General features: G+C 45.4%; 7 protein-coding genes across 9 annotated transcripts in view; all 7 read left to right on the top strand.

Moving 5' to 3' along the window:
* btbd11b (BTB (POZ) domain containing 11b) overlaps positions 1-33873 on the top strand; it is a 72098-nt gene extending 38225 nt beyond the window's left edge. The window contains exons 2-17 of one of the 2 annotated variants that reach the window (XM_084364726.1): positions 8467-8640; positions 15835-16039; positions 21053-21205; positions 21500-21665; positions 23076-23165; positions 25518-25619; positions 26857-26950; positions 27101-27236; positions 28449-28669; positions 28770-28948; positions 30967-31072; positions 31383-31485; positions 31859-31940; positions 32017-32085; positions 32279-32392; positions 32522-33873. In XM_084364726.1, the coding sequence (XP_084220852.1) occupies positions 8467-8640; positions 15835-16039; positions 21053-21205; positions 21500-21665; positions 23076-23165; positions 25518-25619; positions 26857-26950; positions 27101-27236; positions 28449-28669; positions 28770-28948; positions 30967-31072; positions 31383-31485; positions 31859-31940; positions 32017-32085; positions 32279-32392; positions 32522-32731 (2204 nt within the window). In that variant the 3' untranslated portion in view covers positions 32732-33873. The remainder of the gene's footprint in view (positions 1-8466; positions 8641-15834; positions 16040-21052; positions 21206-21499; positions 21666-23075; positions 23166-25517; positions 25620-26856; positions 26951-27100; positions 27237-28448; positions 28670-28769; positions 28949-30966; positions 31073-31382; positions 31486-31858; positions 31941-32016; positions 32086-32278; positions 32393-32521) is intronic. The other variant, XM_084364727.1, reaches the window with a different exon arrangement.
* A 3454-nt stretch (positions 33874-37327) lies between these two features.
* On the top strand, positions 37328-43356 carry mlc1 (modulator of VRAC current 1). The gene is made up of 12 exons (XM_084364186.1): positions 37328-37518; positions 37971-38361; positions 39548-39637; positions 39783-39836; positions 39971-40072; positions 40176-40277; positions 40364-40429; positions 40510-40626; positions 40726-40782; positions 41961-42083; positions 42258-42419; positions 42720-43356. The coding sequence occupies exons 2-12, from the start codon at positions 38041-38043 to the stop codon at positions 42795-42797; spliced, it is 1272 nt and encodes a 423-aa protein (XP_084220312.1). The 5' UTR covers positions 37328-37518; positions 37971-38040; the 3' UTR covers positions 42798-43356.
* A 2029-nt stretch (positions 43357-45385) lies between these two features.
* Positions 45386-54493, top strand: panx2 (pannexin 2). Its single transcript, XM_084364761.1, has 6 exons — positions 45386-45476; positions 47714-48243; positions 49753-50858; positions 51210-51345; positions 51758-51943; positions 52246-54493. The coding sequence occupies exons 2-6, from the start codon at positions 48015-48017 to the stop codon at positions 52563-52565; spliced, it is 1977 nt and encodes a 658-aa protein (XP_084220887.1). The 5' UTR covers positions 45386-45476; positions 47714-48014; the 3' UTR covers positions 52566-54493.
* A 151-nt stretch (positions 54494-54644) lies between these two features.
* On the top strand, positions 54645-61187 carry trabd (TraB domain containing). Its single transcript, XM_084364498.1, has 10 exons — positions 54645-54719; positions 55223-55263; positions 55542-55608; positions 56769-56935; positions 57280-57420; positions 58011-58121; positions 58211-58350; positions 58859-59031; positions 59848-59944; positions 60042-61187. Exons 2-10 carry the CDS (start codon positions 55240-55242, stop codon positions 60211-60213), a joined length of 1092 nt encoding a protein of 363 aa, XP_084220624.1. The 5' UTR covers positions 54645-54719; positions 55223-55239; the 3' UTR covers positions 60214-61187.
* A 1789-nt stretch (positions 61188-62976) lies between these two features.
* Positions 62977-70515, top strand: selenoo1 (selenoprotein O1). The gene is made up of 9 exons (XM_084363433.1): positions 62977-63645; positions 64857-65060; positions 65150-65327; positions 65652-65782; positions 65897-66174; positions 66819-66987; positions 67942-68127; positions 68333-68489; positions 69099-70515. Exons 1-9 carry the CDS (start codon positions 63092-63094, stop codon positions 69321-69323), a joined length of 2082 nt encoding a protein of 693 aa, XP_084219559.1. The 5' UTR covers positions 62977-63091; the 3' UTR covers positions 69324-70515.
* A 97-nt stretch (positions 70516-70612) lies between these two features.
* mapk12a (mitogen-activated protein kinase 12a) lies at positions 70613-76848 on the top strand. Its single transcript, XM_084363434.1, has 12 exons — positions 70613-71268; positions 72817-72946; positions 73033-73091; positions 73197-73308; positions 73406-73435; positions 73618-73665; positions 73779-73893; positions 74756-74827; positions 75091-75170; positions 75324-75402; positions 75495-75668; positions 75814-76848. The coding sequence occupies exons 1-12, from the start codon at positions 71150-71152 to the stop codon at positions 75879-75881; spliced, it is 1086 nt and encodes a 361-aa protein (XP_084219560.1). The 5' UTR covers positions 70613-71149; the 3' UTR covers positions 75882-76848.
* Positions 76849-86579: 9731 nt separating this feature from the next.
* On the top strand, positions 86580-114614 carry mtss1la (MTSS I-BAR domain containing 2a). 2 transcript variants are annotated; one of them, XM_084364560.1, is made up of 15 exons: positions 86580-87219; positions 89896-89957; positions 90077-90150; positions 103998-104082; positions 104270-104361; positions 104454-104528; positions 106927-107084; positions 107200-107307; positions 108300-108397; positions 110940-111072; positions 111654-111728; positions 111931-112086; positions 112401-112577; positions 112762-112927; positions 113138-114614. In XM_084364560.1, exons 1-15 carry the CDS (start codon positions 87151-87153, stop codon positions 113950-113952), a joined length of 2343 nt encoding a protein of 780 aa, XP_084220686.1. In that variant the 5' UTR covers positions 86580-87150; the 3' UTR covers positions 113953-114614. The 2 variants fall into 2 exon arrangements, with proteins under 2 accessions (XP_084220686.1, XP_084220687.1); XM_084364561.1 differs by lacking the exon at positions 111931-112086.
* Positions 114615-115555: the final 941 nt, after the last annotated feature.

Here is a 115555-nt window from a genome sequence, read left to right as displayed (position 1 = left end):
TATAATCGTAGTGAATAGATTTGACACCCTGGAGGGCACTTAATCATGTTTATCTACCATGCGGGCGTCCAAAAGGCACTTCTGCTGCGTTTTTTTGAACATGGGGGCACCAGTGGACATGACTCTTAAAAAATGGGTCCCAAATAAAAAGTTGTGACGTGTTGTCTGACATCTAGAGAACAAGGTTTGGAGGTCAGGACGTCTCGACATCGCTACAGTGCATCATTATAATGGAGTCGTGTCACACATTTAACCTTTTATAAAACAACTGCAGCTTCTCCAGTTTGGATTTTGCCCTTGGTGCAGCCCCAACACACACCTGATCACTGTAAAGAAGGAACGTGTCGCTCGGTGCAACGATAGGATCAATTCGTGGTTGGTTCTGGTATTTCTCATTATCCTTCAGCCGTGTCAGTATGAAAACATGATACACATCCCTCACCCTATACATCCTCCACTAAACCGGATCCACTGTGGATTACAAGCCCCGGTGTCATCATTCATCATCGCCGCTCACATCCAGTCAGTCGCGTTGTTCTTCCCAGAATACTTTGAATCATCGTCTCTTCCCCCTCTTGTTCCAGATGCTTTGCTCACTACACATTTCCTCTTTTACCGCTTTTAAACGTGACATTTACTGCTACATCTGCTGCAGAGTCTATACGTGGTTATAGAGATGTGCAGTGCAGGAATGTTCATTAAGCTACTGTAAAAACATTGGTAAACAGCATTAATAGTGGATGAGAGACGGGGTTTGTTTTGTGTTTTGACCAGAAATCTTGATGCACGGCACACACACATCCTGGGAATACCTCATTCCCTCTCACACACACACACACACACACACACACACACACTTCACACGCAGCAGTGACTGTACCTCTCCTACCTGAAGGATTTACTGTCTTATCTGCTTCGCTTCATATTTATGGCGCTGAGGGTTTTTTCATGTCTGAGAGCGCCTTCGCTTAAAAAGCTCGCACTGTTTACAAGCAATGCATCTCGGCATGATGTCACCCCCTTTAAAATGGCCCAGAGGGAAAATATCCCCTCGTAGCAAATCTCATTTTATGACATTAGTCATATCCCTTAATTACTTTAGTGCCCTCGGTGCTAAACGAGCAATTACTTCAGAATATTGTTGCATTTAGCAGGACTGCTGCGTCTGTTTGTCAGAAAGTTCAGCGGCTTTTCATATTTCTCAGTCACAAGAGCAACTCCGTCCTTGATTTTTTACTCTAATGCGACAGACCGACCACACACACACACACATACAAACACATGCACACACTTTTTCTTTCCCCCCTGCCCATATCAGATTATATGAGATAATTGTAAGGAAGAAAAATACCGTAGCGCTGCTTTTTAAGACTCACAGAGAGGTAGTGCAGGGTGAGCGGGGAGAGAGATTACGGCTCAGTGACTTCAGATTTTTCCCTGCTGCTGCTGATTGCCAGTATTGTCTGGACAGCATCCTGCGGGAAGCGTTCGACTGGATATTACACGCAGATTTATTACCCTTGACAGAAGAAATGAGATGAAAAGAGAGAAATAATAGTGAAAGAGCTGCTACCTCAGGATGGAATAACACAGAGCCTGCAGGAAGGCTGGTTTCCCTCTGATTGGAGCACATTGCGTAATTCTAGTTGTGTCCTTGTTGTGCGTCGGTCACCCGTCACAAGTCCTCCCCCTGTGTGTGTGTGTGTGTGTGTGTGTGTGTGTGTGTGTGAGTGCATGGCCTATTGTGTGTGGAGGACTTATAGTATGAACTTGCATGTGGTTCATTTTTTTTTTGCTTGACTTATTCTCGTCTGTCTCCTTTTTTAAGCCGCCTGTTACTATTTCCAAGCTGCCTGCAGTGATTCAGTGGCCACAGTCTGCTCACCTGACCTCTCAGCTCTCTACAGTATTATCTTTACTTTATTTTAGCACTAGCTCGTTGATGCTACGTAACATTTTGTGCATTAGATTTTATTACTTCTTAGGTCGAACAATCAGAAGAATTAAAGGGCCAACCTGTGATTAAAATGTGCAAAAATCTAGTAGAGTCCACAAGCTAGTCGCTAACTGTGTCTGTTTGATGGGCAGGTAGCATCTACAGGGTTTATCGGAGCTTTATTCATGACCTGACTGCTGCTGGAAACATAGTTGATGAGTGCAGAAACCAGAAGATTGAAGATTCGAGGTGTAAATAAAACATAATGAGCTGAAAAGCAGTAACACCAAGTGTAGAGTGATCGTTTTCTGTGGCTTCGTCGCCACAAGAGACTCCTTTCACGCAACACTTTGTCCATCGTGTGTACACAAATATTGACTCACGCAGCTTAAATCAATTTTACAAATGAAATAAATACTCCTTTACAAAATTATACTTACACCTCTCCAATTAAAGTGCAGCCAGCAGATGCAGGGGCTCCGTATTAAAGTCTACATCAGACTGTGAGCACACTGCCTTCTTGATTTTCTTGCTGTCTAATGAACACCTGCTTCAAAGAAGGTCAATGATGAGGCGTGACTTCAATCAAGGAAATCTAATCCAACACAAGATTACCATTCGCACAAACACGAGTGGTAAAGCAGCACGGCGGAGGACAGCAGGGTGACGAAATGATTAATTGGATTGATTAAACCTCCTGCGAGCAAGAATCTCAGCGAGGCGTCCTTGAACAAGAAGTGAGACGGTGACTCCCCGTCGGCTCCACGAGGCGCTGTGATGCACCTGAGCCCGACCTCTGACCCGCTGCTCAGGTGTCAACAAGGGATCAATGAAGGGTCGCGTTTAATTTGACATTAAAACAAGAGAAGAAGAGGTCTGATGTGCTTACAGTCGGCTCTCCTCACTGATGATCCCGACACAAAAATAAACCTGAACCTACAGTCAGGATGTTTCCCGTTGGCGGTTTACTCATACTTGTGTAAGAACACATCAGGAGGCTTGTGTGTTTCTTTCAGAGCGACGGAAAAGCATTTTTCAGTCCGCTGCATTAAAGGGGATCCTCAGCAGACTGTATCCTGGATGCGGTTGCCCAGCAAAAAAAAAAAGGAAGTGTTCAGTTTGGATTTAGCCGAACACATTGTTCTCTCTGCGGCGCACACTTCAGCCCGACGCAGAGTTCCTGGGATTAAGACTTTTTAATTACTAATAATTATCAGTGTGTGTCTGCGTTGTTGTATGCAACATGGCTTGTTAATAATTTGTTTGCAGCTACTGACTGCGAAATGGCATTTGTGTGTTTGTGTGTGTGTGTTTGTGGTTCATGCAGCGTTCACATGCCTTCTCCTTTTTCCACCGGTCTCCTAATTTAAACAGACATTTGCATGTGTACGTGTATTTTTCTCCGTCCTCCCTTCATACCCCTTGTGGCTGACGCAGGACTGAACCCATTAAAGACTACAGGCCACCTCAAACCAGAGTGTGGTCGCCTGAGAGCCCCGAACCGAGACCGTACCTCTGGAAGGTTTACAATCTACACACTTACATTTTCATATTCACACCTCTACTTCTACTCCGAATGAATAAAGCAGCCATTTAGAAACAGGAAAGGCGTTCTAACACATCTGAACACACGTCACCGCTCTGTTTCCCGTTTTTCCATCCAGCTATGTCTCCCTCTATGATCGCTCGCTCGGCGTACATATGGTAGCCATCTGGCCTGGCAGAGCAGAGCAGGAGCCTAGAGAGGGGCAGCACTACTGTGATCCATGTACAGTAACAACATGATTAACCCTTTAGAGCCACAACGGTGCACTAACAGTCTTTCTCTTCTGCTCTCTGGTATCTCTGAACCTTTTCTGCGTGACCGTCACATCCTGCAGTCGACTCAGATAATTTATCAGAGTGACTCCTTCAGTGTACCTGTTCGAGCAGCACCTTCATAATTTGCTAGATCAAAGCAGGACTCTCTCCGTCTTATCTGAAGCCGGCGCTCCTGCAGAGCTGCAGAGTTGTTTAGGGAAGTGCACTCCTCTGCTGTGTGTCCCCTCCGAAATAGATTTAAATGCAGGGTAGGAGCCACATCGAGGTCAGCATTCCTGCCCCACTGCTCTAGTCAACCCTGAGACGAGTCAGAGTGGATCCGAAACCTCTGACAGACAGAACCAGAGTAAAAAAAAAAGAGATTCTGCACAGCTCGTAATGTGATTTCAATGATAAATGCATGAAACAATCTTCAGATAAATCAAAAACAAACAAACAAACATGTGACCCAGTGCCAGGAGTTGGATTAAAGCAAGAGATCGCAGATTAACTGAAGTTAGATGAAAAGTTTGTTTCCTCTCTCATGTTCGTACTTTCAAGTGTGAAATGTTCAGCAAGACATAGTGGGGGGTCGACTGTGTGCAGGGGCTTACAAACTAAAATAAAATAAATCACTATGTCTGCACACACGCTGAATTTGAGCATGTTTGGTAAAAATGATTAAACAGTTTTCTCTGTGGTGCCATCTCTAACGACTCTTTAACAGGACGCTACATCGTTGGATGTTCAGTGTAACGAGCACAGGTGGCGTTGAGCCACCTGCAAGCGTGTTCGCTTTGACCCGCGACGCAGCTACACGGTTCAGCGATACGTCAACTACAGACCCGGCTAATTAAAGTGACAGAGTGACAAACACCTGAGCAGATGTGTTAATGAACAGGAGCAGGAACACACAGGTGTGTGTGTTTAAAGTGCGTCTCCGTGAAGCTGTGGTTTAACAGACTGTGTTTTACCTGGCGTGAGGAGGATCCGGAACGGTTGAAGAACTTGGCACCGGCCCTGAACTGAGTGTTGGCACGTACACCAACATGAAGCCGGAGCTCAGTGAACATCCAGAGTGCTTCAGAGTCAGTTTCACACTGAATATCAAGGAGAGAAAATTAGCTTTACTGGTCACTACAGATATTAAGGAGGACACGTGAGCCCCTTCCATCCCCCCAACCTTAAATGTGAAGCTACTGCTAGCTCCTCCTCAGCTTAGCATAGCACAAAGATTTGACACGGGAAATAGTTTCCAAAAACCAAGAATGATCTTACGACAGCAGTTCTGTGCCAACTACCGACCAAGAAATAGTTTTGCACACTGTAATCCTGATAAAAACCTGAACTTGTCGCTGTTATTTGCGTCCAAACAGAATTTTAGACATGGCACGACTGCAAACAGAGTCACCTGACACAATGACGTGTCCGACTGAGCTGAAACCATTTTTAATTTAAGTGAAAATGGTGGGAAATAACAGAACTCAAGCTCCTGGTGCGTGCTGAGCTCAGTCAGAACACAACAATTAAGTTGTTAACTAATGAGCTTTAAGGGGCTAGCAGACATATTATGTGACAGAGCCAGGCTCGCTGTTTCCTTGTTTCCAGTCTTTATACGAACCCAAACTAACTTGCTGCTTGCTGAAGCTTAATATTTTACTGAACAGACATGAAAGTGGTTCAAGCACATTTCCTCTAACTATTCCTTTGAATAGTTCAGGCGCATCAGCAAGAAAACACCGATGAAAGACTCAGGAGAAAGTTGCATTTGTGGTTGTATTTTGTCTGTTTTTTTGAGTGTCTGTTTATCTGGCAGTGAGTGTGTGTTTGCCGTCCACTGAACCTCCTCTGTGCTGCTGCCTATCACAGAGTATGACTAAGGTGCACCGAGTGACATCTTAATGGGAACTCTTCTCCTCATTACTTCTCCTCCAGTGGCAGGGTCGTGCCTGGAGCATCATTCAGCCCCCTTTTTCTTCCTCTGCTCTCCTCAGCGACACTGACTAGCTGCCACAGGGCGAAACACAGGACCGGTCCACTTAAAGAGCGGCAGGTGACCGATATGATCTCCCACCGCTGCACATCGTAAACTGCAGCCGGCGCTTGTATCGTTACGATTACGGCCAGTAAACGACTTAAAACATCTTGTCTAGCTGTAACGACGTTTAAGACCCGGGAAGGTTTCTGGTGTCGTAACAATCAGGAGGACAGTGACGAGAGTTATCTCACAGAGAGAGAGCAGCTACAGTCGGTGGCATGCAAGAGCTCCATCAGTTCCTCCCTGAGGGAAGACAGTGCCTTGCATTAGGACACAGAGAGCCAGTGAGTCACCTTGCCTCAGTCCATCCCGAGAGCATTCAGCACTTCACTGTCAGCTTGCCCTGTTATTTCCCCGAGCCAAGGTTAAGGAGCTGGACAGTCAAAGCTCAAGTGTAACAGTAAGGTATTTTTATTCATGTTTTTCAGAGAAGACTTCAGATCTCCCCGACAACAGAAAACGTAATCACACCGACACATCTTTCAGGGCGAGGGTTAAAGTGAGAGAGGCTTCTTTCATCATTTAGCCGCCGGTTATGAAAATGATGCCGCCTGCAGTGCGATATTCAGCCGACTCTCACCTGGGGGGCCTTTTATTCTGTGTGCTTCAGAAGAGGTGGGTCATGCACCCCGTGGTCACGCTCGAGGGGGCTATTTACTTTAGGTTTGTAATTGTTTGAGAAGGAAGTTGGCAGAGAAAGGTGCCCGGGTGGAGCCCCTGCCGCTTTAAATGCTTTAAGATGAATTTCCTGGAGTTTGCACAACTACCCGCCAAAGAGGGCACATTGTGAGCAATAAAAGCAATAAATGAGGTGTTTCAGAGTCCCAGCAGCAACAGAAAGAAAACTCTCCTTACCTCATATATGATCCTGTTGGCTGGTCTGGAGCCTTGGCTGAAAGACTGCAGCTGTTTAGGACACCTGACACGGGCGCAGCAGATGGTGATGTCTCCTGGTCTTTGTTCCAGAGTCGTGCAGGTTGTCAGTAGCTGTCTGGCCTGACCCGAACAAAGATGTAGACGAGGTGGTGCCCACGGCTGCTCCGAGAGCAGCTGCTCTGGAGGTTTAGACGCTCGATTACTCAGTTTTTATGACTGGGATTGTGCACGGTGAATAGCAAACACAAAAGTAGAGTTTAATCAGAAGCATTCCTTTTAAAATCAGCACATTTTAAAGAGCCTGTCGTTAGGGACTGTATGAAAATGATTAGACTAAGGAGGAGGAGAAACACCCTACAAAGTAATGCAGCATGAGGCCTTTTCACTTTTAACTTTTCACCCTGAAGGAAAGTCAGGTGAAGTTTCGTAGTCCACAAAACATTTCTGGAGTAGATGGGGAGAAATAAAAACATAAACTTGGCCCCACACGACTTGTCCAACATAATTCAAGTCTCCAGAAGCTTCAAGATCCCAATTTTATTTAAAAATACTTTATTTACACCTTTTAAGATGAAACCGTCACTGCAGCCGCTAAGCTAAAAGTGTTAGCACACACCCTGTCTGAAGTGAGCGCACTAGCTCGACGTCAAGGGTGAATTGAATTTTCCACTTTGGGGTGAACTTTTCCTTTAAGACAGCACGTTTTGATATGAGACAGGGATCTGTGGGTGTGGGGTTAAAAAGTCCTCTGCAGGCTACATTAGCCACTACTAGCATATAACACCTGAATATCCTGCAGAGCTGTCGATGGTCGAGTTGTATTGTGGGTAATGTAGGCGGCTGGTGTCGACTAGGAAGAAGAATGCAGTGAATTTAAAAGATATTCCTCGGTCTACTTTACTTAGCTGCTGGATCACAGGCCATAAGCTGAATTAAAATTAATTAAACATCACAAAAGACTGCAGCAAACACAAGCCTTCACCTTCCCTCACCCCCCTCCACCAGTAGTTTTGGTTCAGTCCGTTTCTATCTACTGTCTCAAAGGCTAAAAGTTAAATGAATCGCCCTGAGAGCGACTCTCTGCTCTCACAAGATGAATGAAGAATGTCTCCTTCGCCACAGGCAGCATGTGCATTAAATTAGCAGCATATTATGAGAAAGGAGCCATTAAAGCCAGAGCTTCCACAGTGATTAAAGGGCTAAGTCGAGACTCACTGCTCTCAGCCATTTCATAAGTTGACACCCTGCAAACAGCAAAAAAAAAAGGGTGCAGCACGAAGCTGCAGACGAAGAAGAAACGAAACGGAGAGAGAGCGGTCTGCCTCGTCACCCTCAGAGCGCGAGGAAGACAAACTAACACACGGAGGTGTGAATAATGAAAACGCATCCGAAATATTACACATTGTTTCCTCTGGGAGAAGCTCTGACAGGTGCTACTAGGAGGCATAATTACTTCCTTGTATGGTCTCCATTATATTCTCATTCAGCGACTCACTCTTCAAATAATTACACATTAATATGACAAATGTATAAAAGGGAAATAATGAGATATTACTGGCATGTAAGAGGTGATACTACAGTGGGGTTTTTTGGGCCTTTATTGACAAAACAGCTCAGAGAGGTGGGACGACATGCAGCAAAGGGCCTCAGGTCGGACTCGAACCCTGGACCGCTGCAGGACCGCCTGCTCTACCAGCTGTGGACCTGTAGAGAGAAATCACAGGTGTATTTGCGTACACTGGCTGAATCAGACTAGTCTTGTGCTCTCCCATGACGTTAATGTAACACCCCTCTCTCTCCTCTCTTTCTCTCTCAGGTGTGCTCAGTCTACCTGAGGGGTTGATTCTTCACAGGGACCAGCAGCAGCAGCAGCAGCAGCAGCAGCAGCGAGCGGGAAAGAGCGGAGACGGAAACGCCTACAGCCAGACTGAGCTGCGCTCCATTGAACAGTGTTTACTGGCCACAAGAGTGGGCAGCATCCCAGAGCTCAGTGAGTCCTGTGTGTGTGTGTGTGTGTGTGTGTGTGTGCGTGTTTGGGCGTGACGGGAAAAGTGTGGGTGGAGAAGTGAAGGACTGTCGTTGACGCCTCCCTCAGTAGTCAGTTCGCCCTTGAGCAAGCCAATAAACCGCCCAACCACTGGAGTGGAGCTGCTCACGAGTCACCTGGTCACGATAAGTTAGACAATGTTGTGACGTTCGGTCGTTCACTGAATCTATCCTTGATAAATACACTGAATGTCTGTGTGAGTATTTGAGGTTTGTTCGATACGTCTGACAGCTCCTAGCCGCTTTCAGCTGAATTTGCTGAGACCCGTTATTTGTGGCTGATATTCAACAGTTTCAGATTGGACCATTTTCATGCATGAATGAATGAATACACCACGTTCAATACTTGTTGGTGTTTCCCCCAGAATTGTGTTCTTGGACTGAAAATCCTTCAACAGTATTTAAACCATCTGATACATCTGATTTTATTCTGGGTGTGTTAGCAGCTCGTCTCAGGCAGATTGAGCGAACACTAATATACAGATTGTGTTTTTTTAGCCATGTTAGCGACGTGACTCTAAGGATTGGTTTTGTCTTTAGTTGGAGACTTTGGCCCGGACTTAAAAAATGTCCCAACAACTATCGGATTGATGCCATGAAGTATATTTGACATTCATTGTTCCGCTAATTTGACTTCTGGCACCAACAGCAAGTTAAAATTGTCACTTATTCCGTCAAATTCTCAACTTGTTGCATTGGCACAGGTTTTTGGACGGATATTTGGAGTTCCCGTTTTGCTTTTCATGATTCAGGCAACTAGTTGGATTTCTTTCCAAGTACAGAACGTAAAACTGTTTGTTTTTCCAAACATCCTGTCAACATGACGTCGCTTACCACGGTGTCTCCGCCGGTCAGGGCTGTCCTTACGTGTTAGGTCTGCAAAATAATGCTCCCCTTCTTACGTCCAGTTTCTTTTTTACGTTTTTATACATGCGCAGATGTAAAAGAACGAAAGAAACAGGATTAACGGTACACATGCTCTGAATCAAACAGGAAATTGGGCAAAAAACTATGTGTGTTCAAGCGTATCGTTATCAACATGCTGTTTACATGACCGCTTGAATAATCTCCATAAATCAGATAACGATGGGTTTATTAGCGTGCATGTTAACGTGCTCACTGAAGGTGTTCAGCTCCGGTCAACCAGAGGTCTCCTTCACATTCGTGACAGAGCGACATTATTGGCTGATATGATGATGTGATGTTTTTAATAAGGCACAAACATTGTTCGGCACTATCAGTAAATCACTGTATCATAATCCTGCTGCGTGCCTGTTGAAATGACTGTGAGCCAGTGGGAGTTGCACTGTCAAAGAGAGCATTTCTAATGAATTACAGCCATTTAGTGAAGCTTATAAGTTTGACAAGCCCTCCAAAAGTTAATTGAATGTCTTTCCGGTCCCAATGTACTCATTATTCAAACAATAATAGGCCTCAGAATGCTTATACAGTATGAAGTCATTTACATCGGCTTATGGAGTCGGTTTTATGTCATAATCATAGATTTTCTGCATCGTTTGAGAGATTACAACATGATTACGTTCTGCTCATTCACAAGAAAAAAGTTATAATACGCAACAAAAGTCGGACGAAGCCTTTCTGACAAACTTTCACAGAGCTGAAACAAATCTGCAGTGGCAGGAACACAACTTCATGTTCTCCCGTTTGATGTTATCAGATATAATCACAGAAATCGAGACGCTCATCGGAGGTGATGAACAGTTTGGGTGCGTGCAACTCTGCAGCTGAGTGCTGCGACGTCCTCTGACAGAAGAAGAACAAATTCAGTCGCAGAAGCGCAGATTGTTTCCTAATGTGCACGAGGAAAAAAAAACCCTTGAGCCAATAATGGGGAAGGGGATCTGTTTCTGTTTACATGGCATCGGTGCGTCAAGCCGGCGAGGCTGGAGAAGTATTTTCTGTACATCCTGTGTAAACACTTATCATCTGAGCAAACAGCGAGCCAATCGTCCTCACCGCATGTTATCGTGGGAGGGTGGGAGGTAAATCTCCAGTCCTCTGTCCCCATGTTGTATTGATGAGGTCAAGCAAGGACTCATTCTGTTGTGTTGACAATGCAAACACGCTCTGAGACGAGAGAGCGGCCGATTGGATGATCGCTGAGCTCAGTCCGGTGGCAATGCTATCGGCTCTGGAGAGGAGTTTCTGTAAATAACTATAGGATTTGCAAACAGACACACCAAAAACAGAAAAAGAGTGATTGAGAAAAGCGGAATAGCCGGCAATGATTGCACTATCAGGCCGTGACACTGTGCATCTGTAAGAGAGCAGGATGTGGAAACAGCAGAAGAAGAAAAAGATGAGGGTTTGATTTATTTAAAAAATCGATGCCACAGAGTAAAACGCCATTTGCTGCTCTGGCGTAGGAACATTTGCATCCGATGCAGGGACGGTTTTCTGCAACTGGCATTTAGACTAAATTTTAGAGGTTGTCCGCTGATTCGCCTCTTTGTATTCTCTCATTTTCTCTTCCGCCAAAATGCCAAATTAGCATATTTGAAATGACAGTCCAACAAATGCTCCGATTATTGGGAGCTCAGTCATGTCGGCCCAGATCCTGCCTCGCATACGTTCTGATAGCGTCGCCAACAGAATACATTTAGGCTGTACTCTGTATATACATGTATATATAAACAGGTGGGATGTGTAATAAAACCACAAGGTGAATCAAGGTCAAATGGCAGCGACCTGTTTTTGCATGTTGCTACGTCTGTTAGCTCAAAACACACGACCACCACCAGCAGCAGCAACACGTACTGAAGCTTGATTAGACCGTTTAATTGGACTTCTGCCATCGTCCCAGTTTACAGGCACCAGGGGAGAATCCATTCATTGACTGAAGTGTGTCTGACTCCACCACAGTAGGTGGTGATATGCACAGTTTCAGCTAGTTGCTACTGGACCTTCATCCGGTTGACCTGTTACATCACATACCAAACAAGCTAGGAAGCGGCTGCACAGTGAACGGTGAACACATGCTCCATGTCGACACCTTCATCGTCTTCTTCTTTTCTTTTTCCCGGCTTCCTGCTATGGATTTATGCCATGGACGACCTCTGGGTCAATGCCCGGCGCAGGGACTGTGGTGCATGAGCAGATCCTTTCACTTTGCCTCCGTGAAAGTCGACTCACCTGACATACACAGCTGCCTTATTGAACGTTATGTCATCTATCACTTTTTCTGTCATACAGGCGTGTTATTTTACTGTGTTATGGTCCGTCCAGTGCGACGTTGCTGTAAACTAACTGCACTCAAAGCAGACCACTGTCCCTACTTTAATATCTGTTTGCAGTTGTTACCCGACCATTTACTCCAGTTACTCCATCACAAAGAGTCTTTTTTTAATCACTTCAATCTGCAGTTACATCATTAACTAACCTGTGATGAAGTGTTTGCCACTGACACCTGCGCTGGCGACGGCTGCTCTCATCCATATTTCCCGTACAGACATCAGAGTGGTCTCAGCTTTCCTTTAGCTGTGTGCTACATAAGTCGACTTCTTGTGGGACTCTTTCTGTTCTTTAAGAATAATATTTGAGTTTTAACATATCAAAGATGACTCTTCTTTTTCATCCATCAAACAGTTTGGAGGCTTGAACTTCACGTCACGTCCTCGACACATGCAGCTGGATCTTAGTCTCCGCTTATTATTTGTCACGTTCATCATGATCCTTTTTCTTGTTTGCTAAATTTTATTACCTGCAACTTCATTTGGTACTTAAAGTAATCATGTCAGTATTAACAATTCATGTTCTCTTACATTCTCCGGTGGATACTTTTTGTCATGCAGTATTAATGCTGATTAAAAACTTCTCTTGAACATCGTTATTCATCATCGCTGGACATGGAGCTCAAAGCGCATTCTGTCAGAGCGAGCAAAAGACTTCGGGAGCTCCAGAAATCCATTTTTTCGAGTCATCTGCTGCTTTTCATGTTTTGCTTTTGCATGTTTTTCTCTGGTGGGATCGGGGCTGTTATCCTGTAAATCGACTAATGGCTGTCGGTGCTCTCAGAAACACCGTTCACAGATCATTTTGTTGTTTTATTTTATGTGTTTTGAAGATTTGTGTGATCAAAGAAGCAGAAACTTAATAAGAGTGGAATTTTGTGATTTTCGGTGCTTTGTGCTTGGTGTTTTGATTGATAGGCTCAAAGCTGGGATAATGTCATGAAACACTGAAGTTAAATTGAATCATCATCATCATCGTCGTCGCAATTTCACTCCAAGACCAAGCACAGGGCATCAATTTTAGGCCATTTTCTCTGGTTTCTTCAGTGTCTGTGTGATATATTTGCTTTGATTTAACAATAGTGGCCTTTAATTCATGCCCGTGTGGAATTAATGTTATAATAACGTACATCACGACTCCTGCGAGCACACTTTCTTCACTAATGGAGCCCCACGAGGCCTCTGACAGCCAGAGAGTCATCACGTGATGCTACTTTGTGCGGCCATCCTGTGAAAAAATACCATGTTCTGATCAAACCGGACTCCCAGACAGATTACTGCAGGGACGCTGTGTGCTCGGTCCTATCACAGATCGTAATGTACGACTCCCCGGTGTTTCATAACGTGAAGTCAGTCTGGAAGTTGAAGTAGAGATGGGTAATGATGAAGAAAGACCTTCTTTGGTGGAGTTCCACTACATTAAAAAGAATATTTATATTCATGTTCAGTCGCTTTTTGTCAAGCTGTTGCTTTTCTTCATCTCACTGAGTCTTCTCACATTATCCCCACTAGATTTTAGATGGAACGGCGCCGTACAGACACTGTTTGTTCCCTCCGTTGTAATCTGATATGCATTGGCTGTTTTCAAACGGAACAAAAGTAATAGCAGGAGGAATAGCTTAGCATCTCGTTTGAGTCGGGATGGCCACGGGCGACCAATAAATGTAATCACAGCCGCATAGCAGCAAATAATTGAAACACAGAAACTGTGATGGTGGCGGCAGCTGCGCGGTGCAGCGAGGATGCATCGGTCAGGAGGGGAAAGAGAAAAGCTGGTTACCGCCTGAGCTCACTTACCTACAAAAGGCTCGACTATAATCGTCTCTCATCACAAATGAGAGTCAATTTCTACATTTTCCAGAGAGTATACTCTCTCCCTCACTATCAGACATTAAACAGCCTTCACACTCTCTGAAGTAATGAGCAGTTTTGGTTGTTATGTGGGAGCCGCGTTGACCTCAGAGGTGCCAACGCTCATAAAATCCCTCATGAATCAAAGCAGTGCCATTGTGCTCTGGAAACTGTCATATACGTGTGATTTTTAATTCTTCTTCTGAGATTTTAAAGCTGTGAAAACAAAGCCAGCGTGTTTAGCACTGCCAGAGGTAATCGCCAAGTATACCCGAGGAGCTGTGCGAGTCCTCCAGCGCTCCTCCTCTTGTTAGCATAAAGAATTAATTACCCGGGATGAGGTATTGATTAAAGGCTTGAATCTTATAATGAAAAGGCTATTGACGTTTTAGCTTATTAACCTGCTGTACTTCCATCCATCCTCCCTCTTTATGTTTTCCAAAACAAAGAGTCCTGACTGCACGGCCGAAATCAGCGAGTTAAGCCTTTTTTCCAGCCGTTGTTCCTGCGTACACCTGCCGGAGGAGCGGCGGCGAGCTCATTTTAAGCTGCTTCTACTTCACTACTGTTGCACTCTCCTGGCGTTAGACATAATCTTCCTCCTCAGCCCTGCCAGCCTCCTCTGCTAGAATAGGAAATGTCACAGGCCGGCATAAATAAGACATGAGAACCGGCTGTCGCTGACCACCTCAGCTCCCCTTACCGGGCTTAGGAGGAGGCACCGTTACAAGCTTATCTGTATCCCCGCTGGTACAATTAAGAGAGAGGACGCGGGAGGAGGTAACGGATAGGAAGACGGAGAGAAACTGCAGCTCCGGTTTGTACAAGACGTGGTCACAATGTTTCCTGCACATTGCATCAGTAGATGCTGTCCAGCCACACTTCTCCATCAGTGTTCCCAGAGGACAGTCGAGAGATTGACTGTTTTATTGCATGAATGCCTTCCCCTCATTCATTCGCCTCTCGCATTGTCCGAGCTAAATGGAATGTTGGCAAGCGCCAAATAGCCCAATTTTGATGCTAAACAAACCCTTTTGTCGAAGGGAAATGACTGTTTGTACCCACTCTTGTATTGTATAGGCACTCACACGGTACCGTATAGCTCATTTAGACCAGGGAACCAAGTGCCATTGTGCTCTATTACTTTTTTTTTTTTTTTTTTCAGCCTTGAATGGTATCAAATTGACCAGAACACTATGACACAGAGTGTGTTTTCTCAGATCGACCCGGCTTCAGAATTTCATTACTCTCTCTCATAGCGCAGTGGGTCTAGACAGGAAGGAGAAGCGACAGAAATCTGACAGCATTCAGTGAAATGGGATTTGAGGCCGCTGTAATAATACAGGGATGGTTTTTTTGTTGGTTTTTTTCGAGCGGGCACACTCTGCCGCTCAATAACGAAGGTGCCACAAGTCACAATGATTTCTTGAACTGGATGGTCGTCTGTCTGTGGAAGACATTTTTTCAATTCATCGCTAGGTTTTTTGGTTGGACTGAGTTTCCTGCACTTAAAGGCTATCAGTCCTGCCCCTGAAGAATTAAAGAAAAGGGGCTGAACATGCTTTTTTCCAAGAACTGTTTACTTTCTTTTAAACCCGCCTAGAGAATATTCAAATTTTTATTAGCAGAGTTCCTCCCCAGCTTTGATTTTTTCAAGCCCAACTGGATGACCTTAAAGTACTGACAAATTATGCAGGGGAAATAGCTCGGAGTAGCTAATGTTTATCCATAAATATTCATTCTTCACACAGTGCAGGCCTGAGCATCTCCAGCTCTCCCTCTGTGAGCCGTACAGAAAGGACCGGGATGAACTCTGTCTCTTTCCAGACTGCGGCGCGTTGTGGAAACTCTCGATTCCCCCTGACAGAGCGAGCTCTAAGGGAGCTGGAAGGAATGAGGATGATTCCCCGGCGTCTTATTAAAAGGCCATGTGCTCAAAATATTCCTGTCTTTTCACCCTTGTGCCTGCACACGAGTTCCTCTTCTCACTGCTCATGACCCTTTTGTGTTTCCCCCCGTATGATACATGTGTGTAGGTGACCTGGTGTCCCGGGCCATGCACCACCTACAGCCGCTGTATATGAAGAACCACAACAACGGGACGCCGGTCCACCAGAAGGCCAGCGTCATCCACTGGCAACCCGAGGCGATCTACACGCTGTGTTACTTCATGCACTGCCATCAGATGGAGTGGGAGAACCCCAACGTCGAGCCCTCCAAGGTCACCTTACAAACAGAGAGGTGAGACGCAAACATGGCGATTAAAATATAAAAGAGGAGCTCCGGATTCCTCAACGCTGAGCAACACAGAGGGAAAAAGGCAGACTAGAGATTAACAGGAGTCCTAGGCTCGAGATATTCGATTTGTTTATTATTTATATCCCATAAAAAAGACCAAAGGCAGCAACGATTTGGTTTAACTCAGAAATATTAGCTTCATTATCGTCCATAAACACATGAATGAGCCGCACTGCTGCGCCGGCTGACAGCAGGTTCCTTCATCACAACAAACCTGGGCTACAGGGGTGAACCGACGGGGCGATCGCACCCCTGGTGCCCACATGTTCGAAGAAACGCTGCGAAAGTGCCCTCTGTGATGCCCCTATGGTAGATAAAACATGATAAAAAGCCCTTCCCGTGGACAACATGTGGTGAAGTGCCCCTCAGTTGCTGCTCCTTGGGTAAAGTTTTTCTTAAATCACCAGCACTCAGATGTTTTTTTAAATTAAACTGGAAATTTGTTGCCCTTTATAAAATATTTACTATTTGCTACAGCTCGGAGATGAGAGCTTTAGACGGGTTAATTAAGGAAGTGGAAATGTGTCCAGCCATTGTTGAGTTTGTCTTGTTAAAGAAAAGAAGAAAACAGAGTAACTTCACATATTTGGGTTTGACCCTTCAGACGTTGAGGATAACTTGCTGAAGACGATTAATAGTCGGCACAAGTTTTCTTATTTTCACGAGCAGGATTCAGCGCCACCACAACACGTGGAAAAATGTTGTAATCACATGCAACTTCTAAACAAAGTTGCTGTATTGCAGTTATACTTGTTTTTAATGACGAACCCACAGTTTATCACCAGGATCTGCAGTTCTCCTCCGCTCTACAGAGCGTTTTAGCATCTTTCAGCTGTTTGTTTTGGTTTTCCAGCCTGAAACTTTCGTTCTTCACTCTCATCAGCATTGATTTCAGATAAAGTCGGTGACTGTTTTCACAAAAAAAAAGCTCTAAACAATCTAGACTAAACAGACTGACAAAGTTAGCAACTAGCTAGTGAACATAATGGAGCACGTAGCAGCTAATGAGCCAGATATTTGTGTTCAAGAGTTGGTGGCGACCAAAACAGAAGTAAAAGGAGAGCGAGTATGTCAGAATACCATCTCAAATGGTGATGAATATGTCAATGTTGTGTTAAAAAGAAAACCTGTTATCAAAATCTTTATTAAAAGCTGGCGCCATTATGTAACGACGAGCACTAATTTATCTATAATTACGGCTTTAATCAGCCTCCATCAGGAGCTGAGAGGGCGGACATCTGCAGGTTTGTGACACAGTTTACAGCCTGAAACTGGAATGTAAAAACGAGAGGAGCTGTAACAGGAAAAAAAAAAATCTCATGAGGAGGTAATACAGCACAATATCAACACAATAATAGAAACCATTCTTTATGTTTCCTATCTGGGAGAAACAACGTTGTCAGCTGCAGTGTCTAGATGCTTACTTACAACCCCCCATCCTGTTTAAGCCGTGAGATTTGTTTTGGTGTTTATGCAGCGAGGCGCAGAACAAGGCGAGTAATAGAAATGTTCGGCATTGATTAATCTATCGGACCTCTTCACCTCATTTTCTGGGAGAGAAACATCGCACAATAATAAAATAACACCGAGAGACCGCAGAGAGAAAGAGTGCAATCTTCCTTTAGTCGTCCACTATTCACATTCATGCGTCTGCCCTCCTCCTCGCCTCGGTGTGTAACTTTACAGACACTATCCAGTGCTGATTTCTCCTCAGCTGCAGAGATCATTGTGCTGTAACTGTACACCTCAGCAGTGCTTTCTATTATATTTCCTTGGCTCTCTGTGCTCGACCCTGAATGAAGTGGCACACCAGATGTTTTCCTCTGGAAGGAAAGTACAGTTTTTATGTAAGTGAATTGTCAACTTATTGGCTACTTGAGTGAGCCCTCTGGGTGACCTGAGCGGCGAGCAGGAAGCGGGGCGTGCACGGACATGTGCTCAGTCAGTATTTATAATTGCCTTCGCTGACACAGTGGGACATTATCAGCCGGCAGCTGTAGGACTTGTGTTGGTGACTTATGCGTGAATGACATAAGGATTAGGCAATGTTTCCATGGTGTTTAATTCCCCTGATCCTTCGTCCTGTAGTTTTTTTTGGGGGGCACTTCATAATTTTCCCACAAGTCAGAACAGTCAACATAATCTTCACAATTTCTACTCATGAGACGCTTTTTTTCTGCAACGTTTATGAGCTATTTTCTTTTTACTCTTTCACTCACAATATTCCACTGTAGCATTTAAACCTCGACCTGGTTTTCGGTATTTCCCGACAGTTTGGAGGAAATCCCAGCGAGCTTAGCGGTCGAGGTGGGAAACAATGCTGACAGTTGAGCCTGAGCAGTCCTCCTCTGGGGGCTCCACACTTTATCTCCTGTAGCGGAGCAACTTATCAGCTCATTGTGTGTCCCAGGCGTCCAGTTCACCATTTGTAATAAAAACCACGTTTGTATTTGTTTGTTTTATTCAAGCAAACTGCAGGATCCCAAATAATTGAAGCGTTTTTGCATTATAAACAGCGAGACCTTGAACTTCTTGTGAACTACAGTCTCCATTGGGTTTCTGCTGCCATTGTGCGCTGCCTGCCTTTTAAATAGGTGTTGTGTGCCGCTTTTAATGAAGCCTGCAGAACCAATAACGTCACGTGACTGGAGGTCAGGCTCCTTTTGAAGTGAGTAAAACAAAAGGGTTAGCGTTTCTTAAAAGCTTAAACTGTTAACTGCTCAGAGAAGCACTGATGAGCGACTGATTAACAATGAGTGGCAGATGTGGGCCGAGCATGTGTCAAGGACGGTACAGGCACGAAGACACCCCTTTGTAAAGTGATGTATTGAGCAGTGAATCCCGGAGGACTCGGCCAAGTTTCATCAAGTACACACAGCATAGATACGTGACAGCTCAGACAAAACACACGGCCGGCTTATGTCTTCAGCAGCATTCAAACGAGCTGAATCAAAGGAGATTGTTAATGATATGAGCTGAATATTGTTTTATATGATTAAAAAGATACATAGTGGAAAAAAATAATGAAATTGTCACATTTGACACTTTCTGTTCAGACCGATGAGTTTACAAATTGATAACGAAGCCATAAAACTTTCTTTAAAGCCCGTATCTTAAAGGTTCGGGAAGATTTCACTAAAAAATAATCGACTCTGTCTGTTTGACTGAGGGCGGGGTGAGCTACACACACACAGGCAGAGCAGAGAGGCAAACAGAGAGGAGGAGGAGTTAACTCACTGTTAACAAGCAATGAAATGCTTTATAAATTATTTATTAGCAATTGTTTTTGCAATTGATGTTCATAATACTTTGTACTTTGTATTTTTTAATAAATACTGTGTAGTTAAACATTATTTGGAGGTTTTTAATATTTACAATTGCTTAATTAATGGTTTAGGAACCATTTCATTGTTTCTTACTTAAATAAATCTAATAAACTATAAATTTACTATTTATTAATGATGATTATTATAAAATGTTACCCAAGTTCTTTTTAGCAAAGGAAAAAGTTAATGAATTTAAGTCAAACTGGCCATATTTGTTACTTATCTTCTTCTTCTTCTGTCGGACTTTGAGTCCAATTTTCATCTATTTGCTGGAGCTGATATTATTTATTTATTTATACTATAGTATTCAAAATGTTCTCGATGGGTGGGTGGGGGTGGGGGGCATGACCTCAATATTTTTTAAAAACTACCTATGTCCTACTTACGACACAACAATATCCAAAATCTAAGACAACATATAGTCTCAGGTCATGATGACTGCATCATACGCATCATGATAGTCAATAACAGCCTTATATACAATGTGTTAGACCAGCATTCATACCCACAAAGTCCTTTGAATGACGCACTGCTCTCTGTAGCGATTAAGTGTAAGAGTGTGGTTATGTTTAGCATAATGTATATATGACAGCATTGTGTGTATTTATATCCATAACATGCCGCCAGTACAGTAACGAAGGTTAAAAGGTGACATCATGCATATGTATATCCGTGCATATGGAGTCCATGTGGCTGCAGTAAACACTGACGCAGGATGAGTGGAGGGGGGAGGTGGACAGGAAGAGAGGCTCTTTTTGTTCATCGTCAGAGCTGCGAGTTCTGCAGAACCAAGTTCTCACTCTACAGTTTTTTTATCTCAGTGAGACTGTGGTTCTGTTTCTTCTGTGTTTCTCTCTCAGCTCTGTTCGGTGTCAGGATCAACTACGATGTCCTGCCTCTTACTAAGCTCTGTTGTACAGTAGGTCTGAGAAAAAATACCAATAAACCCCCTTTGTTTACTTTAACCACATGGTGAGCTCTCATAAATACTGTATGCTGGCATGCAATAACCCGCACTCTCACTATCCATTCTGTTTACAGAGACCACCGTTATGTTCGTACGACCTTAATAACGTCTTGCAAAATAGATTAGAAGCGAAGCAATTGCGGTGCGCTTCCTGTAAAGTGTTATGATGATGCACTATGACTGTTTTAGCTCCATGATTGCATTTTGAGGCAAACCCACACCATTATTGTGCATCAGCCATATATGGTGTGTGGGGTTATAGCACACTGTAGATAAGAGCTTCTTCAGTTTAACCAGCTGAGCATCATCAGACTCAACACAGACAGCTGATCAGCTGATCAGACGCTTCAGACTTCACTCAGACAGTAGCTTTCTATATGTGTTGTACATTCTCTGATCTTGCTCCGTTTGGCTCTTCTCACATCAAAGTGTCTGTGACATTCTCAGTTTGGGCCTTTGAGTTTCATCTTTCTAGACGGAGTTCATCCTGTTCTCAAACATCCGCTACACCGGGCAAGATCTCCAAAATAACTTATGCAAATTCTGCATAAGGTGGATTTTCTGTTGCAAGTGTGCCTGGGCACACTAAGTACTGAGGATGACTGAAGTTCAAAATGTGATGTCTCTGGTGGCCTGAACATGTGCTTCTATCTCCCCCTACAGGCCGTTCATGGTGCTGCCGCCTCTGATGGAGTGGGTGCGTGTGGCTGTGGTCCACAGCGAGCACAGACGCAGCTTCTCTGTGGACAGCGATGACGTCCGGCAGGCTGCCAGGCTGCTGCTGCCCGGGGTGGACTGCGAGCCCCGTCAGCTTCGGTACGGCTGTGAGCAGCGTGCGCTCGCCCCTCAGGCTGTGCACGCAAAACCTCCTCATATGCACATAAATAAAACACCAGCAGGCGCACACGTGTGAACAGCCACACACACATGCACGTCAGTGATAAGAGATAAGAGCAAGAAGTGATACTCACATTTCCTGCGCGCTCATCTCCCTGTAGTGTTGAAAAAATAAAGCTCGTCAGGTGTTCAGGGAAAACATGGCGCATTGCAAACAGTCTGAAACGGTCTTGCTTGCTCTGTGAATCACTTTTGTGTGCTTTCGCCCTTCAGAACGGATGACTGCTTCTGCGCCTCGAGGAAACTGGATGCTGCCTCCACTGAAGCAAAGTTCCTGCAGGACCTGGGCTTCCGTATGCTCAGCTGTGGACGCACGGACCTGGTGAAGCAGGCTGTCAACCTGCTGGGGCCCGATGGCATCAACAGCACGAGTGAGCAGGTTAGAGAGACAGTCAACACATTAAATAATGCATATGCAGGCACATTTACACTCATACACACACACAGCCTGTGAAACAGAAAATCTGGTTTGCTTGGTAAACTGTGGCTCCTTCACCTTTGAGCGAGTTGTGAGCAGAGAGGCGCTCATGAATATTAACGCTTCATTCTGACATATATTTTTCCTGCAGCCTTCCTGCCAAGATGCTCCGTATTATATCAACGACCACCACCTCCAGTACAGTAAATCATCGGGGGATTACTGCATGTGTAACTCCTGTTTTTCTGTGTGGGAAAATCAGCACTTACTGTAGTTGGAGGCTGATAAGCAGAAACTTTTCAGAAACTAGAGTCTGGTACTGTATGTTTCTGTCAGACAAGGTGTGCTGACGTCCCCGGTGGCCCAGAGGAGATCCTCATTCATAAGGTGTCCTTTCAAACGATCAATAGCACAATATTACTCTCATCAGACTCAAGGTACCAGGAGAGGAGCTGTCAAGGATAAGTTAAGAGCAGGCCAGAAGTCAAGCTTTGCTTTATACTGATTCATTGTTAAAGTTGCCGTGAGCGTTATTTTCTTGTTAAAGGTGTTAAATAGATCTATATCCCAACAGTAATCACTGTTATAGAGCGACCGCTGGCTCTCCTACACACTCATTTTCTGGTATTCCTGTCCACTTTAACCAATCAGGACAGAGAAGTCCATAAAGAGAACGGGCAGAGAGCAGGATCCTCCTGTTCTGGTACCAACACCGGCAACAGGGAAAGCTACCAAGTACCAGTACTCCTGGTGACGGCTTAAATTACCGAACCAAGAGAACAGAGAATCTTCCAACATCCACTAACATTGCCAAGAGTTACTGTATTAATGTTGGCGCCGCCGTCACACAGACAAACAAACTGCTAACGCTGGCAGAAACTTTCTTGCTGCTAACGTTAGCAACATGGCCACTCGTAGCAGTCTGGATATCTGAAACAACTGTAAATATTCCAGTTTGACCTACAGACCCCAAGGTAGAGTAAAATATCCAGTGGTAAGAGAGACACACGTCAGTTGGGGAACAGATTTCGACAAAACATTGAAGTGACTGCTCCGTATGTGCACTGTCTTTGCCTCTTTTACCTCCTCCATCAAAGGGTTTTTTTTACTTTTGCAGGTTTAAAGTCTCCACCGATGCTCCTGTTGTTCCACAGAGACACCGATAGCTACCAGGGAAAACAAATCCCCTTTGCTGTTTCAGCTGCGCGTTGGGCTTTAAATCAGCGGCAGCCCGAATAGCACAGTGAAAGCGAGTCTTACAGGGAATCGATTTAATCCTGGATGTAAAGGTTTGATAAAAATGTGGGAGTGTGTCTTTAACTTGTGAAATGTTTCTGTTTGCTCTTGTTGTGTGCGCCTGTGCTCTCGTAGGGGATGACCCCATTGATGTACGCTTGTGTCCGTGGAGACGAGGCCATGGTACAGATGCTGCTGGACGCCGGAGCCGATATTAACAGCGAGGTCAGTGCTTATAGACTGCTGCTATTTTGGTTTGGACACTGGGTAGATCAAAGTCAAATGAAGGAAGGATTATAAAATCGCACAGAGAAGAACAGAGTACACACGACCCTCATCTTTAACTTTCTATAGAAGGTGTTTATAAAGTTACATTTTAGTTAGAGACATCTGCATTTCCTTAATATGTCACTATTTGTAAGCACTGAAAACTCTGTGTTTAGCTTTAGATTGGGGAGAACCGATCATGTTGTCTCTCATCTCCCTCCCATGTGTCTGAATGTATAAGAGCTGGAGATCATGAGGCCCTGACCGCCCTTCCACAGTAAAGGATTTGTAGATTGACATTGTACAAGCAGCGAAACTCACTTGAGTATTTGGAGCGTAAAAACGTGACGCAAAAGGTTTGTTGCTGAGTCATTTTTTTTCTCCGTCGGGGGGCGAAAAAAGCGATAAAGACCGCCTGACTTAAAGCAAACTGAATTCCTCACAGAGTCCTTCGACTCTGCGGCTGACTTCAGAGTGGTGGTTCAGTTAAGGCCTCATGATCTCACGGTCCTCACGGTCTTTGTTAGTCACCTCGGCATCAGCATGTACCATCAGCCATTGTGTGTCAGAGTTGATTTGCAGTCCGCTGCGATTCATGACCCCTGGCCAGAGCACAAAGCGCTGTCGACTGAAATATAAAGACCACGCTATCAAATTCAGTCCGTGCATCTGGTTTTAAACCCCAGACCGTTTTTATGCTGTTTGCCTCTGATGTGTGCAAACATGTTTGTTTCAGCCGCTGGGCAGCGTCAGGCACCATTAAAACACTCACTGCTGGAATTTAAGTGTTGATACAGTGGAAGAAAACAACACTGTGGGGAACAAGGAGGGAGGAAAATGGTGTTAATGACACTGATACTCTGCAGAAACGTATAAAGTAATCACAATATATTGGATTTTACATTAACCTATGCTACCATGTGCAGCAACTGAGTTTTAGGGCAATAAGGTTTGAAGCAAAGGGGCACAAATCCAGCAGTAATGAGGAACTTGTCAACCATTAAAGGTACAGTTCACCCTAACCTCCCTTGCAGTGCTTTTTATCAAGCTAGATTGTTTAGGTGTGAGTTTCTGACTTTTAAAGATGCCGTCCCCCTAATCTTTTAAAACTAGATAGCGCTTTGTTTGTGTTGCTCGACGCGAAACTCTTCATTTTGAGCATTCAAACGTAGGAACTATTTCTTTCTCCTAAACAACACCCGCCCACAGTATCACTGCGCAATGGACGAAAGGCTAACTGAGCTAATCTTGAACGTTAAAGCTCAGCTGAGGAGAAATCCATTAATGTCTCCATCAAGCCTTTCGTCCGTGAGTAGACGCCACTTTATGTTGGTACACCAAAATAATCTAGATGAATAAAATGCACTGCAGGGAAAAAGAGAAAATATGTTAACTGTTACTGTTAACAAACAATGAAACGCTTTATAAACCATTTATTTAGCAACTGCTTATTGTCAAGTTGCAACTAATGTTTGTAATACTTTATAAATGGTTAATTAACACAGTGCAGTTCATCTATAAACATTATTTGGATGCTATTATAGCTGAAAATGATGTTTATTAACCTTTACAACTGCTTAACACATGGTTTATAAAGTGGAATAACTATTATCTAAAGTTTAACTAACAGTAGATGTGCCACTTATTAAAGATTAATTGAATGTTAGCCCACTACAGAGGCGTTAGCAGCAGTGTACTGTAGGTGCTGTTTCTTGTAGTAATGGATAAAGTTGCTTTATCTTAAAAAATCTGCAGTCAGTCTGACTAAAAGTGCTGAAGAGTTGCAGTTATAGAGGAAAACTAAGACCAATAAACACCAATAAACCTTGAGAAAGAAGAAATATTTTGTGGTTTCACTCGTCGACTGTGCCTTTGTGCTTTGTTCCCGTGCCTGAGTCTCATGTCTGTCCTGCTTTTCATGTGGCCCATAGTTTTTCCACGGCAGCCTGACCAGAGAGAGACGAGTCTTAGAGGGGTCAGGGTCACGGCCCTGTCGCAGAAAAACCCACAGCAGAGGATGGAAAGATCAGAGTGAAACCATTAGGACTAACTAGACAGATCAATCCATCGTGTTCATTAGGAGGCGAGCACAGTGACAGGATGTCCTCTGCAGCCCCGGGGTTCCTAGTTAATTACTCCAGTTTCTCCTGTAGAGCTTCCTGTCCTCCCCCCCTTCTCTCTCCTCCCCGCAGCTTCTTGTCTTGCTCTCCGTCAGACCGTGTCGTAGTTTTAATGGCTTCGTATCTCTCTCCCTCCACCTTTCTCCCTCCTACCTACCCAACCCACCCTACCTTGTGTCCCCCTCCCCAGGTGCCAAACTCAGTGCACAAGCACCCCTCAGTCTTTCCCGAAACGCGGCAGGCGACGCCCCTCACTTTCGCTGTGTTACACGGACATGTGCCTGTGGTGCAGGTAGTGACTCACCTGTGATTCTCTCATCTCGACCTGTCGTTGTGCTTCAGCTCATGGTTGGTCATCGTTGTCATTTTTTTGTCATCGAAGCTTTCCTGGTGGTGATGATGATAATGGTTCTCCACTATGAGTTCTCTCCTGTCTCTCTTTTGTTATTTTTCATTTTTCTAACTAATTGAGATGCTAATAATGTGATGTGCAACGTGATGCTTTTTAAGAGGCCATTTAATCAGTCAATCTCCGGGTCGGAAACAACACGGCCCTCCTGTCAATTTGCATTTTAGAGCAAATGGATCAGACTGTTTAGCTTTGAGCGAGTGGAGAGTGGAAACACAGCAGGATAATTGTTATCGAACTCATTTAACTGATTCAGTTTGTCCTCTAAATGATTCGTCCAGTGGATTTTGAATCGTTAATTTCTAATGGAAAAGATGTTTATCATCAAACTGTCAGAATTAAGAAAAAAAGCAGTTAAAAAGATTCAATTCAGAGTCAAAGTGTTCACTCATATCTTTAATGTCACTCTCACTTTACCAAGATATTAATTTTTAAATGCCAAGTCATTAGATGACACGACGTTATGAGATCATTCTCTCACTTACAAGAAGGAGGATCACAGCCTCGTTTATGAATGATAAATGTCAGCCGATGTATGAGCCGTGTTATATATAATTAAAAGACTTTAAATGTTAAAATATGCAACAAATTACAGTTAAAATGATAATAACAAGTTCATAAGACAGTAAAATACATGTGAGAGACGTGGCCTTTATTCTTGTAGATCTTATCGCTGCATTTACTTCACAGACATTAAACAAATAGTTTAACATTTTTGGAAATAGGCTTATTAACTTCAGTTATACTGAAACCGCTCTCATGAACTGTTAGCTTAGCTTGCACGTAGCATAAAGACAGCTAGCCTGGCTCTGTCGAAACTAACAAAATCAGCCTACCAGCCCCTCTAAAGCTCACTAATTAACATAATATATTATAAAATAAATCAATCTTCTCATCTGACTCTCAGCAAGGAAGCACAAAGGTGTATGACACAAAACCTTGAACTATTCCTTTAAATTTGTCATAAGCTACTAGTGTAAAAGTTAAATATTCACTCTTCCTGATGACATATTTTTTAAACATGCCATCAGATGAGAGAAACTGACTCTTCCTCCTCTCCTCACCCTCCTCACCCTCCTCTCTCTCCCCTCTGTGCCACCACCCCCGACCACCTCTGCAGCTGCTGCTGGATGCCAAAGCCAACGTGGAGGGGTCCCTGCAGGACGGGATGGAGAACTACACGGAGACCCCGCTGCAGCTGGCTGCTGCTGCAGGTACAGAGACGCAGCGTGACTCCCGTCCGTCTGTACTGTAGCACGCCGACACCTTCTGTAACCAGCTGACAGCAACACCTGACTGTCAGCGGGAGGCGACATGCAGAATAATGATCAGATGTCTTATTCCACCGTCTCCGTCTCACGCAGGAAACTTTGAGCTGGTGAGTTTGCTGCTGGAGCGGGGTGCCGACCCCATGGTGGGAACTATGTACCGCAACGGCATCTCTACCGCGGCGCAGGGAGACATGAACTCCTACAGCCTGGCAGCAGCTCACGGGCACAGGTAGGTAACACACACACACACAGACTCACACACACACACATTCATGTTGAATCATTGGCACACACTCCCGAGAGGATGAACAGAAGATACACAAGCACAGTCGGCTCACACTGTGTATTCAGCATATTATCTTGTTTGTGCACAAACAGACTCACAAACAGAGCATGTCCATGAATTTGACTCCTCATCTGTTGAATTGGTTTTGACTGAACTCCTGTCGTCTCCTTCCGGCTGGTGCACACTTTTGTTTTTCACGATCCAGCGTCAAAAATACAAAACCGCACAGCCATCTTAAAAATATGAAAATAAAGAGAATTTAATTTAGACTGAAGACTTCTGAAAATTCATGAAGTTCACATTAAATTCATCGCAAGTATCGTGTGAATCTTTGCCAATGTGTGCCGAGACAATACACGTTTTTAACTTTTCTTTTCCATGTTGATAATACAGACATATGCGTGTATGCAGGATAGTGTTTGGCAAGGCTTTATGTTACAGGGCCTTTATTTCCACTTGCCTTTATATAAATATGACACGTGCAAACTTCATTTCATTACTGTTTCCCCTACAAGCTTACAGAGTGCAGCTTTTGCACGCCTTTGCAATGTTTCGGTACTTAGACCTTCATCAGGTTGCAGATCCCTGACAAGTTTTAAACTTCTTAAAAAATTATAAAGAATTTAACCTGAAATGCTGCTGAAGTCTAGCTATATTTTATGAGATGTAAGCTAATAAATAAAAGAATGGGCATCACTCACTGACTTTTTATCCATTTTTCACAAAATGACCCAGATTAAAAACATTTAGCACATGATTGACGCCCTTTTCTGGTTGTCTAGTTGGATATAAAGAAATGAGTTTAGCTTATTATCTCGAGTCACTTACATAAATTTCACACTAAATGTAGAAGTCCAGTTTAAAAATCTATAATGTGACCATATTTGTCAATCAGATTGAACTGTATGATACAATAACAATCAAAGCTTTGAGACTTTCAGATCGCTCTCAGTAATGACGTCTGTAAGACTCGATATTTTTAAAAAACACAGACGCATGTATTATAAAATGGATGCACGTTTGTCACTTGTGGTGACGTTGGACAGGAGAAAAACTCTTGCAATAAAAAAAGCAATTAAGTGGTACTGTCTACAATCTGTACAGTCCAATCAAATTGAATGTCTTTCTTGTGTGTTTTTGTTTTTGTTCGTCCAGAAATGTTTTCCGTAAGCTGCTGTCCCACACAGAGAAAGGGAAAGGAGACATCGTATCCCTGGAGGAGATTCTGGCCGAGGGTTCGGAGCTGGAAGGCAGAACTCCGTCTCAGATCGACATGATCAGAACCGGGAAGGCCAAACTCAAAGCCCTGAAAGAAGCCATGTACCACAGCTCAGAGCACGGGCACGTCGACATCACCATCGACATCCGGAGCCTCGGTTAGTTTCCATAAACAACATTATGTATGCAACATTCATGTCTCCTGTGTGCATGTTTGATGTGTTTTCATGTGTGTTTACATCCGTCTCCATTTCTCAGGGATCCCGTGGACTTTGCACACTTGGCTGGAGTCCCTGCGCACATGTTTCCATCAGCACCGCCGGCCGCTGATCCAGGGTCTGCTCAAAGAGTTCAGCTGCATCGAGGAGGAGGAGTACACCGAGGAGCTCATCACGCACGGCCTGCCGCTCATGTTCCAGATCCTCAGAGCCAGCAAGGTAGAGACAACACGCGTGCCACGTCACGATACATCCAAAGATCATAAACCTCAGCGACGTTAAAATCTCTTCTGTGATGTCAGATCGAGCTGCTGTTTGCTCAGCTCGTCTCTTTTTGTGATGGTTGTCAATAGGTAGTCAGGTCATCAGCTTCACAGAGACTGACACAGCCCCAGAGGCCCACTCAATATCAATTACCTAAAATGAAAATGATGTATGACATCCTCCCCCTCCTGCTCCTCTCCGCTGCTGCTCATTAGATCAGGGCCCTGTCTCATTACTTAAGCTCACGATCCCCTTGGTAGGCCATATTAGATTTGAAAGAGCACATCACCATCCCGTCTGGCACCTCTGTTTGTTTTGTCTGCTTTGTCTTGGCTTTGCGCTGCCCTGCCGGCGAGATGAGCTCTGCTGTCAGTGCTGATATGAGAAGAAACACTGCAGTGCACACACACACAAACACACACACAAACATAAATAACACACAAGCAGACTTGCAGAGACTTGTATGCATGTGCAGTCTCATACCCGCAGTATTTCTTCTCTCACACACACACTCGCCGTCTTAGCCTTCAGTGGAGCGTTGCATTGTCAGTCCTTGTCTCTGTCTCGGCTAAAATATGATGGCAGCCTGTGACCCTCGTCTCTACGAGGGCGTCACAGGGGCCCACTGACGCTGTTTACTCCCCCGTGAGGACCGGAGACATCAAGGTAGGGGTCGTTCATCTTCCCTCTGCCAGAGAGTCTGCTGCCTCGGCTCCACCGAAACCTTAACAGGATTTCATTTAGTGAAATACAGTTCACATTAACTCAGCCTGGGAACCAGCAGTTCAAAGAAAACTGCTACAAGCTGAGCATTATTTATTTACATTTATTAATCAGAGCGTTCACAATAATCACTCAAAATCAGCAGGGAGAGGTCTGCAACATCTGCAGAAAGCAGCTGGCTAAGAAACCAAACTGACACGTTCTGTCTGTCTGTCTGTCTGATGGACAGACTCGCTTCTTTAATTAACCATCACTCCATCATTTCGCAGCACAAATGCCCACTTACCAAAATATTTGGAAATTAAAAAGCATCACACCGCCACATGTCAGCTCAGCTCGCATCGAGTGCACAAAACTCAGAGCTTTAATTACACTTCAGGTGTCACTGTGAGACATAACTGTCTCTCTCTTTTCAGAATCAGATTTAAAGCGTCTGCAAACGAGGGATAGGACAGGATGGATGGCGTTAGATATCACACAACATGTATGTGATTGTGACTACAGGAGGTGCAGGAGCCTATCAAATATGTATCAGTTCAAATCATCTTGTTTCACTTCACTTTCAGTTCATCTCAGGTCAATCTACCTACATGCCTACCTACCTGTTTCACACTGTCACACGTTGGTGAATGTGGGGGAAGGTTGCAGAGAAATGTACCTTCAGCTCCAGGTGGAATAGGTGGCTGTTAATGGCTGTTTGTCGGCGTCATGCCTCAGTAAGAGTTTGCAGTCCGACTGCACACGTGGGGCTTGTAGCGTTGCGCACCGGTGCTGCAGCTGAATGCCACTGCCCCTCCTCCTCCTCCTCCCTGGGTTTTTGCACCACACACAGAGACACGCGGGAAGTTAAATGTAAGGAGAACAGAGATCTCACACTGCTGTCTGTCTCTTTCTCACACTCCTACGGTAGCTCGGCTTGTCACCGCGTTCCCCCCCGTTATAGTAATCTCCGAGGGAACAGTGGGTGTAAGAGATGAGCCTGATATTCATCTGATCTCCTGTCAAAAGGTGTGAGATAACCATAAATATCTGGCTTACTGGAGCTTGAATAAAGTGGAGTGCGATGCAGAAGTTAAACCCTCTCACTGTGCTGATAATTGTGTTGTGGGGATGTTTGTGTAGGAGAGGATCATTACAGTGAGTGCTCCCATCTTCTTGCGTAACATGAACTCCTGGATGTTGGCTGAGCACTTCCCGCCCAGGCAACTTTCCCTCTCTGATGTTTTGTTACTCCGTCTGTGTTTTGTCAGAATGAGGTGATCAGCCAGCAGCTGTCTGCGATCTTCACCCAGTGTTACGGGCCGTACCCCATCCCCAAACTGGCAGAGATCAAGAGGAAGCAGTCGTCACGCCTGGGTGAGCGCCTGTCTTTATGATTTCTTTCTTTTTACCTGTAAAATACTGATTAACAATGTGAAAACGCAGCATTAAGCAGGACAGAAGCACTACTTGGATGTAGGGTCTCAATTTATTATGCGGGAATATGGGAAGTGCACATACCGCCATCTAGTGTCCAGAGATAGGAACAGAAAGCAGGAAAGAAAGCAAACATGCAGCAGAAGTGAGCCTAGACTGGCTAGTAAGGCTAAGTGTGGACACCCTGTATATTTTTGTTCTTTATGATAATCAGAAAAACATCAAGTTTTTCTGGCCATGTGTCTTCCAGATCCTCACTTCCTGAACAATAAGGAGATGTCAGATGTGACCTTCCTGGTGGAGGGGAAGCCTTTTTATGCCCACAAAGTGCTGCTCTTCACTGCTTCCAACAGGTACGCTCACTAAAAACATCAGTTAATATCAGTTAATTCACACAGCCACGACCAAGCGGCCTCACACACTGTGTTTCTCTTCCTGCTGATCCATAAACCCCTTTAACGTCCTGCCGCCTGGGATCCTCACAGGACGTCCACTTCACTCCCGAGTCATGTTGCATTGATGATGACCGATCAGTCCCGTCATGAAGTGACTGAAGAGACGTGACACATCACTGAGATGTGCTGTTGACACGATGCCAATAACTCTTTTTAAAACTCGGCCATTAATGTATAGTGGTTGTATCAAGGCTCGTGCTTTACCTCCACGCTATTCACAGTGATTTCTGTGATTTCTCTCTCTTTATGTCTCCCTTTTTTCTCTCTCAAGGTTTAAAACTCTTCTAGCAAACAGACCTTGTGGTGAAAACACGTGCATTGAAATCAGCAATGTCAAATATCATATTTTTCAGGTGAGTCATACTCATAAATTCATACTGTATTCGTCCTTGTACGGCAGCCGTGCAATATGTGTTTCTTTCCTTTCAGCTGGTGATGCAGTATCTGTACTGTGGAGGGACGGATGCCCTGCACATCAGGAACACAGATGTTATGGAGGTTAGATCATCATTATAGTTTTACTGCCATCAACTATAAAGCTTAACAAACCTTTAAACTATGAGCCAGTTTACAGTCTCAAGGTCATCTATGCATATTACACTGTTTTGGATATTACAGTTATGTCTGTGATCAAATATAAAACAGACACTAAATTTTAATTTGAGTTGTTGTTTTATTTATTTTTATTCAGCTTCTGTCTGCAGCCAAGTTTTTCCAGCTGGAGGCTCTGCAGAGGCACTGTGAGATTATCTGCTCCAAGAACATAAACACTGAGACGTGTGTGGAGATCTACAACCACACCAAGGTGCAAAGAAATGAAAACACCCACACGAATATGACCGGACAGTACAAACTGAAACTATGCATGACACTACTGTTGCACTTTATTTCACATTTCAGCGAGAAACATGTTTCCCCCTCTTTTTTTTCATAGTTCCTCGATGCTCCAGACTTGGCGTCCTACATCGAGGGCTACTTCCTGAAGAACATGGTCATGCTGATCGAGCTGGAGCCGTTCAAGCTGCTGCTGTACGACGCGCCTCCCGACAGCCCCGGCTGCGAAATCCTGCGGGACCTGGAGAAAACCCTGGCCGTCCGCATCCAGTCCATCCACCTGTCCTCCTCCAAGGGATCCATCGTCTGATCTCCTGACCTTTTTATGAACACAGTGACGCTCACAGACTTTTCATCAGAGACACGTCAGAGACATCACACTGTACTGAGATGTATCTTAAAAAGATGGATCATCGCAAATGAAAGAGAAAAATAAGACGCGTAGGACTGTCCGGTTCGGATCTTTGTCTCTGTGAGAGTTGCTAACATGCTTCTTGTTATCATAGCGCAGATGGTTACGAGTCTGTCTGTCTGCCTTGTTGATATCTGTCAACTATGAATCACAGTAACATACAATGACTGTCATAAGATAGCTGTGTAATGCCACAACTTGCCACTAACATACATTACTGTAACTAATGTCCCTCATTCAGCAAAGGATTTCTCTGCTACGTAGTTACATGTCGCACTGAACGGGTCGGGCGGGGGAGCACGGAGGACGAGTTTGCAACCGGCGTCTGAACGCATGTCTCCATGTGCTGGGACGGTAGACCAACCTCAGCGTAATGTGATAAGCCATCAGTGTACGAGGAAGAACTGCTGCCTCATGTTGTGATTATTTGCTTTAACACGTGGACCTGTACAGAGTTACTAATTTGTATATTTGTCAGTCACTTAGCATTAAAATGTGCTGATTACTCTTTAAAAGCCAAACAAGACGAAGAACTGAGACGTACCTGTAATGTGACTGACGCAAACGAGGGACTGTGACCATGTGACTTTGGGTACCGGGGTGGGAGAGAAGACTTTTTTCCTTCCTGTGTAAATATTGTTGATAAAAAAAACAGAGCTATTGATAATGTAAGTTAATGTATATATATCCACAGATGTTTTTCTCATGTGTCTTACTGTTGGATATCGCTGTACAAAACAAGAAGCTCATCTTTTAAATATCTGTGTTTAAATGTTGCATGTCGGAGGGATGACTGTGTTTTGTTTTGTTTCTGTTTGAGCCGATGACATCGAGGAACTGCTTCCACGCTCGTACGACTGGACGGTGGACGAGGACATTTTTTCATCACGAGCATGAGTCACTAAATGTGTAACGGTCAGATCGGTGTGGTCATTTCACGTGTGAGAGACTTTATGACTTTATGCTGTCAGCTGACACCACATGACTTGTGTACGTGTGACTTGTTTTATCTTTCCTCTATAAAGATTAATATAAAGAACGCTGTGAATCCGCTCTCAGGTTTCTTCTGGTGCAGTCTCGAGTTGGGCTGCGAGGGGGACATCCATTATTCTGTTTGATCTAAACTTTTTAAAGGCCGTCCCGTCGTTATTTTGTTCTCCACAGTCGAAAGGTTAGATCTCAGCTGGGAGGTGGTTTAATTTGGCACCCAGCTGCACACGAGCCGATGCAGTCCTGGATAAACAGCCCGAAATCAATGACAAAAAAAACTCTTTAATTAGTCCAGTGGTGCCCCAAAACTGATGAAATGTTCTAATATAACTACACCAGCCAGTGGTTGTAATGTTATTCATCCATATAATATACTAATTTGCTGTAACATGCCTGTATAAACACTTCTAGCATAGCTGAAGCATTTAAGCGAGCTAACAGCAGCAAAGTTAGCTTCTCATGCTAATAGGAAGTCCCCAGATGGCACGTTTCTATTTTCAGTTGTCGCGTTCAGGACAAGTTTCATTTAAAATGCTGATAAATGCATCATTTCATGTCTCTTTTCTCGTAACGTCAAACAAACTTAAAACCTTGCAAGTAGCCTTCGCTGGCTAACGTTGATTTTGTTCAAAATGTAGGAAGTAATCTGAGATTTGGGACATTTACTAATCACCGTAAATCTAATGCAGAGCTTCAGCATGCTAGCTTGAGGTTACAGCAGTTAAGATTATGTTTCCTGTCTGACCAGTTTGATGCAGAAAGTTAGCTTAGCTGAAAAGGCCTGTGCACATTGTGTTTAACTAGGTATAGCCTACCAGTGTTTCAGGGTAAGCTAGCTAGAAATTAGTTATTTTTTTAGCTGTCGAGTTTAATTTATTACGTTTTAATTTATGTTTTCAGCTGATTCGTGGGAAAGGAGAAGTTTAATGCTTTATATATAGTCCCAAGTCATTTCTGGGACGCAGCGTTATACCTGTCATCTTGTTCTCCAGGAGAGCTGATATGTATCTGAACCAGTTTGCAGATGTGCACTGAGAGTTCAAAGAGATGGAGGTGCAGAGGAGGTGTCGCAGTCAGAGAGGAGAGACAGGTGTGAAGCAAATCAGAGGGGAAAAGCACCTACTGCATAATAAGAAGCAGAAAGAGGGAATCAAAGCTGTGCACGGAGAACAGACCTGGCCTTGTTCTTCACTCTCTCTGCAAGAGAGGCTAAAAGCAAAGGAGCAGCGAAAACCTTGTGTGTGGTCACTTTGTGCTGTGTCGTCAGTAAGATGCCACTTCTCATGCAGACGTGCGTTGTGTCGCATTTTAAGATAATAGATATTCATGGTGCAGTGTTAAAGTTAATCTCACATCCAAAATGCACCAATAAAAACAAAAGTTCAGCATCTCAGGATCGACACTGACAATCAAAGAGTAGCACTCATTACTCAGTGATCACTAACAACTGGTAGAAGACTACGCGGAGCACTGTTTGTGTATTTTTTAAAATTCATTAAGCATAAACCAGACTCCATTCTTTACTGCATGGATCGTGTGACCTCACAGTTCATGCCGAACAGCTCAAACAGAAATGCTGCAATAAGTTTAAAACGGCCTTATTTTAGCATTAAAAGACCCGAACGCAAGACACAGGTCGATATCGAAATGCAGGCGACAAAACCAGTGCAAGGAAAATCCAAGAAAAACAAAGAACAAACCAGAAACCCACTGGGAACCAAAGTAGGAAGATGGGGACACATACAGGGACTAAACTAACCAAGGTGAGCAGGAAAAAGACAAAGACAGGAAGTGGGAAGTAAACCATGTCACATGAGGACATAATCGACAAAATAAAACAGGAAACTAAACTAAATTTAAAAAAAAACATGACATAATTCAAGTGATGCAATACAAAATTATACACATCACTATACATAATGTTCTCATCCACACCTGGACAAGAATCTTTTTTTGCATTCCTGATCATATTGACCTGTTTGAAGCTGAGGAATGGCGAGTGACATCACTCTGGGACGGGCTGTGATCCACTCTGTGATGGGAAGAGACGCTGAAATGCCACATCACCTGTTGCAATTACATAATAATCTGGATTCTGCTTCCCGTGCTCCGTCCATGCTGAAAGGCTCCTGGTGTTAAATGTCCCAATTAGGACAATTAATTGTGCGTCATTGTGGCAGATTTTTAACAAACGTTTAACATTTTTACAATGTTAATTCTGTGTCAAAGTGATCCACAGTTGACTTTTGTTGTGCAGACTGAAGTAAAAAGGAAACTCTGTGTGGGGGAAAGTGTGTCACCAGCTGTTTAAAAAACACAGCCCTGGGGCCTGTTACAGCTTCAAACATGATAATAATATTCATTTTTCTTCATTTGACATAAATGTCAGGAGCAGCAGCAGCAGCAGCAGCAGCAGCAGCTCTGTCTGGCTCCATGATATTTAAAGATGTTTGTTTGAAATGGTAAAATCAAATTACTGAGAGTAAACAGCCAAACTGTCCAAACAGGCTTGTTTTTGTTATTTCTTTGCATTTCCAGATATTGAAGTGTGTCTCATCTTATCAGCGATCCCCTTTAAATGTCTCCACAGAGCTGCAGCAAAATACTTCTCTCTCTCTCTCTTTGAGTATGTGTGGCATTTGCAGTGTTTGTGTGTGTGTGTGTGTGTGTGTGTGTGTGTGTGTTGTTAAGGAGTCGCCATGGTTACCGCCGCCCAGGGAACAATGTTGAGTGCTAAAGACTGAATGGATTCCCGAGGAGCACATACATGTACATGCTTTTACACACACACACACACACACGGCAACAATGGACGCACACACACACACACTTCACTTCACTAGAAGTCGTCGTCCAATCGGATCGACTCACGATTCATAAGGGAATCTTGTATTTGGGAGCAGCGAGGATCCATCATTGGATTAGCTGTGTCAGACAAGAGGCCGTGTGATTAAGCCGTGGAAATGTCTCTGTTGCCTCTTTTCTAAAGCACCGCTGGGCATCTTAATTTACTGGGCTGTGAACTTGCGAGTGGAGGGAAGTCATGAGGGGGAGCTCCACATGGGGGACGCGCTCAATTATTTAGGGCAAAAACCAAACTGTTTGACACTGTACATGACTGGGTTTGTGTCAATAGCTTCATTTTTTCCTTGTCACGATCAGGAATTCCTGAACACATGACTTCGTGCGCTGCCATGCGCACATTTCTGAGCGCCTCTTGTTCTGCGAGTGGGTCTAATGCGTGCATGTGTGTGCATGAGCAAATGGGAGTGTAAAAAAAAATAAAAAGGGGGTGTTTGCCCTACTAACTCTGCCCCCAGCGCGAGCCCCTTCATCCTCCCCTTGTTGTCATGCACAGGCGCTCTCCCTTTGGCACAAAGTAGGCTGGCAGCACAACAGCCATGTGTTTAAGCTCCACGCTTTGAAGGGCTTCGAAAAAACTTTTTTCAGAACAGTTTCTGAGAAACATTGTGTACAGGGAGAGACAGAGAGAGGAGGAGGAGGAGGAGGAGGAGGAGGAGAGAGGGTGAAAGAGAGTGTAAGTGTGAGGGAGAGAGGGAGAGATGGGGAGCAGACGGAGCTGCAGACAAAAACAAGCTGTCTTCAATGTGCTGATTTGATCTCAGTTGTTGGAGGAAGACTTTTCTTTTTTTTGGACGATATTCGGGGAGATTCTGCAGGAGACTCAGCAACAGGTGAGTGTGCAAAATATGTGTAGTCCTGTTGGCTCCGGCAGACAAACCAGAGGGAGCTGTTTTGGGGATTCTGTATGATTAGTAGAGTCTTTTCTTTTGGTTTAAAGGTGCACTACGTAGATGTGGGGAAGACATTTGAATCAGAAGATAAAGATCTTCATCGACTGATTATTTGTGCCTAAACAAACTCAGTAAACACACTCAAACTGACCTTAAAGGACAACACAGTTTCATGCTGTTTTACTTTATTTGTATGTGGCGGACCCTGCCACCTTTCTAGCTTCATACAGTGTTCTGAGAACAGCTTTAATGCAACTTTTCACTGATGTTTCCTCTGATTTGATTGGAGCTTCTCTGGTTCCCATCTTCACACCATCATGTTTCCTGTTAACAGAGAAACATGTTGATCTTGTTCAGCTTTCACAACTGAATTTCCCCCCTTTTCTCCCCAGAGGTGGCTGTAATCCTCACTCTGTGCTTCCCCATCCCTGCGTTGGATTTAGCCACCAGCTGTTTTCAGCGATGCAGTGCGACGAGCTCTCAGCCCGAGACGAGTTCACCTACAGCCACATGCCCACCCTGGAGAGGGGCGGCGGGACTCTGGAGAGGGGCTGCGGGACTCTGGAGAGGGGCGGTGGGACTCTGGAGAGGGCCGGAGGGTCGCTGGGACGACGGGGCGACAGGGGAGCCGAGAGAAGGCCGGACAGGCTGGAGCGGTATAGGCCCGAGCGGGACAGCTACACAGTGGACGTGAGGGCCAGTGACCTGCAGCTGGCCCAGCCGGAGCCTCTAAAGCACCCCTGCTTCAGCTACAGGGCCTGGCTCTACAGCGTCCTCATAGGGGTGAGAGGAAGTGGAACACATCACAGGGTGTATCTGTTCAGTCCGTAACACACAGATTTCACAGGTTGGGCTGATCTTTTCGCTGATTAAAGAGCATCCCAATCTAGAAGTTTTGAGTGAGATGGCTGCAAGAAATCTTGTTTTGTGCTTCCACATTTAGAGGCTGTTCACATTTGGTATCAACGTGCGTCCAGCGTGATCCGATCACAGGTGGACAGCTTGAGGACCGGAAGTTCACAACTGACATCAAATGCGTCTCGAGTGATCAGATCTCACTTCCCGCTCTCCATCACTGAAACAAACCAACAAATATCTTCATGTATAACATTTGTCAAATTAACAAGAAGCCCCAAATAGTTAAGAATATGTCGTGGACAGCGTTGACCAACGTTTGTAAAGTTTCTCCTAAAGCAACAAATCTGAAAAGGGCAGACTTTCTCCTCGGGCGTCAGAGAAGTAGTATTAGTGACTGTTAACTGAATTTGTAAAAGTTGCCATGCTACAGCTGTTGGGAGGTACAAAGCACTTCAGACACGAAAGAAACAACTGAATTTATTATGTTTAACGCCGAATTTACAAGACGTCACCAATGATTTAAAATGTATCGTAGCTGTTTCACAAGATATGTTAAGTTTCTCCTCCTGCAACAACTCTTACAATCACAGGATTTGTAAAGGGAGTCTGGGGATATTGTGGGTTACTAGTTTAATAGTTAGTTGAAACAGACTTATGCTGTTATTGTGGAGGAGATCAGTAGAGTAGGCGGCCTTTCAGTGTGGCCGTGGACACAGATCCGTACGTACTGCTAAAAAAAGTGGTCATGTGCATCTCCACCTCCGAACGTGAGAAAGCGATCAGATCTCAGACTCTCAGATCTTAAATGTGTCCTCACTGCGTCTCAGGTGTGTTCGCACCTGTACTTATTGCTGTCCACTCGAGATCGGATCACTCAGGACGGATGGTAATGCCACATGTGAACAGGGCCTTAGACGAGGAGAAACGTGGCAATATGTGTCAAGACTGTAATAGATCTGATTGATTTCATGGCTCTACATGATGCATCTGCGTGTGTCTGTGAGAGACAGTCAGGACTCTCAGACAGTCTCACCTGTTGATCACATTTATGAGTGTCTGTGTTTGTATTTGTATATGCATGCATGTGTGTGCTGTGTGTCTGTGTGCTCAGGGCAGTCTGCTCATCACGTCGGGTTTCTCTCTGTACCTGGGAAATGTGTTTCCTGTTGCCATGGACTACCTACGCTGTGCCGCAGGCTCTGTAAGTGACCATCATAATCACGGTCACATTCGACGAGTTTACACAAATTTGTTTAGATTAGACCGTCGTGTCTAAATGCCAGGAATTTTTCAGACGGCATCTCTGCGAAACAGATCAGCAGCTCATTTGTCGCTGTTGTTCTCAGGGCCTCCCTGCAGCGATAGCCAGCTTTGCCATTGCCAAGAACAGACATGTTGCAGTGAGTAAACACTAAACACACCGACGGCAAGAAAGAGATAATTATGTTTTAATGGATTTTTAATTGAATTTCCTCGAGGCACTTGAGGCTCGATGCTAATGAAGGTCTGATAATGTTTTCTCGTTTGTGACAAGGTGTCAGATTTCCAGGTGGTCTACGTGTCGACATTTGCTGTGACCACCACCTGCCTGGTTTGGTTCGGGTGTAAACTGGTCCTGAACCCCTCTGCTGTCAATGTAAATCCACTTTGGTGACATAACGAGAACTACCGGCACCTTCATCGTGTTTTTCTTTCAGGATAAGGCATTTCTCTCTGTTTCCCTTCTTCGATGTTCTCAGATCAACTTTAACCTCATCCTGATGATTGTGCTCGAAGTGTTGATGGCCAGTACTGTCATCATGTCAGCCCGCTCTGCAGAAGACTGCTGCTGCCACAGGAAGGTGTGTGTGAGTGTGTTTATATGTGTGTGTGAGCGATTTATTGCCTCTATTTCATTCTCCTCTCGCTCTTTCCATCCATCTTACAGACGTATGAAAGGCCTGTGGTTATAAAGCCTGCGGTGTTCCCCACCCGACTCCTCAAAGCATATTCTGTGAGTCTTTTTCAGCTTTTATTCCCATTAAATTTGTGTCCGGTCGATGCATCGCAATCACTGAAGAACATCTCCAACAGGTGATCGAAGTAATCGTGGGGATCTCCGCTGTGTTTGGAGGGATTATTGCACTCAACATGGACGCTTTGCTGCCTGGCCCCTACTTGTCCGTCACATTTTTCTGGATTCTTGTGGCTGTAAGTCTTCAAACTTCTTTGACTGCAGCTGAGAATGAGAACTAAGATGCCGTCCATCACTGGCATTGTTACATCACTCTGATCTTTGATCCTTTGCAGTGTTTCCCCAGCGCTATCGCCAGTCATGTTGTGTCAGAATACCCCAACAAATGTCTGGTGAGTACAAGAAACTCTCCACGGTGTTCCCCAAGGTTCTGTTCTGGGTCCAATGTTGTTTGCCTTGCTTGTTTTTCCCTTTCCTGTAAAGTAACATCCTATCACAGCCATGTAGATGATACTCTATTATTTAATTTAAGCCTCAAAATGCCAACAAAACTAATTGTCTTATATTGGGAAATTTATATTATTGGCCATTTATCAGTATCTGTAACATGGTAAATAGGTAAATAGAGCAGATAATGTTTAGTCAAATTTCTCTCATTAACTTAACAAGTGTAGCATCTACACACGCCGATGCAGCAGGTGGCAGTATGCAACAGTAAAGCTGATTTGTGGCCCGCCAATAAACACAGAGGAGAAGAAGAAGAAGAAGAAGAAGAAGAAGAGCAGCAGAAGCTATGGAATATTAAATCAGCTTTGACATCGACGTTACATCTTAGCTTTTTTTACCCTCAGGTGTGCATAAAGTACAGATTATTTTTTAAAACATGAAAATATTAAATTATCGGTTATCTTTTCGGTGTCTGCCATGAGATGCAGGTAATTATTGGTTAGTGGTATTGGTAAATCAATATTGTGCATCTTCACTTATTTGTGCTCCAGTCTTGTCCAAACATAGTCTAAGTTCTCGTCCCTCTTATGTTAAATTGTCCTCACAAAATGTAAGCATCACCAAGAGCCAGGCTTTGACTCTTGCCCAGCATATTAAGTGTTTCCTGTTATTTCATTTCCTTTTATTCAATTTTTACTAGCCACCCATGATCACATACAGAGACGTGCATGTGCCTACATTAAAGATCTCCTGTAGGTCACCTGAGGTCCTCTGAGGTCCTCTGATCGGGGGTTTGTTGGTTGTTCCTCGCCCCAGATCCTGAACTTCAGAACCTTCTCTCTTTTGACTTATGATCTGAGGACCCGGCTGACAAAAGGCAGCTCAAGACTTTCCTTTGTGTCATTTTTTTAAAAGAACTTATATTCGACAGTATGTTTTTACGTCTATATTTATCTGCTTCTTTTATCCCTCTGCCGCTGAAAGATGCCATAGAGATAAAGTTTACTACTCTTGTGTAACTTCTCAGTTATACAAACTGGGTCTGTTTCCTTTTTATTCCTTTCTCTGCAAACTTTTTCCCTCTGCTCCTCTTTTGTCTCTCTCTCTTCCTGGTGTCTCTCAGGTGGAGGTGCTGATTGCCATCAGCAGCGTGACATCTCCCCTGCTCTTCTCAGCCTCCGGCTTCCTCTCTTGCAGCGTGATCAGCTTCATTGAAATGTTCCTGCATGATGTGCCTACAGCCAAGGTGAGCTCAGTGGAGTGAAAAGTCCCCCTCGTGGCACGCAATGTGCAGGTTTTTATAAAGTATTACCTATCCGGCCTTGAGCTCCTTTTACATGAGAAATACAGGAACAGACTTTAGAGAAACTGTGAAATTGACTCGTTTAGAAAATCTTTGTGTGTGTGTGTGTGTGTGCAGCAATCCTACGACATCCTACTGCTGATCCTGATGGTGCTGCTGCTGGTGCAGGCTATTCTAACTTCGGCCACTGTGGTGCACTGTGCCTCCTACAAGAGTCAGCTCCGCATGGGGGCTGTGGAGTGCGATGACAGCATGCGCACCTCGAGTCATTACTGTGAGGTGAGGCGGGTGAAAAAGCAGGAGCCGTGGACACAACTGGACACATCTGTCCGTCTTTATCTTTCCTTGACATGTGAAAAGGTGCAAGATAAGAAATGTAGCTCTGTTCCAGCTGTAGCTCATGTAGACGGCGTTTAAATGTGCGTACATAAAAGCCAATGAGCTAACGACACGTGCAATAATGACATTATGTCGCTCATCCTTCATGCATCATTTATCTCAATGTTTCTGTCACCCTTCTCCTTCCTTATCTAATCTCTCTCTCCACCCTCCCTCTCCCCTGTTGTGTTCCCTCGGCAGCAAGCATCCAACGGAACGCTGCAGGATTTCGACAAAGACAGAGCCTGGAAGGCGGTCGTGGTCCAAATGGCCCAATGAGCGGGTTCCTACGGTGCGGAGAGAAGTTGATGATGAGAAAGAAGGAATACAACAAACTCTGTAAGCTGTAAGCGCAAGAGTAGAATCCTGAGACAGAAAAAGAGACGGAGAGAGAGTCACAGAGGAAAAGAAATCTGAGGGAGGAAAGTTTGAAAAATGCAACGCAGAGAAAATGATTTTTTAATTTGTTTCTGTTGACGATGTTTGCATAGATAATGCTCGGGGCACCGTGCTTTGATGTCTGCTCTCTGTTTTTTGTTTTATAATTGTTGCCGGCATACTGAGGTGGAGGAGAGGCTTCATCTGACCTGGGAATGAAACCACGCTCTGTAGTTTAATAAGCAGAAGTATATTTACATTGACACCACGTAGGTGCGATGAACAATCATGTGAGTCAGTGTTCAGTAGCATAAACATGATGTTCAGTAGCGCAGTAGTGCTTGTTTACTACAGATTATCACCAGAGGATTGATCCTCCTGGATTATTACCTGATGTAAAGTGTTTTTAACAGAGATTATGTTTTATTTAGAGAAATAAAATGTTCGTCATCAACTGGAAGTAAACGTGTGTGATGATTTATGGTTGCTCCTCCTGTTGCCTCCTATAATCTCCTCACCCCCCAATGCTGATAGAAAGTCAGGTGATGTGTAGTCCACAGAACATTTCTGGCCAGCTGAACAGTGCTGCAGCAGTTTGTGGATGGACGAGGTTTGTTTCGTGCAGACTGACTCTTGTGATTCATGCTCGGGGGTCACAGCTTCTACCTTGCATGAAGCAAAGTCGGATAATAAGGTGGAATGTGCTGCTGTGGCTCTGATGCAGGATTCACTGCCTGAAGTCACCACCCTGCTGTCTCAGTCGATGTCCCGCCTGCAGCCGGTCAACGATGAATAATGTGAACGTGCAAAGTAACTGTAACTAAAGTTACCAAATAAATGTGAGAGTGAAAGTATAGAAAGTGGCAGAAAATGGTAAAGTGCCTCAAAATTGTACTTTTGTTGGTTGTTCAAAATGTTGCAGGTGTATGTTTGTTCTGACTGTCTGTGATCACTCTCCCTGAGGGGGAGAGAGAGACAGAGACAGTGAGGGAGAGAGGGAGAGAGAGGCTGAGATAGAGATGAAGAGTGAGGGAGAGAGAGTGAGGAAGAGAGAGGAACTGAGGGAGGGAGAGAGAGAGAGTGAGAGAGAGGGAAGAGAGAGAAGGAAGGAGAAAGAGGAAGAGAGTGGAGAGAGAGGGTGAGGGAGAGAGAGTGAGGGAGACAGTGAGGGAGAGAGAGAGGACGAGATGGGGAGAGAGAGAGTGAGGGAGAGCGAGCGGAAATGAGGGGAGAGAGAGAGTGAGATAGAGATGAAGAGTGAGGGAGACAGTGAGGGAGAGAGAGAGGAAGAGAGGGGAGAGAGAGGGTGAGGGAGAGAGAGTGAGGGAGACAGTGAGGGAGAGAGAGGAAGAGAGGGAGGGAGAGAGAGTGAGGAAGAGAGAGGGGAGAGAGAGAAGGAAGGAGAAAGAGGAAGAGAGGTGAGAGAGAGAGGGGGGAGGAAAAAGAAAGGGAAAGAGAGAGAGAGGGAGATAGGGGGAGAGGGGGAGAGAGAGAGGCCGAGATAGAGATGAAGAGTGAGGGAGAGGGAAACAGTGAGAGAGAGAGAGAGAGAGAGAGAGGGAGAGAGAGAGTATTTGGAGGCGGACTCGGGAGGTGCGGCTCCTCTAACCGGTGGAAACCGGCTGGATGAGGAGCAGAACACGGCGCTGACTTGTGGCTCCGTCCAGCTGACGAACATCGGGAGCGCGCCCGCACACATCACCGCAAACAATCCCAGCAGAGCCGAGAGGCTGCTGGAGGCCGCAGACTAACTGTCCCCGCACCGCGGTGATGTGGTGGAGTAATGAAAAGGCGATCAGTGTGTGTGTGTGTGTGTGTGTGTGTGAGCTCCTCCATCATCAGCTGCAGGAGGCTCGGCTCTAAACACTTCGGGTCGGGTCGGGTCGGGTCGGGTTTTATCCTCCACTGTGCGCTCCCCCTGACTGTGGCCGTCTCGCATGTAGCTCGTCGCCACACCCCGGTCCATTTGAATGACAGAGATGTTTACCATTCGTTGTTTATGCACGTGTCTCAGGCCAGTCCCACAATCACAGATGATGGACGGGCCGGACGAACCTATGAACAGAACAGTAGAGCCCATCGGAACCTCGTGTTAGGTTGTGGATTTAAAACAGTGGCTGCCGGTTTGTAGTCATTCAACTGAACTGATGAGCCGAGCCACTCTTAACACCACTGTGACATCCACACAGGGATCCTGCTCTGTAATACCTTAATGATGATATAACAATCAGGATGTGAGTTGAGTTCATTCTCCAGCATCTCTGCTTACACAACACCTGTCCTCGTGCACCACGGGCGCGTTTCTGCGCTCCGCCGCTGGGACGCGAGCTGAGCCGAGCCGAGCTGAGCTGAGCTGATGTGATGAACTGGAGAATCTTAATGCGTTATCTCATCGTCCCTTGTTTCTGAGGAAGAGGCAGGGCAGGGAGGGGAGAGGAGAGAGGAGAGAGGGCTTGGATGGGAGGGGAGCCGGGGAGGGGGGAAAAGGCGGAACAAACCGGTGTGCTCGGATACATGCTGTAGCTGCTCGCCCGCACTGCAGATTAACTCTTCCCGCGCCGGGAGAAGCAGCGAGACACGGTGAGTGAGATGTTTTGTTTGTTTGTTACCACCTATGCTGCATGCACATGGCTCGGGAGTGTGGCAGGTCTTTTCCAGTGCGGACAGGTAGACAGCTGATGCAGGTAACGGGGTCTGTCCTCACACACACACACACTCAGACACGGAGCTGCACACACACACTCACACACTCACACACACACACACACACACACTCTTTAAGATGTGAAGCAGCTCGTCTCCGGCTCGCTTTTCCGGAGCTATCCGCTCCTCAGGTGCTGAAACTGGCTCGTCATCTGCAGGCAGCTGCAATGCAAAATGTCTCTCTGATGGGAAGTGTGGTCCTCCCGGGCTGCCATTCACCAGCAGTCCTGTAGCTCCACACCAGCTAACTAGAACATGATGATCTCCTCAACCTGATAAAAAAATGTCCCTGCATTGTTCCCATAGGCACTCACTCAAAAAGTGAGCAAACAGTGAGGAGACTTTGCAGCGTTTTTCTGTCACTGTCTGCCGTCAGCTGTGTTTTTCTGAATCTCCGCTGAACAAGTGTCACATCTTGAAACTTCTCCCCTCTAATTGACAGTGAATGACAGGCAGGGACTCCTCTCCCTCAGCTCCTGGAGCTCAGCTCTGCCCTCTTTTGTGCTGCCCGCAGCCAAGCGGGATGCTGTAGTAGCCAAAGAATGTGGGATTTCCCTCTCTAAACACTGGTAGCATCGCCCAACTGAAGGGCATTATCTGTTAAACTGGAGCGGTGCCAGTGGCTCGCAGACAGCAGTGCAGCCCCTCTCTCTCTCTGGGCATCCTGAAATGTGATGCTGCCCCTTTAAGTTTAAATTATGCAAAGTTTTATTTCCCCTCTTTTTACTTGAGACAGTGTTTGAGGATAATATAGAGAAAGTTGGCTTGATTGTGTCGAGAAAGCAGCGCTGTATGCTGCGTTTACCCCATAAGGGACATCTTGTTCTCCTCCATTAACATATGCAGCCTTGAATAATCTTCTCTGATAACATTTCAAAAAGAAAACCCTCCTCTTGTGATCTTTTCTCAGCATGCGGGTGAGACAGAAAGCTGACCGCGGTGCACTAATTGTCCCCTCCGCTCATGAAACCGCAGTCTTGAGGTTCCCCTCTCCGAGACGTTAAGTATACTTTGGTGGAGTTGGCTTTTAACGATTTCGTAGACGAGCTGTGTGTTTGCATAATGAGAGGAAAGTGAGAGGAGGAGGAGAGGAGGAGGACGAGTAACGGAGAGAGGAAGAAGAAGAAGAAGAAGAAAGTAAAGAGGGGGGGAGAGCGAGAGGGTGAGGGTTGTTGATGGGAAAGCGGGTGATGCGTTCACGCTCCTCTCGAAGGACGTTCAAGTAACCTTCAAGTCAAATGAGCATGCACCAAACCCTGCACAGTTACACATGCATGCACACACACACACACACACACACACACTCAAGACGTCCCGCTGACAAGTGTCTGGGTTTCACCTGACATCCCAGCGTGAACGTGCTGCTCCATGGAGATAATGACCACCAGGAGTCCAGAGAGGGGAGCTACAGTCAGTGTCCAGGAAAGATAAGGTTGTTCTTCTCACAGGAGAAATAGAACATTTGTCAAAATCACTCAATATATTCTGCTTTTAATCAATTTTCCTTTAAGCAGACTCCCCGGAGACTAAATGTGCCCTTTTAGTGTCCTTGCTCGATCAAAGCCAAACGTCCCCTCAGAGGTTACCACAGTCGCACACTCCACTGGTCACAGAGTGGAGGATTAGTCGTCCTCAGCTACACGACTGCATTATAGAGGACAACGGACGGGAACAGAGACTTTTCCTGGGGAAGGTGTGAGAGACGATAGAAAAAATTCATGCAATGCCGCGTTTGACAGATTGCTAAGGTCGGGGTTAGGGTTAATTATCTATCGTACGACAGTGGTGTTTCTAATAAATGGCATCTTGGACCTCGCTGTACTTTTATTAAAGGTGCGCTATGAAATCAGAAGAGAGCCTCAACAAACTGACTGAATAAACTGAAACAAACTGATCTTAAAGGACAAAACAGTTTCATACTGTTTTACTTTGTTTACATGTGGCGGACCCTGCCACCTTTCTAGCTTCAAACAGTGTTCTGGGGACCTTATTGTCCTCTGAGAGCAGCTTGTTTATTCAAAGTTAAGAGTTTGAGTTTATTCCTCCCAAAAACGACATAGTGCCCCTTTAAAATGCAAACGCTGTGCCGCTCTAACTGGTCATCTGTCTTTCAGGAAATGGTCGGTCAGAGCTTCTCCTTCCTGCAGCTCACGTAACAGCTCTTCAGCCAGCAGTCCCCAGGGATCTCAAAGGGCGCCTCCTAAACTCAGCTCATTCCTCAACCTGCCACGCTGAGTGTTTGGACCGAGGCCAGGCAGCGTCGAGATGGGCCAGAACACGGGGATGCACTCAGAGGAGGCAGAGCGACGGGTGTGCTTCTGAATGTTATGTCTGTGCTTCTAAAAGAGACTAGCTGTGGAAGGGAGCAGGGAGCCTCTGGTCTCCTCTTCAGCACACAGTGAAGTTGTAGCGCCGATGCAGAACATCCTCGATCAGAACTTAGACATGGCCACAGCTCTACTCGCCGGCGAGAAGCTGAAGGAGCTGATCATGCCCGGCTCGTCTCAGGACGAGAGGGGCGGGGCGCTGGCCAGCCTCATGGTGCAGCTCAAACTGGAGCTGCCCTTTGATCGTGTAGTTACTATAGGGACGGTCATCATCCCCATCCTGCTGGTCACCCTCGTCTTCACAAGGAACTTTGCAGGTGAGACTTTTCTGCCACTAGATGGGGTTCATTGGCACAGTGAGCCGCCTCTCAGGGCCGTAACCCAAAGTCTGACCACAAGAATGAAATGAAGGTTTTCCACATGAATCACACCCACACCGTGCTGTGCTTTTTGTGTCTTCTGTGAGATTATCGGGCCAGGCAGGAAGAGATTCACATTCACAAGTGCATTGGAGAAGCAGACAGGGAGAGAGAGCTAAAGAAAAAAAGGGCAAGAGAGATTCTGGAGACATGAGGGGATGGATTACAGCGAGGGGGAGCGGATGGTGTTTGGTTAGAGGGAGGATGGGAGAGATGTTAGTTCATTGCTGAGTCAGACGCTCTGCATAGCAGCATTAACCATCTGGGACTGAGCGTTTAACTTTAGCAGCAGAAAGATGTGGGTGTTTGGACCGGTTCTTCAGTATTCCCTCACTGACATTTGGGGCATTGCCAAAGATTTTTTTTTCGCATGAGGACAGCACCTTCTGTGACGTTGACAAAGTAATGTAATTGCACATAGGAACCGTTTGCAATATCAAATATCACTGCACTTAGTTCCAGAGATAAAAGTATTACCTCATCAATGCTGAGTTTGAATTCCTTCTCCAAAAGTACGTAGTGCCCCTTTAAAAAGTGGACTGGCTGCAGCACTCAAACCACTTACATTCGTACCTAATGGACGCAGAAGTGATACAGCACAACTTTGACAGGAAGGAGTGTTCTCACTTCCTCTATCTGAGCTTCTGTCTTTTTCAAAAAGCAGCACGACTTTTATCAGAGACTCGCAGCGCGGTGAGCTGAACGGATGAATGATGCGAAAAGATTCCCCCGAGATAACGGACCGACACAGAAGTCACATAGCTTTAAGATAATTCATAAAGTTGCATCTACTGCTGTTTTGAAACATCTGTTGCAATATTCCCCACCCATCTCTCAGAGCTACTGAATGGTTACTACGTGTGTGCACAGGCAGTTTCAGAGTACAGTGCATGATTACAACAGATATTTCAGGTGTGTTTACCTGTTTCCAACCAAGAGCCAAAATGTCACACCTGATAGGAGTGACGAATGAAATTATGGATCTAAGACCCAGGATTTACCTGCTGTAGGATCCATCTTCTGTCAGCGAAAATAGTTTCATATTATGAGATTTAACTTGTTTAATGTGCAATATGTAAGAGTTGTAGTTTAAAACATTGAAAAAAATTAATTAAAATTATCAACAGAGTGTGAAGAAACAACAGTTGATAGAAGATAGCATGCTAATCAGCTAACGCCTGAACAACACAGACTCTCCCCCGTTCTCCTAATCCGAGCAGAGTGAGCTAATGCGTTAGCTGCACAGTTAAATGAGTTTACTAGCTAATAGCAGCTACAGTTAGCAGCAGTTAGCTGTTACTCTGGTGATATGCTGCACGCTATTTGTTTCAACCGGTGTCCAATTCTCACATATTGCACCTTTAAAGTGATGTTTGGGCTGATCCTTTCTCTCTCTACTTCCTCCAGAGGAGTCCATATACTGTTACACACCACACAACTTCACCAGAGACCAGGCACTGTATGCAAGAGGCTACTGCTGGACAGATCTGCGGGATGCTCTGCCCGGGGTGGAGTCTCACCTTTGGCCTTCACTATTTGAACACAAGTTCCTGCCCTACGCCCTGCTCGCCTTCGCTGGCATCATGTACATTCCTGCGCTGGGCTGGGAGTTCCTCGCCTCCACGCGGCTCACTTCAGAGCTCAATTTCCTGCTTCAAGAGATTGATAACTGCTATCATCGAGCTGCCGAGGGCCGAGCCCCGAAGATCGAGAAGCAGATCCAATCCAAAGGGCCTGGCATAACTGAGCGGGAGAGGAGGGAGATCATAGAGAACGCGGAGAAGGAGAAAAGCCCCGAGCAGAACCTGTTTGAGAAGTATTTAGAGAGGCGAGGCCAAAGTAACTTTCTGGCTAAGCTCTACCTGGCACGCCACCTGGCTATTATCTGCCTCAGCTCCATCCCCATTTCCTACCTGAGCGCCTACTATGCTCGCCAAAGGCAGAACGAGTTCACCTGTGCGCTGGGTGAGCCCCCGGACATTAGCAGCTATGCAGAGCTCAAGATCAGAGTCAACTGTAAGCTGCCTGCTGTGCAGCTGCAGCGCATCATGGCAGCTGTAGATATCGCTCTGCTCTGCACTATGAACCTCATCATCCTGGTTAATTTGCTGCACTTGTTTGTCGTGCGCAAGTCCAACTTTGTATTCGACAAACTGCACAAAGTTGGCATTAAAACACGGCGGCGCTGGCAGAAGTCTCAGTTCTGTGACATCAACATCCTGGCAATGTTCTGCAACGAGAACAGGGACCACATCAAGTCGCTCAACCGGCTGGACTTCATCACCAATGAGAGTGACCTCATGTACGACAATGTGGTCCGGCAGCTGTTGGCTGCACTTGCACAGTCCAACCATGACGCTACACCCACTGTGAGGGACTCTGGGATTCAAACCCTCGATCCCAATATGGAAATCGGAGTGGGAGAGATGGGTGGGGAGCCGCTGGTCATCAAACGACCCCGCAAGAAGATTAAGTGGATCCCAAGTTCGAATCCTCTTCCTCAGCCTTTCAAGGTAAGACCACGTCTCTACTTGCAATTCATCATCATTCACTCGGCATCACCGGCAGCAGAAGAAACCTGCTGTCCTGTTGAAGCAGAATACTTACTACAAGAACTTGTTCACTGGAGCACAGCAGCTCATTTCAACATGGACTGAATGTCTGTTCGAGGTGCTTCCAGCTGAGTCATAGCAGCTCCTGATAAGAGCCTCTTTCTGTGAAGAGGCACAGGAAGTGGTCCTCATTTAGGACTCCGAAATATGAAACACTTTAATGCCGCTTTATTCACTGCCTGTGGCTACCTTACCTGTAGTTTAAGTCAGGATTTAATGACCTGCTTTTATGTTTTCTGTCCTCTTATAAAGGAACCCCTTACCCTGACACGGCTGGAAAATAACACCAAGCCTGAAAAACCCAAACCAGTCAGACGAAAGACGGTGGCAGACAACTTCATTGCACCACTTCTGGACAGCAAAAGCACACAATATCCTGCAACGAAAGGTATGCAGTGCTAAGAAAACAGTAAGTTTGTGAAATATACTTTATGGCATCTTTCAGCTTAATGTTTAGTTCATGCTCAAAATATAATTTCCAGCTGTTTAAAGAAAAATACTCTGTTAAACCCACTAAACTCTCCCTGACCACAACAAAACAACAAACTGGCAAAGATAGCAACTAGCTAATGAACGTAGTGGATGTTTGAAAGATAAAAAATTGGTGGTGGAGACCAAAATAGAGCTCAAAGTAGAGTGATAATCTGACTCAGATTTGCCAGGTGGTTAGAAAAACACCTCTATATGAATGTTGTGTTTCTGCTTGATGTTTAAATAAGCAACTGCTTGGACGGATGACCTGTCACTTTGCAGTGATGTTTTGCCTCCCTGTAAGTCAGACTTTTCATTTCCGATCACAGATCTAACTGGGATGGAGAAAAAGCACGCACGCAACTTCTCTCTGGACGTCCACCCATACTTGCTGACCATTCGTAAGCCCAAGGTGGAGGCCACAACCGTAGAACCTCTACCCTCAGAGCACAACATGGACACAGTGTACCTCGAAGGCACGCACACTATTGTTCATGTGTCCGGGGCAATTACAGGTGAGACTGATGCGTCCCTCGCTCTTTCTCTTTCTTGGGTCAAATAAAACTACAAAAAGTTACTCGACCAGACGTTAGATAACTTTACCCGTAGCTGCCAAGTAACGGAGCAGCATTAAACAGCCTTAGCTTTCACTTGTTGCTGAGTGTCGGCTCCAGCTTGCTAGACCACACCACGGCATCCTCAGAGTCTCCCTGAGCAATTATTGCTGACCTGTTTCTTCAAAAGGTGACACACTGTCTATACTGACTTCCTCCTCTCCTCCCCTGCCCCGTCCTGTATTTCTTTCTTGTCTCCACAGAAACTAAGGTATGCTCTCCAGAGTCGACCAACACTGCCTTTTCTACAGTGACCCTGCCCACCACTTCTTACGTCAACGGCGTGAGCCCGAACCCTCCCTCCAGCGAGGACCCCCTCAGTCCCAAGTCCTCTCCTCCTCAGAGGGAGCCTCTCGCCCCGACGGAGAACCCCGAGTGTCAGCCGCCGCCTCTGACCAGAGCCCCTACGCACCAGCTGCTGAGCATACATCACACTCTCTTTGAGGAGGACGAGGATGAACAGAACCGCAGGGACAGACTGGCAGAGAGACCCGGGGAGCTCATCGCCGCCGGGGAATGTTGAAGAAGGGGAAGAAGAGGAAATACCGACACTCGACAACTACACTCTGCACACATGAACCTCCATGTCATCACCTCCTATCAACAGCCACCTCTTTAAATTAGCTCACACAGTCATGTGATGGGTGGATTGGACAGATATTGGACAGAAATGGGACTTTTAGACTTTTAGACGTGAAAATGATTCAGAGAGGGTTAGACAAGAGTTTGTGTATTTGTTAATGTTGAGTGTTACTGTAGGAAATGATGTCACATTCATGTCTCAGGATGACTGTGTACGGCTAAACACCCTCCAATGAAACCAGCAGTGATATAATTCAACAGGGTGCTACAGTGCAGGGTTTAAACAGCTACATCGAACGAGGTCTGATGAAAGGACGAGCGGCGACGAGAGATGAGTGAGCTCTCTATATGAAAGAAAAAAAAACGACACACACCTTTGAGACGCATATCTGCAAAGAGGACTGTTTTATGGCTTCAAACAAAAACGTATTTTAAACACACATATGATAACGCTTAGTCCCTTTATCCCAATAGCCAAGTAGAGAGGTAGCTCACGCAATACAGTTGTTGAGATCTGCACAATTAATATGCAAAAGATCACAATATATTTGTGGCAATAATGTATGCGCTTGCGGCACCATATTTCACAGAACGCTATACATGTATAGACACTGTATATGACTCACAGTGTTCGTGGGGTAGTTAGAATATGAGACACGTCTCATGGCTTTATCATTGCCATCTCACCATTGATTAGGAATGTGTATCAGATCTTGACTATACTTGCACGTCATAATTAACAGGTAAAATTGGCATCTTATATATAAAAAGAACAGCACAAGAACAGGCGTGGAGATGTGAGGTGACGTGCGACCACAGTACTGCTCCAATATCTATGAGATCTCGTCAAATAAGGCGGTGACGTGGGTGTTTTTTTCTCCTTGAAGACTTTATTAGCTGCTCCGATATGATGAATGGAGCCGGACTCGCCCCGGTAAAAAATGATGTGACTTTCGTGTTCTGCTGGCTTCTTGTGGGAGTGCTGTGATGTGAAGCGAGAGCAGTGATGAGTAGATGTTGGAAGGTTTATTACATGATGACTAAGCTTTCCGATTGTCATCTTGCTGCAATCTAAAATGTTCTTTTTCGGTAGTTCTGCCCTGTCTCACATTGTGCTCACATCCACCGTGAAGGAATGAATAGTTAGAATTAGTTGGTTATTTGTAGTAAAAAACCAAACGTATAAGGTGTGTTTGCACTTTTCACAGGGGGACGAGTGAGAGGACAGGGGGAAACGGGTGCCTGCCACAACCTCTTCATACACATTTCTTACAGCTGCATACATGATAACAGGAACTTCAATAAAGGAACTGTCTGCACTGAGTTACACACCAATATGACATCTACTGTAGAAGACATTAGTGCTGTTGCCAGGGGGTCTACTCGCAGTATAGGTAGACCCATCAATATGCATACTCATCCTTTTCTTCTGGGGCATTCAGTAAACTCACACTTCAGCTTCCAATTATCTTTCAGTGGACATAATAAATGCTCCATCTCATCATCAGAAATCAGCTTTTTAATGGCAAAGTATGTGCACACATAGTTTGTCATTGAACCAGGTTGGCTCAAGGTTGTTAGAGTACTCAAGCACACTAAATGCATCCAAAAGCACTTTAAAGACTCGTAGCACGAGTGCGTGTGAGAGAGCATGTTAATATGTTGTGACACAGCTCCGCAGGTTCTCCTGTGTTAGATTTTCACATTGAGACGGTCGCGGCGGTAAATTTCTCACAATTTAATGCAGTTTAAAAAAAAAAATTAAAAAAAAAGATGGACTTTGGTTGTACTGTGTGAAATGTTATAATGAATTCAAAACATTTTCATTATAATAAATTTAAAAATTAAAATAATAAATAAAAAAAATTTAAAAAGATGGACTTTGGTTGTAGAGTGTGAAATGTTATAATGAATTAAAAACATTTTCATTATAATAAATAAAATAAAAAATTGAAAAAAAAAAGAAGTGTGCGCGTCCCAACTGCCAAATGACTACATGTACCAGAATGCACCGCGGCTGTCAGTTTCAGCCGAGCAGCGCTGCACTGCTGCACTACCGAGGAGCACACCGACACACGGGGCTGGCTTTTGCTCGGTAAGTTGCTCACATTTGTTTTTGGACAACTAGCGTGTAAATTTCCACATATGTTGAACTTGAATTAGCGGCGTTTGTTTTGGAGTTACTCTGTTTTTAACGTGTGTAGTTGGACGATATTCTTACCGGGACCTGCTAGCCTACATTAGCTCGAGTTAGCTGGTCTCATCATCCGGTCGCTAGCCGGAGCGATGAGCCCCTCAGTCACCGCCGACTGTTCGGCAGTCCCGCACCTGGAAGTAACGACAGCTAGCTAGAAGTTACTACTTCTTTAGCCGCGCAGGCTACCTTGTGTAGCTAACGTAATGACAGCCTTTACCCGAGACGACGTTAACTCAGCGATTTGTACCCGTAAATCGATGACAGCCGCCACTTTTCTCAGCATTGTTTACAGCGTGTTGATTGTTAGCTGCGTTGAGTCTGCAGCGCTACGTCAGCAGTCAGTGAACTGTCGCTAGCTGTCCGTGAACGTCTCACAGCTCACTCTGCTCTCTGTCACTCAGCTCTCAGTGCTTCAGACATGGATCAAGACAACAGCTCGGAGGTTTGTCACAGTTTTAACGACACTCTTGTGTTTTTTGGGGGAGATGTTTGTGAGCGATGTCCTCCTGCTCACACTGGGTAAAGTGGGTAGTTTGAGTGTTCACTGGAGTCTGTGTAAAAAAAACAAAACTTGTGTTTCTCAACCGTTGCAGAGCAGTTGCCTAATAATCAGCCAGTCTGTCTCAATCTGGCTTGAGTTGAACAGGATTAATCTCTTAATCTTGAGGTGATGTAAACACACCTTCTGTCTAACATATTTGCTAATTTGATGTCTAACAGGATGAGTCCGTTGGCCCGTCAGAAGATCCTTCAGAAGAGGAACTCCCTTGTCTACCTCCAGGCCTCTGTGAGAAACTTTTTTCTTTTCTTTTTCTTTTTTTTAACTTGTGTTTGCACAGTATTTCATCAGCAAGACCGTAAGTTGCAATACCTCTCTCTACATGTGACCGTATGCCGTGTCAGTGCCTTTTGTTAAACTACATTTTATCTGGATAAAAAATGTGTAAAATTGTCAGGGACTTGATAAGTTTATCATTGTCGTCATGGTATATCTGCATGGCACAATAATAACAAAGTCTTACAAATTCTTTGCTCTGTAGAAGAAAGGGATTTGCCCCATATGTTACACTGCTACTTCCTGGAGCAACGGCAGGTTATCTCCATAAAATTACGCATCGTACCTTAAAGATGAAGTTTTACCTGGTGCATCATGACCTAAAGGTTTCTGTAAACGTTTTTGCAATTAATCCACATCCACAGATTTTTCTCTTGCACACTTTATATTGTGCTGCCAACCCAAAGCCCACCCCTCAAAGCTCCACCACACATTTTAAGGCGTCATAAGTGATGATTGATAGGGGTTTATTTTTGTACGAGTGCCTATATTGTTTTTTAAGGAAAATCCTGTTTACCTTTAACTCTTCTCCATTATTAGCAAACGTTGCTTTTGCGAAAAGCTGTAAGTGGAAGTGAAATACAGAACTTTTTCATGGACTCAATTCAGCACTTAATGATGAAAAATCAGCACTTTATCATGTGCTCTGTTGAGTCGGGACTGCTGCGAAGAAAGTTTTCTTTTTTTTCCCTTTCTGCGGGTGTTTTAGCTTGTTTTTTAACTTTTCACTTAAATATTTATTCAGTTGAAAGCACTGACACATATCGGAGCTGGGGGAAGCGGGATTTCATTTCACTTTGTGTATGTCAATGCTCAGGAAAACGACAAGGAAGTGAATCTGAATAAGTAAAGCTAATGTGTTGATGGTTGAAATTAACAGCTGAGTACAAACACCGCTCCCTTCAGAGCTCCTTCAGATGCTCGGCGCTCCCAATTCATGGATGCCTTTTGCCAACAACATTAACAACTTGGTTAGCAGACCAAAAGAGAGAAATACTCACAACTCTCCTGCTACCATACTATAGCTCGCATCACAACAAATACACAAAAGGTCCATTGGATTGAAATTGCTGACTCCACTGTTGATAACTGTGTCTGTTGTTCCTGTCTAGCGGATGGTGAAGCAGTGGAACTGCTTTGGCAGTTGCGATCCCAACGCCGCCAGTCGTCCCCTGAGCTCCCCGAGACAGTGACCTGTCTCACTGCCCCTGATGGCAGCGTCCTGTACCTGGTGGGCACTGCCCACTTCAGTGACAGCAGCAAAAAGGATGTGGCCACGGTGAGCCAATGAGAACTTACAACTGGATCTGTACAGTGCACTAAGCCACTAACACCACTTAAAGATGTGTTATGCTGTGAATTGTCAGCAAAATAATGGAGTGAGTCAGTGAATGTGGAGAAGTGCTGTGGAGTAGCACCTTGAAGTGATGATTAGCTGCACTGTAATTATGTTGGCATTCCTCTTTTGCCAAAGCTTAACCTTCTTTTTTCCACATTGATTTGTTTTCGTCTTAATCTCCTCTTCACTGTCATTCGCCTTTTGTCCCTCTCTCATGCTCTTTTATTCTCCCTCTGTCTCTTATCTTACTTACCCACTGCTCCGTCTCTCTCTGCCTCACACAGACGATCCGTGCTGTGCAGCCAGACGTGGTAGTGGTGGAGCTGTGCCAGTACAGGGTGTCTATGTTGAATATGGATGAGAGTACACTGCTGAGGGAAGCCAAAGACGTCAACCTGGATAAGGTTCAGCAGGCCATCAAACAGGTCAGGCTTTCAGAATGATGGGAACTAGCAATGGTTGTGAAATGTATACAGATGCTGTGGATTTGTAGAAATGCTGATGCACGCAAGTTCAGCCTGAGTCTGCAGAAATCAACGACCTCCACAAACAATCTTTCTTTAATTATGTCCCACAGGAATAAATGCACATCAGCACATTGTCTTTACATTGATTGCGGTTATCTGAAGGAAGCAAAACAAGCAGTACTCCCAATGTCCTCCAGAGGTCTCTCTCGAACAACAATGATTGACAGTATATGGTCGCTGATAGCAGCATGAAGCACGGAGAGTATACAGGAAGTGCTGCTGTGCTATAGAAGTCAAGCTTAAAACAGAAAACTAGAACAACTGAAAGCAGTCTATTAATGATCTGAACATATTTGTTGCCTATTTTTTAACCAGCATGAAATTTACATAATTTTAAACAACCTTTAGTGAAGAAGAAGGGGGGTTGTTTTCCAAAGCTATGTTTATTTCAGTGCAAACAACTACAAGTAATGTAAAGAAAAAACTCTGAAGGCGTGCTGGTGGTTGTGTGGTTTTGCGAGTGCTTATTTCTCCCCTCTGTTTGTCAGAACGGGCTGATGTCCGGCCTGATGCAGATTCTCCTGCTCAAAGTGTCAGCCCACATCACGGAGCAGCTGGGCATGGCTCCTGGAGGAGAGTTTAGGGAGGCCTTTAAAGAGGTAACACACACACAGGAAGTAAAGTCTGTTTGTTTTTATTTTATTCTCTTGTTGTTTTAATTCTTGATGGTGTTTTTTCCACCACACAGGCTGGACGCGTACCATTCTGTAAATTTCACCTTGGGGACAGGCCGATCCCCGTGACGTTTAAAAGGGCCATCGCTGCTCTCAGTCTGTGGCAGAAGGCCCGGCTAGCATGGGGCCTTTGCTTTCTGTCAGACCCAATCAGGTACAAGCTCACTGTAGTCACTTTTTGTCATATCACACAGTGTTGTGAGACTGTCTTTCTCAACATCTATCATTAGACAGCTTCTCGCATGAAGTTATTGTGTGTTCGTCTTCCCACATCTCTTAGATTGAGCCCTAAAATTGCTATCAGAGGTTGAAAGTTTTCAGAGGCTGGATCCTCAGAGAGTTGTGTTTGTAGACTGAAAGCAAAACAAGTTGATAATGATATCAATTTCTTCATATTGCACAAAAATGCAATAAAAATGACTTATTTCTTCTTAGAAAACTACAAGTATTGAAGGATAAGTCTAGTGTACATCCTCTATAAAGTATTGTAGCAGAGGATACCCAGAAACACAAGTACAAACTGTAACATGAATTTTAAAAAAAGAAATAGTTTAGTTTAGACAGGATACGGCTGTCATAACCTTAATCCTGTGTGAACAGAAACATGTCTTCTCCTTCCTACCTGACCACCGCTGACTGTTGGACTGCGTGTCATGTTTCAGTAAAGAGGATGTGGAGAAGTGCAAACAGAAGGACCTGCTGGAGCAGACCATGTCAGAGATGATCGGAGAGTTTCCTGCCCTGCACCAGACTATCGTGGCTGAAAGAGACATCTACCTCACACACACGCTCCGCCAGGCTACACGCTGTGTGGAGGCGCCCCCTAACGCCCAGAGTAAGTATTACACTTTGAGTCATCACACTTTGCTTGTCGGTACATTTTTTCATCGAGCAGCTGAAATTTTACAGTACTTTTTAAATGTATCGTCAGAAATACACATCGTGCTTGATATTTTTAAGACATGTGTATGTCTATCATGAAACTTGTTACTGAATTGTTGCATAATAAATTAACCAGTACTGATAATGGGTTGAATGATACAGAGACCATTCATTTGAACAGTGTTTGTCATACTGTATATTAACAGTGGTGACATTTTAAACTATATTTCAGGGACATAGTGGGACGTTTCACTGTTTTAATTTGCATTAAAAGCAAATTTTGCACCCATGGTGACACCACAGGGATTCATGCTCTGTGAATTATATTTGTTATGGGTGGTTTACATATTGTCACAAAGGGAGTAATTCAGACAGTAATCTGAGAGTCAGTATTTCCCACAATCCTCTGAGTAGTATGAGAGAGCCTCTTACCAGACCACCCTCCTTGGTCGTTCGTAGCGAGGAAGAGCTGATTGTTTTTGAACATCTGGCAGCGCAGTGTCACGTCCTTTTAATAGAAGGAGGATCTCCAGCCTTCCTTGACTTTGACACGCTTGGTTGCAGCCAGTCCTGATAGCCGAATGCAATAGGAGCTTCTGATGAGGTCGGGTCGTTAGCAGTCCTAATGTGAGACACTCTCTCATGCAGCTCAGAGAGAAACGGGGTTACGCAAGTAGCCGTGTTATACATAGTGATAGAAATAAAATGAGTCTGTGCTTGTGGAAGTGTAGATTGTTTATGTAACAGAACATTTTCTGCTCTTGTGTAGAAGTGCCTGCTGTGGTGGTGGGAGTTGTAGGGATGGGTCACGTCCCTGGCATAGAAAGAAACTGGGAGAAGCAACTCAACATTAATGAAATCATGAGGTATGTTTCGTTTTAACACAACACATTACAGATGGTAGTAAAAAATGTTTTGTTACTGCGTCTTTACAGCTTCTCAATGTGTCTGTCTCTTCCTCAGTGTTGCCCCTCCCTCACGGTTTGGCTGGGTGTTGCGCACCGTCATTAAGGGTGTCATGATGGGAATGCTGGGATACGCCTGCTACCGTGCTGGAGGGAGTATAGGCCGAGCCCTGCTGTCTATACCTACGGTCCAATCTTTACTGGAGACTCTGAAGCCACCCAGTGCTTGACCCCAGTGGTTTTCTCTAAGCCATCAGTGACACAACTGTTCATCTAATAAAACAATGCATCTATCACCATTGGCCTTAAAAAAACCGGAGCTGAGGCTGGAGGAGCCCACACTATGAACTAACATGGACTTCGAGGGGTGAAGAGCCTCCGCCTCGTATCGATGTCCCTGTAGACGCAGCAGGGCCGTACTGCCAAAGAAACCATGACAGTACTTTCATATTTTGTGTGCGAATCCTGCTTTTTGTAAGGTTTACAAATGCCAATAATTCCTTTTGAATAGATTTACATCTCCCCCCCACCATTCCTGTAAGTTATTACAGTTTTTATTTGACAAGTATCATCAGAAACATCTTCAGTCATCTGCCCTGATATGATGTGACTGAGCCATTTTCTGAGAGGCACACTTTTATAACGCTGTCTCCTTATTCCTTCCTCCTTTCTGGTGCCAACCAGCATTTTTTTGGTAAATGGCCCATTTTAAGTCCAGCACTTTATAAGAGACTGGTTGTCTTGTTCTGTACATGCAGCCTGTGGAAATCGCTATGACAGTAAAACACCAGGTCAGTCATAACTGTAATCAACCAATGACAGAAATACTGTATGAACTCCAGTTCTAGTCGACCCCTCGGTGTGAGTTAAATGTCATTAAGTGTCTGAATTGGATCGTTGACCATCATTTTTCTCTGTTCTTGAAAAATTTATTTGAAATGCATCTTCTGCAAAACTCACAGAAAAGATTAGTATAAGACAATATTGACTTAATTCCCATGTGCACGGCCCGGCCCACATCAACAGACAAGTGCCTCGTACTGCAGCAGTAAGGGCTATACTAAGTAAATGGAATGGCAAAAATGTGTGTTATATGCATCTTACAGATACGACAACCAAACGGTCAATGCAAGTTTCTATTATTCTGTCTTTATATAACTATATGATAGTGTTATTTTATAAATACTGTTGCCCGTGATGGAAACATGTAGTTTGTCTTGTCTTGTCTTCGGCTGCCCTCGTCATGTTACGGCCACTCAGACGTTCAGCTGTGACCCGACCTGCAGGACAGGCTTCAGTGTGCCTCGGGATGAGCGATGCATTGATCTTGTAATTTGTATATTTTTGATTATACCTCCACTATGAGGAACCCAAACACATTAGCTTATACTGGCTCCATCTCACACACAGAAATATGCATCTAAGCAGCTCAGAGAACATCTGTCATTCAGCTCCAGCTGTTTGTACTTTTATGAGATATGCATTTTTTCATTCGTCAGCCTGGTTGTTAAAACATTGTTTGAGATGACGGCGATGAAATTGGTTTGTTTTCCCTCAAATTACGGTTTGAACTTGACTGTAATGATTTTGGAGTTTGGAGGTGAAGCCTTACTTCTGCTTTCACTGCTGCCTTTGACCTTCAGATCGCCTCGTCTGCTGAGGCGCTGACCTGGATCCTCGGTTACAGAGCTTCTTATTGCACACGTTAAAATTGGCTGCATGACGTCCCTGGAACTGTGTTATGTGGGACACGTCCCAATAAAACATTATTGGTATCGAACCAACATCAATTTACAGATTTTACTAGTTTTTATGTTAAATGATTTTATGTAGAGTGCTCAAATAATTGGATGTATTTATAAAAGGACTTCGCTTGCTGTTTTTGATTTGTGAGCTGGTCCAATGGGAAGCAGTGTCGCTCCGTCTCACAATCATAAGTTAAACCACTTGCAAGTTATCCAAACGTTAAACTAGCTCAGATGTTGTGTCTTCCAGTTGATCAAATACGTCTTTGCTTATGTAAAAGATGACAAACACAAGAATGTGGAGGAAAGACGTAGTCATGCCTCTCAGTCCCTCAGCAGTAAAATATCCTCAAGCGTTATGTGTCTGTTTCCCTCCCACATCATTTCCAAAGGTTTCATCTGCTGTGTGTTTGAGAGCTGCCAAGAGAAATCTGTATGAACGCCTGTATCTGTTGTAGGTTTGTTTCCCCCACAGCCTTGTGTGGTGTTGTCATTGTCACCGAAACCAAACATTAAATCCTAACTTCTATAATAAATTAATGAATTATTAAATCATTTTAAGTAAAAAAAATAAATTATTATTGCCTCAAAAAGTTTCTTTTTTTAACCCTCTTGCATTACACCACGCTGCACTACACCACTCAGTAAATATGACGTCTTCTTCGACATTATGAAAACATTACTTTGCTTTTTGGAAAAGTGATGTAACTTTTCTCTACTGGTGTCATTTCTCTGTTTGCTGTGACTATTACATCATTTTTTCTAAAAATGCTCAGAAAGCACTCAGAAATGACACTAACTGATTTTAAAATTAAAAGTAGAGGTTGTTAAAGATTGACAACACTAACAACTGAAATTCTGATGATTATTTACAAAATAAACCCTTTAAAAAAGCTTCTAAAAGAGGTGGATCTTCCCTTGAAAGTCCTCTCATGTCTTCAGTATTAAATACTTATACACTAATACCACTGAAACTGAAGGTTGAATGGATTCATGTCTGAAATATGAGATACCTCTCTAACAAAAGGCTGCTTTGCTTTGAGGCACACAAATAATTAGACTTTATTTCTTTACAAGACTTCAGACTTTATAATCGAGTTGTCTATGTCATTGTTATTGTATTATAATTATTTATACAGTCGCATGTTTGGAATAATTTAATCAGATAATGAGAGCAACGTTGTACCTTAGTTTGACATTTAGTCGATTTAATTCCGCTTACTCTTTGTTTCCGGTCGGACCGATAATAACGTAACACAGTCTGGCAGACAAACATCCGGCGTGTCCCGCAGGATTATGAAAGCATGACCAGCGGACACATTATAACTGCGCCAGCGGATGTAAACCAGATGGCCCCGGTTGGATGGCTTATCTAGGACCTCGGCTGGGACCGTCACGCATCTTTCTCCCCGCTGTGTCCGCGATCAGACTCCTCGGTTCGGTCGGGATGGACGACATGGGTCTGGCGCTGAGTCGTTCCCCGCTGGAGCGACTCGACTTCGACAACGTCGCCCTCAAGAAGCTCCCGCTGGACGCGTCCGACGAGCCGGGGGTCCGGCAGGTGAAGGGAGCCTGCTTCTCCCGGGTGAAGCCGCAGCCGCTGACCAAGCCCCGGTTCGTGGCGGTGTCGCCTGAAGCCCTGGCGCTGCTGGGACTGGACGCGGAGGAGGTGGAGAAAGATCCGCTCGGGCCGGAGTATCTGAGCGGATCCAAAGTCATGCCCGGATCCGAGACCGCCGCTCACTGCTACTGCGGCCACCAGTTCGGCCAGTTCGCCGGGCAGCTGGGCGACGGGGCGGCCTGCTACCTCGGGGAGGTGAAGGCGCCGCCGGGCCAAGATCCAGAGCTGCTGCGGGAAAACCCGAGCGGCCGGTGGGAGATCCAGGTGAAAGGAGCCGGGCTGACTCCTTATTCCAGGTACAAGGGGTTCTGATGTTGAGGTGTTAGACATGTAATGTTGGATTTATTGTGTTTAGAGGAGACATTATTATTATTATTATTATTATTATTATTATTATTATTATTATTATTATTATATTATAACACCAGAGGAGTGAAGCCATGAAGAAGTTATAGAGCTGTGAAGATCAGAACAATACTGATCCCACCAGGACACTTCAGCAGAGGGGAGCCTGGAGAGAAGCTCAATTAATGTGTGTGTTTATATAAATAACAGATAATATGTCTGTACTTTAGGTTTAAGGTTCAGTTAATTATCATTCTAGTGCCGAGGATGAGCTGAGGCATCCTTTGGGCTTCATCCCTGGTGATGGGTTGATGTTCTGTGCAGTTTTAACCAAAATTTGTCTCAGAAATGAAACTGTCTTTAGTTTAAACTATAGATTCTATAGCCTCAGCTCCACTGGTATAAACAGTGTTTGGGTGTCTTTGCCTCCTTTTGTCTAAAAATCAACAGTCAGCTCCTTGGTTTTGCTGACGCTGAGCAGTAGATTGTTCTGCGAGACCGATGATTTCCTCCTCGTATAAACTCTCATTGTTGTTTGTAATGCGGCCCATGATGATGATGATGATGGTGATGATGATGATGACGGTGGTGGTGGTGGCACATGCTTCACAATAGAGCTCTCTGGATGGTTGAGAGTGCAGTCATGGGTGAACAGGCAGGCGAGGGGGCTGAGCACACTGCCCTGCAGGGCTCTGACTGCCAATCAGAACCGTCTGGGTTCTGCTTGTGAGGAAGTCCAATATGTACTTGCAGATTGTTGTACTCGAGCCCAGAGTATTTAGGTTTCAGATCAGATTAAAGGGTGAGATTGTGTTGAATGCTGAGCTGAAAACAACAAGCTGCGTTCTGTTTTCTTATTCTCAAGGTGTGTGACGACTGAGTGGATATGGCACCCTCTGTTGGTTCTGAAAGCAAACTGACGAGGGTCCAGGTTGGCCGGGTTGTAGGGGTGCAATGATACACCGATCCGGATCGCTATACAGATTCACTGATCAACGATGCAATAGCATCAATGCAAAGTGAAAACATCGATTGATATCGCCGCCATTGTTAAGATACGCCTTTATTTTGAAATTCCCATGTCTGTGTTCCAACTCCTTTCTAAACAGTGCTTTGTTTTTAATAATTGATGATGTTTGATCATCTGTTCTGTCCTCCACAGACAAGCTGATGGTCGTAAGGTCCTGCGCTCCAGCATCAGGGAGTTCCTGTGCAGCGAGGTGATGTTCTTCCTGGGCGTTCCCACCACCAGAGCCGGCTCCGTAGTGACCTCTGACAGCAGAGTCGTACGGGACGTGTACTACAGCGGGAACCCTCGCCACGAGAGATGCTCCGTGGTCCTCCGTATCGCCCCCACGTTCCTCAGGTGAGTTCAACCTGCCGACTCCTTTTCATCCACCGTGGATGTCTGAGCCTCTCGAGATTGTTGTTCTTAGTCGTTCGCTCTCTGAGCAGGTTTGGATCCTTTGAGATCTTCAAGCAGCCCGACGAGTTCACGGGCCGCCGGGGTCCCAGCTGTGGACGCGATGAGATCCGCGGTCAGATGATGGATTATGTCATTGAGATGTTTTACCCCGAGATCCAGCAGAATCACCCAGACAGGGTGGAGAGGAACGTGGCTTTCTTCAGAGAGGTCAGCGCACATGAGTGAAAACACATCACTATCTATTATGATATTGCACTTGAGCGAGCAGCCGATTCGAGGCCTGTTACAGTTTGAAGCCAAGAACTTTGGGATCCTCTTATCCCGTTAAGCTGCTGTAGATGTGGCTGCAGGCCTGAGTCACTGTGCCTTCTGCTCAGTATAAGATTAAGACTAATAAGGTATTAAACTCTGGATGCGGACTTTTGACATTTTCCTCATCTGATTACGAGTCATCCACACTCCCCAGGGGTTGTTTGCAGATGCACATATTTTTCTGGAAACACTGTAATGTCGTCCTCTTCCTGTCTGCAGGTGATGGTCCGCACAGCTCGACTCGTGGCTCAGTGGCAGTGCGTAGGTTTCTGCCACGGAGTCCTGAACACAGACAACATGAGCATCCTGGGACTCACGCTGGACTACGGTCCGTATGGTTTCATGGACAGGTCAGTCACATTTTGTTGGTCCTGTATGGTAACTTAAGTAATCATACAAATGTTGTGTGCGTGAAGGCTCCACCACTCGACAGAAAAGACAACAACTTTCCTCCTCCCTCTCAGGTTTGATCCAGATTTTATTTGCAACGCCTCCGACAACTCGGGCCGATACTCGTACAAGGCGCAGCCGACCATCTGCAGGTGGAACCTGGTGAAGCTCGCGGAGGCTCTTGATCCAGAGCTGCCGCCGGACAGGGCCGAGGCCGTCATGGACGAGTACCTGGATCTGTATAACGGCTTCTACCTGGAGAACATGAGGAAGAAGCTGGGCTTGCTGACGAAGAACGAGCCCGAGGACGAGATGCTGATCACCGAGCTGCTGCAGAACATGCACAACACAGGTGGGACGGGAGGAGTGGGAGGGTTTTATACAGTTCACTGCCGAGTCTGATGAGAGGGCATCGAGCGAGAGGCAAAGAGGTGCAGAATGTGATCTATACAAAGAGCACTGCTCATAAAACATTAATGTATCTGATAACACTTTCTATGGTTCTGTGGTGTTATGAGGGCATTCATAATGTATTATAATAAATTCACATTGCTTCATGACTCATCACTTACAAGCCCACATAATGTTTTCTGATGCACTTTATCTGCAGTCATAAAACAGTATAGACGTGACCAGCGAGGAATTATAAGTCGAAGTTCAAGCCCCTGACCTGAACCCACCTCAAACACCTCAACAGTAAACTGTAAGGACTCATGATGTGCTATAGATTAGATTAGATTAAATGTCCTTTATTGTCCATGAGGAAAATTCATTTTGCTCAGGTCAGCACACAATTTTAAGAAACAACAATAAATAACACAAACACAAATATTTCATATTTTTAAGAAAAGCAATCCCTTCTACTAATTCATAAAAAGTCCACGCAGTATAATAAGTTATCTTTGTATGTGTTAAGTAAAGTTCATTACATCTGTGTGCATCCATAGGAGTATGTGTTGCAACACAAGTGATGACTGTGTGTTAACCCTCCTGCAGGAGCTGACTTCACCAACACCTTCCGCAGCCTGAGTCAGATTTCGTGTCCCGGTGAGGGCGAGAGCGAGACAGAAGAGGACATCGTCAGGAAAGCCTCTGACCTCCTGCTGGAGCAGTGCGCCTCCTTGGAGGAGCTCAAGGCCGCCAACAAACCCTCGATGGATCCACGGTGAGCCGCCGACTGTTCGAACTGTGTTTGAATCTTTCTCCAGAAAATGAATCCTAATATTTTTGGTGACCACCACGACCTTTAGTGAACAAAAGACTTGCCACAAAATAATTATGTTTGATGTGATGCACATTGCAGCCTCTGGGTGTCACTAGTGGGGCTTTATATTATTGGTCTTGTTTAATACGTGTTTAACAGTTTATAGGTATCTTAAAGCTTCATTCATCCATTCACTCACTCACTTTGCGTGCAGCAGAATCATCTGTAAACACGACGGTGCCAAAACCGACATCGCTATTTAAAGCCATGTTCTAGTTACCTGCTGCTGGAAAGAGGAATGAGGCAGAAAAAAAGCAGAAATGCAAAACAATCTGTGGCTTTGTCACAAGCGACTCCTCCCAGATTAACAATAATTACTGGAAGTGTTGTTAATGCAAGAATATTAATCTGTGCAGTTTTAAGGGTCTAAAATGCTCCTGATGCTGAACTCTACTGGAGCTGCTCTACTTCACTTCAGGAGCAACTGCCTGTAACCGGACAGTCAGCTGTTGCATCAGAAACACTGCCATGGTTCTGATTTTTGCAGCTGGACACAAATACAAAATGTCATTTCCTACAATTCTGTGTGCAAGTCTGCTAATCATGTCTGGTCTTTTTTTGAAAGCAGCAGAGGGGAAAATCGTGACCAGACGTGATCGTAGTAGACGTAACACATTCAGAGCACACGTTATCTGATTTCCTGCCCAGTTAATCTTTATTGTGCTCCAGTAAACACGGCCAGTGGGACAGAACGCGACATAAAGACAATCATGTCTCTGTCCTGTTCATCTCGTTACCTTATATTACCCTCAAAGGCAACCTGGATTGCCTCCACTGGCACCTCTTATCGACTGCTTCCTCCAACGTGCCAGTAAAGATTATAACTGTTATGATTTCTGTCTGTTGTTTGACAAGTGAGCTGGCGATGCTGCTCTCGATGGCTCAGAGCAACCCAGCGCTGTTCCAGATGATCTCAGACAGGGCGACAATTGCGAGGCAGTTGGACAGACTCAGCAAACTGAAAGACCTGATGGAGACGAGCCAGGAGGAGCTGAAAACCAAACAGGCTGAGGATTGGAGCCGCTGGATCGCATGCTATAGGTGAGATTTTGGGGGGGAAGCTCACATGTACAGCAACATTAGAGGGTGGAGGAACTGCATGGACCGGAAAGGAGACTTTTTGGGTGGAAGTGTGACTGATAAAGGGGGGAGGCGGACAGAGAGAAAGAGGAGGAAATGGGCCGCTGAGTCTGCCATCGTTGCGTGACTGTAACTCTCTGACTGTTCCGTGTTATCACTGCTGCAGGAAGCGTCTGGCTCGGGAGCTGGAAGGCCAGAGCGACGTGGCGGCTGTGCAGGAGGAGAGGCTGAGGGTGATGGACGCCACCAACCCTCGTGTGATACTCAGGAACTACATCGCCCAGAACGCGATCGAGGCCGCCGAGAATGGAGACTTCTCCGAGGTCAGGGCCTCGAGTCGCTGCGATGTGCTCGTTGTTTTGTGTTACCACACCCTCATTTTAGTTTCAGTTGTTGTGCATCTGAGTGAGAGAAGAGTTAAAATACTAGAAAAGTGTTTCTACACACTGTAGTTCACCCCAAAATAAAAAACCAACATATTTTTCTTCTTACTTGTAGCGCTTTTTATCCATCCTGATTGTTTTGGTGTGAGTTGCAGAGTTTTAAAGATGTCTGACTTCTCTCTAACAAAGCAGAACTAGATGGCACTCTGCTGCTCACACTAAGGTCTGTGGATTATCTTGAGCGACTGGGTCGTGATTTCTAGAGAGAGAAATTGCTGTTGAGTTTATTTTGGCTCTTTGAGCGCCACCTAGTTCTGTTATTTTGGAGAGAGAGAGCAGAAATCTCTTCAGCCGATAACTTGACAAACCACGGCAAAACAGTCTAGATGGATTATGGCTCTCGAGGTAAGTGGAAAAATATATTTATTTTTATTTTTGGGTGAACTGTCCCTTGGTGTGGCAGAATAAAGATTACAATGGAGTTGACTCAATTCCCCTTTGTTCAGTGTTCACTTTCAGGGTGTTCACCTGCTCTCACTTCCTCTCCAGGTCCAGCGTGTCCTCAAGGTTCTGGAGAAGCCTTTCTCCTCGCAGCCAGGCCTCGAGTTTCCCGCCTGGGTCGGCGGAGGCGAGACCGCCGAGCAGGGAGAAAGGGACGAGGGAGAGGAGCATCAGCAGCAGGAGGCGGCGTCGACGTCTACATCTGCAGCCAGAAGTCCTGTTCCCTACCACAGCAAGCCCCCAGCCTGGGCTAATGAAATCTGTGTCACATGATCTTCGTAATGACTTCCTTGATTATCTGCTTTCCTGCCTGAAGCGACACGAGAGTCTACTGCTCGCACCTTTTTATGTCTCTTCCAGTCACCGTAGAGCTCTCTGTGGCTTTGGCAGGCAGCGTCAGGGAAGTCAGCACGAGGCACGACACCCCCATAGGCTAGATGGGTAAACCAAAAGCAGACAGGAAGTGAGGCGGGGAGATGTGATGTTTCCACGTCTGGTGGCTTTCACAAGCCGTGTGACATTTTCCAGGAAATGACGTCGAAGTAGCGACTTGATTTGAGGAATCTGATCGACGAGGGGGTCAGGAAAGGTCACCTGTACGTTCACGGTGACTTGGATGCATCAAGTGAAATAATTAAAAAGCAAAACGAGGCAGAAAGATGCATCTTTCTGGAAAAAGAATTCACAAAGAGGCCCCTCAGCTGACTCCCTGTCTGCTTGGTGTCCGTCCAGCTATTAATGACGACTCAGACAACAAGTCCTACAGTGACCTGTCTGACTCTGACAAACTGTGGGGTGTCACCTCAACATATACCAAATAATATGATCAGTGTGAGTGTGTGTGTGTGTGTGTGTGTGTGTGTGTGTGTGTGTGTGTGTGTGTGAGAGAGAGAGGGGGAGTGATAGATAGGTGATTTGGGTCATGTGTGGGTGAAAGTGAAACTCGATCCTGTAAGCCGCAGTAGATAAACACGCACAATATATTCTTCTATAATAGAAAACTGTGTCTTTTGCCACTTTCACAGCACCACTCTGTGCACGCAGCCAGAAACATACAACGCACATGTTCTGCTCTCTGACAGCAGCCACTGAACTGAAGCTACAGCTGAGTGCGGGAAGGGGGAAAAAAATGGGAACTGCAGGTTTAGATGTGGCTGATGAAGCCAGGTCGAGAGCCATGCAAACACTTTTTAGGGGAAGTTAGTTGTGGGCTGTGCCACAAACGTGATGCTATCAGCCTCAATGCTGCAGAAAGGGAAAAAACCTTCACCGCCATTCATGAAATTTGTCTCAGCTCTGATCATAACTTGCACTTTTTGATCAAGAATCAGTCTGAAGATGGAGAGAAGTGGAAATCAAACATGAAATGAGATATCAGAGTTTTATTTTTCTTTAATTAATATGAAACCTATGATTGCGCTTTCCTTCAGCTGTAGCTTTATCCTAATAAACTGAGCAGTCAGAAGACACGGTGTCCTTTTTATTTGTGCCATAGCTGTCTTCTCATGTCTGTGTTGCATAACATGTTTTTCTCTTTACTGCACATAAAAATCATTTACATACACTCACTCACTGTCACCTGACGCATGAAACTATGAGTCTAGTATTTCTGAAACCACGAAGCCGAGGTGTGCGTCTCCAGCCCGGGGCGTCAGGTCTGTTCATGTCCCAGCAAGTCTCACAACATCTGCCTGCGTAAAGCAAAGGGGTGCAGCTCAGAGGAGCAGCGAGTCCACAGTCCACAGTGAGCGTTGTCCTTTAACCAGAACAGATCGCGCCGAGGTTTGTGCCGAGACGCTGCGCACCTCACTGCCGACGCATGTCCCGGTCATGCTGCCGGCCCGGTCTGCTGTTACGCACACTGCATTTTTTTTCTTTTCACCTTTAATTGCAGGCCTCCAGTAGAGCTCGGGAGTGGCTTTTGGGTGACCTCAGGGTGCGCCCTGAGCGTCTGACACGCACAGCTGCGCACTGATCGAGGGTGAGCGCATAGGTGGGATGTGACCGGGACAATGGGTGTGTAGCGACGGAAGACACAAAACAAACCAAAGCGAAACCTCTCTTGGACTTTTATGTGATTTTTTTTTTTAGTGAATAGGATGTCTTCACGAGTCAGACCCGGATATAACCGCCAAGAAGTCAATAAAACCACATGGGAGGTACCGGATCGGTACCGGGACCTGAGGCAGGTGGGGTCCGGCGCGTACGGGACTGTATGGTGAGTGATTTCTGTGTAGCCCTGCTGGGTTTTTTATGTGGAGCACGGTAACAAAGAAAGCGGAGGAACAGATGGTGCCACGGGACGGACAGCCGCGCTGTGCCACAGCCGAACAAAAGAAAAAGTATGCGCGCTCCGCGGAACACGCGCTGCTCCTCTCCACTTCCTTATATGATGGAGACACTTGCACCGACACCTTCGCTTCACCACAATCATCCTGTCACCTTAAATCTGTCAGCACCGCGCGGATTCCGGGTGAAATGTGTGCGCTCAGCCCGAGTTTACCGACAACGCAACAATGAAAAGCAGCTTTTTTTCCGGACACCTTTGTGCGTCTCGCCGCGTGCGGCCCTTTGTTATCAATGATTAACTGTGTAGGCGGAAACTAAAAACTGCTCCGACAGACTCACAGCAGCTTAATTACACATGAACAAACTCTGGAGATGGAGCCGCCTGCTACAGCCCGATCCCTTCCCTTCCCTGGAAGCAGTGTGTGTGTGTGTGTGTGTGTGTGTGTGTGTGTGTGTAAACAAAGCAGGTTTGGGCCAATAGTAAACATCCCTGATCAGGATAGATAAGGCTCCAGTTCTTCCCCCTCTGATCACATGAAGTTTCCCAGATTGGATTAATGTTTTCCTCCTTCAGGTCGTGTTACAGGTCGGTCAGCTGATGTTCTTTGGAAGATGGGAGATTTATTTATGTGGGAGCGACCAGGGCTGCTGATACTCCTGCTCGTGCCCAGGGCAAGATCTCTGAAAGCCCCCCCAGCAGTTTATTTTAAGGCTTAAAGGGCAGGTTTGGGCACTCCCGTGACCAAATAACCTGGTGTTTGCACCCTCCCTATAGGCGCTTTCTGCAACTACTGGTTACTTTAATGATCCACTTATATGTCGTCATCTTCATTAACTGATCGCTTTGTTTTTTAAGGTCTATAAAATGTCAGAAAACGGTCGATCAGTGTTTCCCAAGGAAGACCTCCTCAAATGTTGTTGTGTTTTCACAGTTGAAAAGCTGGAAATCAGAAACATTTAGGAAATAAAAGAAAAGATATGCTCATGTTCATGTTCATAATTTTATTCTGGGTTAACTTTACAAGCTTTAATGCTCAAAAACTCATCAGCTCTCTCACACAGCTCTGTTCCCCCTCTGCCTGTCCTCTGTTTCAGCTCCTGTCTCTTTAAGGCCCCCCCCCCCTTCCTCCTTAATACCCAGTCTGCTCTGATTGGTCAGCTCACACACGCCTGACAACAACAGAGCAGCTGTGCTAAATTAATTCCTACATGCCAGACTCGCCACTAATAAATTATGCAAATGCGTGACATGGTGACATAGTGTGATGTCACAAAGTCACAGAATTAAAGGCGGGACTACAGACGAGGCGTTTCAGGAGCAGTGTTTTCTGTGGGAGAGAGGAGCTTTATAACTTTCGTAATAAGTCTCCTTTAATAGTTGACTTCTAACCAATTAATCGACATTCATCAGTCAGATCACTCAACATCGCTGCAGCTCCGATGTGTCTCACGCCCTCTGCCGTGTTCTCGCCCTCAGCTCGGCAGTGGACTCCAGGACCAGAACCAAAGTGGCCATCAAGAAGCTGTACAGGCCGTTCCAGTCGGAGCTGTTTGCCAAGCGGGCCTACAGGGAGCTGAGGCTCCTCAAACACATGAAACATGAAAATGTGAGACACATTTAAGACCCTCAGGACGGTATTACTTTCTTCTTCAAAACAAAAGATGATCTCCAGCTGTTTCATTCTGTCTGCAGGTGATCGGGCTGTTGGACGTGTTCACTGCTGACCTCTCCCTGGACAAACTCCACGACTTGTAAGTGCTGTTTCCTGCTCTGCCACGTTAACTTGTGCACAAGGTCAAAGTGATATCAAAGTTGGAGCGTTTCCTCCTCGTGATGTTTCCTTTCTCGTCCTGAAGTTACCTGGTGATGCCGTACATGGGGACGGACCTGGGGAAGCTGCTGAAGCTGCAGAGGCTGTCGGAGGAAAAGATCCAGTATTTGGTTTATCAGATGCTCAGAGGGCTGAAGGTGGAGGACTCTACTTTGATCGTACATTGTCGACAATTTTTATTAGTTTATTTGATGGTTCTGTTGATTAATTCCCCATTATTTTCTTTTATTACAGTACATTCACTCTGCTGGTATAATTCACAGGGTGAGTTGTCTTTTAAAATACTCTGCGTGTGTGTGATAAATGTGTGTTCACACTTCTAACTATAAACGGAGTTGGTGTTTCCTGTACAAACTCATGTCCTCCTCACTGTGTTACACGGTTCTGCCTGGATTTCACTTTCCTTTTGCTTCATGTAGTCGTTTTTTCTACACATTTTTTTGCAGGACCTCAAACCAGGAAATCTCGCCATCAATGAAGACTGTGAGCTCAAGGTACGGATGGATCCACTAACCCAGACAAACACAACCAAACGTGTTGCTTCATTTCTGTTTCCTGTTTCCTGGGTATGAGTAAGATGTACGTTCTCCTGTTCACGTCCTGGCAGATTTTGGACTTTGGTTTGGCGCGGCAGGCCGACAGTGAGATGACGGGATACGTGGTGACTCGTTGGTACAGAGCCCCGGAGGTCATCCTGAGCTGGATGCACTACACTCAGACGGGTAATGAAGAGCTCATTTTAAAAAAAGACACTCTCTCATCCCTGTGTCGTGTTCAGTGCTCGTCGTCAGCACCGAGTCCTCGTGTTGTTTTATAACGCAGCATGAATTATTTGTTGTAGTGGACTCACATGCTCTCAGCTCCTGCTTCTGCCTCAGCGAGTGGTTTCACTGACTTGACCTTTGCAGCCTCAGTTAAAACAGGCAGAGTGTTGCTGCTTTGAGGCTTTTTCTAAACATATCTCACGCATGTGGTGTGTTTGCAGGGAGTATAGTCTGTTGAGGCTGCAGTCAGTAACCACATTAGTATTACTGACAGATTACTATTTATAAATGTGAGTGATGAGTCTATGAAGCAGCTACAACCTCCACTGCACCGTGTGCACATTAGAATAATACACCATATAACTAAAGTCTAATGTCACTGGAAATGTAATAATAATATTATAAATTCCCCAAGCATCTTTTTCTGCATTGTAATCTCTAAAAAGAGGTTTAATATCGCTGCATATTGGACAGCATATATGCAGATACAGATATATGGATCGATAGTATCGATGGAGCTCTACTTGTTACAATAAAATGGCTCTACACATGTATTCTTAAACAATGTTCAGCTGGCTTTCTGTCACAGTAGCAGGATAAAATATCACTTGAGTCAGATGGTAATAATAAGTATGATCCACTAGGTGGTGATCTCTTAACATCTGACCTGACATTGCAGGTGCTTTGTTAATGAATGTTTGCATCTTTAGCTGCTGATCGCCGTTCAACAAGAGCAACATTCATTTATTTGTCCTGTGGGAAGTTTGTGTTTGGTGGCGTCAGAAAGTCTGAAATATTCTGTCTTCTGCTTCTTCCTCAGTGGACATTTGGTCCGTGGGCTGCATCATGGCAGAGATGCTGCAAGGAAAACCTCTTTTTAAAGGCAGCGACCGTATCCTACCACCTCACCGACCCTCACTGAGGACTATATTTCTTTTGCAGGATCAGAGTTTCACGATTTTTCCTCCCACACCCTGTCCTCAACCAACCTATTTATGAAGGTCTCTCATTTAGTCTTGTAAAGTAACCTGATGAAGGACAGTGTGTGGGAGTTTTTTTGCTCTGACCATTTTTCCTGTTGTTTCTATTATTTGAAAGAATGATCCTGTGTGTATGTGACTGGTTCACATTTGACCCTTGACCCCTGGTCCTCAGATCTAGATCAGCTGAGAGAGATCATGAAGACCACAGGAACACCGACTCAGGAGTTCATATCAAAACTAGAGTCTGAGGATGTGAGTTCAGAAGATACACTTCCTGGTTTTGTTGCAGTTTTAGGAATTGAAAGAACACACACACACACACACACACACACACACACACACAGTTCAGTTATGGTTGTAATGATTTGTAGCACTGTTCATTTTGATTACGATTTCTTCTCTTAGGCTAAAAGCTACATCAGAAGTCTTCCAAAAATGGAGAAGAAAGACCTCCGCAAGGTGTTTTCCACAACTAACCCACAAGGTAGGACACGCTCAGCCTCTTTCATTCCATCCATTTCCAGTTTGGCCGTCAAACTGTGATCTGACTCCCCGTTTGCGCTCTCGTTTCGTCAGCCGTGTCGGTGCTGGAGCGCATGTTATTGCTGGATCCGGAGTGCAGGGCAACCGCCGCAGAGGGTCTCACGCTGCCTTACTTCAAGGAGTTCAGAGAACCAGAGGAGGAGAAGGAAGCGCAGCCGTACGACCACTCGGTAGACAACACAGACCTGCCGCTGAGCCAGTGGAAACGTAAGGATGAAGGGGAGGAGCCGTTCGACTGATTAGGATGGAAAGGAAGCAGAGATCAGTGAAGGATGGAGGCCAGAGGGGAGAGGAAGAAGATGATCTGAGCAGTTTTATTGATCAGTGTCCTGCTGTGCTCTCTTTTTTCTAGGTCACACCTTTACAGAGATCTTGACCTTCAAACCAGTTGTGCTAGAAGCCAAGGAAACCTCACTGTAAGACACAAAGAGTCGACTGTGCAGCCCGGGGACCAGAACAAACCAACATGTCTTTTTTATTTTGATCTGAACTGGGAAACTGAACTTAATGAATGCCCGCGGATCGACTTCATGATTCTCTCACAAGTACCAGGCAGGCTCGTGTTTTTGGACCTTCCAGTTGTGGATTTGTCTGTTGTCTTTTTCAACATCACGTTGGTTCGATAGCTTCCTCCCTGACTCTAGCAGCGGTCCTGAAAGTGCTGAGGATGCTGGCTCAGCTGCTGTACGTCAGGTAATAATGTTCTTTGATGAGTGACTCAGTCATCGGGGAGTGAAGGGTGGTATTATATGAGTTAGTGGTACATACCTGCCAGTTGGTGTAAGTACAAGTCAAGAAATGGCAGTAGGCACGTTTTTACTAGAAGAAACACAAATATTGTACTCAAACTGAAACTGAAAGTCTTTGCAGATCCTTGTGAGTGTTGATGTCGTGTCAGTGGTATAAACCTGATTTAGAGGTCGTAGATCCAGGACGATGCATGATGCTGCAAAAACAATCATTTCAAAATACTGAGAATTACTTTGACAGTAATTTTTTTTTTTTTGTAATATATTGTTTTGTGAAGTAGCTTCTCCAGCAGGGACGACATGAGGCGTCCTTGTGTGTGTGTGTGTGTGTGTGTGTGTGTGTGTGTAGTCTACACGTCTGCTCTGACCTCGCTCTTCCTCCCGGTGGCCTTAAGATAACGACAGAACAAAAAAAAAATGCTGCCACGCTGCTGATCACATGAAATCCGTCTCAGCATGGTCGTGCACAAACATTCACATTTCAATTTCGTACCAAATCCGAACCAGACGTCGCTCACGTACAGTTTTGTTGTTTTTTTTAAAGACGCACAAAACAAATCGTCTCTTTATGATTTGTGAATTAATGTTTCTATCACCACTCGTGCATTTTTACTATTAAAGATTCTCTTTGAAAATGATGCATGTGTTGTTTTTTTTGTCCTCTGTTTGTATGAACTGTACCGCTTTTTGTGTTTTCACTGTCGGCTATTGAAAGAAAACAAGATTAAAAGAAGAAAATGAGACAAAACAATCAAAACATAATAATTAAAATGGTTCTGTAGAAGTTTCATGCATGTTATTCGTGGTTTTATCAGAATACAGCTGTGAATCCAACAACAATACATTTTAATCAAATAATGTTCTTTAGTAACGTCGGAGGCTTCACGAGAGATGAGTCAAGCAGCAAACTCTTACTTAAAAGGCTGGAGACTACATGTCCCATAATGCAACGAGAAGCTTTTTTTTGCTAGATCCTTGCTGCCCTTCAATGCTCCCAGTTTCCCTTTAAAGGAAAATGTTTTATATTTCATATTAATATCCAAACTGTGGTCCAGCCAGTGAGGTAGATGGGAATGTGACTTTTGTGTTGTTTGTGTAAATCAACACTAGGAGGCAGCACGTCAACAGGCCACGACCAGGCTGCATGCAGACAGTGATGCTGGTGCTCCATCACTTTGGTCTAGACTGAAATATTTTTACAATATTGGATGGATTTCCATTAAATTTGCTGTAGATATTCAGATGTTCCTACTTTTCATCCAGCACCACCAGCAGACAAAAGCTTCTAGTATCCAGTGGACATTTTGAAACCTGTTTGTCTGGATTGGCACAATGTTTGGTTCAGACGTTCATGGTGTCGTCCAATGTTTCCCAACTTGTTTGCTTTATGACCAAATGCCTGCAAAACTAATGAAAGTCCATCAGCCTCAGCGATACTGAGCAGATGTTAGCATGCGAACATGCTAAACCACGCTTAACATGCTAAACATGCTTTTTTCTAGACAGCTCCGAACTTAAAATTTTTTGGATATCTGATTAGAAAAAGTAGAAAAAGTTTAACTTTCTACGTCATGCACCTGGAGCAGTCTTTGACTTGGATGCATCATAAGATATCGGACATTCAAACATCACCATGTCATGCTGCAGTCCAGTGCAGCTCAGAAGCTGACAGTTCCTGAGCCGGTATTCCTGTGTTTCCGATCTAAATCCGTCCCAGTGAAACATGGACGTCCGAAGCAAATTGATGCATGAGCTTCGAGGAGGAGATTTATCACGTGCTCGTAAAGACATCCATCAAGCACAAATCAACTGGATGGAAATGAAAATGGCAACTACAAAGTTGTTAAGGCTTGTTTCACAACACAAACGCCACATAAAGTCAAAACTGATGAAGAGGTACGTCTGCAGGTGTGTTTATGTCGGTGAGGTCGAGCTCGTAGGATCTTTAACAACCGTTCTTTTTCATGATCGCTACACTACGATGGATTTAGCATTGATATTGTGGGGATGTTACAATGCTAACATTAGCATTTAGCTCAAAGAAGCCCAGTCTGTTTAAGAAGATTCACCCTGTCAGAGTAGTTGTTGCAGTTGATTTATGGTGTTTGCAGTTAACACGCACAAACATATTTTTGTATCCGACATGATTGATGACTTCAAGGAACAATTTGCAGAATGCCTGTTTGCTTTTAGATTCTGCTCATTCCTCCGCATACGTTCTCCGGTCGGCGGGTGTTGAATTTAACAGGCTTGTCTCGAGTGACCTCCAGATCCTTGACTCCCGAGGGCGACGCTGAGCTTCCTTCCTGGGCCTGAGCTCCTCCTCGACCGAACCCCCGGGTGCGTGTCGTGTCCTCCCCGTGATCCACACAGCGGGTTAGTTCACTGAGAAGTCAGAGAGTTCAGTTTTCCCGCTGCAGACAGGAAAACAGAGGGGAAAGCGCTTTTTTTTCAACCCCTCCTCTCCCAGCGACACATGGACGGACTCCCTCTCTCCGGCTTGTTTGTTGACCCTGCGGTTTATTTTCAGAGCGCTTTGGATGGAAGCAGCATATTTTCTAAGACACACACACACACACATAGAGTTCACGTGTGCACCCGTATACACAGATACGCCTGGCATGCACAGTAAGGATACACACACATCCATACACTTTAGGCTTGGGGGGGGGAGGGAGTACGCGTGGAATGGCAGCGATGCCCAAACACTGACTTGACCCGGGTCACCTTTCTTTCTTCAAGTGGAATGTCAGTTATAACTGTGTTTATTTTATGCGTCTGGGGGAGGCACATCACTGTGAATCTCACCATGGTGAGAGGATCAACACCGGCCCCGCTGAGGAGGCTCTTCATCCTGCAGTGCATCGTGGTTCCCGTGTTACGAAAGACTGAGGTTTTGTCTCACAGTAGAAACTCTGATAGCTAACGATTCGATAAATAGGAGCCAGCACGGTCGCTGTAAGAGCAAAATCAACTTCAATGGAAATGAATCACAACAGCAGAGAGTGACACTGAATAATTTGGGTTGTCACGTCCTTGCTGGAAATCAAATAAACAGATTCAAGGGCTCAGCTGTGATGAATTTATTGGAGTTTTACCAGGAGGCGTGGAGAAAGTGTCGACTAGCTCAATGTCTGTTTGCAGGCTTTACACAGATTTATGTTTTTTTACATAGCAGGGTATTTATGAACATGATGTTCAGCGTGAGTGTTCGCTGGGTTCCAGATGTCAGTCTGGATCTGTGTTGTTTCTGCTGCTGCTCCGTGGTAAGTGTCTGCGTTTCCTCATACATGGCTGCATGTGTCATGGACGTTGTTAAAAAGACAGATATTCTGGATGAGAGCAGAGAATATTTTTAGCACAAGTAAGAAAACCCGCCAGCTAAATTTGTGAACCAAATATGGATTTAGTCACATTCCTCGAGCTCGCACAACCTCAGCAAACCAGTAAAGCAGCAGGTAGTGAAATAATGAGCGAATGAAATGTATGGGATTCATGAGCGGGGGCACAAACTGTTCATTATTTATTTTGTGACACTCGGCAAGAATTTAAAATGGAAAATGTAAGCCCATGGAAATTTTGTCAATGAATATTAACATATAACTGAAACCTTTTGGTTTAATTATTAAAAAACTGATGTCTATGTAAAGTGTTGCAGAGATACAGTTAGCATGCTAACAGCTAGGCCCAGCTCGTCCTGTCTAATCAGAGCTCCCAGTCTGGTCTGCTAGCTGCATGGCTAATTGAGCTAGCTAGTTAGCAGCAGTAACCGGTTGCTCTAGTGATATGCTGCCCCCTCTTTGTTTGGAGTGACCCTGCTACAACATCTCACAAACTGAAAGCATCTCACGATCCGTAAGAGCTACATACGCTGATGCAATGAAATAATGGCCACGCATCACATGACTGTCTTTTTAAGTTTTATTTTGAGCTTTCTCTCTCAGTTTCTTCAGCAGACACGATGAAAACTACAAGAAAATACATGCAAAGTTAAAAACATAACTACATTTCCCAATTATTGTTAATGTTAGCCATGTTAGCACATTCGTCCCATGAAATCAGGACAGGGATGGGCGCCCTTTTTGAGGAATATTTAAGCTGGTTTGTTCACATTGAAAAGGGATAAACCAGCAGGTAATATCTTGCATTTTGAACCCAGTCTCATTATCTGCCACACTGAAGGACCAAACCAGTGCTTTTTTCTGCATTTTTTAGGTCGTTTACTGCAAATTGCGTACAGTCGACGGGGTAATTTCCTCTGGAGATGGTGGAGATATGACCCTCTACCACATACTTTTACAGTTTCAGTTTGATCTCTGTAAACTGTGTCCTCTGACAATTATTACCTCTGCCAAGGATTTATTTAGGTGGCTGGTATCTATGAGTGAGTACAACAGGGGGCTCTACTGAGAGTTACACTCCCTATAAATTCAAAATAATCCAATTAGCTTTATCAGCGATTTGTTAATTTTCTTTTCCTCAAACACTGAACATCAACAAGAGATTAGATGTTAAATAAAATAAAATGTGACAATCATAATTTGTCTTCTGGTACACTGATATAAAAAATAAATGAATGCAGCTGATGGCAGCTCCCATCGACCGTCCGCAGACCGTCTGACTGGAATAATAAATAAATAAATCATCCATCACCTGATCTTATCTTGTCACCTTTCTGATTAATAATGTGACAGTTAGGTGAGGTGTTCATTTGCAGTGTGAAGGCTGTCAGACTGATTTATTCACAAGTCATGTGGGCAGCAAGTAGAAGAAAAAGAGCAGTTATGGATAAGGATGTGAGATGATCATGTAGATTTAGTCTTTTCTTCAGCTCAGCAGCAGAAGTGTCTCCCGGCAGTGGAGATATAAAAACTATTTGATACTGTGCTGTGGAGCTCTTAATAAGCGAGCTGTATTTGACCCCTCGCAGCTTCCATCTTAAAAAAACAAATGGTAGAAAATGTGTCTCGGCTCAGCAGCTGGCTCTCATCGCTCCTTTGGGTCGGAGGGGTTCTGAGTGCTCTTCAACACTGTAGTGCCTCTCTGAACGTGACTCTCCACTCTGTACATCAACACATCGCAGATGGACAGAAAGATGCCCTGGGAGAGGGGATCACAATCCCTGGCATGCACACAAGTCTTCAAACAGCGGGGGGGCCGGATGGCTAATGAATGAGCTAATGTAAACTAAACTGCCCCATTCTCACTGAGATAGGCAGCCTCTCCCTCGGGCCGTCTCTTTCTGTCTTTCTCCTTCATCTCCCCTTCCTTTCCTTTCATCCACCCATCTTTTTCTTGCCTGTTTGTTTAAAATCCTCTTCTTCTTCCCCTGTGTTATTATTACTTCCTAAAACCTCCCAACGCACATCCTCTCCTTTACCCACCCAACTCTCTGGTGACCCCCTCTGAGCTCAGAGATTTGGAGAATCGCCCCTCGGCGTTAACACCGGGCTCACCAGCTCCATGTGAGCCTGTGGAATTTCCTCTTATAGTTTGCCCGGCAGGTCCTCGCTCTCCTTGTGAAGGATCCCACAGACACGTGCTCGTCTGTATACATCTCACACAGATCGGGGCAGAGATAGAGGCCGAGGCACGTGTAGAGGCGAAAAAAAAAGAAAAGAAAAGAAAGGTTTGAGGGGAGAAGGGAGACAGGAAAGCTTCAGCTACAGTACGCACCGGCCACGTGACTCATTTTTATTAGGACTGCTCGACCTCCACACACACACACACACACATGCACCCACCAGCTGAGCCACGCACACACACACACACAAACAAACACCGGGGCCAGACACACAAATAAAATAATACTGACGCTAGAAGGCTATAAACACAAGTATTCATTCACTAAAACAAACAAATAGGGAAACATGAAAACAGGCCAAGCTTGGGAAATAATTAAGCAGCGTTTCCTCTCTTTAATATGTGGAAAGTATTCTGAGAGCTGAACTCCTTCAACAGCTGTGTGAGGGAAACAATGTGTCGAGGAAGTTTTTACTGAGATGTTGTCTTGTATAAAATCTAATAAATGAAATGTTTTAAAGGTAACTGATTGAAAAATGTGTCCAGATGTTTGGGTAGGACACTCAGCTGAGGTCAACAGGTCACAGGACCAGAGGTCAGTGTGGGCTGGGTCGGGAGGGTTACTTTAAAAATGTATTTCAATACAGTTACTGATTACTTGTTCAAGAATGTAGTCAGTAACCTGTATCACAGTATCACAGTACATGTAACTTGATTACTTTCCATTACTTTTGGTTGTACCTCCATATGAGAAAATAAAATATCAATAACATGACTTTTATTTTTTAATCTCAAAACACAAGTTTGTATTCTGTAAAATAAAAGAGTAATCCTCTTTTTTATTAAATGTATCTGTAATCTATTACATCTATATTTTATTATGTAAAGTTGTTGTAGCCTAGTTATTCCCTGAGCCCGAGTAAAGGGCATCATGGGACATGTTGTGATGTTGCGGGTCAATAACGTTATGGATCAGAACCAACATGGCTGCAGAGGAAAAACACATGGCTCGTGAGTGTGATCCAGGGGGCGTGCACGTTTCTTTATGTATAATGTTGTCAATGTGCCTTAATATGAACCATAGTGATGCATCTTCATGATGTTTTAATGGGATTTCAGCCTGTTTCTGTTGTGTTAAAGTGCAAAAAAAAAAGGTTCTGACGTTAATGTACTGTGTTGCAGAGATATCCACTGAAGTTAGCATGCTAACCAACTAGCTCCGACCCATAATACCACTTTTTAACCTCAACTTGGAGATGTCATATCAGTGAGTTCGCTACTTAGTCTCACAAGTAAGGAAAATAAACTGACAAAAAGTCAAGAAAGGAGATATTTATCCACCTATTTATTTACTAAACATAAATATACAACTGCACACTGTCTGTTTCTAGTTTCTCTCTTTTAAGGGACGATAAAACACACCTAATTTAAACTCAACACCAACAAAATAAAACTCACCAACACAGTCTCAGTTTGACTTTCCACCATCACCTCTGGTCCCCACCTGGGTGGAAACAAATCCTCAATTCAACGAGTTAGATTGGAAAATATTTCAGCTCTACACGTCTACACTGTCCACGGCTGCCATTTCCTCTCATCTCCCGGAGGCGTAGTCCTGGTCAGAACGTCTGTAAATCACCTCTGTACTGTATCCCCAGTATTTAAAGTGGCAGTGTCAGTCTCAGAGGCTACGTTCGGTCCTGATCCTGAGCTACTTGCTATCTGGAGCTAGTTGCTACAGCCAAAGAAAGCGACAGCAAACGGTATCTTGAGAAGCAGACAGCGGTTATGCTGCCCCCTGCAGTTTTGGAGCTACCTTTGAAGAAAGCAGTGACTGAACGGTAAACATGACGCCAAAAACAAACCGTATACGACTGTTTGTGCTCGTCTCGTACTCTCACCCCCCTGCAGGCTTGAAAGGTGGCTGTTAATTTGTTTTCCTCACAGACGGAGAACAGCAGCTTGAACTCATTCAGTTAAGATGGATTCCAATAGTGACAAGCCTCCATGGTGGAAAATAAAAAAAAAAATGGAATCAAAACACCCACAGGAATTTCTCCATCACGTTGTATAATCCCCTTCGCTGCCGTCTGCCCTGCATGTTCGGTGCTATCGGTTTCTTTTTCCCCTGCGTGGGATCAATAAAGTCGATCTTATCTTCTCGTCAAGGAAAACCAGGAGCTGGGCTCGTGTGTCATTAAGATTCCCTGCAGGTGAGCTCACAAAAAGATGACTTACATAACGGACTGAACAGACTCAACCTGCAGATGATAAATCCTGTTAGATTTCATGGTCAAGTGGGCACAAGACCTCAGCGGTGACCTCATCGGGGAGCCACAGCTTCCTGCACCGCGGGCGATAAACCAGGAAAGACAAGGGCTCCAGCTGAATCATGGGTAGGGCCCCGGCTCTGGGGTGAGAGGTCACAGTATATCACAGGGCCTGACTGTGTTTCCCTTTTTTGTGTCGAGGCGAGCTGCTTCTGCGGCCGGGTCAAGGTTAGAGGGGAACCTTAAAATGCCATCCAGAAGGAGCAGGAAGTGGACCAAGGCAAAGATTAGAAAAGACAAACGGGCGTTTGCTTCCAAGCTCCCACCTCGCAAACCTTACGTAACCGCGTGTTACAATATAACACCTAATGTTATCCAGATTTTCAATTACGATTATCTGCAAGCTGAGTAAATGTCAGAGCGGCTCCTTTGTGTTTCCCTCTGCTTATGAAATGATAAATAGTTTTTCCTTTCTGCCCTCTCGAAATGAATGAGATGAAAAACAAACAGGCATTATCGCACGCTGGCGGATGAAAAATGTACCCAGGAGTCATCGCCCCCTTAAAGTCGGTTATATAAGCCTTCAGACTCTTCTGAGTCTCCCCAGCTTGATGTGTTTAGGGCTGATGATTGCTTTCAGTTGCGCGGGCGAAACAGAAACCGTCACATTTTTTCCTCACTAAAAACCCATCTTAAGGAAACTCTCGCAGACGCTCATGCATCAGCGGTATGGCAGAGAGAGCAGAGTAGAGTCTTTTTTTTCCAGGGGGGGTTGGTTGGTGGTGGTGGTGGTGAGGAATGTCAGCATCTGTGTTGGGGATATTTTCTGTTTTATAGCTGTTTTCTCTGAGATGCCAGTAAAGCGCTGTGGTGAGAGCGCAGGGACTGGGCTCCGGTCCCGGCCTCCCTACCTCATGTCTGTCCACGTGGGCAGGAGGGGGAAGACACCGAGGCAGACATGGCTCTTAATGTAGTCACCGCAACTTAATAAAAGTAGGATTCTGTTTTCCTTTTGTTCCTGCAGCGCTCACGTCTCTTGTTTATAAAATCCCTCTCTCGTGACAGGATGCTGGTATCTGGTCGCTCTATAAATACCCACAGAAGAAGCCGTGTTGATTTTCCGCCTAAGACCCATGAAGGGATATTATTACACGGCACAACACTGATCGTGTAATTGCTTTGTAAGCAAACTTTTACTGACGTGACCCGAAGGCAGTGAAAGCAGAAGGAAATGATGTGGTGAAAGAGGAATGATCGATAAAAAAAGTAATCCCTCCATGTTTGGGCCGTCTGCGCACGTGGGCTCGCCGTCTCACCGCCTCGTGGCGTGGATGCCGACACATGAGAGAGAAAGGTGTGTGTGGCAGATGTGCAGGGTTTTAAACTGACAGGATGTTTATCATGGATGCTGTGAGGTGACCTCTGACCCCCCGCAGCTAACAGACCAGTGATGATGTGGTTAACATACATAACGCTGTGGTGGCCTCTACCGCTCCATCAGGTCTGAATGTCATGTGTTACTGCTGAACCTCAAATAAACCTGATGTTGATCTGCTTTCTTATTATTCTACACGTTAAACTGGCTCGTTGGATGCTTCAGCTATTTAAATATACATCCTACACACTGGACCTTTAACACATTATATTTAGTTTGTCGAATGTAACAGAAAATTGCAATTTTCAAAATTAGCAAACTAGCTTTAATTTGTGAGCTTTAAAGGAGGGTATGACTGAAACAAGCTGTCTGTTTTCTGTATCCAGTCTTTGTGCTGAGCTAAGCTACGCTAATGTCCCTTTTCCACCAAAATTAGCAGGTCCACACAGGGTTTTTAAACACGGGTCAACCCGCTAAAAATTGCCGGTGAAATTAGTCATTTCTCGGGAGTTGTGACGCTCAGAATATTTTTTTTCCACTGTTTTAGACGCTTCTTTCACCATGAGTCTTTTTGGGGTTGCAGTGCATCACAGGATGATGTAATTACACAGTTTGGCCACGAGGAAAACTGGCTTCAGAGCCTGGCGCTCCTCCTGGAGGCCTGGTTTACCCGGGTCTTACGTTTGGAGTTGACCCGGGTGTAAATGCAGACTTTACACATTCCCATTGCACACAAAAGCCCAATCTTAGCGGGTTTAAGATTAATTTTTGACCTGAGGAAAAGGGGAATAAAATAATGAGTTTCTGAAAGTGGCTTCAATCTTCTCATCTGACTGTGGACAGGAGACTGAAACACGTTTCCAAACATGTTGAACTTGTCCTTGTTGACTCGTGTTGACTCATGTTGACTGGAGCTGATGTCTTTTGTCATGTTGATTGAGGAGATTAAGTGATGATGGGCCACATGTTACTGTTTCCTGCAAACAACTAAACAGAGGCGCTAACGCTCATTAACAGGCGCGTGTGTGCGCCAGAGGAAATCCTCCTTTACATCTCAGACGATTGTTCAGGCTCCACTTTTGTTTTGCATGGGGGAGGAAGGAGGGGAGGGGAAAGTGGGAGGTGTTCCTCCCTAACCCCTCCTCCTCACCCACTATATGCGAAGAAAAAAATCTTGACCAGCCCCCTTTCCATTCCCATGGATCGTATTACGGGAGCCTCCAGCCCTGAGACATCTGCTCCGCCGCTAACAACGGAGCGCGTCCCCGCGTCCCAGACCTGCGACCGATCCCGTCTCCCGTGGTGCCCCCTCCTCCTCCTCCTCCTCCTCCTCCTGCCCTCCACCCCACAATTGTGATCTCTCCGTTATTTGTGCTAACGCGGCGATCATGAGGAGCCACGGTGCGTGCGCCCTCCACGTTTTCCGGCTGTAGTGTAGTTCAACCCGGCCCCCTCTGCTCCATCCATCCCGGAGCGAGCAGCCAGGAGCGGCGGCGGCTTCCTACCCGGTGCCATCGAGCAGGCAGCAGCATTTCTTTTTGTCTGTGCGGTGCGCAGGCTGCGGGGCTGTGTGGAGCTGCGGGGCTGCGGGGCTTTGAGGCTTCCCATCCTCTCCGCTGCTGGCTCGGGAAAGCGAGAGGACAAGGGAGGAAGGGCGGATGAACAAAAACCAAAGCTCTCCGTGTCTGATGCGTAAAGACGCGGATATCTAATCTGATCATTTCTGTGTCTTTCTGCGAGCGTTGTTTTGTTTTGTTTGGTTGTTTGGCACCATGGAGTCGGTGGAGAAGGAGTGCGGAGCGCTGGGTGGATTATTCCAGGCCATCGTGAACGACATGAAGGTAACACACATGTAGATTAAAGTGCACACTGATATCTGACCTCTTTAGTGGGCGCACGGTGGCTGATCACAGGCATATTTTTACTGCCTTTGTCTCTTTCACCGGGTCCTCCCCCCACACTGGAAACACCGCTGCGGGACAAACTGAGAGATGAAACATGTTTCCCTTTGTGCTATTTGCATAATGTGCAGCAGGTCTGTCAGAGGCACTGCTAACACATTAAGAGTTCAATCTGTCTGCGAACAACTGGTGTTGGTGTCGGTGCAGCTAAATGTGAACACATTTCATGGTGGTTTGGTTCAGGGGTCAGAACCTGACCCCAACAGAAGGTTATGTCAAACAATCATTTATTTTCTGCATATAACAAGAAGACAGGAGAGCTGTTATTAATGCTGGGAGATAATGTTAATTTTGTGCACTTTTCCCTGGTGCCATTTGACCTCAAACAACTGTTCCTCCTACGCCGCTTTCTCTAGATTAAATGTCAGACGCACAAGAGGGATGCTCTGACAGAAATCACCCAGCTGCATCGCCTCAGCCTTCTGGACTGAAACCGGCATGAAAGCTTATTGATCGTCCCTCCTCGTGTTTGACCCCATGGCAGGAAACCTAACAACTTCAGCAATGTGCAGCTCAATATACGTCTAAAAACATTACTTCTCCACCAAAATGATGTCTTCAAGCAGCAACTAGATGCCTCCCATTATCTTCCTCTCACATGCAAGTGTCTGTGTGTGTGTGTGTGTGTGTGTGTGTGTGTGTGTGTGTGTGTGTGTGTGTGTGTGTGTGTGTGTGTGTGTGTGTGTTGGGGGAGGGGGTCAAGTCAAGGAAGTTGGAGCAGGGTGGTCTGTTGTTGTGCACGACAACAGATGGAAAGTGTGAACGTATTCATCGGGGCCCGGCGGTGTGGCTTCTCATTGTGCAGGACGCTTCGCGCTGCACAGTGTTTGATGACACTGAACAAGTCGAGCATCAGGCGACACTTTCCACCTAACAGATTTCTTATTGATCACTGGCTCTCTGGGGCCGCGGTGCCTTCCGACCGACTATTTATGGGCCCTCGTTTGTCAGGCTCCAATGAAATCAGCCCTCAGCTATTGGCAGCGCCGGGCTGGTTTCATATATTTCTCTTTTGTGTTGAGCCAGAGAGAGACACAGAGACAGGGGGCTCTTGGAAAGAGGCAGTCTGTGTATTGATAAGCAGTGCAGATGAATGAGACTGAAGCCCTTAGTCAGCACAGTGTCCATGTCCACTGTCTGAGATCTGACCTCATTCCTGCCGCCTGGCTGGGCCACGCAAGCCTGTCAGACCAGCTTTAACCCCCCTCTGGGAGCAACGCGGCAGCACGGCTTTCCTGTGCTGATCTCACTGATTGTGAACAATGTTACAGTATGATGCACAATCACCTACGTGACACCCATTGCAGGGCCGCTAAGTAAACTTAAAAAGCCTCGGACAAAATGTGTTGATACGAGCGGAGCGCCGGTCGGTTGAAGGCCCGACGAGGCTGAGGGAGAGGTGGAAAAAGCATCGGATCAGAAATCAAGAATTAGGTCAGCAATGGACGTGATGCGTGGGAAAGCAACCACCTTCTTTTTTCTTTTCTTTTTTCATGTCCTTGAGCAACACATCCAACCGGCTCCAAGGATGATGCTTTTGACCTCACCCTCCTGTGAATGACGAGGCGTGGGAGGAAGAGCCTCTCTGTCTCCTTCCTTTCCTCTGTTTGTCTCACCTCCCTGGGAGCTTCTGGGTGTGGATGAAGAGACAAATGTGCCCTCCCTCCCTCCCTCTTCCCTCCCTACCATCCCCTCCGGTCCCCCTCTCGCTGTAGCTCCTCTTTACCCGCTTCTTCACCCTCAGCTGTCTTGGCAGCGCATCCCTCCCCGCCCCCCCTCCTGGGAGCCACAGGCCTCACAAGTTAATTAGACACCTGTTGGAGTCAAGTGCAGACAGGGAGGCGGGGAGGAGGTTCATGGCAAACATTTTTGTTAGGGGTGATGTTAGAGGCCGAAACGAAAATGATGGCGACTGTTTCCAAAGCGACTCTGTACAGTCAGGATGTGTGGCCTCTCTCGGCTCCTCACCATCAAAGAGGCGCACCGGGGTTGTGCCCTTCCTCTCCCGTCTCCAGCGCTCAGGCTCTTGAATGGGATCTTAGCCCTTGAATGTGTTTCGCGTTTTGGCTTCTGCTCTTGTAGCTTAAGGCGGCGTGTGATGATCGCGGGGTAAATCTCATCCAGACTATTTCAAAGACTAGAACAAACTACCTGCCCCGTGCACATAAACACTTGTGATATAAGAGCTTATGCAGATCCAGCCGTATAAACACGTGAGCACCAGATTCAAGGGAGGCTGATCGAGGACGATAATAACACATGTGTGCACTTAGAAATCATGCTGACCTTTTTTTTAAAAGACAAGTCAGAGCAGGGAGCTCGTACACCAGCCTGTGTTTAACCCTCGAGTCGAGACGCTCTGTGATTTATTGCAGATTTATTCCAGCTCAGCATCTTATTAGTGCCAATTATGTAAAAGGAAAATACAGCAAATCCAGCTGATGAAAATGTTATTAAACTGCACCAGATTGCACGATCTGTTGCAGAGAACATTTTGTCTCCACGCACTTCAACGTCCTTGCTGAGTTTGTTTATTCGTCTCATTTCTCTTCGCAGAGCTCTTACCCTGTGTGGGAGGACTTCAGTGCCAAGGCCACAAAACTGCACTCGCAACTCAGGTGAGATTTTTCTCCAGTGAGCAGAGACACCTCGTTGAAAAGAAATCATGTGCAACATTTATAGACTCAGGAGTTTATGCAGTCGTGGTGCAGTGAACATGTGCCTCTTATATTTACAGGACCACGATTCTGGCAGCAGTGGCCTTTTTAGATGCCTTTCAGAAGGTGGCGGACATGGCTACCAACTCCAGAGGTAAGCTTGTTTTATGTAAAGATGTATTTGTTCTGTCTTTTGTTGCACACTGGTTATTTGTGTCTTGCTGGAAATGTCCAGTTACTGCAGAGTGATGATGGAGTTACACCAACATAGTGTTTGGTGTTGTGTGGTTTGTGTGAAGCTCGGGTGTTACAGCATCTATTGAAAGACGAGTACTTGCTGTTCTTCCATCAACGCACATTTTCTCTTCTGGATTTATTTTGCACGACCACTTGCACATTTTCTTGCGTTGCTAGGCAGCTGGATTCAGGAGATCTCTCATGAATTCTTGTGTCTGAACCACAGTGGTTTTTATTGTAATCCTGAGAAATACAGTTGGATAATTGTTGCGACGTATCAAGTATATTTTATGATATTTGTGGTCTTCCTGTGCGTCAGGAAGTGGAATTTTATTGTGAAGTGTTGAGTGGACGGCAGAACAATTAGTTTGTTTTACAGTCATTGGTGACGCAAGCGATCTCAATGGTGTCATATGTGGTTATAATCAGGTGTAAATCGCAAGTTTCATCACGATACGATATTATATCGATTCTTTGGACAACGATACGATATTTGCCGATATCACAAAGTCTGCCACGATACAAATTCGATTCGATTCGATACAGGAGCCTGCGATCGATATGGGACGATATCATCTGCACATTTAACACAGTGCCATTCATATCAACTCAAGAAAAACAACTAAAATATGATTCGACATATGGACATGGACTGTTTAGAAAGGAGTTGCGCATGGACGGAAATGGTGGGAATTTCAAAATAAAGGCGTATGTTAACGATGGCCCCGATATGAATCGATGTTTTCACTTTGCATTGATGCTATTGGATCGTTGATCGTTGAATCGATATATCAATCTGCAGCAATGTATCGTTACACTGCTACTTATGATAAGAAGAAAGTCAAGATAAAGATAGCCACTACAGACGGTGATAGAGAAATGCTTTGTCCAATCACCTGCCATTATTTTTTTGATAGTGCCTCCTTTTCTAAATAGTTTCTGATGGTTCTGTGTAACAAACCGCATAAAGTTAGACAAAGTCGCATGAATAGATGTCGCCTAACCCGAAGAAAACCAGACGACCGGCAGCCTCAAAGACACAGCGCTGCCCCTCTAAGATGTTCAAAGTGGGGGCAGCTCGGGGGGGGGGAGTCGGCTCAGAGAAGTGAAAATCTGAGCTTATTGTTTTCTTCAGACTTAATGAGGTCTGCTGATCTGCTTTGTCACCCTGCTAGTGGCAGCAGACAGGCCGGCCAGAGAGGCGGCTGATTAACACAGATTTCTTTGGAGCTGATCGTCGAGAGCAGTATGTAGGTCAAAAAACCCTGCGAGAAACCCGGAGCGGCGTGCGAATGTTGCCTAACACGCTCGCAAACACAATCACGCGGGTGTAGAAGCGCGCATACACACACACACACGCACACACACACACACACATACACACAGGGATATTCAGAGAGTGACAGCTGGTAGCCGGCCACCTGACCTCGCAGGTCACATGCCAACATGCTCTAAAACAGTGTGTGCTGGCACAGCCCCTCTCTGACCACTCACTGCAGAGAGAAAACGGCTAAAGATGAATTTGTGCAGCGGCAGCGTTCACACGTTCTCGCCACTTTTACTCCAGTAACAGCAGAGTTTATTGCCGTGCCGGTAAATCAAGTCACCTTAAGTGATTCCTGATGCGAGCGCGCATGAGCTTTGCAAGATGAAAACGAGGTAGACTGGGGTCAACCTGCGAGATGCTAGCAGCTGGCAGCGCCGCCTCAATAAAACATGGGGATAGACTATTCAGGCGGTGCAGGGCTTCAAAGGAGGAGAGTGTCTACAGTAAAAAACGAAGGAAAAACATCAGAATGATAGATGGACCAGGGAGAGATGAGAGGAGGGCGTATTGAGTTTTACAGCTCGAGATGCATAAAATCCCCAGTAAGTGTGTCACCCATACGCCCACTCACTCTTCTGCTCCTCTCCCAGGGACATTAACTTCAGGATTAATGTCATCCTTCTCGGGCCGCGGACTGTACGAGGGACGCTGGGAGGTCTGTGCGTCGAGAGACTAATGAAACATGGTTTAGATTAGTGCTGATGAGCGTTTGATGGTTTAAACCTCTCAGCTGTTTCATGTGATTGTAAATCGGAAGTCATCTTGTTTTTTAGAGATGCTGGTGGCGTGTGGACTGTGTGGATGGCATGACGCTTGGTACAGATGTCCACGGTGCTCAGAGGATAGACTGGAATAACTTTAGTGATACCCTGAGTTATGTTCAGTACTTCTACTACTTCGTTGTGGGCAGTGTTTAGATCGTGATCGATCTCGTAGGTGTCCACAGTCCACAGCTCATTAACCAGCAGATCCACACCGATAGATTTATGCAGCCAATTAGATGGCTCTGGGGGACGTATTGTAAATAATGCAACATGAGTTATAGTTGGCAACATGGTGGATGAGGAGTTTAAGCCAAAAAAGAGCTATCTTTAATGCAGTATTGTGTTTATTGGTGCAAATGGAGGGCCTGGCATAGAAATGTAATACTTTGATTAACCGGCACCGACCGAATTGCCTTGATAATATCGAGTATCGAAAAAATGGTTTTCCATTCGATACCAAACTTCGATACCGAAGGAGTTAATGTCATCAGTGTCAGTATTTTTGGACCTTCTTTCAGACATTTCATTGGGAAATAACTGAAGGTTAAGTGATTATAGATTGTTAACCAGGGTTGACATTGGTCGAAATATTATCAAAATTGCAACATGGCCGAGTGTGATATCCAAATCGCAAGAAGCTCTGATTCTTTGAAAAAGATAAAATATGTCAAAACAGAAAAAAATACTTTGCACATCTGTTTCATGAGCCAGGTGTGCAGCAGAGGGTCGACTCTCTCCTGCACACCTGGACCAAAAGTTGTAAGCAAACTTCCCCACACGCCGTCTAACTGACACATTTATTTGTAATGTTTCAGTACTTGACCTTCATCAGGAAAATAAGTAAATAAAAGAGGATTTTTGCACGTTAGACAGCGTTCGAGAATTTGCTCAGAGAGTGTGAAGATAAAATGTGTGAAGACAGGATTATAATAAAGTGCTGCAGAGCTGCAGAGAAGGTCGGGCCCACACAGCTTTTCCTCCAGATGGAAGAAAAGATGTTTTGTTTGATACAGACTGTGAATAATGTCACGTCATCAGGATTTTAATTGAAGGTTAATAGTTTCTTCAGTTAAAATGATTCCAACTCACCGTGAATCATATTACAGTTACAATATCCGTCAAAATAATTGCAATATAATTTTTTTAACAGACTTTGCAGCATTAATTCTGCAATGAAATAATCCTGGTGTGTGTGCACAGCATTGATCGGGGGTGTGGACCGTTGTAGTAATTGTAAAAGACTCCAACAATAAAGTCAAGCAGTCTGAAGGAGGTTGCACAGATTGCATTCGCTTCTTAAACAGCAGCACCACTTCACTCCCACTCGTCCTGTGGGAGCCGTGTTAGTCTTTGCGTGCTCGGAAACCCAGCAATTAATTTGGCGGTGGGAGGAACGTCGATATTTATTGGAGCCGGCTGGAAGTGGACTGGGACCTTTGATCCCCAGGCTCCGCGGACAGTAGCCAAGGCGGGACACGATGTTAAAAGGTATCCTAAAACATATCGGCATCCAGATGTTCCAGTCTTTGCGCCTGCTGACTAACTCGAGACTGTTCAGGAAACGCTGATACATAAATAGACTTGAGAGATTACTTAAGTAAGTCTCCATTTCTGTCCCTCTCTTTCTCTATCTGACTTCCTTCACATGTGTGTGCGTGGGTCTGTCGGCCTGCAGCGATCATGTTTGTCTCTGCGTCTGCAGCGCCATATAGGGCTGATTGCACCACAGGAGACAGCCCTAAGCTATGAACTGTTGGCAGTCGTCGGCGTCACCCCGATTCCCCTCTCGTGTTGGGGGGACGAGCTACAGCTGCTGGCACAGCTGGAGGTTTCATCGCGCTCTTCGTCTGCCTCCTTTAATCTACCTTTGACACACTCACCCCATCACCCCTTTAACTCTCACACACACTCTGTCCAGACGGTTTGCACGTTTCCCTGCCAAGGAAAGCAACATTTTTCCCCCTCGTTCAGCAGTGCTTTTTTGATTGGTCCAGAGAGGGAGACGATGGTGAAAGAAAGAGGATTTTATGATTTCCTGTGCTGGACCTTTTTGTTGTTGTCTTTGACTGGGAGGGCAGCTTTTCATACAGCTGTATTATATTTGAGAGCTCCACCTCACACATCCTCCGCTCTGTGTTTCCATGCCTCGGTCTGCGTTCATGTTCGAGGCTTCCTCTTGCCCGTGTCGTCCGTTTTTAGAGTTTACGGTCACGGTCGTGGCGTCAGCGTCTGTGTTTTATGCAGCAGCCAGCGCTGTTGCTCTAAGCCGCGTTGATGGATCTGCGTCTAAAGGCGCGTCTGTCTGCGTGAACTGGCAGCGCACATCTGGGTTCAATAAAGGTCCGCCAACCGGTCTATATAGCTTCAATGTATTTAGAGGGTTTTAGCCTTTTTAGAGATAAATGTTTCATGTTTCGACACCCATCTTTCCTGGGACTTAGTTTGAGGCCCTGCAGCCCTCCGGGGTGTTTTTTATTTTCACATTGGTGAGCCTAATGGTTTTTGGTGTGTTGTCTAGACCGTTTCTCTCCTTGAAGTGAAATTGTTGTGTGATGTATTTAAGAGCAGCGGACTTCTCTGGAGAAGAGTGGGCTCTGTGTTTGGTGTTTGGTTGTTGCTAGGCTGGATGACATGTGTTTTTAGTGGAAGATTGACTTCATTTTTCTCCCATTTTTGGACATGGTTGAATTAGATGGAGGTCAGAGAGCCAGTAGTCCACGGCTAATGGTCCATCAGGGTATGAGATACAAGCTCCATATTTTGGAGTGAGGTGGGTCCAGGGTGGGGGTTGTGATTGCAGTGGGATTTCCACAGCTCTGGGTATCCAGGCTAGGCAGAGGCGTTTAGCTAATCCTCTTAGCCCCACTCTGTAACACACAGACACAGCGTGCCTTCCCTTCCCTTCCTGATCAGCCACCCCCAGCTTTAAAAATTCACACTCTGGGATCACCGGCCAGACTGCGACACACTGCAAGTTCAACACTGATGAACCTTCCTCTCTTTACATCTGTGCGCCAGAGCCTGAAGTTTGCAGACACCATTACACACACATAGACGCGACGTTCCAGCGGGTCTGCCTCTCTCTTTCCCACTCATGCTGCCCAAACTCAGTGGAGGAGTGGAGGTATGCTAGTAGATCAGTGTCTCAGCGAAGCAGTAATCTGCTTGGCCCCTGCGCTTCTCTGGGCTGGCAGATGGGACGGATATCCCTACCCGCCATCTGGACAGCCTGGCATGGACGAGATGCGGTCGTGGCCTAGTGCAGAGCGAGATCAGGGGATTACTGTCGTCCACACTATCCCAGCAGCGCAGCTATTTTTACGGACATGTCAAATAATGAGAGTGCGCCCATGTGACCCGCACTGACATCCATCAAGCTCGACATTTCATGTTCAGGCCTGACGCGAGCCTGTATTGTACTTAGCGTGTACAAGGGCAGCGATGTTAGATCTCTGCATCTTATGCGGGTTTGACTTCATCAAATGAGCTTATAGATTATTTGAGTGTTTGAGATTGGACATCATGTACGTGCGGCTACTTCAGTGAATGTTGCATTATGGTCCGGTCTGATTGTATGCCAGGCTCTGCAGCTCGGTGTTAAAGGAGACATGTCATGCTCATTTTCAGGTTCATTGTTTTATTTTGGGTCACTACTAGAATAACCTTTACATGCTTTAGTCAAGTAAAACACATCAGTTTTCTCATGCTGTCCAGTGCGGCAGCTCCTGTCTCTTTAAGGCCCCCCCTCCGAATACAGAGTCCCCTGTGATTCGTCAGCTCACACACGCCTGACCCAGCGCTGCTAGCAACAACAGAGCAGCTGTGCTAAATTGACTCTTTCATGCCAAACTACCCACTAGGCATAAATTAGGCAAATGTGTGACGTTGTGATGTAGCGTGATGTCACAAAGTCAAGAAATTTAAAGCTGCGACTGCTGACGAGGCGTTTCAGGAGCAGTGTTTTCAGTAGGAAAGAGGAGCTTCTGTCTTATTAGCTCAGTTAGCCATGTAGCTGGGAGAAAGAGCTCAAATTTACATTCAGTTGATATTGTCAGCTAATTTTTGAATGTTTCCAACTACATTTCTTGCACCCTTTTTAAACAGCAATTTATATTATATTATATTTTTTTCAACAGATTTCATTTTGTTTCTAACCCGAATAATCAGGAAGGCCAAATCGAACCTTACAGTGGGGCCAGATTTAGCCCGCGGGCCCCGCTTTGGGCAGCCCTGCTATAGAGTTTATAGGCTTCAACCTCAAAACTCAACGCGGTCGCCCGGCGAATGTTTTCCAGCTATTATGAATACTACAGTCAAAAAAAGTAAAGAGGGAGAAGTGGCTGGAACAATGATGTGAGGAACAGACGTTGAAGTGGGGGAATAATAATGTGAGAGAAAACAAATCTTTGGCTCTGCGTAACTTTCACTTTGAGGCCGAATACCAAAGTAAGAAGACAAACACGAGACTGGAGGGGAACACCGTGTTCAGCTTTATCCTGAACACAACGTCGGCGTGGAAGGGAGCTGGAGAGGGGAGGGAAAATACACAGGAGAGGGAGCCTGACAGGAATTTAAGGGAGGACATTAAAAGAGGGAATAAAAGGGATACATGCATAGTTTTGATGAAGTGAGGTGGCTGATTGAAAACAGTCGGGGAAAAAAAAAACACTTTCTTCCTACAGGTTCACTAAAACGCACGTGCACGGTCTCACGACACGGCCACAACTTATTTTATTTTATGCCGTGACGCCTTAAATCTTCAAAATCGCTTGAAACTGTTGTGAATCTCTCAACCGTGCGCAGGCATCAGTGCAACAACACGATTGGCTGATGTGTTTCCCGGTTGCGGCTGTCATAAAGCAGACGATTGGCTCTTGGTCGAAGGCGCTGGGTATCCGTCGCAACCAACATCTCTGGCCTGACGGACCTTTCTATTGAAAAGGTTTTCAGTGGTTTGTGTCCTCCTCCGTCTCTTTATAATGTTCAGTAATGAGATAAGTTTGAACGCGACGCTGAAGTAAAAGATAGAAACATTATCGTAACGTTGCCAGTGGCCTCCATGCTGCTTTTTTACTGTTTTCCAGCCGCGTTAGTGATTTTGAACGTGACACACCAGAGTAAAAACCCCAGAAAGACAAACTGATCCACTGGCAATGGAATAAAAGTCTTCCGTGTTTTAAAAAAACGGGACAAGTGTCCTATTTTTGCTGTCAAAACTCGGCCAAACACCCACATGGAAAAGTTTCACCATTATTATGTGAGTACAGAGTTTATATTTGACGTCTTCACTGTGACGGGGCAGCGATGGTAATAAACCTCCCTGCAGGGTTGGACTCGGAGGCCACAGGTGGGAGGTGGAGCGCCTGAGCAGCAGCAGCAGCAGCTCCGGCGGTGGTGTCAGCATTGTTCGGAGGATTGTTTGCAAATGAGCCGAGCTGCGGGAACTTTGTCAGAGCAAAAATAATGGGCCGAACTAATCGGGGGTGAAAGGGTGTAAAAGCAGGGAACAGCCCGAGTCATCTGATTGGCTCGCAGGATTTTGCTCCTTTCTCTCACTCTTCATGTTTTCTCCCCATTTTTTCAACTCTGATGAAAAGCACATCTGGACGAGAGGCGGCGGTTATTTTTAGCAGCGTTTATGTCCCTGAACAGGAAGCTCCTCCAGGAGAAAAATATCACTTCCTCCTTGTTCTCCTTCTCCTCCTCCTCCTCCTGCTTCAGCCTCGTCCTAATGCTCTCCAGAACATGTTTACAGCACACACACACACACACGCGCGCATGCTGAGGTCCGTCTGAGGCTGTGTGTGTGTGTGTGTGTGTGTGTGTGTGTGTGTGTGTGCTGGCCAGACAACAATGGATGGAGTGTGTGCTCTGAAACAATTGATCCGGAGGCTGTTTCCTCTGCCTTTCATGAGCATTGTTGTGAGGACGAAGTGACATTCCACATGACAGGAAGTGACACAAAGAGCCCGAATGCTGTTTTCATTTCTACTCGGTGCATAAAGAGCACAAGTTCACGCATAAACATGCTCAAGTTTCACTGCGGGTCAGAGTTATTCTGGGGTTTATTTCCAGCGTCTCAGATGTCTGTTTCTTTACACTGCGAATGCAAAATCTTTGGTTTTTGGACTGTTGGTCGGACAGAACGAGCAGTTTGACGACGTCATGATGATGATTTTAGAGACAAAACGATTGAAAATATCTGACAGATTGATAATGAATATTTACAGAATAGTCTCCTCTACCTGAACAGACCTTTTATGTCCGTGTCTTTGAGGATGGTAAAACACTCGGACAAAATCCCCTAATGTTTTGTTTTGGGTTCTGCAAAACAAGACGCTTCTAAAATGGTTTAATTAATTTAATAGGTTTAAATGCAGCATTACCCCTCTGAAAATCCTAAACATGTGTATTTGGATGTAGTGCAATTGACAGTACACATGCAGCAACTTGCTTTGACAGACTAAAGGAAAAGCAGGAAACTCAGGAAGACAATAAAACAGAATAAATGCCACACAGGCTCATATGGGGTCAGCATTTACTGCTGTGTTTCTTTGAGCCAAGACAAAGACGAGCTTTAAAAGTGATCAGTGACGATATCAGATCCAAAGCGGACGGGGAGCCAACGGAGGGAAGCCAGAACTGGAACTGTGAGGCGCACTCGCCGGGTCGAGACCAGATCAGAGCACGAACGACTCGGTCCAGCGTTGGTCGGATTCTGGAGATGGATCTTATTTGACTTTTGGCCCAAACACAAGACTGTGTGTTGGTTCATGGAGCGGCCGTATAAGATATAAAACTTAAACTAAAAAAATATTTGCTGTAATAACAAAGTTCTGTGGTTATTTCTTTTATTTTCCTTCCATCAAAGTTCAAGCCCAGAAAGAGTTACCGCTTCAATATTATTCTACATATTTAGTTTCAATGTTGTAAGAAATATATCTAGAATTTAAAATATGGGGCAATTTTGCAATTATTATTTCTACACATGCAGCAGCGGAGCCCCCAGATGTCGAGTGGAGCCAGGATCAACAGAGCGCGGCGGTCAAAGTGAATTTTGGTTCGGCGTACGACTCCCATAGAAGTCATCTCCAGTGCTTCATGTGTCCAACGTGAACATAAGACTCCTCGCTCACTGAAAACAAAGCAGAGATGGCCTAGTTTTATTCAAACAAAGTAATTCTCTCCCTCTAACAAACTCCAACACACCACATCAGGCTGTGTTTACAAAGTAAAATAGACTTTTCATCCCTCTTTAATCCGTCACTTTGAATAAACTCTCAGCTGATAAAATATTGACGTAGAAGCTGACGGGAGCGTTACAATCACAGGCAAAGACTCTTATTAGATGTCTGTGTTTCTTCAGTGTACCCACATTTTATATTCTTTCTCAGCAGACCGCCTGTCATCCTCTGCGCAGCGCTGTTCACCTGCAGCAGGTGATTTACAATCAGTGTCCGCGTGTTTTATCCTCCTGCTCTCGAACCAGCAGACACGAGGGGGATGCTGCGTTAATTTTTTAATACCGTCTGCTCCTGCTGAGCTCCAGCACCAGAACTCCAGCTGTGCTTTGAAGTGAATGTTTGATGATGTGAATGTGTGATGTCTCGTCAGCTTTTGTTTTTTTCTTTCATTCAGAAACGGCGAAGCTATAACTGAACAAGAGCAGCGAAGCTGGCAGCTCGCTTTCTTTTCTGTTTGTTTGTTTCTGATGATTCTGATGACACAAATTAATTCTCTCAGCTCCTTTTGATCGTACATCTTCTGGACCTGCGTGACAGCTCGTCCTGGCAGTGCCCGTTGCACCTGCAGCAGCCAGCTAACACTTCCTCTGCCCCCCCCCGACTGGTCGAAGCCAGCTCGACAGTGTGTGTCCTCTTTCATCCTCCCTTCTCACCCCGCAGCTCTTTTTCATCCATCAGTGGCCTCCGCTGTGTCCCTGCCAGTTCACATTCTGTACCACTTAAAATGAGTGAGGGAGGGTAAAGGCAGGAGGCTTAACTGTCTGTGCCAGCTCGGCGGCCGAGATGCCAACGAGAGGAATAACTGTTGTCTCACGGATGATGGAATTTCCTTAGCTAAGCGGCTGCTGCATGAGGGCTTAACAACAAAAAAAAAAGGACTTCATATTCCTGGCAGTGTAACTGTGAGGATGTTCTGTACCTTTTTCGCTCTACAGCCCGCATAAACATGCTTTATTGACACAGGAAGCAGAGAGAGAGAGAGAGAGAGAGAGAGAGAGAGGGAGCACCGACGGTCTCGGGAGAACTGGATTCGGGTCTGACGACGGCAGCAGCTCGCCCAGCACGGTAGTCTCGAGCGCAGTGAAACCTGAGCCGAGCCGCGAGGGTTCTCAGATGCTGAAAGAGAGAGATAGTTTAGCTTAAGCTCCCATGTTGAAGACATCAAGGAACGAGGGCCTGTGGCAGTTTAGCTCCTGGCTCCCGGTGGCTCCTGGCAGGAGAGCCCCCTATAAAGCAGGCCCATTAAAACGCTCCTCCTTTCCCCCCGTGGAATCAGGGGAGTTAATCAGAACCAGAGCCCTGGATGGGACCACTCACTAAACGCTTAGACCACACTGAGCTGGTCCTGGATGCTGGAGCTTAAAGTTCCCAACTGAACCCAGCAGTGTGTGGAGGGGGGTCGGCTTGACCTTCCCACCGACAGACCCATGTACTCCTCGACATGCAGCAGATCTGCTGGCGATTTATCGTGTTTCGAACCAGGCGCCGTCAGCCTCTCTGACGTGCACGGCAGTCGCTGTTATAATGAACCACACATTTCTGTTTGGCTGTTCAGTTGCTCCCAGTTGTTTGCGCCGTGTCTTAAGATATATGGCTGCGTTGCATAATAGCTCTCCACTCTGGTCTGTGTTTTGCTTCATTCATGCACGTGTGGGTGTCTGCTATGAGGTCGGCACTGCTCCCCCTAAAGCCCCAGGGGTGCCCGGGTCTGCTAAATAATCACTTTCCCAGCTCCTACGCACTTCAGCCAGGTTTCGAACTCCTACAAAGACGAATATTGATAGATTTAGATGGAGGGACGGTTGAGTTCATTGTGTTTTACATGGCCCAAAATCACACATCACAAAAATGTTTCTGAACGGGCCTGGATAAGGATAAACGAAACAAAAACACTTTGACAAGGGAGAAAGGAAGAAACATCAGGAATAGTAACTGAGGTCAGATAGAAATCTACAAAACTCAGCAGAAACACTCGTCTTTCTGCTCGATCTTAACCTTCCAGCCTGTAAGTGTTTGTCACATGCCTGTGCGTGCGTGCACGGCGCTTTGGGAGTGAATCACTCTGTCCCTGTCCATCCGGTCGAGGCCAGAGGCCGGCGGGGATCGCGGACACGGCCAGGAAGCCCCTGGACCTCCCCAGGATGTAGCTGTCAGCTGATCCCCCTCTGGGAGGGGAAGGAGGAGAGGAGGAGACGGGAGGGGAAGAGGAGGGGAGAGGAAAAGAAATTGGCAGGTGTGGATGGGAGAGGAGAGGAGAGAGGAGTGGGGGGTTGGGGGTTGTCCTCGCTGGCTGACGGTGACATTGGGAAGGTCTGTTAGAGAGATAAAAGAGGCCACATTACTGCCTCACCCCCTCTCCCTCCAGCTCTCCTCCAGCCTCCCTCCATCCTGCCAGAGCTGATTTGCAGCTGTGGACGCCTCCCGTAATGCTTTTAAGGGGAGAGATGCATTACCTGTGTGCACGTGTCCTCTCTTGGCTTCATGAAGAGAGGCCGCTACATGACAGACACTCAACACCCAGTCCTGTAAAGACGGACAACCACTTTGGCTATTTATACCCAGAGCTCGGCGTACAGGTTCCACATGTTCGCTCGATCACTTCCTGCTGGTGTTTTAAGGCCCGTGTGTGATGCAGCTGGATGACCTTTCACCTCTACCCCCTCCACAGTCACCTAGGAAAGCAGCGCAGACCCAGAACACTGAAACACACTGAAGTTATTCTACATCTGCCTGTTGGAAAGAGTCCAGATCTGTTTCTCAGTGTCTTTGAACTGGCACACTGACGTCCCTGACGGCAAAGCGCTGGAGTGAAACGCTCTTTGAACTGGCAGTGTGACGTGGTATCCACTGGAGGCAGTAACCTACTTTCTTTTTTTGTGATAAACCTGGAAAATAGCGCAGATCTCACCGGACAACCATCTGGAGCATTCACCGCTCGGTGTCTGACTTCGGGTCTGCTATATCAGTCGTGTTTTCTCTTTTAGTTTCACTCCGTGTCATCACTCTTTCTTTCCTGCTTGTTTTTGCAGTGCAGGTTAGAGCCAGTTTCTCTCTCTCTCTCTGTCCGCCCTGCATGAATGGTGTTTAGGAAACAGAGAGAACAGGAAAGGCAGAGCAGGCAGGGAAGAATAGAGGGATATCCCCTTACAAGGTTCCCTCCTTTTCCCTCCAGGACGGAGGGGGTGAGAACTTCGGAAAGGGTGGATGACTGGGCGGGTGGGGGGTTGGTAAATCACACCACCTGTCCACCGCCACACAAATGTTCATTCACGACGAACACAAATACAGTCGTGCATGCCTCTACTCTGCGAGGCATCCTCTCTCTTTCCCTGTGTGTGTGGTGAGAGACCCTCAGATTAGCCCTATGTGGCCCAGATTACAGCGGGATCAGCGCTGCCACATATTACACCGGCCTGTGAACCGGCAGTAAGACAGCGGGGCCAGCCTGGGCTTTAGGGGCCGTAAACCCCCATTTTAATTACACTTTACAGCAGAGAGGAAAAGTACAGTAAGCAAGTCACACAAGCTGTTATTTAGCAACTGTGGTGGGAATCTTCATGCACGCAACGTTCAAGCGTAAAATTAATGTTTTGTCCAAAGGGACGTGAGTGCAGGATTTTAGTTTTCAGGAACTGTGTCACATTTGTTTTCCCCCTAAAGAAATGGGACATTTATGGGCTCTGCACTCGTCCACCTAGTGGCTGCAGCAGGAAACACGTCTCCATCAGGGAAGAAAAACTCCCTGATAAATTAATCTGACATACTTGCCAACCCTCCTGATTTTCCCAGGCGACTCCCGTCTTTTATTGTCCTCTGGACTAGTTTACTTCCGGCGTCGCAGTTCTCCTGTATTTCTCGCAATTCATGCCAATTTTTCACACCTTTTCCCCTTTTAGTTTAGTTTGTAGCACCGCAGGGCGTGTAGCCTGCTGTACCGTCGAGCCTCGTCCTCCTCAGTGAGGAGGACTGTAAAGGGTTGTAAAATCTGCCACGTTGATTTTTCTATCAGTCACATGGGTCACACCACATCAAACCCCCATCGAGGGGCTGACGAAGGCGTGCACAGACTGTGTGAGGGGCGGAAAATGAATGAATGAATGAAAAGTGATGCCACAGATTCACACAAGTTATTTGACATAAAAACACTGCTGCATTTTACTTCCTTTTTTCTTATTTTCATACTTTAAATGTCACCAGAGTGCAGGAAACACCTTGAATCTCCAGGCTCCAGGTAGACGCCTGCTTTGGTGTCCCTGTTTTTGAACTCTCAAGGTTGGCAAGTGCTCTGACTGACAGGAGAGAATCAGACTTTTTAAAACCCTCTCCTGATGCGTTTCCTCGCCTTTTTCCAGGCCAAGAGGCACATCTTTGCAGCGCAGCCCTCTCGATATATCACAGGTGACAATTTTGTTTTGCTGTCTTATCCAAGGTGCCACCAGGGACGTCGGCTCAGCTCTGACAAGGATGTGCATGCGACACCGCAGCATTGAGGCAAAATTACGCCACTTCACCAAGTAAGTGTCGTCTGTGTTTTCTATTTTTTCCCTCCACCCTCTCCACTGCAATTTTCTCTCTTCTGTTACCTTGGGGAGGATTACAGCGCGACCTTCCTCTCACTCTGCCACTCTTCGTTGAGTGCTTTTGTGCCTAGAGTTTGTTATTCTACCTCGTTCACTCTCGTGTCTCCTCTCTGCTGTGCAGTGCTCTTATGGAGGGCCTGGTGACGCCGCTCCAGGACAGGATTGAGGAGTGGAAGAAGACGGCTAATCAGCTGGACAAAGACCATGCCAAAGGTCAATAAGCAGGAAACACACACTGTAAATAGTTGTTTGTCAGCGCTGTGTGTCGGACAGGAATTGACGCGTGTTCGGCTTTCTCTCCACAGAATACAAGCGGTCTCGTCAGGAAATCAAGAGGAAGTCGCTAGATACCATAAAACTCCAGAAAAAAGCAAGAAAAGGTGAGAAAATAAAAGGGGGAACAAGAACCTGATGATTAATATAAAACACACCACACACAACTTTATTGAGTCGTCTTGGCTGCTGGTTCCTGCTCTGAACAAACGGTTCAGATTGAACTGGCGCCATCTAGAGCCTCGCACCCGACATGACAACTCAATCGACCCAAAAATGCCTGGCACAGTTTCAGAGGCTGCTCTCCAGCTTTGGATGATTAGTCAGCTTCTACCTCATAAATCAAAGGAATGATCTTCCTTCCTGGCTGTGCTTTGCGTTGGCCCCTTACTGCTGGATGTAATTAAATTCCTATTTTCATCACGGACTCGCTCTACACCTGCGGTACGGGCTCGTCATAAACTTGCAATGTGCCCTGATGTGATACAGCTAACACTGCCTGTTCTTCTGTCTCCCTCCTCCCCGCCTGTTTCTGCAACCCTCCTCTGTTTCTTTCTGGCTGTAGAGCTGCTAGGTATGTCTGCTGTGCTGTGTCCTGTGTGAGCACTTCATGGGATAGTTTTTATGTTCGAAGGCATCGTGGTCATCTGTAGATCAGACTGCCAGTCAAAGCAAACCCTGTGCTGTCTGAGCATTTTTGGTTAAAGGAAGGAATGTTTGACGTTTTTGGAAATACACTGAGCTGGGTGAGAAGATTGATACCTCACTCTTGTATGTTACCACCAGCAGAAAGTAAGCTTAGCTTAGCACAACGGCTGTAGCCTAGCTCTGCCAAAGATAACAAAATCCACCTACCTGCTTCTCTCAAATTCATTCATTCAATTAATCTGGTTTGTTTAATCCAAACAGAAACACAAGTGTTAAAACGAAACACTGCTATGTTGCAGAGCTAGCCAGCGTACACGTTTCCCCCCATTTCCTGTATTTATGCTAAGCTAAGCTACCATCTTACAGATATGACCCGACCAGCTCTCTGCAAGAAATAAAACAATTGAATGTTGAGCTATTCCTCAAGCGACGCATGCACTGTAAATATCCTAATATTAAAGATGTTTAGTTATAAATAAGTGAACAGGTGTTACAGATAACAATAAAGGGTAAGTTCACCCAAAAATGAAAATTCGCTGTCATGCTGATGGAAAGTCAGGTGAAGTTTCGTGATCCGCAAAACATTTCTGGAGCTTCACAGCAAAACAGCGTTCTCCTAAACAATTGGATTAGACGGGGAAAGACAACAGAACAAAACAAAATGGCTCCACGCAGCTCGTTATAAACCGAACTCGTGCACCCACTCCAAAGCTGCTAATGCTTTCAGCTTAGCGGCTGCAAGTGCTGAAGATTTCACCTCTAAAAAGGGTGAAAAAAACATTTTTATGACCTTCTGGTGACATGGGTTACACTGGACGAGCTGTAAGAGGCCACTTCTGTTTTTGTTTGTTTTGTTCTGGTTGTATTTTTTCACATTTTTAGTCCACATCTACTTCAGTTGTTTAGGGAGAACGCTGCAGCACGAAAACTTCACCTGACTTTCCATCTGCAGAGAGGGTGAGTCGACGATGAATGCATGAATGAATTTGTATTTTTGGGTGAACTCATCCTTAAACAATGGCTCTGCTCTATTTAAGTGTAGCAGCGGGCCTGTTTGATGTTTTTAAAAGTAGCCTTCCATTTTCTAAATGCCTTTTTTTTTAACAGGGTAGGAAACTTCCACTTGTTTGGCAACATCTCAGTCAGACAACCCGTCGTTCCTCTGAGCAAGAATAGCTTCTTTTTAATGAGTTGACATTTGGCTCTTCGGTGGCAGCAAATGTTTCAACGTCTTCTACCAAAAACACCCAAACTCCTGTTTTTTATGGACTAAATGGGACTCTTGATTTAACGAGAGCCAAAGACATATATAGTGTTGCAGAGAGCTTTTTGCTGGCAGTGCAGCGCGACACAAATCTGAATTCACTCGAACTATCTTCCTTCCTCGAGTGCTTTGTTTAAAATGGAACCAAAAATGCCAGGATACGCTGCAGGGGGCTTTTAAAAGCTTATAACTGGTCAGCACACGTCTGCGTAAATCATACAACATCTTCGTGGTCATCGTCATTAATTAATCTGCCTTCGTTCATCCTCAGTATCACCTCATGTCACTGTGGTATGCAGGTCTTGAATGACTCTCACACATTGTGTTTACATCTGTGTGTCTAATCAAGTTCATTTCAGGTTCCTTTGCATCAACTTATTACCGAGTGTCCTCTCATCCCTCATGCACATGAACCATTTGAGTGTGGTGTTCGTCCGTGCATTGACCTGCAGCACACCAGCAGTTTATCATCATGTCTTCTAATCGTCTCTCATTATTTTTACTCTCTCCCTGCACTGTGTACGCTTTCCTTCACTTCACTCCCCCTCCCCCTCCCTCAACTCTCTCTGCACCCTTTGCTTTGCCTCGGGCAGGCCGGGGGAACCTGCGCCCCCAGCTGGACAGTGCCATGCAGGACGTCAGCGACCTGTACCTGCTGATGGAGGAGACGGAGAAGCAGGCGGTGCGCAGGGCCCTCCTGGAAGAGAGAGGGCGTTACTGTACATTCATCAACATGCTGCAGCCGGTGGTGGTGAGCGACACTCAGCCTTTGTTGTGCAAACAGCACTGATGTTTTACAGATGACTTCCTGTGCTCGCTCTTGTTGTTGGTAGCTGTTTTAATTCGATTCCTGTTTTCCCCTCCAGAATGTGGAGATCGCCATGCTGGGAGAGATAACACATTTACAGGCCATTGTTGATGACCTCACCGTGCTGACTGAAGACCCACACAAGCTGCCACCAGCCAGTGAGCAGGTAACACCAGTTCAACGCTGTAAAGCAGTTTCAGAGTTTGAATTTACGGCCGTCAATCTGCTTGATTGTGACACTTTTCTACAATTGCGTTCGTGCCGATAATATTGATTTCTAACTGTAGTCGGCCTCTTTTATGTAAGCTAACTGCTGGAAACACTTTTTAGACGGGCTACTCCATTAAAGAGTAATTTTATTCCACATTAAAGTGTGTTTACGGGCCTTGTGGAGGACTTTATATGTGGAAAAAAGTCGTTTAAAATAATGATGATGATGGAGATGGCCACTTACAAGTACTTTTTGTATGTCCAAAGCTCAATATAACATTTTTTACATCCATTGTTGTCCTAAATTATAGAAAAAGGGCTTCATAGGTTTATTTTTTGGAGTATTGAGTTCCTCTTACTCCATCTGCTGTAAATACTCCTGAGAGCACCACGCGGGATCAGCCTGGCAGTGAAAATATTCCCCAACAAATGCACTGTTTACTCCAACATTTGCTTAAAGCTATATTAACCATCTGTTTAAAGATATTAAATAACCTTTTCTGGAAAATGAAACTACATGTTAGTAACCAATGAATGAGCTTTTCTGCTGAGAGCAGCAGATGGACGAGGGGAAAAGGTCAAAAGTGTTGACTTCTCATGATGTTTGTTGGCAGAATATTAGAAAATAATGCACAGACACGCTTTAATGCAGCTTTTGGACGTTGGATGTGAGGATGCTCTCGTTTTATGTCTGCTCTTACTCCCCTTCTTATTAGTCTCACCACAGCCTGACCGAACTGACCCGTTTCCAAATTAATTAATCCTCTCATATGTCCCTCAGCACGGCTTAAAAAATAACTTGTTCGGGGGTGAATGTTGGAACAAGTTGTAATCCACAGTAATTTATCACAATCTGTCTTTTCTCTCTCATCATGTAAAAACCAATGTTGTCCACTTCTGTTGTTGCCACCGTATCGTCACCACTCGGTCATGTGTTGCTGCTCGCAGGTGATCCGGGACTTGAAAGGTTCTGATTACAGCTGGTCCTACCAGACCCCTCCTTCCTCCCCGAGCAGCACCGGCTCCAGGAAGAGCAGCATGTGCAGGTACATCCAGTATACACACACACATACATATAGACGCGGTCTGTTTCGTGTGTTGGGTCAGATGTGTTGTTGTGGTGGATGAATTATTAAAGGTTGTCAGGTGACCTCGCTCCCTCAGCACACAGCCGGAGACAGACTATCAGTGACAGTCAACATGCTGTGCACGGTGTGTCTTGCCAGCTTCTCGGCTCTTGCTCCTGGCAGATTTGCACTTCTCAAGCTTCTTACAGCCAGATTAGGACCAAAGCTGTGAAACATTACAGCCTGACAGCCGTGAGCCTGCATGAGAACCAAAATCCCACATTTTTAGGAAGTCTGATGGTGATAGTTCAACAATTTAATCACGCGTATATGGGTCGGAGGTGCTCTCCAGGTCACGAGACGAGATTTTCTTTACAAATAAAACCCTGTAATGTCGAGTTACAGGATCATCGAACCGGGTTATCACAAGTTAACACCTCGCGTGTGACAGCCTCCCTGATAGTTGCACCAATCAGCACTGCCGCCTGTTTTCCGTCTGTCTTTTACACAGACTGAACGTTCGTAACGCGCATTAAAACCGTTACTTTGTCAGTTAGCTTGATGTTTGGAGGGTAAAATAAGACCAGTCCTTGAAAAGTTTATATCTCCCAAATGTCAGCTTTTCTGTGGAAGCAACCTTGGTTTCAGCTTGATCGCTGTACATTTTTCAGTTTATCCACTAAGTCTGTAAAAGGGTTTTGACAAGCCGAAGGTCATAGCGTTTCTCTCCTTTTTAGTAGAAAGGCTTGCCGTGGTGGAGTTGTGGATAAGAAAAAAAATTGAAAATCCCCAAGTATAACAGGATTTTCTCAATATAACGGTGATTCACAGACGTTTTATAAATGTGATGGCGAGACGAAGGTCTTGGCTGCGAGTTGGAAGAAAAACAAGGAGTGTTCGTTAAGTGAACGAGGACATCAGGAGATCGTCGAATCATTTAAGGTTATTTGATTTTGTCATATTTAATTTGGCACGTCTCCTTGAGCGTCATCCTAGAGGACGAACATTAAGGAGATATGATAATTTTCAGATATATTCCAGATGGGAAGCTGAAAAGCACAGGTCGCACATTTAGAAATGCGTGGGTGACAAAAGAAGTAACGCTGAGTGAGATCGACAGCAGCAGAGAGGCAGAAAGTGTGAAGACAGCTGTTGGTGTTCAGAGGGAAAGTAAAATCAAAGAAGAAATAACTTTTTAATGCTCTTTGATGCACCAAAATTAGACGAACAGCATCATTTGGACTTTTCGCACAACGCTGTCTTCATGTTCTTTCTGCTTTTGTGATCAATTTTTCATTCCGTGTTTTGCTGTTTTCGTTACGGCCTCTACACAAACCCTGCCACAACAAGTTTCAGAAACAAGATGAGGAGGGAAAAATACCAGAGTCTTGATCACAATCCTGTTTGTTTTTACATGAATACTGTTTTTGTAGAAGATCTCTGATGCCAAAATGAAACAGATCCAGCAAAGAAATCTGTAAAGTAATTTGTATTTGTATGAATGAATAAAATGATGAACACATTTTAATAGGACACTTAATTAGCCTTTTTCTTCGATAACATAATAAATGTTTTTTTGAAATGTATTGAAACATTTCTGATACGGGATAATAATCCTCTTTTCAGACTCGAAACAAATTGTACAACAAAAATTGGATATAATTCATTTTCTTTGTTAGCTTTTTCGAGCTTCTCCTTTTTAGAAAGCGAGATGCATTATCAAGGCCACAATTAAGTACAGACAACTGACCCATCACTGCTCCGGGGGCGGGTGTATGTTCACGAGTGAACCTCAGCGCTGCTGACAGGGACTGACAGCAGCTATAAAAGACGACCTTTCACATTAAAAGAGTTTCTTCTGTGCCGGCTGGCTGCAGGGACGTTTAGCACATCAAGTTATATTTACGATTGAAGATTCTTCAAACAGCTGACAGTCGATCACAGATGTGAGTTTCCCGGCCGCCCCGCAGGGAACGCTTTTAATGCGACAGACTGTCCGTCATAGCTGCCGTCAGGTCAGGCCCCCCCCCGATGTGACTGGACAGTTGATTGTGATTTTAAAGGTGCACTCCGTAGTTTTGGGGAAGAAATTTCAATCAGAAGAGAGAAAGATCTGACCTTAAAGGACGACACAGTTTCATCCTGTTTTACTTTGTTTATATGTGGCGGACCCTGCCACCGTTCTGGCTTCAAATGGTGTTTTGCGGTTTTCCTCTGAGAAAAGCTTGTTTATTCACTTATGGAAGAAATAAATAATTGAATTAGTTTGAATTTCTTCTCCAAAACTACGTAGTGCCCCTTTAAGTTTGACCTTGATGATGCATCTTCTTAGTTCTTGAAAACTACGGACTGAGTCATTGCTGGCAGGTTTGTGCTGCTCTCTGCTGGACAACACCGAACTGCAGTACAACTCTTTAATTCACTTCAGTTGTCATGTAATTAGTAAATGCGAACACGAGTGCACTTCACTTCATCTTCTGTACATGTAGAGTTATACACTGATGTGATATCTCGTCGACAGCCTCCTCCAGATGCCCTCGGCCGGAGCACATCGGCTCAGCAGCGTCTCCTCCCACGACTCGGGCTTCGTGTCCCAGGACGCCAACACCCACTCGAAGCCTCCGTCGCCCATGCCCTCTGACATCGCCAGCCAGGTGCAGTAGCAGTCTCAAGCCGTCACACTACAGTTCGTACTTCGATCAGGAGGAAATGAGTGGATGTTACTGCAGCAGGACTCGTTAGCGCCACACATTACACAAGCAGTGATGCTGCAGGGCAGGATGACACAGAAACTAAAATAGTCCTCTGTCCTTTCTCTGGCACCAGTCTTGTTTGTATTTCAGAGGGTAGACTCATAGTCTCAGTAAGAGCTTGATAGTCAGAGCTCCTCGCTGCAGCAGAGCTTCACCAGTTACCAATGTTGATTTTTTTTCTCCCTGGACTGATAAAGTTATTCAAGCTCTCACGGTCTGAACTTATCGCAGTGTACATAACAAACTCACCAGCAGGCCGACTGATGCAATGTTCTTTTCTGAATAAATGATCTTACTTTACTTTCAATCTAGACTTCGCTATATAGACCCCCTCAGAGATGAAAACACCTCCCTCCTCCTAAAGCTCATCAACACTCTTCTCCAACTCCCACCCTCTTCCTGTTCATCTCTTACACCTCTCTCTCCATTTCCTCTTTCCCTCCACTGTTTTTTTTTTTTTTCTTCATCTTCCCTTTACCCAGAAATCAACAAGCTCAGCCTCTTCTGAGGCTTCAGAAACCTGCCAGTCTGTCAGCGAGTGCAACTCTCCTACAGCGGTTAGTACTGCATGCTTCTCATCGCTTTATTGGACACACACACACGCAAACACACACAATGTGCTGTGCATTTTTTACTCAGTGTTATCTTCTATACTGTTAAGAGGCCTGTGGGCTCCACTCGGCAGCCGCGGGGCGGTTTGACGTGGACTATTCACGGGTGTCGAGCACTCTGACTCAGACTTGTCTGTCCGTTCCGCAGTTTGGCTCATGCTCATCCTTCGGTACCTTTCGCCCTGCTTTCTCTCACACTGGCACCATCAGGCCTCTCTCTGTCATACTTCCTGCGTCCCCCACATTTAACCACTCCCCTGGATCCAACACCCCCTCACCTACATCAAAGGTTCCTAGCTGGAAGGTTTGTTTTCATTTGCAATTTCACTTTTGGGTTTGCTCTTTTTTTAAAACTTTGTTGCTTCTTTGCTTCTTGTGTTTTATTGCCTTCATTTTGCTGGTTCTCATCAAGCTCAGTTTTTCCAATCTTTCCTCGCAAAGATGCGCCAAACTGAGACGGCTCTCTTCATTTAACAACACTCACATAGCCTAATGTCTGCATCAGCTTCTAACCAGCTCATGAGCCAAATCAGCAGCTTCCATGTTTAACTGTTGGACGGCGAGCGCCGGAGATGCACAGTTGGGAGACAGTCTCATTTTTTCCTTCTGCTACCGCAGGACTGGGCCAAATCGAGTTCCTGCGAGCCATCATTGGCCAGCACTCTGCAGCGTAGGAGGGAGTCTGTGGATAAGATGAGAGAACTTGAAGCTCCGCCCAGCCCGCTGGGGTATTCTGGGATGCAACCAGATGATCCGCACCGAGCGAGAATCGGCCCAGGAACCATTGCAGCCAAGGTAAGAGTGAAAAATGTAAATTTAAGCATATGAATTTGTATGCTGTGAGAATATAAGTGTGGTGAATTGCATATGTAAATGTGTGCTAATCTTTATGTATGTCCTACCTGCCTGTGCGTCTATGTGTGTGTGTGTGTGCGTCTGTGTGCGTCTGTGTGTGTGTGTGTGTGTGTGTGTGTCTCAGCATGGCGAGCCGCTCTCTCCAGCAGCCAGTACTCTCGCTATGGTCCTGACCCGAGGTTTGAGTATGGAGCAGCAGAAGAGCAGCAGGGACTCTCTGCAGTACTCCAGCGGCTACAGCACCCAGACCAACACCCCCTCCTGCTCCGAGGACACCATCCCCTCTCAAGGTGCCACTCTCAGCCTCAACAGACATTTATAGCACAGGATTTCTATTTTCTATGTAAATGTGTTGACACTGTTGTGTCATTCAAAGGGCAGTACCCCCTGCCTTCAGCGCTGACATGATTAAAGTAAATAATTATGGAATAAAAGTCAACAGCTGCAGAAAAACTGCTTTTATTAAAAATACATTCTCATGATTCTCTTTCACCTTCTAGGTTCTGATTATGAATGCTACTCTCTCAATGGGGATGCTGACAGTGAAGGCCAGGCCGACTTTGACAAGTCCTCCACCATCCCGCGACACAGTAACATCGCTCAGAGCTACCGCCGCATGATCCAAACCAAGAGGCCCGCCAGCACAGCAGGTCTGCCTGCAGGTAAGACCCTGCAGGGGACTCCAAACGGTGCAGGCGGTAGCAGCAGCTCTGGAGCCATCGCGTCGGGGACGGCCACCATCCGCAGGACGCCGTCCTCCAAAACTGGAGTGAGACGCACGCCGTCCACGTCCGGCCCCATCCCCATCCGGCCCCCCATCGTGCCAGTTAAGACGCCCACAGTGCCAGATTCTCCGGGGTATGCCAGCCCGTCGCAGCATCGCGTGGGCAGCGAGGAGTTTCTGTACGCTGATGACCCATCTAGTAGTGACTACATGAGGGCTTCTCCAAAGCGGATGAGCCTCCCCGACACAGCTTGGGGCTGCGGAGGAGGCGGAGGAGGGGCGGACAGGACTGTTTATGCCCAGCAGGCCCCCGGCATGGCCGCCCACAGTGCTGAGGAGGACCCTCTGCTCGCTGCCAACCGCCACAGCCTGGTGGAGAAGATAGGGGAGCTGGCAGCCAGCGCCCACGCCCTCGGTGAGGGTCAGTTCCCCTTTCAAAGCTCACTGCCAGGGGATCCGGCTCTGTGCGTGCCCCAGGAGCTGTCCTCCATGACCCAGGAAGACAAGGATGTGCTGGTGTCAATACGCCGGGGCGTGAGGCTCCGCAAGACAATGACTGACGACAGGTCGGCTCCCAGGATCCTGCGGTAGCTGAGGGGGAAGGAGGCTGTGACGCAGCAGCTGTGGTGCCCTTACTTACAAACTGAAGCTTTGTAGTGAAATGAAACAGCACTCATGTGACACATGAACTGTGGTACAAGTAACAAAGAGGATGTAACATGTGGTGAATGAAGGCCAGTTCAGAGTAATGACCATGAACCAATGTCAAGTCATTTCATGTCATGTATGTAATGCGTACGTACAAAGTAATCCATATTTTTTTGGTTTTTATTCTTCTGTTTGGTTTTTGTTTCCGTCTGTGGGCTTCGTGGCTGTGCTGTCTGCTCCCCGTGTGACCGGTCGTTTCAGCCCAGTTTGTCCCTTTTTAGAGCCGGCGGTGACGAAGGCGTCGCCGCCGTTAGGGATCGAATGCTCTGTGTCTTTGTTCTTTGCTCGTATGATTATTCTAATATTGTGCATTTCTTAATTAACACGGCCAGCTGTCAGTGGGGAAGCGATGGGCGAAGCGCTCTGCGAGCCTGTCTGTATGTTGTGTTTCACATCATTACTGTACATGTACCGTATTACTGTTTTTGTTTCATAAGCTGAACAGCAGCTGTGTAAGTCATGTAAAATAGGAGCAATATGGCAGTGTTTTTATTGCTGTACTGTACTGTCAATATATTCTGCAATTAAACAGGCTTTTTACTGTTGACTGGCTTGATTGTCTGGGTCAGGAAATTAAGTGTATTTATTTACTAATTGAAAATCATCCGTCCGTATTGTCCAGACCTTAAATAATCTGATAATCGGCAGTGCACTCTGCCGCAGCTGCAGCCGTTATTACTTTATGTACCAATATTTTTTTAATTGAAAAGTATATCTACAAAATCTAAAGTGGGCTTCAACTATTTTCCGCAGGCTTTTTTTTTTTTTTTTTTTATTTCTTCAATACTTTCTCCACTTTAGACTTTTTGAAACTGTGTAATTTTATTATAGTTTTATTTCCCCAGGAGCGTTCTCTACTCCGGGTTTTAATGCTGCAGTTAAACCATCAGTATTTTATGATTTGTCCAGCACAGTAATCTTAATTTTCCATCAGTCTGGACGCTGTAATTTCATCTGGAAAACCCAATTTCAAACTTTTAACTGAGTGTCTATTTTCCCCAGTAATTTAATGCTCGGTCCACTGTGACTGCCCACAGTCAGTGTTTACAACACTGCAGTACCGGGAAGCGACAGATGGGGGCGCCAGAGACCCTTCACTGTGGGTGAGTGGGGCCAAAACAAGCAGTAATGGAGGACATCCAGGAGATCACTGCTGCAGTTCAGACGTGTGGATGAAGAGCGGGATGAAGAGGAGGAGGAGAAGGTGGTGGTGGAGGAGGAGGAGGAGGTGGAGGAGGAGGTGGAGGAGGAGGTAAGGACGCTTCACAGCTTTCAGGACGAACAACATTAATGTTACACGAGTGAAGCTGAAAACTGAAAACATGTTAGCATCCAAACATGGACCCAAACTGGTTTAGCTAGCTGCTTCTCCAAGGAACACTATATATTAAACTATATATATAATTAATATATTAATAAATATATATATATATATATATACATATATATATATATATATATATATATATATATATATATATATATA

This window comes from Pagrus pagrus (genome assembly GCF_965226575.1).
Source record: "Pagrus pagrus genome assembly, chromosome: 10".
Lineage (NCBI taxonomy): Eukaryota > Metazoa > Chordata > Actinopteri > Spariformes > Sparidae > Pagrus > Pagrus pagrus.
This window is presented reverse-complemented; position numbering and strand designations above follow the sequence as displayed.

What these genes read in the sequence shown, in the direction of transcription:
- mlc1 (XM_084364186.1), top strand. Translation starts at nt 38,041, where the DNA reads ATGCAGTGCGACGAGCTCTCAGCCCGAGACGAGTTCACCTACAGCCAC. An exon ending in TCTACAGCGTCCTCATAGGG is followed by an intron (nt 38,362 to 39,547) that starts GTGAGAGGAAGT and finishes CTGTGTGCTCAG; the next exon opens with GGCAGTCTGCTCATCACGTC. An exon ending in ATGATGTGCCTACAGCCAAG is followed by an intron (nt 42,084 to 42,257) that starts GTGAGCTCAGTG and finishes GTGTGTGTGCAG; the next exon opens with CAATCCTACGACATCCTACT.
- panx2 (XM_084364761.1), top strand. Translation starts at nt 48,015, where the DNA reads ATGCAGAACATCCTCGATCAGAACTTAGACATGGCCACAGCTCTACTC. An exon ending in CTTCACAAGGAACTTTGCAG is followed by an intron (nt 48,244 to 49,752) that starts GTGAGACTTTTC and finishes TACTTCCTCCAG; the next exon opens with AGGAGTCCATATACTGTTAC. An exon ending in ACAATATCCTGCAACGAAAG is followed by an intron (nt 51,346 to 51,757) that starts GTATGCAGTGCT and finishes TTCCGATCACAG; the next exon opens with ATCTAACTGGGATGGAGAAA.
- trabd (XM_084364498.1), top strand. Translation starts at nt 55,240, where the DNA reads ATGGATCAAGACAACAGCTCGGAG. An exon ending in TTGTCTACCTCCAGGCCTCT is followed by an intron (nt 55,609 to 56,768) that starts GTGAGAAACTTT and finishes GTTCCTGTCTAG; the next exon opens with CGGATGGTGAAGCAGTGGAA. An exon ending in GGCGCCCCCTAACGCCCAGA is followed by an intron (nt 59,032 to 59,847) that starts GTAAGTATTACA and finishes GCTCTTGTGTAG; the next exon opens with AAGTGCCTGCTGTGGTGGTG.
- selenoo1 (XM_084363433.1), top strand. Translation starts at nt 63,092, where the DNA reads ATGGCTTATCTAGGACCTCGGCTGGGACCGTCACGCATCTTTCTCCCC. An exon ending in ATCGCCCCCACGTTCCTCAG is followed by an intron (nt 65,061 to 65,149) that starts GTGAGTTCAACC and finishes CTCTCTGAGCAG; the next exon opens with GTTTGGATCCTTTGAGATCT. An exon ending in CCGTATGGTTTCATGGACAG is followed by an intron (nt 65,783 to 65,896) that starts GTCAGTCACATT and finishes CCTCCCTCTCAG; the next exon opens with GTTTGATCCAGATTTTATTT.
- mapk12a (XM_084363434.1), top strand. Translation starts at nt 71,150, where the DNA reads ATGTCTTCACGAGTCAGACCCGGATATAACCGCCAAGAAGTCAATAAA. An exon ending in AACACATGAAACATGAAAAT is followed by an intron (nt 72,947 to 73,032) that starts GTGAGACACATT and finishes TTCTGTCTGCAG; the next exon opens with GTGATCGGGCTGTTGGACGT. An exon ending in CAAAACTAGAGTCTGAGGAT is followed by an intron (nt 75,171 to 75,323) that starts GTGAGTTCAGAA and finishes TTCTTCTCTTAG; the next exon opens with GCTAAAAGCTACATCAGAAG.
- mtss1la (XM_084364560.1), top strand. Translation starts at nt 87,151, where the DNA reads ATGGAGTCGGTGGAGAAGGAGTGCGGAGCGCTGGGTGGATTATTCCAG. An exon ending in CCATCGTGAACGACATGAAG is followed by an intron (nt 87,220 to 89,895) that starts GTAACACACATG and finishes TTCTCTTCGCAG; the next exon opens with AGCTCTTACCCTGTGTGGGA. An exon ending in CAAAGGTTCCTAGCTGGAAG is followed by an intron (nt 112,087 to 112,400) that starts GTTTGTTTTCAT and finishes CTGCTACCGCAG; the next exon opens with GACTGGGCCAAATCGAGTTC.